Raw genomic sequence first — 140,248 nt, 5'->3', positions numbered from 1 at the left:
AGTGTGCCCACGAGAGGAGCAGGTGTCTTGAGAAAATAGGACTATTCTGCGAGATGGGGTTACCCCATGTGGAGTGAAATAGGCTTAGCGAGACAGGGTTGCCCCACGTGGAGCAGCCTCCCCCAGGCTTGCTGGAGTGAGCTCGTGGCCTGCAGAGGGACACCCACCCCCAGCCAGGGCTGGTTCTCCTCGGATGGGCGGGTGAGTGATGGCGCCGCGGGCCCAGACACCACGTGGCCACTCGCCCTCCCGAGTCCAGCCACTGAGTCCGGTCACGCCGTCCCTAAGGTGAGTCAGAGCCCGGCCAGGAGACCCACCTACCCCAGTAGACAGACGAGCCACAAGGGAGCACCGTCCAGGCCGGCGCCAGCTCCCACCCATTCGTTGACACTTCCTGAAGCCGGTTCCTGGCTCAGGCAGGGTTTACCACGACTTCATAAGCTGCCTGAGGCCGCTTCTCCTGCCAACCCATGAGCAAACTAAAACAAGAAGCTTTTCCTCCCTCCAAACGCTTGAAAGGGCATCCGAGGCCCCATCAGTTGCACCCGGCACCCTGCTTGGACTCATCACTCCAGGCTGCCCGGCCTGCAGGCAGGGCCCAAGGGAGGACCCTCAACCCCACTGGGTGCAGGCAGGACCCCTCCCAGGCCTCCCTGCTCATCTGTCCACCTCTCAGTGCAATCTCCCACCAGTCCCTGCCCTGGGGACTCAGAGCAGATCAAAGCCCCAGGTCCCATCGGAGGGGGGACCCCACAGGAAGGCATGATCTGGGCCCCCTAAGTCCTGGCGGGGGGACCCTGCAGGAGGGAACAGTCGGGGCCCCCCAAGTTCTGGCAGGGTGGGGGACCCTGCAGGAGGGGCACAATCAGGGCACCCCAGTCCTGGCAGGGTGGGGGGACCCTGCAGGAGGGCACGATCAGGGCCCCCCGGATCCTGGCGGAGGGGAACCCTGCAGGAGGGGACAATTGGGGTCCCCCAGGTCCTGGTGGGGCGGGGGGACCCTGCAGAAGGGGCACTCAGGCTACCACACAGTGCATTCATTCAGCAGTGTTCTGGAAGCCGTCTGAGCCGGGCTCAGGCTGGCACACCAACTGGGTGCAGCTAAGCCGTGCCCAGTCTGGCTGCTGCAGCACTGCAAGTGCCACCCCTGCCTGCATGGAGCTGCCGGCCCACTGGGAAGATGGCAGCAAGGCACTAACGGGTCCAGGAACCTGGGCCCGACCTCCCCCTCCACCACCAGGGGTCTTTGGGGACGTCCAGTTGTTGCGGCCTTGCCAGGAACGAGTGGGAGGGGTGCATCTGGAAGGGACCGAACTGTAGCTGCGAGGAACAAGGGTCTGGATGGTTATTCTGAAGCCCGCTCACCACTCCTGTCCCAGAGAAAGATAAGAGACACCTGAGGGCCAGGAGCAGGTGGTGGGAAGGCAGGTGTGAAAGTCAGGGGCCTGCAGGGAGGTGGCAGTGGAGAGCACTGGGGACCAAGCCCGCTGTCCCGGATGGTCAGAGTAAATGGACTCTGCAGATGGCTGACATCCAACAGGGCAGGCCAACAAGCAAAGGTCAGGGGCCTGGTTGGGAGAACCTGGGACCTCAGCACAGGGCAGGGGTGGATTATTTAGAGACACTGGCCCCCCAGCTCCTCTGAGCCTTTGGCACCAGCAGATGTAGCCCACCCAGCCCGGGGACAGCATGTGCCCCCCACCGCCCCCTGGACGGGGGCCTGTAACCGGGGTTCGTTACGCTATGGGCTGATTAGGGAAGAGGAGCCAGTACCCCATGGACTTGAGGGCTCTAGAGTAAGAGGCCTTGCTAGAATCATCCAGCACGGGGAGAGGCTGACTGACTCTCCCGAGGTGCCAGGGAAACAGCCCTGGTGGGAGACACGGTGAGTCCCCCAGGCCCCAAGACCCTACCCATGGGGGAGCACCTTGTCTCCTTTCAAGGACAACAGCCGGGGTGCCATGGCCCCAGCGGAGACTGAGAGGCTGACCATGGGGCCCCGGTTCCTTCAGGGGGCAGGGTCCCAACAGGGCAGGGCTGACGAGGGGGCCCAGCCCCCTCACCCCCTGCACTCCCCCTCAGCCCAGTCCCTCAGTGACTCTCAGCTGTCTGGGGGCCCAGGGACAGCTAGAGGAGACCCCCAGCCAGGGCACCCAAGTGGGTCTGCTCAGGTTGTGGGCATGAAGCAAGGCTGGACCCCAGGGTGGAAGCCCCAACCCCAAACCTGGACCCAAACACCCACCCCGGGGGGAGACGGGGCCCCTCCACTCCCAGCTCCTCTGCTGACCCGGTAGGAGAGCCACCAGACCTCACTTAGAACTGCGTCCTGACAGCCTGCCTTGCATGCTCCTCCAACAGGGAATGCAAAGCCCTTTCCCTGCCCCTTGAAAGGAGAACCAAAGTCGCAAGAAAGCATTTTCGTAATAGATTTCAGAAGTGTTATAAAACCTAAATGCAGACAATTTTGTCCACCTGGTTTCTGTACTTCCTAAATAAAACTGCACAAAGACCTAAAATTCTTCCCCATTCCAAAGTGTGCTCAAGAGCACATCCACAAGGGCGGATGAGTCAAACCCTGTGGGGGGGTGGAGGGAGGGAGAGAGAGGGCAGGGAGGGGGAGCAAGAACAAGAGTCCCAACAGCCCACACTCCACTCTGATTTCATCAGAGCCTCCCAGCCCAGACTCCTGGCTCTGGGGACTGAGCAGAGTCCTGCCAGGAGCGAGGCACTTCGTGTCTGCAGGGTCCAGGCCCCAGGAGTCTGCGGGGCCAGCCCTCCCCAGCCTCCTGGGCTCCCCCAGGCTGAGATCCTGCAGTGGAGGACAAGTGGTGGCATCCAGGCCACAGCTCAGGGGATACCTGCTGGTGGTGGGGCTGCAGAGCGTGCCTGTGGCCCGTCTTGGTGTCGAGAGGAGACGGAGAGATGGTGGGACGCAGGGGATTGGGGTCCTGGGTGAGCCTGCCCCCCCGCCCTTCCTGGGGCTCTGGTCCTGCAGCCTGGATCCAAGCTCCCCCACCCCCACCCACCCCCACAGCTCAGGCTTCCCTCCAGGGCCCAGGGCCGGGAAGCTCTAGAAGGTCCCCAGAGGCAGCACCATCAGGCTCTGGACAGGTAGGAGCAGCAGCCGCAGCTCACCTCCCTGGCAGAGGCCGAGTGTTCGCTAGCACCCACTCCACAGACAGGGAACCAGAGGCTCAGGCAGTGAGAAAGCCACTTGCTGGAGGCCACGCAGTCGAGATGTGGCCACGCTGGCAGCCAGACCCACACACCTCGTCTACACCTGCCTCACCACCACCGGCAACTCTCGGGAGCAACCTGGCCCATCACACAGGTGGGCAAACCAAAACCTGGAGAGGACGCAACTAGCTGGCAGGTCCAGGGTGTGTCCCCAGTCTGCGCTGAGGAAGCTGCAGGAGTCCAGGGGTGTCGGGAGGCCCCCTCTCCAAATGTGGGGGGCTCTGTAAGAGCAGCTGACCAGCTGCATCCCCAAACCAGCTCCCAGCGAACTGCACACTCGCTCAGGGGGAGGCGGTGCAGTCAGGGTGCGGCTTGGCGGGGGGTGGAGAATGGTGACAATGAGGGCTCCCAGCTCAGCCCCAGCTGTGGAGTGCAGGGGGCACTGGGCACGGCTCCCTGGCCGGGGCCCGCCTCCTCTCCTGCAGGCCCAGCCTCCCCGGGAAGAGGCCCAGAAAAGGAGGAGGAAAAAATTCATTTCCTGAACATGCACGGAGATGGGGCGGGCGGCAGGCAGCGTCCACGTGGCAGCTCCCAGGCACCAGCACCACCAGCGGCCGCGCCCCCAGCAGGCGTGGAGTGGGGGGGCTCCTGCTGGGGCCGGCAGCACCCTGTCCTCCAAGCCGGGGCCATCAGGCCATCCCCCAACTCTGCCCCCACCCCACCCCAGGGACCCGTGGCCCCTTCTTGCTCCCAGGACAGCGGGGAAATGGGGGATGCGAGAGATGGCAGGGTCTCTCCCTCAGCTCCCCCACTCCAGGCCAGGCTTTTTCTCAGGGCCAGACCCACGCCTCGTGGGCCAGGCCCACCCCAGACACCAGGGTCACAGCTGGGAGCAAACATACCTCTATGCCTTGGGGCCGGTGACAACAGAACAAAGCACATACCAGGTGCCTCCCAGCCTGAGGAGGAAGACACCCGGGGAGACAGGAGGGTGGGGGACGGGGATGGCACCCTGAATATCCCCCCAGAGAAGGCTCTGCCGGGAAGTAGACACCAGAGCAGAGCGTGACTGGAGGCCCCAGCAGATGCAAAGGCCCTGACGCAGGCGCTCACGCCCGGACTGCAGCTGCCAGGCACGCACGCCACCCTCTCCCGAATCACACACCAAGTGGCAGCCGTGTACCTGGCTGTGCGGGTGGGCTCTCCATCAGCAGCTCAGGCTCTCCGGGGAGGGCAGATGCACCAGCCTGTGGCCACCCTGGGGGAGGTCACAGCAGGGCAAGGGGCAGGGGTCACCTGCTCAGGCCTCACATCCGTCAAGGGGCTCAAGAGACTGACCCTGGGTGCTCTCTCCAGAGCAGCGTAAATTCTCCCCCAGGAGTTCTGCTGTGAGGACCCAGGAGGGCACTGGAACAGACCCCAGGCCACTGGGTGCCCTGTTTTGGCCTCCCTGGCTCCCGAAGAGCCTGCGAACATCCCGTGGAAGAGGGTGGGAGTCCTGGGGACAGGAGTCAACAGGGGCCAGCATCCTCCTGAGGGCAGGGGCACATGCTGAGGGCGTAGTGGGCCCTACCTGCTGCCTGCACACCTGTCTACCCCGTCACCCACTGGGCCCTGACCCCACAGTGGGGGGAGAGCCGTGGCTGCCCTGCAGCCAGGGGCTCCTCCAGGCTCAGCCCAGGGCAGTCTCTGCGCAGAGCCCAGGGGTGGACCTTGGATAGGGGTGGGCTGGGCTGGGCCAGGAGGACTTGCCGGGTGCACTGGGGGGGCAGCCCAGGGCCGGTCCAGGTGAGGGAGGCCAGGGCCCTGCTAGACGCCCTTCCCATTCCAGAGCCTTCCGGGGCCCAAGCTCAGCTGGTGTGAAGCCTGCACCCCAAACCCATATTGCCATCCTGTGCTACCAGGTGTGGGACTTGAGCTGGAGCCTCACCTGGGAGAGGTGGACGCGCTACCTCCCACCCAGACATGGGGACACAGGGACACTGGGACACGGAGACGCCAGAGCTGACTGCTCAGGGTTGAACTGAGGCCTGCAATGGGCCAGGCTGAGTCAACCATCACATGCCGGGGAGGCCCCTCCACTCAGACCACTCAGCCTTTCCAGGGGTGGTAATGGGGCACAGGGGGCACAGCGGTGGGTGTGCGGGTCTCAGGCTCTGATTCTAGCTGGGCACCCTAGGGAGCCAAGGTGCCCCCAGGCCAGACAGCAGGGTGGACCCGCGGGCCCGGAGAGGGCCCCACGCCCCTCACAGAGCAGACGTTATGGCCCGGACTCTGCTGGAGAAGGGCCTCTGGCCCAGCTGCTGGGGCGTGGGAGGCCGAAGCCGGGAACATGGGCCGCGGCAACGATGGGCCTATGCGGCCAAGGCTCCTCGGGGATGCCCGGTGTGGGCTCCATGCTGTGGGCGCCATGACTTTACCAGCCTGGACCCTCCATCTTCACATCACGTGGCCAGGCCATGAGAGCTACCTGGGGAAGGAGCCCCTCACCCCAGCGCATGACCCCCCCAGCCTCCTGAGCTGCCCGTGCCCAACCTCCCACCACTCGGGTGGCCCGTGCTGTCTCTAGTGTCCCGGAACCGCAGGGCCGCAGGGAGCTGCCCCCCCCACGGGGGTTGGCCTGGTAGAAGGAGGCCCCAGATTCTGAGAGAGCTCTGTGACTCGGGCACAGTCACCCCACAGCCCTGCGCTCACCCTGCCGGCCCCGCGGCACAGTCTGAGCAGCCCGGGGAGAGCGGAGGGAGGCTGAGCCCCCAGGCCGGTGCCCAGGAGGCCCCTGCTCAGGCTCAGACACTGCACTTGCCCTCTTGAAACCCTTGTTGATTTTTGAACGAGAAGCCCTGGGTTCTCATTTCGCACCAGTTCTGCGCTGGTGCAGCTCCTGGCCTTCACGCTGAATGCGTGGGAATCCGCCATGCATCCACCCTGGGCCTTTACTGACCTTCTGCGAAATGGGTTTACGCCCACTCCCCAGGGTGGCCCGGGAAGGCGACGGGAAGAGCCCAGGAGGGGACGGTGAGGGGTCCCAGAGAGACAGAGGGGCAAGGGGGAGAGGGAAGAGGGGAGGCCCGGGGAGGGGCAAAGCTCCCTCTTTTCCCCATGCTGTCCCCCCTTCCTTCTGTCCATGTCCAGTCCCACCTCACCATCGGAGCTGGGAGGATCAGGGTTGAGTCCTGTGGAAAAGAAGAGGCTGCACATTTTCCGAGATGTTTTAAACGTTGTTTTGGCAACGCCACCTCCTCCACAGCCCGAGTCATCCTGACATAAAATAAGCCTGATCCAGGTCCCGGCCCCAGGCTCCAGCTCCCTCCGCCGCCGCCAGCCCTGGCAGGAGAGGCTGGACTGCCCTCTCCAATTAGCCTCTTTTTGGGGCCAAAATACACCTCTTGGTGCGCCGGGCTCCACACTGCTAAGTGGCAATGCCGCGTCAGCGTGAGTGGTTCCATGCCTCGTGCAGACGTCCTAGGCCAGGTAGGGGCCCAGCCCCACTGCTGTGATGGTGCCTGAGGCACTCAGGGTGCAGGGAGAGAAACTGAGGCCCAAAGAGGCAGAGAGCTCACCCGGGCCTCAGAGCAAGTGGTTAAGCTGGAGCAGGTCCCAGCTGTTGTCCCCAACAGGTAAGTTGTGGGACATCACAGGGCCCATGATACCTCGGGCCCACACGCCCACCTGCCGTGGTGTCCACCTGCCTCCCCTGAGGGCCGCAGCAGGGCACAGAGTGTCAGTAGCTATCCCCAGCGGCACCCCAAGTCGCCCCCTCGAGGACTCAAACTTCCAATGAGGAACAGGCACTCGGCCCCGACAGGGGCCTCTCCAGGGGCTGAGGCTGCCCCCAGAACTCACGGGCCACCTAGGCCCCACGTTGGCCTGGCCACAACCATCGGGAGAGGCTGTCCGCTTATCAGCGCTAACTCTGGATGGGCCACGATTGAGGACATCAGCCCCTACTTATTTCCCGTCACACATCCGAGCTGCCCCCCCCAAGCCCCACCATAGAGACCCCTAAGACCTGCCTGAGCTGTGCACATGGCCTGGGCTCAGGCACCCCGCACACACCTACGCTGGCCAAGCATGGGGACCCAGGAGGACGGAAGCCCGAGGCTGGAAGTGGACATTGGCACTGTAGCTCCGAGGGGGGCAGGCCCCAGGGTAGGCAAGCTGGCTGGGGGTCTCGGGGGCCTCAGGTGTGTGTCAAGGGATGAGCATAGGCAGCCAGTGAGGACTCGGGGAAGCCCAAGGCAGACGCTCTGCAAGGACTAGGGAGGGGGCGGTGACAGTCAGGAGAGGAGGGGTCCAGCCTGACCCCTGGCTTCAAACAGCTTCAGGCTTGGACTCGGGCTTTACCTACAGGTTTTCCTCAGGGTCAAAATAGTCAGATTGTCAACCTCGCTGCGGGGCAGAGGACGGACCACGCCAGGAACTGTGGTGGGAGAGCAGAGAAGGAGATGTCACTGCTGCTGCCTGCACCGGGACAGTGATGGTGGACCCACAAGAGGTGACCTTACTGGGGGAGGGGGGACAGAGGCCGCGGTCCCAGGCCCAGCTTCCCCTGGGAGCCTGGAGGCTCAAGTTACCTGCACCTTCCTTTTTTTTTTTTTTTTAAATTTATTTTTTATTGGTGTTCAATTTGCCAACATATAGAATAACACCCAGTGCTCATCCCATCAAGTGCCCCCCTCAGTGCACCTTCCAAAGTGGAGGTCAGGTGACCAACAGGCTTCGAGCAAAACCTTCTGTTCTCCTTTTGAAACTCTCTGTGTCTTTCATGAATAAATAAATAAAATCTTAAAAAAAAATAAAAAAAATAAAGATTTATGATCTTGTCATGAGCAGAGACGTCGAGTAACCAGGAATGAAAGCTATCGCTGTGGAAATGTTTGGGAGAGACTCTCACCAGGGACCTGCACAAATATGGAACCTTCTTGAGTGTGGGGCGGGGCTGGGCCACCACGCCCAGGACTGCCGCCAGATGGCCCAGGACAGGACCAGCGGAGGCCACCCTGTCCCAGCCGCCAGCATCCCCTCATTTCAGCGCCTCTGCGAGCTCCTACCCAGCTGGGCGTTCTGCTGGCTGGGATTTTTATTGTCGAGTTGTCCTAAAGGTTTATTTTTTTCCCTTGCTGTACAAAATTGATGCCCTCGCTCTTCAGACCGCGGTCTGTCTTCAGGCAGAAAAATGCAACAGGGGAGCCCTGGGACTGTCTGGTTTGTCTCCGCCAGAGGAGGGAGCAGCGGCCCGGCTGCCATAAGGAGGCAGGAGAGGCACCAGCCACGATCCGTGCTCACACAGCGTCCGGCCCAGGAGCACTGACCTGGCCGGGGTCCCAGATGCGGCCGCGGCCCCAGCCCTGCCCGTGTTCACAGGTGCCCGGCGGCTTCGCCCTCCCCCGTAGCGGGCACCGACCTGCCTGCAGCCCAGCAGCCGGCGTTACCCTCGCATCCCGGCAATGGGCCCGTTTCCCAGCCTGCCCTGGCCACGGCCACTGAGCACGGCCGGCGGCTGGGAAGCCAGTGCCCCTTCTCTGCCCCGGCCCTCTCGCCGGCTTCACTCTAGGTCCTCCGGCAGCTGCAGAGGCCGAGAGCACAGTCCCCCGCCGCGAGCAAGTTGCTGTTGTCGCAAAGCCCATGGGCAGGGCTCCTGGCCAGGTGCCGTGCTCAAGGCTCTCTGGGGCTCCTTACTGGCCAGAGCCCGCCTCTCCCCATTTTACAGATGAGGTAACTAAGGCTCAGGGGAGCTCAGAGACGTGCCTAAAGCCACACTGCCTGGGTTGGAAAGCCCATCCCTTTGGATGGACACCGTCACACTGTGACACTCCTGTCGAGCCAGAAGATGACCCCCACAGGCCTTCCAGGAGCCAACCGGCCCCAGCTGGGAGGCCTGGAGGCCCAGATCCATTCAAGCCCCGACCAAACCCACCCTGCCTGTCGGATGCTGGCATCCCATGGAGGAGAGGAGCCAGCATGTGAGAAAACCAGCCTCAGGACGGTGCCACGAGAGCCACCTGGAGAATGGCCAGTGCTGGCACCCAGCTGAGCCGCAATGGGTCACATGAGGGCCAGGTGCCCGCAGAACGTGTGCAAGTCACGGCGTACAGGGTGACTCATGGGGACCACGGCTCTGCCCTGGCCGGCCGCAGGGCTGTGGGGGTGCTGGGGGACCCGCATGGACGGAGCCTGCATGGATGGAGCCGCCTGCGAAGCAGCTCTTCCAGCGCCGATGCGACACTCCGACCAGGCGATGGCATCAGGCTGCAGCCCCGTGAGAAACCTGCTTCTGAACTCCTGGCCCACAGAGGCCATGGAAACCAACCTCCAACCTCATGTCATCTCCAGCCACCAGGGGTGGGCAGCTCCGCCCCAGAGAAAGAAGGTGGAGGAGCGCCACCCCCCACCCCGGACCCAGCAATCGGTGCACTGCATGCACCTGCCCCGAGGCTCCAGGGGGCACACGGCGGGCCCCCAGCCTCCCAGGTTGCAGTCAGGGAGGCAACAGGCATCTCCTCAGGCCGAGCATGACGAGGAGAGGACGGCTTGGCCTACGGAGAAGCAGGTCTGGCTCCCTGGAGGAGGCCCCCCCTGAGCCCCTCAGACTCCCGCCTGGCTCAGGAGGAGGTCTTGTTTCTCTAGGTCACAGGTTCTTAATAGGGAGGGGGGGGAACGGGGTAGGGAGGAGATTGTCCCCTGGGGGACGTTTGGCAATGGCTGGACACAGTTGTGGTTATCTTCTGGGCTGGGGATGCCCACTGGCATCCAGCAGCAGAGGTCAGACGCTTGAGACATCCCCCGGCCGGCCCCAGCCCTGGATGTAGGGGGGACAGGAACCCTGCTCTGGGCCAGCAAAGGGCGAGGGTCCCTCCCAGATGGTCCCCCGAGCCCAGGACAGCCTGGAGGCAGGTGTTTGGGAGACACTGTGGCCCCGACCCCCGGAGCCCAGCGCTGGGGCACTCCACTGAGGTGGGGGAGCCACAGAAGGTACGAGAGGGGTAACCCTGCCACCCAAGCGGAGGGACTTCTAAGCTTGGACTCAAGGAAGCCAAGGCTGGGCGTGGGGCCCAGAGAAGCATGGCAGGTGGACGCACAAGAGCACCACCAGCGCCACCACCAACACAGCCGCCGGCCACCCCATCCTGGGTGTCCCTGAGTGTGTTCACATGTAGCAGCTCACGGATTCCCCACCAGACCCCTCTGAGGCGGGCTCTGGCCCCGTGGCCCAGACAGGGAAACTGAGGCTCGGGGAGAGTCTGTGGTTGCCCATGGCTGGTTCCCCCCGGTCCAGGCCCAGGACCCTTGTCCACCCATCCTGCTGCCTTGTGGCAAACACAGCCATGCCCCTGGGAGCCGCTATCCCTCCATAGGGGGACAAGACAGACCGAAGCCACAGGTGTGCCCTCGTGCCCACTGCGCAGGAGCCCCACAGACACTAACAGTAATCGGCAAAAGGTCAAGAAGCAATAGGATATTTGCGTTCCTAGGACACAGGTGAAGGGCCGAGGGCTGCACGGGGATAGAGGGCCTCCTGGGGGGGGCTGGGACCTGGACAGCCTGTGGGGCCTGTGGAGCCATTACCGTGAAGTCCCCCCAGTAACTCAGTGATGCCAGAGCTGCTCCGATCCCATCTCACAGAAGGAGAAACCAAGGCTCAGAGCGACTTGCTCAAACACGTGCCAGCTCTGGGTGGCGGAGTTGGGAGCCACACCCAAGCCAGTCTGTCTGCAAAGCCCCCCACGCCTGGCACTCACTCACCCCTCGGTCAACACGACCAGTGCCCCTGGGGAGCCCTCTGGGGACCACGACCTCAAGAGGGTTAAGACTTCTACTCACAGAAACCTAGAACACCTGAAGGTCACACTGTGCCATCCATTTGCCAAACACCACCGAGGCCAAAAGGACAAAGAAACCCAGACAGGCAGACATGGTTCAGGACGGCTTCCTGGAGGAAGGGGTAGGGGCAGGAACGGTCACAGAGCTTCCCGTGTTGAAGCCCCAGGGCCACACTGCCAAGACCACTTGGGGTAACCCACTGCAGGGCTTCCCTAGGCTGCATCCACGGCCCCCCAGGAGGCCACCTGCCCGCCTGCCAACCTCTCCGGCCCCTGCTATGGGGAGGAAGAAGGAGGCAATGCTCCCAAGCTCAGCCACTCCCGGGGGATGCAGAGCCACGGATCTTCACCGCTGACTCCCCTGCCCCTGTGTCACCAGAAGTTCTGGGGCTCCTGGGAACGCCTGCATTTCCCGTGGTGGGAAAAGGCCCCCCGGCTTCAGGAGGGATCTCTGGGGACCAGGTTTATGGCCAAGGCCCCAGTGGAGCAGCGGCTGGGGTGCCACATCCGGCACAAGTGGGCACATTCCGCGTGGAGCAGCTGCTGGAGGCAGGTAGGTGCCTTTCCGCTGGGGCTGCGGTGGGCACGTTCCACGTGGAGCAGCTGCTGCAAGGCCAGCAGGGTGGCAAACACCCGTGGAGCCACCACCTGCCCTGACCCCTGCTCACTCTCACACAATCCGCCTCCTGCAGCTCCCCACCCTCAACCCAGCTTCCCCTGCAAGCACCAGCCAAGGTGTAGGTCCGTCCCCTTCCAGCCGACCCTGACACTCATTGTCCTCGGCCCCAAGCGACATGGAAACAGAAAGCAAACCAGAAGCTCAGAGGGCAGGCACCCACCCGAGGCCGACTCAAACCCAGAACCTGTCTGTCTCACCCCTGCCTGGCACTCCCACCCCACCCCAGGCCCCGGAAAGTCCAATACAGAGAATCGGCCCGAGGACAGTGAAGGCCCACAGCCAAGGCCCCACAGGCGGGGGGGGGGGGGAGGGGGGGTTGCTCCCTGCTTAGCAGAGAGCCAGTGGCTACTTTCCATGGAAAAAATGTCTTCAGACCACCCCCCCCCCAGAGGCCAGGAGGCCCCAGCCCATGACTCAAGGCTCTGCTGCAGCCACAGCTGAATCGTGTCCCAGACAGACGGCGCCCCCCCGCCCCCCACACCCTGTGTCCCAAGCCGGGCTCTGCCCCCTGCCCAACCGGACCCACCCCAGGCCTAGCCCCGCAGCCCACCCTGTATCCTTCGGGGCCTCAGCCTCCTACCTGTCGAGAGAAAGGGGAGGTGGGAGGAGCCCTCTGGGGCTTTGCTCAGGGGGTGCCCCATTAGGTGGGCTCCCAGGGCAGGGCCTGGCTTTCAGGTCTGACACAGGTCAGCTGGTCCCATGGAACCTGAGTCCCCTCGGCACACAGCCGCCCACCGTCACTAGGTCACTGGGCTTCTCCACTGGGTTTTACATTGAGAACCGTTTCTGACGAGACATGGGGACAGCAGGAAGCTAGCCCCCCGCCCCATGCAGACTCCCCCAGCTGTGATGTCTCTGGGGACAGCAGGCCTCTCTGGGAGTGGTCCGCAGGTGAGGCTGTGCTCACATTGGCCGGAGGCCTGGCCTCCATCAGGGTCAGGGGGCGTCTACAGGGAGGCCCTAGGATCTTGAGGATGAGGAGTTGGCCCCCTTCCCTGCAAAGCTCCCGTCATGTTCCCAGAGCCCTGGCCTCCGGAGACCTGTCCAGCAGGGCTGCAACAGGCTCGTCTCGACCCAGGGGCTGGAGCTGCCCCAAAGCTGGAGGCACAGAAGTTAGCTGCTGCCCTCACCCCGGCTCCAGGACGGAGGCAGCCGGGACCTGGGCACTGCGTGAGGGCCACCGACACCCAGCCCTGCGGTCCCGGGCACCCTCCCAGACCCGGGAGCCCCCGATGCCGAAGGCATGGTGGGGAGGACACAGCCGGCTCAGCCCAGCCAGGGTTTCTGGAGCCGGTGGGCTTGCGATGGGCTTGATAGAAACCGAACCTTGGCGAGGAGCCCGGTGCAATGCTCCTCCTTTGTCCTCCCTCCCGCAGAGGGGCGGCCCGGCCCCAGCTGGGCCAGGCCACCGGGTTGGGACCAGACACCCCAGGAAGGCCAAAGCCGGGGCCCCGTCCTGCTTTTCCCACTTCTGGAAAAGACCCCGTGTTTCATCAACTGTCCTGATTCGAAAGCCAGGAGCCGGCCTGGGACCCATTCCGTGTTGTGTGTGTCACAAAAGCATCTCCAGCTTCATATTTTCCCCCTGACGTCAGCCGGCATGGTTTGAATCTGAGGTGGCTGTGAAGCCCTCAGAGCATAATTGCCGTTGTCTTTGCAAAGTGAAATCAGATGGTTTTTCCAAACCTCCCCCAACCCCTGCCTCCTCCGCTCCCTCTCTCTCTCTCTCTCTCTCTTTTTTTCATTATGTTCCTTGGACCACGTCCAGATGTTTCCTGCAACAACAACCCTCCAAAAATTCACAGAAAGAGAGCAAGAGCGCGCAGCTTCCTGCCGGCAGGGTGGAAGTGGAGACGTGGCGGGGCGGGGGCGGCCGGCCACGTCTGCAGGCCAGGGAGGCGGCGGGCCCCAGTCGGTCGAGTCCTCTCCCGCCTACACGCCCCGGCTCTGGACTCTGGGAGGACATGGTCCTGGGGCCATGGAGCCTCAAGGACGGCCCAGGGAGAAGCAGGGCCGGGCTTCAGGACCAGGCTTGGGCCCAGACTGTCCTGCGGGGAATCCCAGCCCCGCAGCCTCGGCTTCCCCACGATAGAGGCTGTGTTCAGTTTGAATTAGAAGCAGCCTCTGTCCGGTGCTGGCAGCAGAGAGCACCTGGTCCAGACCCACTCACCTAGAGGCAGGTGTGGAGCTGAACAGGGAGGGCAGGTCCCAGAGGGCTCAGGGGTGAAGGGATGCATGTGCCTCAGAGAGTTTTCCCCGGGGCAGAGGGCAGAGATGGGGGAGAGTGGTGGAGGCCAGCGAACCACTTTGACCAAAGGCCTGAAGCTGGACAGACCCACTTCCGGGCCCAAGGCGTCTCCGGGAGGGCTGGCACCTCTGTGGGGGCCCCTGGGCAGCTACATGAGGGGGCCGGGCAATCCCGGCTATGTGAGCACAGCCACAGCCTCCGCCAGGCCACTGTGGAAGTGTCACCTGAGCCCGAGAAGAAAGAGCCAGGTGCTGCCCTTGGAAGCCCCCACCCGCCTCAACACTCCAGCCTCCGGGGTGACACAAAGTCTTCACGTCCGGAGTCCTGCCAGCCAGCGTCCCCTTCCCCGCCGCCCCCCCCCCCTTTCCTGTGCCCAGACGTTTCAGATCGAGGATGGGGCAGGGGAGCTAGCCAGGCCTCCTCGACCCACGGAGGCTCCACACACTGGCAGCAGTTTGGTTCTCCCCTGGGATTCAGGGACGCCGGGTGGGTGCCCCGGGTGGCCAGAGCGGGAAACGTGGACAGCTGGAGAGAGATGTCAAAGGCCCGGGGAAGCCTCAGCAAACATCCCAGGGGTCTGTACGGCGGGAGCTCCTGGACCAGGACTGCCCTCCATGGGCTGTGGCAGAAATGGGGCCGACACCTTCCCTGCTCACCTGCCTGCAGTGGGCCAAGCCCCAGAGATGCAGCTCAGGGGCCCCACCACCAACCCCAGGTCCAGGGATTCACCAGGACCTGCAGAGCTCCGCCAAGCAACCGCACGGTGATCACAGCCTCTTGCCCATGGACGTGGCCAGCCCTTCCAGAACCCAACTGACAACATGCGTGCGGCCAACCAGGGAAGCCATCTGCACTCTGGCATCCAGTGCTCCTGGGCCCGGGTCACATACACACAGCCAACCTGAGTCTTCTGTCCCTCCAGGGGTCCAGCTGATGCCGGGGGGGTGCTCAAGGGCTCCGTAGATGCCATCATTGGCAGACACTCTCTGGCACGGGCGAAGGCCCCAGGTAAACAAAGGCAGGATGTCCTAAGGGCTCAGAGGTTGCTTCCCAGGAGTCAGGCTAGGGCCCAGATATCTCCCGTGTGCAGGCTGTGGGCACACAGGGGTCGGCCCCGTTAACCCTTTCCTGCAGGGTGACGCAGCCCACTGTGCTCCCGCAAGGGGAGGCCCTGGGCCCGAAGGAGCCCACCACGTAGGGCAGAGTGGGCAAGAAATGTGTCAGGCAGATTTCCAGCCCCTGCCCGACATGCACGGGCCAGCCCCACAGGACCCAGGATGCCTGCTGCTACCCCCGCCTTCCTGATGATGCCCGAAGGCAGGCGGGGTCACAGAGCCTGAAGCCATGCCCGATCTCACGCTGTACACCCTCCCGGCTTCCCAAGCCAGGTGAGCCCAGGCCTCGAGGGGCTCTGAGACCCTGCGGGGCGTGGCTGCGTGGGTGCAGCACCCCCCACCCCGCCAGGCACCACTGGGTTGCTTCCCTCAACTTCGGGTGGACTTTGGACTAGACAGTGGCCACACCTGCTCCAACCTGCCCAGCCCCCCATCCCTAAGAATGTGCAACAAGTGTCTGTTTATCCCCTGGGTGAGGCCCTGGTGAGCACACAACAGAGGATGGGGGTCCGGGGGAGGCAGAGGCCCGCTTGCCACCCACCCCACCGCCTGGAACCACAAACCTTAATCCCAGAAGAACCCCTGCCCCTTACGGCAGGGAGAGAGGGGCAGGGGCCGTGGCTGCGGTCACACGGCACTGTCACAGCCCTCGGCCACCCTGGCACTGATCACCTATCCAGAGATGCCTTTGATGCAGGTTTAATCTTTAGATGCTTCGTGGAAACATTTTAGAAGATCCATGTCTAAAATGGATTCATCGACTTTCCAGGTGGGTCCCTGCCTCCCAGCAGCCCGGAAGGACCACCCAGCCCGGGCTGCAGCAGCAGCAAGGAGAGTTCGTTCACTCAGGCCTGGTGGAGGCTACACAGACCATAACTGGATAATCCTGCCTTGTCTGTCAGCTGAGTTTCGAGAACCCCCACCTGTAACACATACACAAGCGTTCTGGAAAGTTCCCAAGCACACGCATAATGCCTTGTAAACAGCAGTGGGACCAGGCCACACTGTCCAACGGCCTGGCCAGCATGGCTCGAGGTTTCTGGCCCACCTGCCAGTAGCTGGACTCTTCCTGCAGTGTTTGTAACTGGAAGATGGGAAAACACCAACCCCGGCCGCAGGTCAGAAATAAGAGGATTTAAACTCGTGGGTCCATCAGGAGCACCTGATGGAGAGGTCATCCAAGGTCCTTCGTTCCTTTTTGGTTTTGTTTTGTTTTGTTTAAATATTTTATTTATTTATTCATGAGAAACACAGAGAGGCAGAGACACAGGCAGAGGGAGAAGCAGGCTCCCTGCAGGGAGCCCGATGTGGGACTCGATCCCAGGACCCCGGGATCACACCTGAGCCAAAGGTGTCTGCTCAATCACTGAGCCACCCAGGTGTCCCAGGTCCTTGATCCCTTTACACTCTCCTTGATCTCCATGAGCCCTACACGGGGTACCAGGAACGAAATTAGAAGATTTTTGCGCCCACAGGACTCCTATGTATGCCGCAGAACCCAGCTCAGCCCCTCCTGCACTGGCTGCTCTCTCATCTGTGTGCCCATAGCGCCTACTCCCAACATGGCCTAGCCCACATGCAGCCCCATGAGAATGCTCTGGACTTTCACTGTCCAATACGCCAGCTACCAGCCACATGTGACTTTGGGGAGCTCGAAACATGGCTTGCACAAATGGAGATGTGCTGGAAGTGTAAATGTACACCAATTCTCAAGGACTTTGTACCAAAAGCCAAATGAAAAATGGCTCATTAGTAACTTTTATATTACTTGCATATTGAAGTAATAATAATTCATCATATTGGGTTAAATAAAAATATATTATTAAAATTCACGTGGTTCTTGATGAAACGACTACAATGTGTTTAATCCCATATGTGGCCCACATTGCATCTCTGTCAGAGAGACTCTGCTAACTGCTGAGCCAGTTCAGCTTCCCAGGCAGTGTTTGCTGAATGAATGAAGGAATGAGAGAACGAATGAATGAGTGGGTGGGTGCTCCGCAGGGAGCGCCCGGGAATCTGACTCGCCCCAGCAGGACTGTCGTGTTGCCGTGCAGGCGGCCTGTGACGTTCAGCGAAGCACAGCCCCCCTCCTCTGAGGTCTACAGCCAGCCCACCCCTCAGGTGCTCACCCCACGGGGCACCCGGCCCTGTGCTGGGAGCTCGGGGCACCCCAAGGAGAAGCTGGGGAGCCTCACAGGTGGCTGAGCACGCCCCTAACCAAGCCTGGAGGCTCCGAGGGGGCAGAAGCAGGGGCAGGGAGGGGGCCCCGGGAGCAGGAGGGCGTCGGAAGGCCGGTGAGAGGCTGGGCCATCTGGAAGGGACTGAGGCAGCCGGCGGGGCTGTGCGGCGTCTGGCTGCCGCTGGGTTGCCCGGCAGCCCTGTACCTGACCTGCCCCGCGCCCCACATGCCGCGCTCTCACCTGCCAGCTGTCCCTGGCTGCCCGGCCCTCCACTGCCTCTGAGCCTCCACACCTGCTGTTCCCCTGCTGGGATGGCTTTCCCTGGATCTTCGCGGGGTTGGCTCCTGGCTGAGGCCTGCTCAGAGCAGGGCTGGCCCCCAGATGGTCCCCCCACCTGCCGCCCATCTGGCCTCCTCAGGGTGCGAGGCTGGGACCCAGGCCCGGCCCCAGAGGCAGCCGCAGGTGCGCTGCGGGGCTTCCGCGACCCTCTGCCCTCCTGCAGGGCCGGCCCGCCAATGCGAAGGTGCCCTCCGGGCGTTCTGCAGGCCCCGGGGACCCCTGGGGGGTCACGCTGGGGTCCGGGGGGGTCAGAGTCCCTGATGACTTCACACCTGAGGGGGTCCGGCCGGGGGGGGGCGCCCACTGGACCTCCCCCAGGACCGCGGCCGCAGCAGGTGCACCCGGCCGCCCTCGCCCTCCGTCCGGGGTGAGGGGACCCGCTGGGAGGCCGCGCGGGGACGGGGACTGGGCGGGGGGGGGGGGGGTCGCAGCGCCGCGGGACCCTCCTGCGCGGCCCCACAGCTCCCTCCGCGTTTTCCGCCGCGGCCTCCAGGCGGGACGTGGGAAGGACGCGCATGTGAGGAAAGGGGGACCTCGGCCAGGCGGCGGCGCTCGGCCCGAGCTGGGGACCCGCGGGCCCGCGGGCGCGGAGGGGGCGGCCCGGGCGGTTGCCGGGGAGACGGCGGCCCGGGCCAATGGGCGGGGGCCACGGCCGGCGGCCGGAGCGCTCACGGGGCGACGCTGCCCTCTGGTGGCGGCGGCGGGTATGACAGCCGGGCTGCGCGCCCGGAGCCGGTGGGGCCCCGCGCAGGTCGGCGGCAGGGGCATCCAGGTGATTCGCACCTGCCGGGCGGCAGGGCCTACGCGGTCGCCGCGAGCTCCCCGCCATCCTGCGCTCCGGGGAGGTTACTGTCTGCCGCAGTCGGCCTTGCCCGAAGCCCCGCTGGGCGGGGGGAGCGGGGTGGGGGAATAGAAAGAGCTCGCGAAACGCCTTTCCTTGACCCGGCCTCAGGTCGGGGTCATAATCCGCAGAGTTCAGCGTGCAAACGCAGGCCTTGCTGAGCCCGCTCGTTCCATAGATTATTTTGGGTTTAGAGACCCTAAAGTTGCAAAATTGAAGGACCTTCAGCTTGGAATAATTAGATAGCGCCACGCACCGTCCACCCGGAGGCTTGCAACCCAGCTGTACTAGGGCTGTCGCTCCAGCTGGGAGGTGCCTCCACCTGCAGGGGGCGGGGCGGGTGGAGGGGGAGCTGGATTTCCCGAGCCCTAAGGGGGCCTGACCCACGTCACAGGGGTGGCCACCAAAGCTCCAGGCCTCAAGCAGGCTGACCGCTCACACCATCACCCCCACCTGGCCCCAGTTGTGACAGCTGTCACTCTCCCGAACCCATGGTGGCAGACCCGGCCAACCTGGCCTCTGTGTCCTGCACCAGACGAGACCTCAGGCCCCTTCTCAAGGCGGCTCCAGGAAGCCCTCTCGGGTGGGACGGCGAGCGGCTAGCCACTCCATCCACACTGCATTTCCCCTAACTCACTGCTTTTTTCGGAAGTTGCTTTTTTCCTCCCAAAGTATCACGTGTCCCACCCAACATTCATTGCATTTGTCCTTGCTGGCAAACTCCCACACCCGTCCCTCCAACCTGGCCCCACCGGGCCCTTGGAGACCCCACGGCCCTCCCGCCACCCGGGTATCTTGGTCCTCAGCCCCCTAGGCAGTGTCCACCTCGCTCACCCGAAGACCCTGAGGACCCAGGAGAGTCCCACCTTCCACCCCCGCATCCAGCTCGGACCCTCTGCCCCTCAGCCAGGAAGGCCCTGACTCAGGCCTGGGAACCTGCCCAGGGCCTCGAGTCACAGCCTGTTCGTTCCAGACAGACACCTGTTGTGGATTCCGCACACGGAGCCCTGGAGACCCTGTTGTCCTCGCCGTGCACTCAGCCCAGCTCAGTGCCATGAGGAGGCACGAGGACTGGCCCATTGCGCAGATGCAGAAACTGAAGCTCGCCTGGAGAGTGAGTGGGAGAGGTGATGTGTGTGACTCGGGATCCCTAGGGAGGGGGGCGGCAGAAGAGGCCCTGGGCCTCCAGGGGGGCCCCCCAGCCACACCCGAGGCCTGGCCACAGCTCCGCAGAGCCCATGTCTGCTCTCCCCTCTCACACCCACAGCTGCCAGCCCCGGACGGTGGGAGACCCCCCAGAAACCCTGCCTGTATGGGAAGTTCCCCTTCGGACCCCAGCTCTGGATCTGTACACACAAGCTGCTCCAGGACCCAGCCTGAGGTTGGGGTCACACCCCTTCCCACAGAGGTTTGCTCCTGGGAACCTGGAGTGTCCCGGCACCAGCTGGTTTGCTCCTGGGAACCTGGAGTGCACCGGGCACCAGCTGGAGTGTCACCCTAGAGACTTAGTGAGTGACCCTACCTTGGGGAGGGTGGGTAGGAGGGAGCGAGAGGGCAGAGGGAGGGAGGGGGAGGGAGGGCCGTCAACCTGGTGGCAACTTCACAGCCTCCCATCCCCAGACCCCTGTGTCCCTCACCTCCCCCTTCCCTTCCTCTCCCCCCTCCCCCCTCTCCCCTCCCTCCCTCTTCTCTAAGTATGAGATATTAATAATGCCTCGATATGGCATCTTTTGGGACAAGCCACATCCTTATTTACAGCACTGGAATGTCTCACAAGTAAACACGTTGGTTTCCCTAAGTAAGTATCTCAGGCAACAGTTTGCGACATGTTTTATGTACACACACCGCTTTGATTTTCTAAATAAACTTTTTTTATTTTAGACGGGCGTCAGATGTACCGAAGAGCACCAGGTGGCCGGTGCTCCGTCCCCCACGCCCGGGGCTCCCTCACTGGCCTCGGCGCCCTGGGGCACGGCTGTCCTGGTGGGTGAGCCCCATGCTCCCTGCGGGCGGTCTTTGTTTCCTAGCTAATGCCCTGTCCCTGCCCCAGGTCCTGGCGAGGACCCTGCGTGAGCCCCGGGCCCCCTCTGGACCGTCCCACGGTTCCCTTCTGTGTGTGACCTCAATGGTTTCCAGGAGGACCGGCCGGGCGTTCTGTGCCCCGTCCCTCGGCTAGTGTCTGCCCGTGCTCCCCGTGCTCCCCGTGCTCCCCGTGCTTGGGTGGGTGGCGGGTCCGGGAGCGGGGCCACGAGGTGGGGTACGCTCCTCATCACTCCAGGGGCGCACGCCGCTGGGCTCAGGCCGCCAGGCTTCTCCACTGCAGTCACTCTTTCTCTCCCCTTGGACGGTCCCCTTGGTCAGGACGTCCGCCCGCGCAGCCCGCACTCAGCAGCGGACTCGGGCACCCCGTCTCCAGGCTGCAGCGTCTCCGCGGACAAGGGCGCCGCGTTCCGCCGGGAGCGGTCCTCCCTCACGTCTCCAGTCTCCATCCCAGCCAGCCCGGGGGTCCCTCCCGCGGCTCTCACTGCCCTGGCTGACCCGCTCCCCTCCCTGTCCGGAGCCACCAGCGGCCGAGGTCTGGGAAGCCGGCAGGCAGGGGCACGGATGACCCCAGCTCCGCCCCACCATGTGATGCCCGGCCCTGGCCCCCCGACAGCCTGGCACCCCCACTCGGATGGAGCTGAGCCCCACGTGTCCCATACGCGCCACTCCCTCCGCTTGCACTTGCACAACACCCGCTCCTCTCGGGGCTCCCAGCTGGGCCGCCTGGTCGCTGGTTGGAGGAACTACACCCCGGGTCTGTCCGAACCCTAGCACCCCGCCCCATGTGCTCCAGAACCCCCGAAGCACCCATCTGCCCCCAAGGCTCCCTGTCTGCATGGCCACAGGCGTGTCCTGTCCCCACCGGTGAGGCAGCATGCGGCCACCGCCCTGGACTCCTCCAGGCACCCCCTGCCCCACCTGCCCACCCTGGGCCCTGGGAATTCCACCACCCTGCCCTTCCCAGGGGGCCCTGTGAACCGAGTCACCGTGTCACCCTCTCTCTAGGGCTCCTGTCAGTCGGCGAACATTTATGATGCACCCCCGCCTCCTCTGAGGGACGTGGAAGTGCTAGAGAAGGCTGTCCCCTCTCTAAGGCCCTCATGGCCTTGGGGATCTAGAGCCTCCGGCCAAGCCAGGCAGCAGATGGGGGAGGGGAAGAGGTCCACAGGCGGCAGGTGGTGGGCTCCACCGGCCCCCTCTTGGCACCCTGGGCCTGCTCTTTCCACCTGCCTGCAGGCTGAGGCCCAAGTTCCACCGCCTATCTGACCTCGAGTCGCCACCTACCCCAGCCCCCTGCCTCAATTTCTCTCTCTCTTTTTTTTTTTTTTTAAAGATTTTACACTATTCATTTTATTTATTCATGAGAGACACAGAGAGAGGCAGAGACACAGGCAGAGGGAGGAGCAGGCTCCCTGCGGGGAGCCCGATGAGGGACTGGATCCCAGGACCCCGGGATCATGCCCTGAGCTGCTGAGCCACCCAGGCGTCCTCTGCCTCATTTCTTACCTGAGCAGTGGTGACATGTCTCCCAAGTCTGAGCCTTCAGGGTGCACACTCACTACCGTGTTCACCAGGCCACGGAAGGGAGACTGAGGCTGGGGAGGTAAGTGTGGTGCCCCCAGATCTCCAGCTGGCTGAGGCCTGGCTGGCTGACCCTCGTGTCCCCCCCAGGCCCCCGGAAGGCCCAGGCCGGGCCTGGACACTGCTGTCACCACAAAGGCAGGAGGGCTGGCTGTGATCCCCTGGCCCCCCAGAGACCTGAATGGGCTCCTCCAAGTGGCACCGCAGCCCCGCTTCTTCAGGACACCCCGAGGGGCAGGGCGGCTGAGGAGGGACCATCAGACTGGTCCCCGCCGGTCCCCACCCCACGGTCCTCCATGGGCAGCGGGCGGGACTGGCCCCAGCACTCCCAGCAAGCTCCGGCCATCCACACCCGAGCCAGCCCCCAGCCTCCGTGCAGCCAGCTTCTGGGCTCCAGCGTGTGCAGAGCACCGGGCCGCCCAGGCTCTGGTCACGGGTGCACAGCCCTGCCGGGGCGGGGGGTGGGGAGGGTCAGGGCCGCTAGGTGACCGGGACAGCCGTGCCCGGGCCACACCACGGAGCCGGGGGTGGGGGTGCCGTCCAGCAGGTGAATGAAGGCAGTCCCTGCCCTGCAGATTCTCCCCCAGGCAGCTCTGGGGACACAACGATGTCCCATCTTCTGGGCTCCCACCCCCGGCGCTGCCCCCTGGGCTGGCCACCCCAGCCTTCTCAGGAAGGGGACCTCCAGGGCTGACCCCTAAGGGCTTCTGCCCAGCCCTGTCCAGGTCCTCGCCCTGTATCCCAGCCTCTTCAGAGAAAATAAAACAGGAAGTGGTGGCTCAGGAGCATTTTTCTGGACCCAGGCCCCGGGCGGAGCACATGCAGCTTTGCTGACCCCCACCCCAGGCCCCCAGGCACCTCCACAGGGCGCGTGCACAAGCTCCACCTGGACCTTGGGATCTCAGGGGGGGAGGTCCCCTGATCCCAGCAGGACAGGAGGGGACCCGAGGAGGCAGGGGGCCGTAGCCCAGCACCTCCAGCAGAGGGCAGTGCTGCTCCATGCCTGGGTGCTGGGTGACCAGATAAGAGTGGGGTGTCCTCCCTCTGAGCCCTGTCCCCCTCCCCACTGAGGACCCCGGGGGCTCTGTGGGCGAGAGGCTGCCCTGGACCCTCTGGGTTCTGCAGCTGGAAATACCCACTGGATGGTGGCCGTGTACCCTGGACCCCAAGGATACAAGGTCACCAGCAGCCCCGGAGTTTGGGGACAGATGGGACTGCTGGGCACTAGGGGCTGGGGCTGGGGACCTTACATGGCCCCCCTTCCCTGGAGCCCCCTGGGCTACCCCCCCCCATCTGTTCCCTCCTCCCTGCAGCCCTCACGATTGCCCCTCCCCCTCCCCCAGGTTCCTGTCACTCTGGGGCTGCCACCCTTGTGCCCAGCGATAGGCACCAGCCCCTTTCTGTGCTGTGTGTCCAAGGCAGGGCACCGGGGCCTGTCCCCTGTGGACAACCCCCCACTTCCTGAGCATGCCCACACGTGCTTGCTGATGACAAGACCACCCCCTTCCTGTCACGGGACTCCTGGCCCCAGCACAGGAGCTGCCACACAGTGGGTGCTCAGCACATCCCAACCCAAATCCCACTGCTCCCACCCTCACCTCTTGGGTTACAACCCCTACATGCTGCTGAGCTGGCCTGTCCCCCCAATCCTGCCAGTGACCAACCCCAGCACCTCTGGGCCAGGGGACCACCCTGGGCAGGGGTTGCCATGGCAGCCAGAGGCAGCAGGAAGACCAAGGCCAGACTGCCCTGCAACATCGTGTGGGCCGGGGGTCCCCAAGGGTCTCTGCCTGACTGCTGGAAGCTCAGTGCACCCGGCGGTGCACCCATTGCAGGGTGGGGGGGTCACCAGGGCTGCACTCACCGCAGGAGGTCGGCATTAGAGCCCCGCCCAGCCACACTCACTGGCCCCCAGCCCCTCCTGCACAGGCTCCTCTGTGCCCCCCGGCGGGAAGCACAGCACCCCAGCTGTGCCCCCTGCAGCCTGCGGCCTGGAGCACGCGTGCAGGACCTTGGGCTTGGGCATGAGGGCCCCCCATGGAGGTCACCTGTCACCTGCCTATTCTGGCCATGGTGGCCCCCGAAGGACTCAAGGACAGAAGGGGTCGCGTGGCCCAGCACCTCCGGGGCCCACATGGCTCCTCCGGAAGACGCAGATCTGCCCCAGCCCCGGGCAGGGCCATAGCCTGAAGCCCTGTGAGGAATGCTCCTTTCCCGGTTTCCCCACTGCGGGCGGGCAGCTGTGAGAGCCTGTGCCCGAGAGGACACTTACACTGTGCCTGCCCAGCCCTCCTGACACAGCCCTGCACGACTGGTCAGAAGGCCCTGCCCAGAGCGGGGTGCTGGTGTCTGCTCGGGCAGGGGGACCCCCGGGGAACTCAGCAGTAGCTGCGGTCATGTGGAGGCAGGACAAGGGGCCCAACGGGGATGCCACCTCCTGATTCCCCAGGCTGCAACCCCCTTTGCAAGGAAGCAGCCCCTACAGCCAGTAATACGTGCTTCTGACGGGAAAGCAGAGTGGGCCTGGCTGGGAGGGGGCCAGGGGGGCTTCCTGCGGGGGTATGGGGGCCCCCATGCCCACCCTGTCTCAGGGTGCCCGGGCACCTGGTGGGCAAGAACAAGGCCTTGACCCAGGAAGGGCATGACCCCATGAGCACAACCAGTGGCAGGTCTGACGGGGCCCAAAGCTGACAGTGAACCGTGTCACTTGTCCTTCCATTCCTGGTGTCTCCATCCAGCCACGGTCCAGGGCCCCGGGAGGGACTCAGTTGTCAGCGTGCAGCCTCCTCCTCGGCCCATGCCATGAGGGGCAGTGTGTGGGGGGGTGTGCCAACTTGACTTCCCGAGGCCCCGTGAGGTCCTGGCACCCCAGTGCACACATGCGTGTTACACGTACATGTATGTTGTGGGCAAGTGCTGCACGGGGGCAGGCCTGTTGTGTGCAGGAGTGTGCCTGTGCACCTGTCGTGTTCACGTGCATGAGTGTGTGTGTGTGAGCACACCCTGGAGAGGGGCACGTGAGGGGAGCCACCAGCCTCCTGCTGTGAGGTTCACCCCACCTGGCTGGGCGCTTGCCTCTGCCCTCAGTCAGATCTGTCTGGTGTCCCTGGGGCAGGACCCCAGCCCTCAAGGCTCCCAGCTCCAGGGTGCCCAGAGCCTCCCCAGGAAGGTGCCTGCTGGAGGGTACAGCACTGTTACCAAGCCGTGGCCCAGCCCCCAGACTGCGCAGCGATGATAAGCACATATCACACAGGATGGAGCAGGTGAGTGTCATCCCGTCCTTATGAACAGGGCAGCTGGAAGGCCTCACTCATTTGGTGGCCCCGTGTGTGAACCGCGTGTCCATCAGGGCTTGGGCCTCCTGGGGCAGGCAGGTGGCTGCACGCCCAGTGCCCAAGGATGTGGAGGGGCCCTCATGGAACCTCCAGACCTGCCCTGGGGCCCAGAGTGGAGGGGAGCGGGCCAAGGAAGGAGCACAGCTGTGGGGGGCCCGATGCCCCAAAGCTGGGACCTCGCTGCCTGGGACTGGCCCCCCGCAAGTCAGGCAGCAGCCGAGGCGCCCTGCACACCCTCACCGGCCCGGGGAAGCGTGCCAGCCCCGTGCGTGGCCAACTTCCAGACCCAGACAGGAAAGCCCCCAGCAGAACAAATGAGAATAGCACAACGATGTATTCTTAAACGCTCATATTTTGTTTCTCCTCTCACGTTTTTCTGTGTTTTCCTTTCCACGTTCTGACACCATTGTTCGTCTGTGCCCGGCACCCACGGCGGCGGCGTTCAGACAACAATCACGCAGGGAAGTAAGTTCACAGTCAAACAGTCTCGGGGAGGCCGGCTGGCGACAGGGGCAGAACAGAGCAAGGCTTTAAGAATCTCTCGGAAGAGGAGGAGACCCCTGGCCGCCGGGGGCCCACCTGCCCGAGGGGAGACGTCTGCGCAGCGCAGCGGGGCATCCGCACCTTCACTGAGAAAACTCTCCTCCATCTCTAGAAGCAGAAACAAAACAAGTCCCACCCCCCCATCATCCAAGTATACATGAGGGATAAAATTACATTTGTACAAAAATAGATTTTTTTTTTACCTTTCCCGATGCTTTAGACATTTTATCTCTACTCTCTGTACTCGCCACCCTCTCAAGTGTTCGCTGCGTGTCCCAGCTAAGGCATTGCTAAGGATGGGGGACTGATAAAGCTGCTTGCTCCAAAGCATCTTAAAATAGATGCACTCCTTGCCTTGAGATATTCACTCGAACCCGGATTTCACCAAAGGAGGGTCCTTATGTACTTGCTTACACGAAGCAAATGGATAGGAAAATGGGGGAAAGTCTTAATTACAAATAAAGACACAACGTTGGTAACTGCTCTGCATGTGCTGTGCGTCGACGGTGTGCAGCCCCACGCAGTTTCTCCGACAGCACAGACATGGCAGGCCGCACACCTACATGGACGGGGAGCGGGCCATGCGCCCGAATTCCATGATGGGGACAACGTCAGCCGATTACCCAGTGGCCACGCGCTGGCCGGGCCCTGCTGGTGGCCCCCGCAGACCAGGGGCTCCAGCGTGGTGTCCGCACTGGCCGCAGGCCTGAATCCTTTAGGGGCATGGAGACATGGCAAGCCGGGGTGCACGAGGCCATCTCCGCCTGAGGCCACATGCTTCCCGGGGCTGAGGGCAGGCTGGTGTCCATCCAAGGTGCCCGATGGGCTTAGCTGGCTCCATGCGGACACGGCGTGGTCATCTTCGCTCCCCGGCTGCGGAGCCCCGGCCCCAGGTCACACACGCGCCGGAGGCACGGATGCCCGGGGCCCAGGCAGCACCTGGCCGGGCTGCGGCGGGGATGGGCAAGAGGTGGCTAACAAGCTGATGTTAGTGCTATCTTTAGAAAATTAAAGATTGTCCCACCAAAATAATAATAATAATAAAAATAATTACAAAAATCACCTTAATTGAACCACATTGGTAACACTACTATCGGTCTGGTTAAATAAACCTCCTACCTCTCTACTGAGCCATGTGCATCTCCCCACTCAGCCACCTCCTCCAACAGCACTGAATGCGTGACAAGGACAGCTGAGGGATGAAAACGCAGGACAGCCCCACGCACCCACGGCGCTGTGCCCGCGGGCCGGCCGGGCTGGGACTTCTGGCTCTCGAAGCTGTGGTCTGGGGGCCTCAGGGCTTTATGGACAAGCAGCCGGGGCCCCCGGAGCCCGTCACAGCTGAGTTCCCCAGCAGAAGCCAACCCTCCCACAGACCCAGTCCCGGGCTTTCTCCACTGCAGGTCCCCACCTTCCCAACGCCCCTGGGGAGGAGGGGGCGGGGCATGGATGATGGGGTGCGTCTGGCTGCAGAAGGCACCAGGGGTGTTGGTGGGGGGCAGTCTATGGTGCCCACAATGGGGGGAACCCAAGACGAAGTTCCCAAGACTGCCTGCATCACCACCTGTCACACCTAAGCCCCCAGAGGCTGCTGAGACTTTCGGGAGAGGCTGAGAGCTGGGCAGACCCTCCACGCCCGGCCTATACCACCCCCAGGGCAGGGGACACCTCCCCATGTTTCGAGCAGGCGGGCGGCAGAGGAAGGAGGATTTTGTGCAGTCCTTTAGAGCCTCCGCCCGGTGCCTCACCTTCAGCTTGGCTGGGGATTCTGGAAGGCAGAGGGGACACCTTCTTCCCGCTGGAGGCCTGGAGGCCTGTCCTGGCCTTGCCCCTGGGGCACCCTTGCACCAGCTGGGGAACCAGGCTCTGGGGAAGGCACCCCCCTCCCAGGGCTGCTCGTGGGGGCAGCAGGAGGGAAGCCAGGGCTACAAAGCATCCCCTCAGGGGCCGCGAAGACAGGAGCTGCCCGCATCACCCCCACCCCACCATCCCTGCTCAGCAACCCCCTCCCTCCAAGGACAAACGCTGGGTTCGTGGAGTATGAGGCATAAGATTGGAAAGGACTCAGACCAAAAGGAGGACATTACAGTGCAAAAGAAGCCAGTTCAACCTGAGAGAGCCCCTGCGCGCCCAGAGTTCAGAGCACCCTGCCCCAGAACGCAGCGCCCCGCCCGGGTCGGTGGAAATGCTACAGAAGCAGGTGCAGCGCTGGACTGGGGAGCCGTCAACCGGAGCAGGCGTTTGAAGGAGGCCCACATGCGGCTGTCACCCAGACGAGACAACAGCCGGGCTGGCTGTCCCCGAGGGCCATCTAGCTGCAGGCCCGAGGACGCTGGCCACAACAGTCCCCGATTCCAAGAGTCTCCTACACACAACAGGCAGCCAGCGTAGGGGGCCTCCCTGCCAACAGCTCCAGGAAGCAGCCCCACTCGCCCCTTCCTGCTGGGCCTATGTGTCTACAAGTCCTTTGGGCCCTGCACGCCCCCCATGGGCCTCCTGGCTCCCTCCAAATGTGCACAGCTGCATGAAGACCCTCTGGGGAAAGCATCCCCGCCCTCCTATCCCTGTGGGCCTCCCAGACTCAGCCTCTGCCCACGACAGGTCAGCATGGCCCAGGACTTCCAGGAAGGCTGGGCAGTGGGCTAGCCCTGCGGAGACGGGGGGTAGCCTGCCCTCCACGCAGACTAGAATAGCAGATGGAACTGAGGGTGGGCCGCTCATGGGGTCTGGTTACCCCAGCCTGCGCAGGGCTGTGCAGAGGGAGAAGCTGAAGCCACAGTAATGCGAAGAGAAAAGCGAGGTGGGGAGGTGCATGACTCCCATCCCCGCAGCCTCGAGGGGGCCCCGGAACCCTACACAGAGGTCAGCTCCTGGCCTGGTCAGCTCAGGGGCCACACTGCAAGTCATCTTTGGAAAAGGGGCTGCTCGCCCATCACTGTGAGGGAAGGGAAGCCTGCTCACCCCAGAACCCCCCTCATCTTTCTGGGGGTCGAGGGTCTTCTGCGCCCCACTCCCAAGGCTGGGCGGGGCATGCCAGCTGGGGGGTGCCCGACAAGAGGCGACGGAGGTCACTCCAAACACAGGAGGGGAGCGTGGCATGTTCCAAACACCAGCGAGGCCCGGGGGAAGCTGCCCCCGCCACCCAGGGGGGGCCTGCCGGGCCTGGCCGGGGTTCACGCCAGTTCCTGCCGCTCGGCTGTCGCCCCGGGAAAGCCACGGCCAGCTTTGTGGACGAGTAGCTCTGAAAACAGCGAGGTGGCCACACACTCAGGCTTAGCAGGCGGTGCCCCCACGTCCTAACAGGCCAGGCGGAGAAGGGGCAAGGGCGGGCTCGGCCGGGCAGAATGGCCGGCGGGTGGGTGGGTGGGTGGGTGCGAAGGACAGGCTGGGGCCTAAGTCATCTGGTGGGGGGCTTCCAGCATCTCCATGAGGAAGGTGTCGATGGGCGTGTCTCCGATGAGTTTGAAGAAGAAGAGATGTTCCAGGCACTTGAGGCCAATAGAGCGCAGGGCCGGCAGGCGGAGCAGCAGCTTGGCAAACCTGTGGGAGGGCCGGCTGACGGTGAGCCCGGGGTGTCCTTTCCTCCACCTGGTGCCCGGCAGCCCCCAGGGGCAGGACCCAGGCCTGAAGCCAGAGCAGCAGAGCCCGGCCTGTAAGAAACCTGAGAGGGAGGCCGGGCTCTCCGACTGCAGGGACAGCAGGCCAGGGCCTGGGGGCAGGAGCACACAGGGTGAACACGAAGACCCCGAGGGACCAGGGGCAAGACGCTGGTCAGGCTGGTGCAGGCTCAGTAGGGCTTTGTGGGCAAGTTAGAGCATGTGGGCTTTCCCTGCGGGCAAAGGGAGCCACAGCAGACCTTTGGGGGAGATCACACAGAAGACGGATCTGAGAACCAGCAATGCCTCTGGCTGCTGTGGGGAGACCATGGTGAAGCAGGTCTGTGCGGGCACAAGCCCAGGGCCAGTGCCCACCCCTTCCCCAGAAATAGCTCTACTGGAGCTCGGCCAGAGGCAGGAGCCCCAGGCCCTGCCCAGCCCCCCAGGGAGGAGACTGGATGGGGTGGGCAGGGGAGGTGCCGGGGCTCGGGGAGGACGAATGCCAGGCTGGGCTGCTCTGCCCTCAAGAACAGTGCCCATCCCCGAGGGGCTGTCCAGAGCCGCCCTTCACAATGGTGTGGACCCTCAAGGGGCTGTGGGGCCTCATTAATTATTCACAACGTCTGTGTTTCAAGGGAGAAGCGCTGTGGTTGCTGCCCCACAACCCACGTTTTAAAGGCAAAAACACAGCGTAGAGGCTGGACGGGGGCCAGAGAAAGCTGTTTTCTGCTGAGCTGGCGAGAAGGGCTGTGGCCAGGAGCCAGGAAAAACAACCGGGCCAGCCCTCCGGCCTCCCCGGCAAGTTTCACTTTAAACCAAACCAGATGAGGGCTGAGAGGGAGCAGGGCAGCCACCGTGTGTGCAGCTGCGCGTGCGCTGGCGGGGAGGTGGTGCTGGCACCCAGGGTGGGGGGCACGCGCCCTCCCAGGAGAGGCCCTTTTGGAGGGAGGAGCTAGAATCAGGACAAGAACAGATCCCCTTCTCGCCTACCGTGCACCTGGCACCGGGCACCAGAGATGAGACCCGGCCCTTCTGGAACCCAGGCAGGTGGGAGGCAAGCTCCGCATACGTTTACAAAGCACCCACTGTGTGCTGGTGTCCGTCCCTGCTGGGGGTAAGCACACCAAGGCCCTGCCTCTGGGGGCTCCCTGGAGGAGTGGAGGGAAGCCCTGGCTTCGTTCCCTACTCTGTGAGGACAGAACCCGGCTGCAGGAGAGCAGGAGCGAGAGCCTCCACCCTGCCCAAGGAAGGTGTCAGAAGGGCTGGGGGCAGGCTTGCTGGGGCAGGGGTGGTAACAGAGACCCTGAGGCCTCCAAGGGAGGGGGCTGGGTGGGGGGCTCACCTTCCTGGCTGCTCGGGGTACTTATGTTTGCAATACGCCTCCAGGGACGCGTAGACCTTCTCCCGCAGTGCCTCCACCTCTGCCGGGTTCGAGAGCCCCTTGGAGTCTGCAGGGGGTAGGGGCTGCAGGTCAGAGAGCTGCACGGAACACCCAGGTGCTTGGGCTAGCTCCCCCTTCTCCCCACTGGGCCAGGACCAGCAGCTGCTGGGCAGGCTCAGCCCCCGAGGTCGCCCTGGGCTTGAGGTTTGGCTTGCTACTTGCTGGCCACGTGACCTGCGGCCTATCCCTGGACTTCCTAACACTCAGCTTCCCTATCTGGGGTCAAGTGCATCCAGCTGCCCTCACACTCCCTGGTTACCATGGCAACCAGGCTGAAGCCTGAGCCCAGCCTGGAGGGGGCTCTGACCCTGGACAGAGATGCCTGGGAGCCCAGCCACCAAAGCTGGCAGGGCCCAGGGTGGGATCTAAGGAGCAAGAGACGCTCCAGGGCTCAACCAGGGCGGCGTTACAGGGCTTCCTGAATGGGGTGGAGTCCCCCATGCCAGGCAAAGCTTTGTGGAGTCTCCTCTGCTTCCTCATCTCCCAGGGTTTCCTGAGACCCAACGGACCAACAGAGACAAGCCCATCTCTCTGCATACCAGCCACCACTTATTGTCAAGCTAGACTCACAAGGCCCTTGGTCTGCCCCAGCCAAGTGTGGTCCACCCTGAAGGCACAGGGGGGCATAGGCTGGAGCCCACACCCACTCACTGCTGCTGTCTGATGCCGCCGAGCCCCACAGTGGCTCTGCTGTGGGACGGGCCTGCTGTCAGGTCACCTTTGAGCCGCAGACAGGGGCGGCAGGGTGGGGGGCTCCTGCCAGCACTGCCTGGCAGCCTGACATCCCAGCGGGCGCACTGGGGTCCAACACAAATGCCACAGGTGGCCTGGGCACCTTGAGACTGTGCCAGGCTCCTCCACAGCTCAGCATCCCCAGACCGGGGGGTCTTGGCCCTAGCCATGCCCTCCAGCAGCCCTACACCCATGCCTCAGACAGTGACCCAGAGCCAGCAGTGAAGCCACACACAACTCCACCAGGGGCCTCCCCCAGGCAGGGCCAGGATGTGTGGCCCCACCTCCCATGCTGGCAGGATCACGGCGAGGGGCACAATCTGAAGGACACAGTGCCCCCGGAATGGGCTCATCCCTACAGTAGCCAGATCCCTCTGTGATGGAGCTAAGGGAGGGCCGGAGGTCAGGACCCTTGGCGCCATCCCGTCTACCCCACGGGCTGGCCCGCTCCCCCACTGCTCCCCGGAAGCCTGCGGCAGCCTCAAAAGATACTGGCCCTCCGCACCCCTGCCCACTCCCGGCCAACCGTCTGGGCTCCAGGGCTTGGCCACCACAAGTTCATGAAGACGCTGCCTCCTCTGGAGCCCAGGATTCTAGCACCAAGCAGTGCCACACTTAGGACACAGTGCCCAGAAGGCTCGGCCCGAGGCCAGGCCAAAGCATGAAACAAGCACGGCTCTCGATCCACCCCCCCGCCCTCCACCCCCCGCTGCATGCAGTGGCTGCCGTGCGTCCCACTCCTGGGAGCCACAAGAAGAAGGCGGCATGGCTAGTCTGCAGCACGAGTGGGCTTCTCGGGCCCGAGGCCGGACGGCAGGCCATGCCAGGAAAGCTGTACCCGGGTTGAAGAGGACAATGGCACGCAGGCAGCCCAGCTCCGACTTGTCCATCTGCATGTCCCGCATCTTGGACACGAGCTCTGTCAGCACCCTGCAGAGGAAGCAGGCAAACACCACGGCCTGAGTCAGACCATGCCCCTCACCAGGGCACCCCCGCCCCAGAAAGACCCCCAGGACGGGCTAGGGAGGCTGGATGGGGACCAGGGAGCAGCTGGAGGACAGGCCCCACCCCCCGGGATGCTGCCCAGCCCAGGACTGGGGCTCCCCTCCCGCTCTGTCAGAGGGCGGGACTCTGACCCAAGCCTGACTGGCCCGCCCCATGGGGTCCCAAATCCCCAGCCTGAGCTCCCCGACCCCATCAGCCCAGTCTCTGGTTCCCCAAACTCGATGGCTGTGCCCAGGAAGTGCTAAGTGGTCAGTGAGGCTGGACCATAGGGAAACAGAGGACAGTGGCCTGGGGAGGGCCTGGACGGTCACCCCAAGGAGCCAGAGTCCCCGAGGGTCTGCAGGCTGGAGAGGGACACGGTCCCCTGGAGACCGAAGACAGGGTGGGAGGGGACGGGCGCTCGGATGTCCACCACTCTGTGGCCAGGGGATGCCCTGAGGCAGGGGTCACAAGTTCCACACACTTGAATGGCAAGTAGCTGGTTCCCTGTGCCGCTGCTCCTTGGGTAGAAGCCCAAGCCTCTGTCCCTGTTACTGCCCTAGCAGCTGGGAGTGTGGCGGGGCTGCGTTTCTAAACCAAAGTACCATCCCAGCACTGCACTCTCTACAAGGGGCCTCTGGGGGCACTGAAGTGCCATACTCCCAGCAGCCTTTGGTGGCTCCTCTCTCAAGGCCCTGAGAAGTACTGCACAAAGACACACCACCTATCCCCTGCAAAACCAGTGCTTGCCAGTGTATGTGGCCACAACCCCTACTTGCACTTGGCACATCCCAGTGGGCTCCAGGGCTTCCTTCTCCGTTCTACCAGAACTGCCCGCAGGGCAGCACAGTTCCTGCATTCACTTTCCTGTGGGTGATTCCCGGGAGGGTCTGTGCACCCTTGACCCCAGGCTCTTCCGCTCGGGGGTTCCCTGGGAGCCCTGCCACCACCTTCCTGCCCCCATGGCCCACAGTGTGTCCCTCCCGGCCCTTCCTCCTCCAGCGGGCTGAGTGGCTGGGGAGCAGCTAGAATGGAGACATGCGGCCGCCCCCTTGCCCAGTGCTGCCCCTCTGCTGGGGAGCCAGGGGACGCAGGGGTGCAGGGAGGCGCGCGCCCACCTGCGGTCGGGGAGGAGGAGCAGTGGCACACATGCAGCCGAGGGCTTGCGGCTCCAAAGACCCAGGGCCACTGCTGGACTGCACCTGCTGTATAACCTCCGCCCAAGGAGCACGGCGCCTCTTTCCACGTACGGGATACAGGATGTTAAAGAAAGGAGCCGGGAGGAAATGAACCCTCACATTACGCTGGGGTCGTCAAGTCTCCGGTGGATGGACGTGCAAAGGCTTGAACTTGTGTCCTTGTATGCCAATTTCCATGTCCACATCCACACCCTCCACGAACCTGGCCCGGGGCACCCACCTGTCGAAGATGGCGCCCACCCCCGCGCTGTGGGCACTGTTCCGGTGGACGTGCAGTCCGGTGGCCAGAAGGATCCCGTCCTTCACGGCGATGGACCGGTGGGAGAAGGAGGCGATGAGCAGCTCATTCCAGCCTGGGCGGGGAGGGGAGGGTGCACGGTCACGTGGCTGTGTCCCTCCCCATGATGGGTCGGCCACTCCGCCCTCCATGGGCCGCACCAGCACAGAACACCCCACTGCAGGTGCCGCGGACCCCGAGATTCTGAGCCACATGCCAACTAGGGCAACAAGTTTCCCAAGAAGTCCTGCACGGAGCATCCCCTCTGGCTCTGTTCAACCCAGGTGCTCCCAAGCCCATGTGCCCAGGAAGTCTCCTCCCACAAGTGCCGGACACTCTTGCCATGGAGGACAGAGGGCCTCTCTGTGGAACACCACGGGGCAGCTGCTGCCAACCTGGTCTCAGCAGCAAACTCTCAGACTCCCATGTGCTACGGGGGGCACCGCAAAAGAATAAATTCTTAAACTGACATAAGGTGTGTTAAAGCCTCAGGCGAACCGGACAGTATTTTCATGAGATCCCGGTGCAGACAACTGGGGTGGGTGTCAAGGGTTACGAGAAAGTATGGAAGCAAAACTTGAAATAGAAATTATTTCTGTGCTGGGATCTCAATGAGTCCTGTGGACGGGGAAGCCCCAAGCCGCTTCCACAGGTGCAGCACTGACACTGCCACACTCCCCGGGCTCCGTGACTCATGGCCCCACACAGCCTGTCACACATCATCCTGACTACAATCCTACAGGCCCAGGGCAGGGTAGGGGTTACCCTGTCATATGGTGAGTAAGGGCGAGGACCCAGGCCTCTGCCGCCCCTACCACCTCCCCTGATGGCTCTGGGTGTGGGGATTTAGCCCCAGCTAGAGGGAAAGCTCTTCCAGAAGGCACGCCCTGCCCCAGGTCCCCTAGGCCCCCAGGCACCCAAGCCCACAGGCCCCCAGGCATCTAGGTGCCCCCTAAGCCCCCAGGACCCCAAGCCCATAGGCCCCCTAGGCCCACAGGCCCCCCAGACCCCCAAGCCCATAGGCACCCAAGCCCACAGGCCCCCAGGCCCCCAAGCCCACAGGCCCCCCCAGGCCCCCAGGCCTCCAAGCCCTCCAAGCCCCCAGGCCCCCAGGCCCCTACGCCCCCAGGCCCCCCAGGCCCCTAAGCCTCCAGGCCTCTAGGCCCCCAGGCCCCCCAGGTCCCCAGGCCCCAGGCCCACAGGCCCCCAAGCCCATAGGCACCCAAGCCCACAGGCTCTCCAGGCCCCAAGGCCGACAGCCCGGGGACAAGAGTTCTGCCGGGGGCAGAGCTGGCCCCAAGTGCATTTTCCCCCCACTGCGGATCACTCTGGAGTCACTCTGTCTCCCTGCCATCCATCCCCCACAGGGCATGCCCAGCCTCCTCCTACCTCTGGGCCGGCTGCTACCTCTCCCACTGCCCCAAGCACACATGGGCTGCCCTGGGATGCTCCCGCAGCGCCCAGCACTGGCCTGGCATACAGCTGGTGTCGTGCAGCCTTCCGCCGGTGGTGCACTTGGCAGCACCCAGCTCGTGCAGGTGGCCCAGTGGGGCAGGAGGCTGGCTCGGTGGGGGGTGCTCCCTGCCGGCCCCCACTGGAGGCCCAGCACCAGCACACCTGGCTCACCTGTCCCTCCTGCCCCACTGCCAGGATGTGCACTGAGGACCCTGGTCTCAGCAAAAACGGGTCTCCACTTGGTACGCCTGTCACGTATCAGGAACTGGGCCAACCTGGACCCCTGGCTCTGACCCACCTGGCCAGCACTGCATCCCCCACCGGGAGGAGGAGCTGTGGCCTCGGTGCGGGGCGAGGACAGAACACAAGCCGTCCAGGGCAGTCCCTGTTGGGCATGCTGCCCCCACCCTCTCCAGAGGGCCCCAGACAGCCTTTTACCCCTCAAAGGGCACTAAGAGACCCGAAACCAAATACCTCCTTATGGGGGGCAGTCAAGGCCAGGGCAGGAGCCCTCCCACAGCCGGAGAAAGGAGTGTCCCAGGGCCCAGCCGACCTGTGGGTCCTCAATGCCCTGCCCTCTCCCTCCCATACCTTCCCAGCCCTTACCTGCCCTGAGCAGGATGACCTGGTCGTCCAGGGGCAGCTCAGAGAAATGCGGGATCCGCTTGGCCCACTCGACCAGAGTGAAGAGCTGCTTGTCCGCAGCCTGGCAGATGTTGGTGACGGGGTCGTTGGGCTGAGTTGGAGGAGAGGCACGCAGTGAGCGCCCAGCCCAGAAGACAGCCTAGGTCGGGCCGCCCCACCACCATGTGCTGCACCTGCCCTGGGCTGAACGACAGCCCCAGGGACCATGTCCTAACCTCCAGAGCCTGCACGTGTGCCCCTGTACATGTGCCCCTATAGGCTTCCCTCTGCAGGCACAATCAAGTGAGGGGTTTAGGTGGGAGAACTCTGGACAACCGCTGGGCCCGGTGTCATCACAGGGTCTCTGTCGGAGGGAGGCTGGGGTCAGAGACGGAACATGCGAGCAGGAGAGAAGCTGCTGGCTTGAGGCTGGAGGAGGCCCAAGCCAAGGACGCAGCACCACCAGGGATGGGAAGGGCAAGGGGGCATCCTCCCCAGTAGGAACCAGCCCTGCCAACACCACAACTCTAGTCCACAACACTGATTGTGGACTTCAGACTTCTACGACCAGAAGAGACTAAATGTGTGGTTTGAAAAAATAAAAAATAAAAATAAATAAAAATAAAAATAAAAATAAAATAAATGTGTGGTTTGAAGCCCTCAGCATGGGGCCAAGTGACCCCGTGGCACAGCTGGGGAAACAGGTGCTGGCGTGGGTGCTGAGCTGGGGTGGGACTCCGAGGTGGTGGACAGTGTGGGCCCCTCCGGGCCACTTCTTCCTACCAGAGCAAGATGACACACAGACGGGGGCATCAGAGGCTCTTCCAGAAAGTTCTAGCCAGGGGGGATTCTACCCTCATTGTCACATTTTCACAAGTGAGGAAACCCTGGCAGCATCAGTGGCCTGGGCAGGGTGGACCCCTCTCCCCAGCTCCTGGCCGGCGGCCCCTCTGGGTCCTGAGCAAGGGGGAACGTGACGCTCACACACAGTGGCCAAGGCATCCCTGCAGGAGTGAAGGTTCCTGCAAAGAGCTCCCATGGCAGAAACCATCTGCCCTAAAGGGAGGTGCCGTCGAAACACCCTGGGGCCCGTGGGAAGGGCCCACCCAGGGCTCAAGTGGGAAGCCCAGTGACAAACTAGCAGAGGCCACTGGGTGGGAAGGGGCTGGGTGTGCAGAGGCGGACACAAAGCTGCAGGGACAGGTGTCAGCCAGGGTTTCTGGGGCTCATGGGACCCCAGCCCAGGGTGCCAGACCCAGAACACCCCCAAACTGGCCCTCACCCCTAAGGCCCTCTGCTCACGGGGCTGGCCCTTGGCAGTGGGGTGTTCCCTCTTCTGTCCTCTGCAGCAGATTCTGTCGATGTACCACCAGAAGCCTAGGACCATATGCGCCAGCGCCCCTGTGGGAGCTCACTCTCACTCTTACAAGCCACCGTGGCACGGAGGAAGGCGTGCATGGGGTCCCCAGCTCACGCGGGTGACATGTCCAGCAGCTAGCATGCCAGACGCTGGGGCCAGGTTCTAGTGGGCACCACCCTGGCCAGGCTCTGCTCTTCTGAGGCTCAGGGAAGCCCTGGGAGGCAGGAGCCCAGGCCTAGGCAGATGGACAGGGGCCCAGGGAAGCCGTGCAGTGGGGAGGCAGGGGGATATGGAGGAAAGTGGGAAGGAGCCTCAACGCTCTGCCACAGGCTCTGAAGCCCAGGGAACCAGCCTCCCCGGCCCCTGGCCATTGGCCCCCTTTCCAGCCCCTGAGCCACTCCTAGGCAGGCCAGTCTCTGCAGCTGGACACAGAGATCAGCACGTCCTGTGTGACAGGTGACAGTAGGGCCCCCAGGCAGAGGCCCAAGGCTCCCCCAGGGCTTGAGCAGTGCCAGCAACCACTCCCAATGCCGAGTGAGCCACACCGCCATCTGAGAGACGGGGCCCAGCGAGCCGTCCCCACGGGGCACCCAGGCCGACAGGAGCAGGGTCAGACACGTGCTAGTCACAAAACGACATGTGCTCCCCTCTCAGCCAGCCCCGTGTGGTCACACCACAGGGAGCAGATGGCAGCTGTCTTGTCCTAATAATGTCCTTACTGGACAAATGAATAAGTTGGCAATGCTCTGCTTTGTCCACCTCTCGATTTCTGTTCAATCATGAAAGCCTCGAAGCTGGTCCCTTCCACTGGGACAGAGGGGTGGACACAAGAAGGGTTCCCAAGCAGAACACCAGGCAGGCCCCTTATGCACCTCCTCCCTGGCTGGGCTCCAGGTGGAGGTCAGGGGGTGCTGTGGTCCTGGGCACCAGATACCCCCACAGAAATACAGGGAAGCAGGGTGGCCTCTCAGTGCTGGAGCCTCGTGAGCACACAGGACCCTCCTGGCCTGGGCTGCAGGGTCCCGGCAGTGAGCAACAGTGCAAACGCCACCCCCGGCCAGGCGGGGATGGAGAGTTAATGCACTGCACACCCCACTATGCACCCCCACATGCTAGGGGACAGAAACGAAGTTCTGTGCCATGTCACAGGGCCAGGCCCACCTTCGCAGGGCCATGAAGGAAGGCCCCCCTGGAAAAGTGTCCCCTCACACCAGACAGAAGCCTCAAGAGGAATCAGAGGAAGCTGCATGTCAAAGGCCCTGGAGTCTCAGGGAGATGAGCAGGGCAGTGTGTCCAGCACAATGGGGGCCATGCTGGGCCAGGCGGAGGGTGGAGGGGGACATGCCACTGTGACCTCAGGGCCCCGGCCCCAGGACTCTGGTCCCAGCCCTGACCCCACTGGGGGCACAGGGGAAACCAGCCCACGGCCTGCACCCCTGGGGCAGGTACAGGACCTCAAAACCCAGCTGAGCAATGGCCGGAGGCCACACAGAGCAGAACAGCCCGAGCTAGGTCCTGGGTATCGGCATGGCCCAGGACAGATGGGGCCTCCTGCCCAGCAACACGCCCTGGGGCCCCTGCCGCCCAGGGGAGGCCATGAGGACAGGGGTGACACTCACCGAATTGGGGTTCAGCCCCATGTTCGCGTCCACGTACGTCTCAGTCTTGGGCTCCACAGCCAGCTCCGCCTCCAGAATCTTCTCCACTGGCATGTCCTCGTTGGCGCTGCTCGTGGATTCCACCTCATTCTCGTTCCGGTCCTTGCCCCGCTGCCGCTCCTCCTGCACGGCTGTGGCGTGGAGGGGGCGGTGGTCAGCCCACGGCTCCCCCTCCCCCCAGCAGCCCCTCTGCCATCAGGGGCCAAGCAGTGCTAGCCCCGAGCCAGCGTGCCTGCCAGGCCGGCTGGGGACGGTGCTGCTCAGAGCTGGCTGAACCACCACCCTGTCTCGGCCTAGGTCCGGCCTCCAGCAGCCCTGTGCTCTGAGGACATAGCACATACCTGCCCCTCATTAATCCATTCAACTAAAGCCCACATCAGGGCCTGTCTAGGGCCAGGAGTACACAGGCCAGGGCACCAGGGCCCAGCCCTCATGGAGCGGACAGTTCAGCTGGGGTCCCCACAGGCAGTCAGAAGGACTTTGATGGACTACAGACTGTGGCAAACCAGGAAGGCTTCCCGGAAGAGGCAAGAAAAGACAAAGGTGACAGTTCTGGCAGAGGAGGCAGCATGTGCAAAGGCCCAGAGCCAGAGCAGAGACACTCCTGATCTGTGGGTACCACACCGGCTGGAAACCCACTGTAAGGGGTACAGGAGTCTGATGTGCCACAAGAGAGGGACAGGATGAAACACATCTCTGAAAGTCCCCTCCAGCTGTAGAAAGAAGAGGGGGGACCTGGGGAGACCAGGAGCTAGAGGCCCACCCCGAGTGCAAGCCAGGACGGCCTGGGCTGGCCTGGAGTGGGAGGGGTCAGCACCAGGGTGGAGGGCTGAGCACACAGGAGGTTGGGAGGGACCAGTCCCTGGGAGCCCAGGGAGAGAAGCCGACGGGGGAGGCAGAGAGAGGGGCATTCACTTGCACACTGCCCCACGGGGACCCACGTGGACAGAGGGAGGAGGTCAGGGCCCGTGGCGGGGCGTTTACACACCTCAGACTTCAGAGCCAGGCAGCTCAAGCTGAGGGGCTGGGCCATGAACCCCACCAGAACTCCCCAAGCACCCGAAATGGCTCCTGAGCTGCTGCAGCCCCCCGAGCTGACCACCCTGCACCCTGCCCCCCCCCCACACACACAGGGAAAATGAGTCAACAAAGGGGAGAAGTCACAACTGTGCAGCCTGGTGCAGGCCTGGGAAGGGCCGTCTACACGGCACTCTCACAGCATGAGCCAACAGGGGTATTGGGGGTACCCAGATGCCATTACTGCAGCACCAGGATGGGCAGGCCTCCCCCAAGCCCACCCATGCCTACCCTCCTATGGCCTTGTTCTCCCGAGCTAGAGATGTATGGACATCGCCCTCTAGCAGACCCCCCAGGGCCGGCTCCTCAGCCCCTACCTGACAAGGCCCTCAGTTTCTTGGGGTCCCCCGGAGATCCCGACAGAGTGGGAGCTTGGTGAGGTGACCTCTAGAGTGTGGCAGGGAGATCTCCATCCACAGGCCCGTCCAAGCGGAGGGGAAGGGCGTGGAAGTGGCCTCTCGCTGCAGAGCCCAGGGGCCGGAGATCCCCGAGGAGGACCCCGGGACTGCTGGAGCTGGGCCTGTCTCCTGGGCCACAGTGAGTCCAGGGGGCTTCCTCATAAGATGTGGAATATCATCCTGAGTGGGGAACGCCCCACGTGGCAGGCCTGGGTCCCTCACAGCACCCCAAGTGATACAGGGAGTGCACTCCCTGGACTTCAAGAACTGGGCGGGAGCTGGTGGCAGCAGGGTCCTTGGGAGACAGTCCGAGCAGCCCTCTATTCCAAGACTGCACCCAGCAGGCCAATCTGCTGAGCCGAGCGCCCAACAGACCTCATGGGCCCCACAGAACCCTCACCTGGAGAGGACGCCCAGACCGCCCAATGGGTGCAGGCCATCTGGCAGCAGCTGGCACCATCTCCCGGGACCCTCACCACCCCACTCCCTGACTGCACCCAAGCAGCACGGTGGAGAGGGCCCAGTACACAGCCCGAGACCCACAGAGCCAAGGGCAGAGCGTGAAGACAACACACAGTGAGTGACGTCTGTGGGAGCTGAACCTGCCCAGGACACGCTCTCACATAGGAGCCAACTCAGGTCAGCTGATGCAACAGCTGCCGGCCCTCTGGCCCATGGCCCAGCTTCCGGCCGCCTGGAGGTAGGGGCTCAGCCAACGGGCCTCGAGGCCCTCCCAGGGCTGCCGGCCACATGCTGGCACCTCTCTCCCTCCACCAGGCCTTCCTTATGCCATATGACCTCCCACTCCCTACTCCTGACCCATCCCAGACTGACATCCCCAAAGCCAGATGGGAGACCCCGTTCCTACAGAGCTTGGCACCTTGCCCTCACTCCTCGCCCCCTCGTGGGACGCTGTGCTCAGCACCCTCTTTCCCGGTCCAATGTCCTGGGGCAGTGTCTTCTGGAGAGCAGAAGCCTCTCTCGGGGCTTCCTGAGTGCTCTGGCCCCCTGGCCCGTGGATGGGGCTCGGCCTCCTCTCCAGGACATCTCTAGAGGGTGACACACAGTCCCCATTCTCACAGATGCCGGCTGTCCTAGGACGCCTCCTTGAACCCCCAGACTCATGCCCCTGCCCTGGCTCTGAGGGCCCAAGCTCAGGCTGCCTTGTCTCCCCTCTCCCCTCTGGCTCCCTGCTGGGTTTGGCAAACGTGGAGGGAAGGGTGGGAGGAGGGTGTCCAGGGCTCTGGCCCCCTCCCTGCCCTGCCTCCATCCTCGGCTGCCATTTCTAAGCCCACAGCTCCTGGGGAGCAGCCTCCCCTGGGGTCCACAAGCCCTCGCTCCCCCCACTCTTCCAGCTCAGGGGTGTGAGAGCTCCCCAATGGTGCCAGGCCCAGGGGTCCCTCAGGCCTGCCTGATTCCCAAAGCATGGCCCACAGCTCCCTAACAGTCCATGTGAACAGCTCTCTAGCAGCCCACGGGGCCCCTGAGGGCAGGCCCCACGTCCCTCCTACACGGACTAGTAGCTGTTGAGAGCCAATGCCCTGCCAGAGGCTGCACTCTCCAAGACCCAGACTCAAGCCGGGGACTTCTCATCCACACAGCAAGTGTCAAGGACAGGGGCCAGCTGACACCCTCAAATCACACCAGCTGGCCAAGGAGCCAGGCAGGAGGCCCCAAGTCAGAGTCTTTGCAAGCCTAGCTCTTCCAGAAAATCTGACAGCAGGTGGGGTCTGCAGGGGGCAGCTCAAGCTGGCGGGCAGTGGCCAGGAGCTGGCGTGCCGGCAGACAGCCAGTCGTTCTCCAGCCAGGCTCACAGATCCCAACACGTGGCGGCTGCAGGGCTGGAGCAGGCCACCTCCTCTGTCACCCGCCGGCCACAGGGCACAGGGTGACAGGCCAGGAGAGCCAACGTGGCTGGCAGCCAGGGTGCCGAACCCAGAGTGCAGGCAGGCCCGTGTCCCAGAGCCCCCAAGGCTGGAGGTAGTCCTGGGCCAACTCCTGAGCTGTCAGAGCCAGGACACAGCTGAGGGGCATGAGCTTAGCTCAGCTGCCTCCTTCCAGCAGCTGGGAAAACAGGTCCAGAGCCCCAGAGGGGCGTGGCTGCACTCCTGGGCCCCGCCGCGCCCCCGCCGCGCCCCCGCCAGGCCATTCGCCCCGCTTCCTCAGCCCTGGAGGGGGAAACCACAGCGCTGGCCCTGGGCTGCCCCCGCCCCGTGCCTGCCGCTCCCACACTCCTCACACGTGGCCGTGGCCAGCGGGCCATGGATCTCCTCCCCCTGCACGGTTGGGGCGGACGGGGCGGCCCTGAGCGTGGAGGGCAGCGCCCAGAGCAGCAGTGGCAGGGGTCCCCAGCACCTGCCTCCTCGGTGGGGGCGGCACGAGTTAATTAGCCAATGCCTCGTGAAGCACTTTGAAGCTCTGAGCAGCATCATTATGAATATTATAGTTTTATTTATAGACAGCAGAGGAGTCAGGCAGGAGCCTGGGGATTTATGTCCCGCCAGCTCCATCACCTCTCAGAGGTAGTCATGTCCAACTTACGTTCTGCTGGCGCCGGGAAGCCTCGGGCAGGAGGCATCTGCAACACAGGGCCTCATTATCCCCCCAGGCCTGAGTGCTGTGGGACCCCAGGAAGACCAGGAGCCATAGGCGGGGAAGGTGCACCCAGGGAGACTGGGGTCCCCAGCCCCTCGGCCAGAGTGGGCCACCCCCCCCCCCCCCGGGCTGCTGGGGCTGGGCAGGAAGCCAGGAGGTGGGAAGGGGCATCTCTGAGAGGCAGCACCCCAGACTGCTGCGTCCCCTGCTCTGGGCACTGCCAGCCAGCTGGGCCCGCCCTCTGACCCTGGCACAGCCCTCAGGACAAGCAGGACTGACAGTCACCAAAAGGCCCTGGCCCAGCACCCTTTCTTCAGGCCAAAGCCCCTAGGACCCAGAGAGGGGGTGTCCTGTCAGATGGACAGGCTCAGAGGACACACCCCTCTGTCCCTCGGGGCATTCGAGGCCAAGCGCCCTACATGACAGTGACCACACACACACACACACACACAAACACACACAAACACACACACACTCTCCACTCTCCAACCCCCCTGCCCCCCAGGCACAGGGCCTCCACCTGCCCTGTTCTCCCCACTGGCCTGCTGGAGAGGCCCACCGACGCCCCCATTGTGCACATGTGGAAACGGGCTCGGAGAGGCAGAGTCACTCGCCCGATGTTGACAGGGCAGCACTGGAACCCAGCCAGCTTCTTTCTCCACAGTCGGATTGTGTGGGGCGATTTTGTATGCACCCCCATGTGTGCCCGCACACACACACACACACACACACGCATGCACGCAGGAGACAGAGCTTGGAAAGAAAAGGGAGGCAGGAAGGAAGCAGGGAGAGGCCTTCCTGGAGGGAAAAGAAGGAAGCAGACAGGAGGGCAGTGGGGTGACCCTCCAGCCTGGGTCAGCATCACCCAGGTGGGGCCAGGTCCCCCCAACAGACCAGGAGCGCCAGCAGGCCCCCTGAGCCCTGCCATAGCGCTTCAGCAGACAGGCCCAGGCTCAGTCTGGCACATGGCTGCCATCTCCCACCCGGGCCTCAGCCCCCACCTCCTCCGAGAATGCTGCAGAGCGAGTCCTGGGTGGTGCCTGTGCGCACAGGCCCCTGCATTGCCCAACAGAGATGTTATCTGCCTGCAGCATCCCTCATTGGCCGGCACCGAGGAGGGGTCCCTATCAGCTCTGAGCCAGAGCAAGCCCCTCCCGAGCTCTTCTTGTGGTTGGTGGTCCAGGCACTGACCTCAAGCTGCTTCCTCCCATGCTGCACTGGGCGACACCATCTGGGTGTATGCCCGCTTCCTCACCTGTACCGGGGGTGCAACCACAAGTCTCACTGAGGGATCATACGGCCCACACTAGCCTGAAAGCCAACACCTCACATCCTAGGTGCTCCAGGCCAAGACCAGCATGCACGCCTGGCCCCCACTCTCCTGCTGCTGCCAGGGGGCCCTCCTTGTGTCCAAGACAACACAGGAAAGGAGCTGTTTCAGGACCAGTTCCGGGGAGCCCGGGGGCAGTTCCCAGCACCCAGCCACAGGCTTCTCAGCCTGGGAGACCATGGAGCTCCCTGCGGGGCTGGCACCAGCACCACATTGGGGCCACTGGTCCCTCCTCCCGAGATGGAGGCTGTGGACTGGGCCCCTGCACATTGGGACATGCACTGCAGAGTCACACACCAGGCAAGCACATGTCAGAGGCCCGGCTTCAGGCTGTTGTCTTGGAGGCATAAGAGAGCTCCGCAGGAGGGTTTTTACTGCACGTTCCGGACTTTTAAATCCAATATGAGGCAAAGGGGAGGTGGGTGGGTCCTGACGGGATCAGGTATTTATCTAACGGCCCATAAATCAGGTCTCAAGGGCCGTGTGCCACATTGGGAATGTGTCCAAAGCACCAGATCTATCCATCACACAAGAGAGCGAGGCAAGAGAGACACAGGGGCTGGCTCAATCTTGGACCACGCTGAGAGGTGCAACCTGGGCCCCGCCTATACTGCCCTGAAGCCTCCCCTGCCACCCCCCACATGTCCCCCTCTGCAGCCCATCTGTCCGTCTGTGATGTGTAGGGCAGCATCACAGCACCGCGGGTGAGGGAGCGAGGGGCGTGACGATGGGGCGGGGTGCCCAGTGAGGCCTCACACACAGCAGGTGCTTCTAACAGCCACTCGCAACAAGGCCCAGTCACTGTGGGCACCAGTAGCCAACCAGCTCCCAGCCCTGGGGCTCTGCAGCTCCACTGGGACAGGACTGGGGCATCATCTGCTCTCTCCCAGGCCTGGGGGGGGTGGGATGGTGGTGGTGGTAAAGGGGGCCAGGCAGCTGGAGTCTGATGATGCCCAGGCTCCAAGTGGCCAGGCTGCAGGGTCCTGAGAAGAGATGAGCATTTCCTGGACCATCCGGGGACCCATGGAGGGTCACTCTCGAGTCAGAACGGCCTCCAGGCCCTGCAGTGTGCTGTATCTGCTGATGTTCTCGGCCCTGGCATGCCCTATTCCTTCTGACTGGGCACACAGTCTGCCTGACACCCTTCTATGCTTTTTTTTTTTCTTTTACGCTTTTTTAAAAAAGACTTTTAAAACTTTTTTATTCATGAGAAACAGAGAAAGGCAGAGACACAGGCAGAAGGAGAAGCAGGCTCCCTATGGGGAGCCCAAAGCAGGACTTAATTCCAAGACCCCAGGATCACGACCTGAGCCAAAGGCAGATGCTCAACCGCTGACCCACCCAGGTGTCCCAACACCCTTCCATTCTCAAGGCATCAGGCTAGATATCTGCCTGCAGCCGGGTTCTCCTATCAGCACTGACCACACCTGGGGACCCTGCTTGGTAATGTGACAATCACTTTGAGTGGACACATGCCCACAACTCAATGCCACATGCCCAATGCCCAGCATGGCTCCTGGCACCAGCAGTGCTGAGCTTGGCAAGGGAGTGGTCTCAGGCACCAACCCAAGCTCGCTCTGTGCTAGGATGTCCTCAAGGGAGCCCAAGCCTCCCCCAGCATGCTGGCACCAGGCCATCTGGTCAGGTCCTAGGCCTTGGCACACACAGGTCCACTGCCCACCACACACTCACCCCACCCGAGTTCCCATCCCAGCGACAACGCTGCATGGACCACCCCCAGCAAGCCCTGCCTTCCAGAGGAACCGGGGCCAGGTGCTCCCCTCCCCTGGCTGGGCACAAGCTTCCTCTGACCCATGACAGCCGAAAGGAATGAGGACAGCACTGGAGCCAGAGGCCCGGGTCCCACCTGGCACAGTGACAAGCCCCAGACACTCTGGGCTTCAGTCTCTCTGCCTGTACGAGGATGAGCACTGCAGGGAACTTGCATCCCAATCACAATGTGTGCAGCCCAGGCTAGCCCCTGTAGCTCAGCGCTAGCACCCTGAGGCCCTCTTGCCAGGAGTGGTGCCAACGGCAGGATATCCCGGGTCCTGCCTGCCCTGTAGCCTCCAGCAAGAAATCCTACGGGACTGCGTGGCCCAGCTGGGGTCTCAGTATCTCCACAAGAACAGAGGCTAGAAAAGGGAATGAAATGAGAACCACAGGACCCCAGGTAACTGTCCTCAGTGCTGAGGCAGCAGCCCAGGGACCCCGCCATGAGCAGTGCGGCACAGATGGGGGCAGGCATGCAGACCCTGACCTGGACAGCACCCCCCAGCCCACAAGGCCCTGGGTGCCAGACTCAGTGGGATGGACCTGCCCCCGTTCAAGCTTGGATGAAGACTGTAACCAGGAGTCACCAAGCCTGCAGATGGGGAAACTGAGGCCCACGGACACCAAGGGGCTCTGGGAAGGCCACACTGCAAGTTAGGGCCGAGGGCTCAGACCACATCTGGCTGAACCGCTGGACAAGTTCAGTAACCTCAGGGGAGGCACCTTCCCCGCCCCCTGCCCTTCCTCGCTCCTAACAAACACTGTCAATAAAGCAAATGGGCACAGATCCAAGCCCGAGAGCCCCGCTGCTCTGAGGACATGGGTGATGCTTGCAAGGCGCCCCAACCAGATCTGTAGGAGGAAGCAGGGCCACCCCAGCACCCCGTAGGCCTGGGGGCATCTTAATGGTCTCTGGTGCTCCCTGCTCCACTCCACCCCTCGTCAGCACTGTCCTCGCCGCAGCGTCCACAGCCACCCCCCTCCAGACAGCACCCACGCTCCTGGGCACCTTCCACCCACCGCCAGCCTTGGCCCCCACCCGGAGCCCATGCACTGGGCCGCCAACACCTAGAGGAGGGTCTGACCCACGTGTGTCCCCAGCTGGGCTGGAAGGACGACCGGAGGCCCCTGGGGGACCTCAAGGCCTGGCACGCGGCAGGTGCCAGGGAGGGTCAGGCGGGGCCCAGGCCTGCGGGGAAACAGCACCCAGCGTGCAGCCCCACGGGAGTGAGTGCCCGGTGCCGGGTGACCACCCCCGCCCCCCACCTACCTTCCCGCTTCATGCCCATGGCCAGGCACTTCTGGTAGCGGCAGTACTGGCAGCGGTTGCGCTGCCGCTTGTCGATCAGGCAGTCCTTGTTGTCGCGGCAGGTGTAGGTCAGGTCCTTGCGCACCGTCCGCTTGAAGAAGCCCTTGCAGCCCTCACAGCTATACACTCCGTAGTGCTTGCCTGCGGGGAGGGGCCCATGAGCACACGGCCCCCCACCTCCCCGAGGCCCGGCAGGAGGACCCCCGCGGCGCCCAGGGCGGCCTACCTGAGGAGCGGTCCCCACAGATGGCACAGATGTGCTTGGTGAAGGACGCCATGTTCCCTGAGGGGTGGGCCGGGACCTTGAGGACACCATTGAGGCCCAGCGGCGGCTTGATGTCCTCGCTGCTGCTGACGGGGTTCATGGGGGAGCTGAGCTGAGGAGGGAGAACCGGGGCTGTGCAGGGGCCTGCACCGGCGAACCCCCCGGCCCTACAGCAGGGCAGGTGCTCGGGCACCTCCGCTTGGCAGAGAGAGGGACGGAGGCTCAGGGCAGGGTCCGGGCCCCCCGCTGCCCTGCCCTCGGCGCTCCTCCCTCCCATGGCCCAGCACAGGCCTCGGGGAGGAGACCCCAGGCCCTGCTGACACCCCCTGCCCCTCGCCGCCCTCGCTGCAGAGCGTGCGGTGGACAGGATGGCGTGAATTCGTGACCCTCCCAGGGAGGCAGGCCCTTTGGGGCCCCCTAACCCACAGATGGAGACTGAGGCCTGGTCACAGAAGGGCAGGAGTCAGGGTCCACGCCGGCAGGGTGGGGGTCTCTGACCACGTGGCCCAGGGCGAGCAGGGCTGAGCCAGGACCAGGTCCCACACCCCGCCCCACCCGCGGCTGCCTGCCTGCCGCTGCCCAGGAGGAAGCGTGGGAAACTCACCCGTCACCCTGGCAACAGCTGCGAGCAGCAGTGACACAGCAGTTTTGGTTCTGCTCCGTCCACCCGGCTCCCCTGTCAGCGCCAGGGCCCAGAGGTGCTTCCCGCCGCCCCCCGCAGGCCAGCTTGTCTCTGCAGGCCCCGCACCCCCACTTCCTCAACGCCCCCCATAGGCGGAGGTCCCTGGGGAAGGGCGGCAGGCGCTGCGCACCACCCCCCAGCCCCTGGCCCCTCCTGCCGCAGGAACCTTGCCTCCTTCCTTCCCCGAGGCCCCCTTTCTCACGGGGCAGGAAAAGCTGGGTGCTCAGAGCACACAAAGCAGAAAGCACCCGAAGCTTCCTTCCATGCTGGCCTTCCGGCCTGCCCCCGGCCAGTTCTGAGTCCTTCCTCCCCCCACCCCCTGGGGGGGGGGCGTGTGGCTCTGGGAGGGTGCTTAGCCCCCGAGGGGCCCAGGTGGGCTGCCTGGAGGCCAGGAGGCAGGCTCTAGCCCACGGGGCTGTAACAGGGTGCCAGTGCTGGCTCCAGCAGCCCCCTGAGTAAGGGGAGCACGCCCAGCAGCACCGTCCCAGGTGCCGGGAGCGCAGATGGGCATGGTCTAAGTGCTCAAATGCCCAGGCTCGGCATGCACTGCCTCTCTATGCACGGGAAGCCCCCTCCCCATCTCCCCGGTATGGACACGGAGGCCCCAGGGTCAGGGGCAGAGCAGCAGGCTAAGCTCCGGTCTCTGATAGCAGGTGCTGAGCACCAAAGGGATGCCCACATGCTGCAGAAGGGGAAACTGAGGCCTCAAGAGGACGGCTGGCCCAGAGCCCCTCGGTGACCCCATCCATTCACTGGGTGCCCAGTGATGCAGTGCTGCAGAGCCCCTGGGCCAGGTGGGGACAGGGGAAAGAGGGGCTGGGGAATGGCATAGCTTAGGGCAGGGCCTCCGGATCATGGGTCTCCATTCACTATGTGACTTTGGGGAAATTACTCAGTCACTCTGGGCCTGAGGTCCCTGGCAGGCAGGATTGAGGGCCACTGTCAGGATAACAGAGTGTACGCGGGGGCAGCTGCCTAGCACACAGTCTCCAGGAGGAGGTAACACCAGCTGGTCCCAGGCAGAGACCCGACGTGCAGGTGGGAAAACCCACAGACTATTTGGGAGAAGGCAAGGCGGGGTACGGCTGGAGGTGGGGGCAGGACAGCCCCCTGGACTGTGGGGAGCTGCCCCAGACACAGAAGCCCAGCCAGGACTCCACATGGCTGGATCCACATGGGAGCACCAGGGAGGGAAACTGGACATCTCCCGTTCCGTGCTGGCCCACCCCAGGCTGGGCAGCTAGCGGGCCACCTGCCCTGTCTCCCGCTGCCCATTTGCATGCAGGCCCTTGGGTGCTTGCCCTAGGTAAACCGATGCAGGGCCACAGCAGTGAGGAGGGCTGGCCAGGGCTCCACATGGGAGGGAGCCACAGGCAGGACGGGCAGTCAGTGCTGTGGCTCCTGGTCACGTGCCAGGCACATCCCTGCCCTCCCGGGCCAGGCTTTCCATGGGCACAGCAGTCAGCCAGGGGCCCTGGGAGCCCCAAGGGACCCTGCATTGTGGGAACACAAAGGCTGAGCTGGGGTCCCCACTCACCACAGGCCTGGGCCACCAAGGCAAGGCTGTGAGGGTCAGGGTCACTCTTCCCCTCCCCAGCTCTAAGCAGAGGAGCCTCAGGCTGGGTTCACAGCCCCCAAAACAGCCCAGAATGACTCCTGGGGCCTCATTCTGCCCTGCCCGCACCCCTTCCCAGGGGACTCTGCGGCCCCCCACCTAAGGGGGACTGCTCCCCTGCTGTACCCCACCTCCCCTCTGGGGAGACCCATGGCACCAGCAGCCCCTCACTGGAGCCCGACAACGTGGTATGGCCAGGGTGGGGGCCTGTTCCCATTTCCCCTTTCAGATCCTTGGCATTTATTTCAGTTCCCGCCAGAGCCTACAGGACATACGAAAATAACCACCTGCCTCATCAATGCGCACCGGGGTCTCTGCCGTCTCTCGAGGCTCCTCTCTTCTGCACCCACCACCTCAGGAGGCCCTTCCTCCTGAGCCCACAGCAGGCCCTCCAACCCACGAGGGAGGCCATCACCCACAAACAGAGCTGCACACGAGGGCAGGTCCTCGGCCTCACCGGCCTCACACTGCCATCCAGGCAGGGGCAAACCCTGCGGTGTGCACTCCTTTCACGAGGGAAGCCTTGCTGGGCTGGTGAGGCCTGGACGCAGTGCTGCCCACAGCAGGCTAGGTGGGGCGAGTGGGCTCTGGGACGAGCTGGGGATGCTCCCGGGCCCTGTGCTGATGGAGCCCCCAGACCAGGAAGAGATGCGGGGCAGTGCGGGTACCAGCACCAGGGATCTGGCTCTGTCCAGCCAACACCCCCGGGCAAGGTCAAGTGGGACAGGTGTGGTGTCAACGGCCCTCCCTGGCCATGTGGACTTGAACAGGCAGCACGAGGCAGAGTGCCAGGCCTCCCCCAAGACAGCAGAAGTCTTGTTCCGGCAACCATGACTTCGCGGTTGTGGTTTTGGGGCAGGGGGTGGGGCATGCCCCCCTTTGAACTCCACCCACACTCTTGTGAATATGGGGAACCCTAGGTTTCCAAGACAAGCTGCTGAAGCCCAGAAGCTGCACTCCCTCCAGGAAGGAACTATGGGGCAGGGGGTTGTTCAGGGGAGACACCTACCCGGGAGGGGCAGCCAGAGGAGAGGCTGAGCATGGGGCCTCAGACTGGGGCAAAACTCATTGGGGGCCACCTGACAGATGGACACATGGACAGATGGGCGGCTGAGCGCAGGTCAGGACCATCTGGGACACACTGGGTTTGCACCCCCAGTTCTTGTCCTGACCCCCTCATCAGTTTCAAGGGGCCCAGGGCCCTCTGCACACACAACTTGGGCTCAACCAGCACCCACCAATTGCCAGGAACCTGGCTGTGTGCAGAGAAACACAGAGAATAGGATGGATGTAGTCCTGAAAACTCCTGACTCCCCAGTACCGCCTGCCCCTGCCCCCAGACAGAGAACAGTGCCAAAGGGCAAGTGCCCCCAAGGCTGGAAGGGTATCTCTGCCCTGCCCAGGCTACTGCTATACATGAGCCCTCAGGTCTACGAACAGGCAGCAGGCCTGAGACCAGCAAGGGGCCTGTGGGGCCAAGGGTCAGCAGACACTTGCTTCTGTCACAGTCCCCAGAGGGCAGGGGCACACTCAGTCTCCACCTGCCTCTGCACTCCCTGCATGGCGCTGTACAGCTGGTGAGAATGGGGGTGGGATGGCTGTGTTAAGAACAACCCAGCCAGGCCCAGGAAGACAGCCCAGCCTCCCCTCTGCCAGCACCTCAGGCCTCCTACTACTCTGGGGACCAGGTGACATGAGCAGGGCTCGGGAGCTCTGCACTGATGCCAGAGACCTTAGCTCTTTCACCCTCTCCCTCAACCACAAAGGGGTGACAAGGTCACTCTGGAAAAGCCAGCAAGGTTCTCCCCCAAGGCCAGCTCTAGAGGCCCGGCCAGACGGGCAGCACACTGGCCCCTGCTCAGTGGTATCCCAGTCCTCCTGCACCAGAGCACAGTGGGCTGCCCCGCAGGTGGTGCAGCAGCAGAGGACTCGGACGGCCCTAGGATGAGGCTGACATGGTTAGATGTGTCGCTCTGGGCAGGGAAGCCTGCATTTCAAGTCTCTCCCAGCAGGCTGTCCTGAGGCTCCGTGGAGACATGCACCCAAGGGGCCTTCACATTCTGGGGGAGGAACTCAGAGCTGGAGAGGAGCCCTGCGGATTTCAGGAAGGACAGCTCAACCCCAGAGAGGAAGGTCCCCCTGGGATTCAGGCAGGAAATCCACCAGGAACCACAGGGAGCTGGGGGGTGGGGGCAGCTGCAGGGATCTCCCAGGGATCTCCAGAAAAGTTCAGGACAATGCTGCAAGGGTTTGGACAAGAAGCATAGGAGAGGGTGGACCAGGCCTCCAGAATCCCATCACAAGAACTGGACCAAGCCAGGCCCTGCCAGATACCAGATGCTTCCTGATTCAGAGACAACCCTGAAAGCCAAATTGTTCCAAACACATGACTACGGAAAAGACCACCAAGCCCAACAGATGAGCCGAGGCCACCATGGGGCCGAGAGCCTGGCCCAAGGAGGGGTGCATCTGCATGGAGCCTGGACATAACCCGCCCTAGGATCTGGGCCCCAGGGCACTGAGACCTCCTGATGAGGGTGTGAGCAGAGGGAAAGGCGGTGAAGGGGCACAGGCTCCAGGAGGCAGGTTTAAACCTGAGAAACACTGAGCCCCGCTCTACAGAGCAGGGGGTCACGGGAGCAGGGGGCCCCCCACAGGAGGGGTCCCACTAGGGTAGATGACCAGCTGCAGGGAACTTGGCCGATAACTGAGAGTCGAGCACTGGGGAGTCAGCCAGACCTGGGCTCAAGTTCAGGCTAAAGCCACCTCTCCGAGGTTCTGGTTCCCAGAGACAAAAGGTGGAAAGGACAGCACCTATCCCCCCCACCCGCAGGGCCCACAGGAAGGGCCTTGCCTCTGCACTTACCTGGGGGCTGCCGGTGCCGAAGCCCAGGGTGGGCGTGGTAGGCACCGACATGGAGTGGGGGCCCATGGGGGAGCTGATGACCGAGAAGGGTGGGCCCATGCCGTTGATGGGGGAGCTCAGCGTGCTGATGGGCGAGTGCAGCTGTCCCGGGGAGCCAAGCGAGGAGCCGATGCCAGGCCCCAGAGAGGGGTGCAGCGAGGGGGCGGCCATGGAGCCACGCCCCGTGGGGGAGTTGAGGGATGAGGAGTTCACCTGGGTGGAGAAGTCTGCAAGACAAGAACCAGAGGATGGCGGTCAGGAGCCCAGCCTGCTTCCCGCAGGGATCGCAATGGTTCATGCCGCCAATTCCCACCAACACGAGGTCAAGCCAGGTCAGAGAGCCGGAAGCTCCCCGTCCCGGGCGGCCCCCCACATATGCCGGCCCGGCAGGCCCCCCAGCTGCCACAGGCAAGCTCTCAGATGCCCATCCAGGCATGGAGGCCAGACGGCTGCCCATCCACCTGGAACGCCTGGTCACCACGAGGGGCCAGTCCCTCTGCCCATGTGTTCAAAGGGCTGAGGTGAAAGCGTATGAACAAGAGCAAGAACCATGAGACTGACACCTCCCGAGTGCCCATCGTGTCCTCGGTACAGAGTGACGCACGAAGGAGAGAGCCATGCGGCAGGTACCACCATCACCGCATCTTAAGGACAGGGAACCCAGGCCCTGTGTTCATGCAGTGGCCCAGAGCACAGCAGGTATGCCACCAGGAGGCCAACCCTCTCTCTGAGTCCTGTGGCCTCAGGCCAACCAACCACACTGCCCAGGCCTGCTCAGGTGCCCCAATGGCCATGGCCCCTCAACTGGTGAGGCCCCAGAGAGATGCACGCTTCCTGTGTGCCTGGGGCCTCTTCCGAGTGGGCCTCGAGGAGAGGATGGAGGTGTGTGCCAGGCGTGGAGACATGCAGCCCACAGAGGCTGTGGGGCGAGGCTGGGACCTCCCACACGCAGGCTTTCATCTCAGGGATTTCAAAGCCCCAACAAGAGCTAATTAGGCCTCTCCACCCACCCTGAGGGCTCAGCAGGAAGAAGCCTCCCCAGGAGGGAGGCTCTCAGGTGGTGAATCCACTGCCCACGGGCGGGCGGGCAGGCGGGTGGAACATACCAGCATATCAGCGGGAACTGGAGGTGCCCACAGGCAGCAGGGCCGAGGTGCAGGGGCCAGAGGGCTCCACCTCCACCCCGCGGAATGCCCTGGGCAAGCCTGGGCGCCTCTCCCAACCTCAGCCTTCCCATCTGCAAAATGTTCTCTCACACAGCGGAGTGACCTCTGTCACACACACCCCAGGTCTGCGGGCACACCCTGGCTGCCCACTCGACGGCCCCGGGGACAACCAGCCTCCCTGAACCTCGGAGCAATTGTGTCTCAAGGCTCCCAGAACAAACGGACACATGTCCAGACACATAGTGGCCGAGTCAGGACTCAGCACACGTGACTCCAGCCAAAACCCTGATCCGGGGACTTATGAACCTGTCCCCGGTGCTGGGGGGAACACAGGAGGCTCTGCCCTCCTCTGTGAGCATTTACTCACTTCTGTCCTGTGGCCCCCAGCCCACTGGACACTTCCTCCTCCCTCTTCCGTGGGACTAGAGGTGTGGGAAGCCGGCCCACAATCCTACCGTCGAGCCAGGGGTGGGTGAGCCTGCCTGCACCCTATCTGACTCTGCTGGCAAGCTGCCTCATCCGATCCATCTGAAACCCTAGCCATTTTCAAAATTGGGGATCTACCATTTCACTGAACTTGAAAATGAAAACCAGAGGAATTCCAGGGCTGGATGGTAGCAGCACCTGTTGGCAAGGGTGGTTACTGCGGATCAGCCCCATTAGCCATCCAGTGCCCTGAACATCCTGTACCTGGAGGTCCAACGCCACCAGAAGCTGGGGGTGGGGGCGTACACGGGGCTGACAACGGGACAAGCACAGCAGGTCCAGCTGCAGGTCCTTGATGCACTGAGCTCCTATGGCCCTGTCTGCCCATCTGTGACAGACAAGGAGACTGAGGCACAGAGTTCTGGTGTGAGACTTGCCTGAAGGCATGAGCGCAGAAATCCGCAGCTCCCAGCAAATGTGGACCCACTGTGCCTCTTTGGCCTGCAGCCAGACTCACCCCTGCCCAAACCTGGGCTTCCCTATCTACACACACCTGCTCTACAGGAGACGGCCTCAGCCTCCACAGGGTTGGAGGAGAGCCTCTCTGACTTCAGGGTGGAAGCCAAGGGGGAGCAAGATGGACCCTGCAAAACAGCTTTTGTGGACATCTCCACAGGAGAGCACGGAGAGAGGGCCCAGGCCCCAGGAGGGGCGGCCCAGGGGGAGCCGCTCACCTCTCTCCCCAGAAGTGGGAAGGAAACCAGGATTTCAGAGCCAAGCTGGAGAAGCCAGTCCTAGAGTCCACCCCCTGCCAGGTACTCCCGGTGGATCAGAGCAGGGCACTGCGGGGCTTCACAGGAGCTCCTTGCTCGTCAGCAGCCAGGTCACCCACAGGGTCGCCTGGAGGGCCTCGGGGGGCAGCCCCAGCTCCCAGCTGCCCTGGCTGGTGCCCACTCTGCTCCTCGCTGGGCCCTGAGCTGCTGCTTGTTTGTTTGTTTGCTGCTCCCCCCAGGAAGGGGAGGGAGAAGCAGGAGAAAGCCTGGCCGGAAGGAGGGAGGGAGGGAGGGGGCCCGTTTGACAGCCAGCTGCCAGGCTGCAGCCCAAAGCTCCTCAGACGCCCAAGGCACTGCCCGCACCCAGAGCCCAAGTCTGAAAACCAGGCAGGGGGGGAGCCAATGGGGGAAGGAGCACCCACCTCCAGCCTCCACACAGCCCCATCCTCTGCAGCGACGACACCCCTCAACCACACCCCACCCCCAGCCTAACGGCGCATGCTCAAGTGTCCAGCAACAGCTCCACACTGGCACGAGCCCCCTGGGGCTGCCTAGTCCGGAGGGGTGGCTACCCCCACCCCCATGCGTGCCTCCTGAGGACCCCGCTCTGGGTGCTTCCTGTTTACACAGAACATCCACAGCAGACACTCTCCTGGAGCCTGGGTGACAATGGGCTGGGTGTGTTTTCTGGAGTTTTCTGGAGAGAGACACTCTGGCCAGGAAGGCAATGTTAGAAAGAAAAGGCAAAAAAATGCCCAAACATCCTCGGCTTGCAGAGGCCCTGCCCACCCCCCTCCACGTGCGTGCAGGCTTGAGGCTGCCAAGCCATTCATCCGCCCCCACCCACTGATAAGCAGAGGCGGTAAGCAGGCCTTATTCTTTACAAGTCAAACTTTGGACTTGCTGGGGCCTTGTCACTGGCTGGTCACCACACACTTATCTGATCGTCGCTTGGTGGGGCTGGTGGGGCGGGGCTGCAGGGTCAGGCTCAGACACCCAACCCTCCCCACCCAAGGGAGTACAGAGGGGCCTGTGAGGGCAAGTGCCGAATCTCATACCCTCAGCACCTCAGCACCTCAACACACACACACACACACAGCCCTTGGGGCTCTGAGCAATCAGTGAGACTTGGGAACGAGGCTGTGGCCCTGGAGCTCATAGGGACATCTGAGAAAGAGGCCCCTGTGCAAACAGAGCGGATGCCCAGCACCCCAACACGGGCTAAGAGACCTGGGGGCGTTGCCAGATTCAGTCCAGGCAGGCTACATGGAAGAAGCAGCCCACAGATCTGTCTTTTGACACAAAAAGCTCTCAGGCCACACAAGTGCCTCTAACATGCCAATACCTGGAGGCCAGCCTCAGAGCCCTCGCAGAGACAGGATGCCCTGGGATCTCAGCCCCAGAACCCCCAGAGCCTCAGGGTGAAGAGCTACGTCTGGTAAACTTTAAAGTAAAGAACGCACTCCGGGTGACCAACAACAGCGGGGGCTACTCCTTGGGGTGATGAGCTCTCCTGTCATAGCTCCTTGCAAGCAAAAACTACATACACCACTCAGGAATGGCTGAGCAGGTGGCCCCTGAGGGCCCTTGGAGGGAGGGACTCTCCACCACTCTCCAAGATTCCCGAGCTACACAGGGAGCTCCCTCTGAAAGGGAGCCCTGGAGGGACCCCACACCAGGAATCCGGGGAACCCTCACCAACTCCCTTCCGGTCCCCACTTGGCAGACGGGGGTGGGTGGCAGGAAATGCCAGCCCTGCTGCGGTGGGGTGGGGGTGCGCCCCCGGGGCCCTGCCCCTCCTGGGCAGCCAGGGAACCCCCCAGCACTTAGAAAGGGGGGCTCAGGCCTCGCCTGAGGCCCTTCATCGCAGGACCACTTGGGGCAGGGTCCAAGCCTGCAGCCACACGGCCAGTAAAAAAGAAGAGGGCACAGGGCCGGCCAGGCAGGAAGCCGGGAGGTGGGGAGTGACAGGAGGCCCAATGACGGGGCGTGGCAGGGGGGGGCGTCCCAGGGGCCAGAAGGAGGGCACGGGGGTCGGAGAGGGAGTTCTCAGGAGGAGGAGGGCATGGGGGCTAAGGAAGAACCCCGTAAGAACAAGAATGGTGCCCAACACCAGCTCCCCCACCCCCGGAACCGAAACCCCACGTCAAGGAGCCGGCAGGTCCTCAGGAGCTTCCCGGGGCGGGGGGGGGGGGGGGGGGGGGGGGGACACACCCACTGCGGGTCCCCACCTTCCGGAAGGACTGCTTCCCCTGCCACCACCAGGGAGGGAGAAGTGGCGGCCTGGAGGGGGCTGTGGTGGGGACCACGGCGCGTCTGGGTTTGGGGGAAGCTGAGGGAGGCGACAAGGCAGGGGAAGCAGGAAGCTGCCACCGGCCCACAGCCCGAGGGGCCTTCAGGACATGGGGCTGACACAGGGAGGTGCTGGGCCCTGGGAGCAGACCCCTGCCGGCCCCTCGGAGCTCACAGGCTGGCCCTCCCTGGCCTGTCTCCCCTTCTGTAAGCTGAACGCACCCAAGGCAGAGGCACCGTGGTGGCCCCTGTGCCCGGTGCCTGCTCCCCACCCCGCAAAGGGTGGGCTGAGACCCAGGGCCCTGCCACTTCCAGCCCGGGGAGCGTGGTCCACCCATGGCCTCCTCGCCAGTGTCAGCTAACAGCTCAGGGGGCCGGGGCTGAAATTCCAGCTCCCCTGGGGTCACCCTGCCCTCTCCGAACCCAACGGTCCCAGCCCCAAATCTCAGCCCTGCTGAGGACACCAGTCAGCTGGGCCTTCACAGGGGGGCAGGAGAAACCCTGCCCTGCTCCTGCCCTGCCCCAAGCACTGGGGACCTGGAAGCGGAGTGGGTGGGGAGTGTATCAGGCATGGAGCCTTAGGGGCTTTCCCCTGCCAGGCTCAGCAGGCCCACGGGCCCAAAGGGGCCAGAACTTGGGACATGCCCAGCTCTACTTGGAGCCCACGGTGGCCCAGGTCTACCCAGACCCCAGAGGAGAGATGGGGAGAGAGGAGGGGCACAGTGAGCCCTTACCTGTGCAGAGGAAATGGCTCCCAGGGCTCTTGGTCCCTGGGCACCCAACAGGGACCTCACTCCCACAGGCCTCATGGGGACCACCAGCTGGCTCCCGGGCACTGCAACGGAGAGAGATGCCCACGGGTCCAGGAGGGAAGGGATGAGGAGGGGCAGGCACAGTGGACACTGAAGGCCAGGGGACAAGCAGGATACTCTGAGGTAAGGGACAGACACTATGGACGACCCCAGACCCAAGGCCTTATAGGGGCCCTGAATGACCAGATACCGTGGACCTAGCAGGCTGAGCATCCATCCAAAACTCAGGAAGGGTCTGGGGCTTCCCGGGGAGCCTCAGGTGTCCATGTCTCAGAGTGGCCTTGAGTGGGCGGGCCAGCTCAGGGCCCTGGACTCTGGTCTAGCCACTGCCTCTATGAGCTCAGGGCCCCTGGGTCCCAGCTGAGCATGAGACCTCAAGGACTTGGAAATGTCAAACCCATCTTTGCGGTCACTAACCTCCACCCAGGTCAGGGAAAACAAGAGCTTGGCTCCTGTCCCCCATTCCAGGAGCAGCCATGCAGCTGGGCTATCCCTCCTGGAACGCAGAACTCAGCCCCCTGTCTGACCTTGTCCAGCTGCCCTTGGAGCCACCATGGCCCCCAATACATGACCAGGGGCTGACTCAGAGTGGGAGCATGGGAAATGGGGGGAAGTGAGGGGCTATGAACTGAAGGCACAGAGGGTGCACAGCATGAAACATGACTGGTCAGGTGGAAATGGATACAAAGGCAGGGCCAGGACTGGCAACCCAGATCTACAGGGCCCCAGTCCGGCCCGTCCCAGGGTGTGAGGACAGGAACAAGTACTTAGACCTCTGGGTCCTAGTCAGGAGACACCAACCTAAAGCCCTCCATCCTGACCGATTTCAGACTCCCCAGGGAAGAGGGAACACCCCTTGCAATTCCCCTCATGGACACAGGGCCCCTCATGGACACAGGCGCCATTGAGGCCCGAAGGGCCTAACAGGGGAAACCATTCTCCATAATAAAGCTCAGGGTAGGACATCTGTGCTGATATCCAGTGAGCACTCAATGACAAATACATCTATACTATCACTAGCACCATTGCCACCATCATCGTCATCATCATCACCACCACCATCAGCAGCACCTTCATCACCATCAACATCATCAATACTATCATCACCCACCATCATCATCATCATCACCACCATCACCATCATCATCAACATCAATACTATCATCACCCACCATCATCATCACCATCACTACCATCACCATCATCACCCAACATCATCATCATCACCATCATCACTACCATCAGCATCACTGTCACCCACCATCACCACCATCATCACTACCATCACCACCACCACCATTATCATCACTATCTGAGCAAACCCCCATCTTGCCCCACTGCACACATAAAAGTCTAAGGCCCAGAGAGTCTGACAGGTTTCACCACAAGTAGCACAAGGGACAGTGTTTTGGGGTTCTGCTAGCCATACTGAGCAGGCCGGAGTCGGTGAGGGGCAGCCATCCTCGCCCAGCCCACTCATACAGAAGGGGTACTACAGCAGAGCCCAGTAGCAGCGGTACAGCTGGAGTCCAGCCACCATGGAGGAAGAAGGAGCACAGCAGGGAAGGGGGTGGCCAGGAGGGGGTCCCTATGAGCAGCCAGCCAGGAGAGCTGAGCTGAGAAGTGACGGCACTAATGCCCTGGGGCCCGAGGGCCAGGGTCTTTGCTGGAGGCTGCCCTCCATGCCCCCAGTCCTTGCAGCCACAGCCCCCACACCAGGCCCAGCTACAGAGTTAACCAAATACATCTGCACCCTTACCCTCGGCTCCTGTAGCAGGCGCTGTCATCACCCAGCAGGCTGGCAGCACTCGATGGAGGCCTGTGCTGGGCCCTCTCTGGAAAACCCTGGGAACTGAGTGGCATGCTCAGCCTGGGGGAGCACTGTTCAAACCACCAGGGAACAGAATAGGAAGGTGAGTTCCAGAGCAGCATGTGCCAGAGTCTTCCCAGCTTAGAGACACACACAAGGAGGGGAGCACAGGGGGCACATGGCACGCCTTGGACACACCCCAAGCTGCAGCCTAACCCAGGGTGGTGGGGCTGGACCCCCCACTCCAGAGCCCTGCCTCTCTAGACCAGCCCATCCTCACCAGGCTGCCCCAGGTGCCTGGGTGCTACAGGGAGAAGATCCCAAAGGCCGCTCAGGGCTGTGGATAATGAGCAACATGGCCTATAGCACAGACACCTCCTCCTCGCTGCAACCTGCATACCACACAGACGCCCCCAAACACTAGCTCAGGAAATGCCAACTCTCTACCTTCCCTCCCTCTTCCCTGTGACTCCAAAGCCTCCTAGAGCTATGGGCATGGCCAGGTTTTCCAGAAGTCATGTGACCACAGGCAGGATGGGCACCCAGTGAGAACCAGCAGGCAGGCCTGTCCCCAGAGGCCTAGGGACATGAAGAGGCAGTGGTCGGGGCTGGTGGTTTTGAGTCAATGGCTGTGGGATGGGAGTCCCATCCCTAGTGCTCAACTGGGTTCCTGTTCCCTGGGTGCTATTTCTCCATCCATTCAACAAGCAGAAACCTCAAAGGATGCCTAGCCCCAGAGTGCAAACCACACAGTCACCACCTAGGGCCCCCAAATATTGAGACCAGTCCTTCTATGACAGCTCCAAGACATCTAATTTTACCGAGAGGTACGCACATCTTACCATCCCAGAAATGGCCAAGCAGGCAATAGGATTCAGGTGGCCTCACTGATGGTGCTACCCACCCATGCCAGGGACCCAAAGGTGAGGACAGCCCAGCCAACCCAGCCAGCACTGAGGAGGGAGTCAGGAGAGCTCAGTGACTGGCAGTGCCCGGCTTGGGCCCCAACCAACAATGCGGTGTTCCCTGCCCAGAAAGATGCCAAGGGGTCCCGCACAGTCCCCGGGGCTGGTTTCCAGCCCTAGGGCCAGAGCACCCTCAGCAGGCTGGCATGGGACACCCCTGTGTCTCTGGGCAAAGCAGGGAGACCACCTCGGGCTGCTGCCAGACAGCTGGGCCACACCTCCCACTCAGTGGCCTAACAGGTGCTGCCTATCGGAGAGGCCCAGCAGTGGTCGCAGGTGACATCCCCGTACCTGCTGGAACCCCGACGGTGGGGGGGGGGGGGTGCATGGGCACAGAGCGAGGTGACAAAAGGAACACAGAGGAGCTGGCAGCCAGCCATGATTAACGAACGTGCAGTGACAAAGCCACCACCCAGGCCCCCGCAAAACAGCTCCCCAGACCCACGAGCCTGCCACGCCACAGGTGTGGCGTGTCTCCCTGGCGACAGACATCCCGTATCGCACACGCAGAGTCTAGGCAGGGCCTCCACCCCCAGCCCCATGCAAACGTCATCACAGGAGCTCTGGGTGGGGGGGGGGGGACCCCTGCCCATCCTGCAGGCAGGGAGAGGGCCTGGTGGGCGAGGCTCTTCCCAAGACAGAGTGAGAGCCGGCCAGGACCCTCCGCCCTAGTGAAGAACCCCCGTGGCCAGTGGCGTGGCCGGGCACCAAGCTACAGGTGTCCAAGCAGCGATGCCCACCGTGGGGATGGAGCGCCGGGAGTGGGAAGCGCGCTCACCTCTCCGAGGCCAGGCAGGGGCTCCTGGGCGCCGCAGCCTCCCCTCCAGGATGTCCCTTCAACTGTCCCTAACCCCCGTGGGGAGCTGCCCAGACTACGGAGGAAGGCAGGTGGGAAGGGGGGGAATTCCTGGTGAAAGCCCGCCTGCGGCGGGGCACCTCGCTGGGGAGGGGCCCCGAGCCTGCGGGCTGGGCGAGCCGGTTTCTCTTCAACAGGAAAAGAAATGATTCTTGTTTCATTTTGAGCCGTGTTGCCCCGGCTGGCTCGGAGGCCCTGCTCTGTCGTGGAACGCCTATGCTTTCTACCCACTCTGGCTGTTTTTCTAATTTTCATTTGCATCCCTGTTGGCTTCTGAGACACACTTGCCCAGACAGCCAGGGTTAAGTCTGCCCACACCCCATCCAGCTGTGGTGGAATGTAGGGGCCTCCAGGCTGGTGGTCGGCCAGTCAGAGCTTTCTGGAACAGTTATGAAGAGGGGCTGCTGAGGGTGAGACTCCTCCAGGCCCAGCGTGCACTGGTCTCACCTGGGGACGACCCCGAGGCCCCCCTCTGCCCACAGAGCACCACCCTTTCATGGATGTGGGCACAAAAGCTCAAAGCCCCAGGAAGTGGTGACCCAGGGACACATGGCAGTCAGAGCAGGGCCAAGCCAGGAGTCCCTGGAGAACAGGGTCTGCTCAGCTCCCAAGGGGTTCACGGAGGGCTTCCCAAGACCCCCAGTGCCACGTGCCATGAGCCTCGGCCACACAGTATCCTCCCCTTGGCAGAGGCTCACCCACACCACACTGACTCAGCCGGCAGCACCAGGCTGGTGCCAGTCGTGTGCGGGGGCCCAGCTGGCAGAGCTCTGCAGACCGGAGACAGGGCCTCACCGTGAGACAGACTGAGAACAGGACGTCTGCCTGCTGCAGTGGGGCTTCCCCGTGTCAGCTGCAGCAGGGGCACCTCCCCTCCACAGGGGCGGGGTCCCCTATGGGTGCTCACCTGGACAGCTCAGCTGCCCAACCCTCCCTCCCCTGCCACAGGCCCGACCAAAGCCAGAGCAGCCTCTGCAAAGTTGGCCCTTGGCATGGCACCCCCACCCTGCCCAGGCTGAAAGCCCTACCAGCCTGTCACAGCTCTGGGGCCTGCACAGGCTGACATGCGAGGCCCCCACAGCCCCGTCCCTGGCTGGACTGGCTTGGTCTGGGGCCTGTGGTGCTGACGGGCTGGGCTGGAGTCCCAAGCTCTCCCCCCTACTTCCTGCTCTGGGCTTCCAGCACGTGCAGGCAGAGGGGAGACAGAGGCCACACAAGGACGGGGCCAGGCCTGGCCGACCCTATGACTTCTGCCCCGTACAGCCAACCACGCGGGCCGCTGACTCCTGACATAGCTGGGGGCTAGGGGCATGGCTATGGAGGGAGACAGGCAGCCTCCTTTCCCTGCAGCCCCTGCCCTAGAACCCAGAACAGGACTACAGGGAGCACCCATGAAAGCACCCAGACCAGAGGGTCTCCGGGCAGAAGGGGGGGTGGACAGAAGCCCAGAAGACCCCCCGCCGGGCTCTGGACGATCGCGACCTCCAACCGCACCGCACTGCCCTCCGCGAATACCCCAGCAGCCCCCTTGGTACAGTGGCCAAGCTCAGGTCTGGCTGCACAGGCCACCGCTGCCTCAGCATGCCCTGTCTGTGGCCATCCCTCCTGCCAATCACCAGGCAGGATGGCCGTGGTCCACTGTCACTGTGAGCACCCACCATGGCACCCCACTATACACCCCCCAAAGTCCAAGGCCCCTGGCGCCACTGCGCTCCTACCTCCCCCACACTGGCCAAGTGGGGCTGGGGCCTCTCCCCTTATGGTCCCTGCCCCCATGGCCCTTCCTGGCCCTGTCGGGCTCACCAACTTCTCTGGGTCTCAAGAGCAGCCCCCGGGGATGGCCAAGGCCAGAGGTAACGTGGCAGAGGGAACCTGGAGAAAGTATGTTCCATTGTTGGTTACTGTCTTTGGGAATAACAGCAAATAGCTCCCATGAACTACAAATAACGTGTAGTTTTGAATGCCGGGGTGGGCGGTGTGGAGGACCACAGGACCAGGTGACCAACGTGTGTGTCCAATGGCAGGGCCCTGCTAAGAGGCTCGGGCGACCAGACCCCTGCCCCAAGGAGCTGGAGCCCAGTGAGGCTGGGTGCAGAGGCCTGGGTGGGGGAGGCGAGCCCAATAGAGAGCCGCGTCCGGCTCACACCCCATCCAGAGAGAGTGGGGACACCCCTCTGGCATCTGAGAGAGAGAAGCAGGGGCCCAGAAACATGCCTTCTGAGACTTCAAACCCACCCCGATCCTAAAACCCACACAGAGTCCAGGGGGCAACAGCCCCTGCCATGTGGGAAAAGGATCTGGATTCCCCAAAAAAACATATAACTTGTGGGATGCCTGGGGAACCCTCAGCACCTGGCCCTGAGAGCACCCAGATGTGTTGCCCAGAACAACCTCCCTCCTCAGAGGCCTCCAGCACAATACCCCCTCCTACCCAGATGCCACATGACCCAGGCCCAGGGCAGAAAGGCCTCAGAAACAAGTAGAAAGCTTGATGTGCTCAAAACAGCCGCCACTGACTCCAGAGGCTAAAAACTTCATGCATTTGACTCACAGAAGCCGTCCTCGCTCAGGGCCTGTTGACTCAACATCACACGCAATGCTAACACCCCTCTCGGGATGACTTTCCAGGGAATAAACAAGTGGAAAGAGCTAAACGTGGTGGCATGGGATGGCAAGTAGGGGACAGTGGGAAAAGTCCAAAGTCACACAAATGCCCAGCAGCCAGGTCCCCACGTTCCGAGCTCATCTGCAAGTGGCCAGCGCAACGTCCCCACACCATCCACGGGAAGACCGTCAGCATGCCCGGCACGACACTTAGAAAGCCTGGCCCAGCCACCAATGCCCACGATAACCACCTGCCACACACACGTGGGCTGTAACAACCACAACACCCTGCTCACTTCCAGCTGAAAGCCGCCCAGCAAGATGCAATGGGTTCCCCATCCTCTGTCCAAGAGCACAGAAGAGGGCCTCAAGGCTCAGGATCTTTTCTGTGTAAAAGTCATTTTATGTGATTGTAAATGTCTGTCATGACAAAAGACGAGCTGACCTGGAAAATTCTCTATCTGCCTACGTTTTACAGATACGGATGCCAAAGTCAAGAATTAAAAGGGCCTGTCCAGGGTCGAGCGTGGAGGCAGACAACAGACCTCACATAAGCAGTTCTTACCCTCAAGGAAGAGCTGCGGGGGGAGCTCAACTCCAATGCCCGCTGACCCCTCTGAAGCCAGAAAGACGGAGCCCCTGCTTTCAAGCCACATGCCGGAGTTCTCTGCTGTAGGAGGACAGGGCCTGCCTCGAGTGGGCCTTCACGGTCACTTGGCCAGGACAGCCCAGCGCAGGGGCAGAGTTGGGCCCAGAGATGCCCAGGGTGGGCTACAGGCCACCAGCAGGCCAGGGCCAGCCCAGGACAAGTGTGCAGGACAAGCATGCCCCATGCCCGTCCCTCGGTTCCTGACACCGCAGAGTGCGGGAAAGGCTCACAAAGGGCAGGTTAGGGGCAGGCGGCCCCTGGTCAGGACAGCAAGGTGTCCAGCGGGGTGTTCAGGGCCCAACCACGTGGTTCCCTGCACCGTCTGCACCACACACCAACAGGCCAGGCCGCAGCCCTGACACAGAGACGCAAGAGGGCGGCTGAGACATTAAGGGTCAAACATCCACAAACTTCCAGAGGACTCTAGAAGGCCGGGAAGATTGAGGTGGCCCGAGCCCCACCCCAGGAGACCAGGAGTCCCTCCCTAGGCCTCTGTGGCCCCAGGAAAGCCACTGTACACCTGAGCCTCAGTTTCCCCTGAACCTGGGCACAGAAGACTGTGTCCCCCCAGGAGCATCGATGAAGGTAAAGCAGCCCACACAGGCCCCAGTGCAGGTGAGCCCGCGACACAGGCACCCCTGCAGCAAGCAAGGAGGGGACAGGAAGGGGCGCGCCCCCCATCAGCTTGGGAGGTTCCTCTGGCCTCCTGCCTCTCTAGCCACCAGCCCCTTGCCCATCCACCCCGACTCGGCCACCGGGAGTCCACAGCCCCCTCCAGTTACACGAGATCCCTGGTCTCCACCGCAGGTTTCCCAGGTGCCAAAGGGGAGTAGGCCAGACCCCAAGAGGCCCTCCCGACCCCACCCCAGAATTCAGTGCCCACACATCCAACAGGCTGAGCCTAAGGCTGAGGCAGTGGGGTCTGGCAGGCCCAAGCCCTCCATCACGGCCATGCCCACGGGCCCTCAGACGAGTCACCTCCACATGCACATCGAGGGCAAGGAGAGAGGCCGCTAGGGATGGCAGTGGCCAGAGCTGGGACAGGAGCAACATGCCCTCACCTGGGCCCCCATGCATGCCATGAGCTCCACAGCCCCCGGGTGAGTCAATGGTAACCTCCCCCAGGCCCACCAATCCCGGCCCTCACCTGCCAGCCACCTGGGGTCCCCAGCCCGCCAGGCCAGGCCCCCTCCTGAAAGAGAGGCCAGGAAGTGCAGCCTCATGGCGAGTGTGGGGGACAGGTCCCACCACGGGGGCGGTGCCATCAGCCCCCGGCCCGCTGGCTCAGGGTCCCACGGCCACGGGCGATGCAGGGTGACAGTACGCAAGCAGCGGGAGCCTGGGAGGGGAACGAGGCCCAGGAGCACTGGCGTCTCTGCGAGCAGCTGCCACTGAGCAAGTGGTGCTCACGCTGGCCCAGTGGGCGAGTTCCCCTTTCCCAAGGCCCGCCCAGCCCACCACCCTCACCCAGACACCTGTGGCCACAGGCAGCTCCCACTGGCTGAAACCAGTACTTCTTGGAAGAGGACAGGGACCCCGGCCGTGTTTCCTCAATCTGAGACACAGTGGCCCAGCTCCGCAGATGGTGCAGCAGATGGGCACGATGCCTGGCGGGGGCCAGAGGAACAGGGCGCAGGCTGAGTTCAACCCGCCCCCGGCCCGGCCCCGCCCCCTGCCCCAGCTGTGTGCTGCTGTGAAGATGGGGCACCCCACCCCACCCCGGGGCCAGCCAGCATGCCCTTCGGTGAGGGCTCCTCCATTCAGATACATGGTGCCCTGAGCCCCAGAAGGCACAGGTCCCACAGGAGGAGGTGCAGCAAAGGTGCAGGCCCAAGGCCAAGAGCCCCAGACAGGACAGGTGGCAGAGGGAGGCTGGGGTGAGGCAGATCCTGGACCGCGGGAGGTGCGGGGGAGCCACGAGGAGCCCCACAGCCAGGGGAGCAGGGCCTGAGCAGGCCAGGACACACCTCGCCTCGGGGGCCGCGGAGACTCGGCCTCTCAGGGGAGAGGGTCTTCAGGACGCCGGAGGGAAGGAAGCATCCCTGGCCCCCCGCCGCTCCTCAGCCACACAACGGGTCTTTCTTCTTGGGCACAGGATGCCTTTTGTGGCCCATCAGCCAATGGCCCCCGGGCAGGGGGTGGGAGTGGGGGTACAGGGACCACAACTCGCAGCCTTCAGCCCCAGCAGTCCCTGCCAGACGGAAGCCTCAGGCCCAACCAGGCCCATCCTCGCTCTGAGCACCACACACCACCTGTGTGCCGCCCACCCGCACACCACCCGATGCTGAACACTGGCCCTGGGGATGGGCCACCGAGATGTGTCCCAGGCCAGAGGGCCACAAGGAGTGTCCTGTGGCAGCCCCACACAGGCCTATGTCGTCTGGAAGGAAGCCCTCCACCGGCGCCCTCAGTGGCACGGTCAGTCACACCACAGGATGGCTGGACCTGTCCTCCTGAACATGTGCAAACCCGGGCACCCGCGGCAGCTCCTGCAAGTGAGCCAAAGTCCTCATGCGCCCCTGCGCCCAGGCCACTCCAGCACACCCTCGGCCTGCCCACCCATCTGCTCAGCTGTATGACTGGAGCAGTCCCTTCCCTCTGCCCACAGAAGCCCACGCTCGCAGGGCCCATTGAGTTCCCGATCCCTGGCCTACCCCACAACAGGCTCTCCTGGTGCTCATCACACCCCCTGACTTAATCCTGTCACCAGGGACCCACGGCACAGTCCCCTCTGCACCCCGGCCAGAAGGGGCAGGCACTCCACCAACGTCTGCCCCATCTGGGGTTCCAGGATCACAAGGAAAAGACCCAGGAATCACCCCACAAAGTGGAGGGGCCCAGGACTCCCAGCTCCAAGGTGAGAGATGGCACTTTCTGCATCTCTATTTGGTTTGGGTTTTATGCCGTTTGCACATGCTGTTTTCATAATAATGACACAAACCACCCCTGCGGCAGCCTGACTTCAGCAAGGCCCTGGCCAGACGGGGCCAGGCTGCCGCTGCCCGTTCTCCATTCACTCCTCTCCACACCTCCCAGCGCCTGCCCGTCTGGTTCGGGCACAGGACCACACCTGGATAAGCTCACCCGATGGACAGGTGTGGCAAGGCCCTGCCTGCAACAAGCACTGCAGCCCAGCCCACATGAGGCTTCATTCCCAAGAGGCAACACGCCAGCTCAGCTGTGGCTTGTGGTCAATGGTGCTCCCAGATCCTCCTCAGCTGCCTGTGGCCTGGACGATCAGCCGGGCAGCACTCCCAGAGCGGGGCAGGGAGGGGCAGGGAGGTGTGGTCCCTGAGGGACCCCTGATCCCACCGGGTCAGCTCACGTTTGCACAGCATCTCCTCACCAAAAAGCTAACTCTTGCCATTTCGGGGCAGCAAGGGAGGAAAAGGTGCTCAGTGCCACCCCGGCTCCACCCTCAGTGCCACAGGTGACAGGTGGGTCTAGGACTTCAGGGCCACCCCCAGAGCCAACACAGATTTATTCCTGCCTCTGCAGGATAAGGAGCCAGCCCAGCTGACCAGGGCAGAGCCTGCCCCACCGGCTGGTGGCCTCAGGTGGTGCAGCCTGGCCACGGGTCCCCTCCACTCCTGCCTGTGTGCTGACACCCGGGGAGCCCAGCCCCCCACCCCGCACCCCATCACATATGCAGATGAGCCGCATCCATGTGGGTCACAGGGTCTAAGAGTCCTACCAACACCGGGCCAGCCCTGGGCACAGCCAGGCCCCTCCTGGCCCCTGGGGGCCCACCCAAAGGAGCTTGAACATTCACCAAGTGCCGAGAACGTGCCAGGCGGGGAGCAGAATGGGGAGCAGCAGCGGAGCTATCTCTGGGTGGGCAGGACAGCGGAGGGGGTGGGGGTGTTGCCAGGGGCGGGGGCTGCACCTGCTCGGCGGGGCGGGGCGGGCCGGGGCGGGCCGCTCGCCGATCCCTTCGCCGATCCCTTCGCCACGGGCCCTGAACCGCATCCTCGGGAGCCGGAGGCGGCCGCGGCCAGAGCGTTGGCGGCGCGGAAACCGAGAAGGGCCGCGGACCGGAGCTCAGCGGCCCCGAGCCATGGGGCTGCCCCCTCCCGGCCTCAACTTCCCGGTCTCTAACCAGAGGGGGCTGGCGGACCCGAGGCCCCCGCCCGATCCCACACACCTACTGTTCCTTCCAAGCCAGTCCCCTGCCTCTGGTCCGCCCGGCCGGTCCGGCCCGTCCACGATGTCGGCCGGAGGCCTCCCGCCCCCTCCGCCCGCCCGCCCCCCGCCTCCCCCGGCGCCGAGCCCGAGCCGAGGCCCTGGCCAGCGCGCCCGGAGCCCCGTGAGGAGCACACACCACCCCGACCTCAGCTTCCTTCCTCCCCGCGCCGTGGAGCGAGGGGGCGGCCGCGGGGCAGGGGTGGGCAGGAGGTGCCCACGGCAGGGGTGGGGCCCGCGCCGAGGCCGGCTCCCTCCTGAGCGGCTCCCCCAGACCCCGCGAGCCGCGGACTCACTGGTGGGGAAGGCCCCTCCCAGTCCCGACCAGAGAAACCTCAAATTCACCCCGGAGTCTCCGTCCATCACACCCCCCCAGGCCACCCCCTCCCTCTCACCTGCCCCCTCGCCGGCCTCGCCCCAGGCCCCCCTGCCCCCCCAGGCTGGAGGCCCATCTGCCCCTCTTAGCCCCAGCCCTGGCCCTCAGAGCAGCCATGCTTGTTCCCTCTGGTCTTCCTGCCAGGAACACCTCCTCCAGGAAGCCCTCTCTGCCCCTGCCAGACAGAGCCCCAGCCCCAAAGGCCCTCTCAGAGCGCTTAACCCCAGCTCAGACTACAGGCTCTGAGCCACTCCCAGCCCTGCCTCGTCTTAGCCGCTGAGCCTCACACCTGCCCCAGCCACCCCCATTTCCCCCAGGACCTCCCTCCGCCAGCCCGGCCCACGTCTGTCCTTCAAAGTGGGACCCCGATGGCCCTCCCAAGGTCCAGGGCTCCTCCCTGAAAAGCTGTCCCCAGGTCACAGCCAGCCAGAGGCCCTGCCAGGCTCAGCCCCTGGCTCTGCCTGCACAGTCTGTCCCACTCCCCACCTTGGGGAGCACGAGCCTCCCTCCGCCTCACCCCACCCCCGGGGCTCTGCTGGCTCTGCCACCACGGGCCTTCAGGAGAAGGTGCAACCACTGTCTACCTCGGGAAGCCTGCACCTTGAAGCCCCCTGATCCCAGGAAGGGATCCCACGGAGGCCCTTCCTCTGGCCTCTGACCCCCTACACCTTCCTAGAACCAGATACAAGGGTTAGCAGGTGAGGCTAGGTGGCCAGTCTTATCCCCACCAAGCACAGGAGCAGGAGGGGGACAGCATGGGGGACATGAGCATAGGATGACACCCCTTCAGGCCTGCCACATTGCCATACCTGCCCCCTGGACATGCAGGGACACTGACCCACCGACCCAGGAGCCAGCCTCCATGTCCCTCTGCCTTCCTGCCTTGCCTCCTCCCTTCCCCATGTGTTTGCTCTCCACTTGCAAGGTGGTCACCGAGGCATCATCTGCTCCCTGGGGAGGCACCAGCTTCTCACCACCACCCAGCACCCCCAGTCTGCTCCACAGGGCCCAGCCATAATGTGAGAGCCCCCTTGCCATCTCCCACGGCACAGGCTGGGGGGAGGCTGGGTCTCTGAGACCCGGCCCATGTGCCAGCTTCTTCGAGAGGCCATGAGCAGGCCCCCACCCACCCTGCTCCCCCTCTTCCCCAGTACCAGGCCAGTGGCATGTCTTGGCACGCCACCCCACAGCCAGGCCCCTGCCACCCCACTCCTAGGATCCGTGTGACTCACAGGGCCGGAATGCCGTCTGGCCCCCATTGCAGGCGGCCGCCCTGAACACACACACCTGCCCAGACTTGATGCTGGCGGACGTCAGGAGGGTCTGGGAACCGGGTGTCCCCAAACTGTGAGGCCAGCCAGGCACTGTGCCATGGAGGGACTCCCAGGAGGGACCCAGAAAGGTCATGCTCAGGCAGGTGGCTCAAGAAACACCACCGCTACAGGGCTGGAGCCTGATCCCAAGGGCCCCAAGGGCCCAGAGGACCACCTCGGTGAAAGCGCCTCAGAACTCAGACAGGGCCGCTGCCTCCTGGACTCACCCAACCCAGAGGCCAGCATGCTGACCGGCCAGGGAGGGTCCCAGACCCACCAAATCCAGGCACAGGGGCCACTGCCTCTCCCCACAAGGCCGAGCTCCACCCTGGGGCCAGGCGGGTCAACAGTCCCCACATGGGCCTTCTACTCAGGCCAGGCCAAGGTCCCAGCTGTCCATCAGGGGTGTCTTGTCAGAGAACACCCTTGCTGAGAAGGGGCAAGAGACAGGGGAGCGTGGGGGCAGCCACCTCCTGGCTCAAAAGGCCAGAGCTGGCCTCTGACACAGAAGAGCCGTCGGCTGTGATGTCCACAGGCCCAACTCACCACCCCAAGGGCAGGGGCCTCCTCAGACATCCCCACTGTGGCCCCTCCTGACCGCGGGTTCCAGATGGTCTCCCCAAAGATGGCCAGAGAGCAAGGACGACTCTGTCCCAGGATGCCTCCAGGAGCAGAGTGCTGGACACCCACATCTCCCAAGCACGGGTCACAAAGGTGCCCCGAGAGGGCCTCAGGGAGCTCGGGAAATGGGCAGAGATCTTACAGGAGAGGAGCCCCACTTAGGCAAGTAAACAGTAGCAGAGCCTGAAGGAGAAACAAAGGCAAAGCTCTGGAAACGAGTCCAGCAAGGACAAGCAGGCAGCACAGGGAACGGCATGACGTCCAGTCCCGCTGCACAGAGGTGTACAAGGTGAGCCTGGCCCAGGAGCTGTAGCAGCAGGACAGTGGCATCTTAAGAGAGAGCAGCACGGGCCGCACCCACCCCCTCCCCAGGGAGGGAAGGCAAGGGGCTCGCGGCCGCCCCAGGACAGGAGCAGGCCTCTCTTCTGGGCACAGGATGGAGGACAGCCTGACTCAAGGAAACAAAACAAAGTCACAGCCAAGGGCAGCCTGGCTCCCCGCTACACTCAGCGTGAGGGACACACAGACAGCATGTGGCCAGGGGCCAGGAGGGCTGCCTGCATACAGGACCTCCAGGGACTCTGGACAGACACACGGTCAGGCCAGGGGCACCTCTGGGACCCAGAGCCCCCGGCACACAGAGAACCAAGCTCCCCGGGCCCCTGAGCGGAGTTGCTGCGCTGCACAAACACCTGAGCTCAGAGGCCTCTACGCCCTGGCTGCGACCACGCTGGCCATGGTCTGGCCGGGTATCTGCCCCCTCCCAGAAGACGGCTCCATGGAGCAGGGGACGTGCCCACAGCCTGGCTCCAGGCACAGACCAGCAGGTGCCCTCATCTCCCGCAGGGCCACATGGGGTCCCCAGGTGAGGTCCACGGAGCTGCACGCAAGCAGCAGGTGCAGTTTCCAGCCAGCACTTTCTGCCTAGAAGCACGGAGCAAGCTGTACTCAGGGGCCTCCCGCCAAAGGGGCTGCACAGGGGAGACCTCCACTTGGCCAGGCACCACCCTAACGGACAGCCTTGGAGTAAGCTGGCTTCTTGGTCAGGCTATGAGGGACCCGGGCCACCACCCCTGCACTAGGGGACAGCACGGGCTCAGCCCACCAGTAACGTGATGGCCCCTTGCTTGCGGGGAGTGGTCACCACCAATACTACCTAGTGGCCCCGGGGACAGAGGGAGGGGCTCCCCTGGCCCCACAGCTCAAAGCAACAAGCCTGGGGTTCTGTCCCCCACGTGGTCCCAGACACTAAGCAAGGCTGGCCAGGGTCCCTGCTCCCCTGGGCCCAGGGTCTGGGGGCTGCCAGGGGGACCCGCCGGCCCTGGTCAGGAAGAGCAAAGAGTGTGCCTGGAAGGAAGGGAGGGTGTGGGGCCAGGACACACACACCATGCTCGGCCTGCAGGGGAGCTAGCCCAGCCCAGCCACCCAGACAGCACAGGGAAGTAAGAGCATTCCCCCACCTGCCCACCCGCCCATCCCACACCAGCATCTTCCCTGCAGCCTATGTGGACCCTACCACCCCCCCCCAGAGCCCAGACCCCATACATGCTGGTCTCGGGTACAGGAAGAGGGGCAGGCCCCTCCCCAAAGCCCCTGCATCTATGATGGCAAAAGGCCCCTGCCAGGAGGTGCCCTCTGATCTCCCCGGAGATCTAAGCATGGGACGCTCTAGAACATACATACAGCTCATCATGGTCGTTCAAAAACTCTACAAGAATCATCGATGGTCTTGTTACAAGCAGGGAAAGGGAGGCCCTGTCACACACAGTTCAAGCTGCCCAAGGCCACACAGCTGGTCAGTGGCAGGCCGGGCGGTGAGGCCAAGGCTGCCCCGGGCACAGGGCGTTGGAGAGGGAGGGGCAGCCACAGGAGGAGGCAGCAGAGCAGGGAGCAGGGTGCGCTCCCCAGGGGGAGACCTGGGCAGGGCGATCCAATGGCCAGACATGCCACTCCTCCCCCCACCCTGGGTCCTCCCGGGGAGCGCTCGAGCACCCGCCTCAGTGGGCCACCTCCCTCCTCCCCCAGAGGAGGGCAGGTCCCTTCCTACAGAAACCAAAACTCCGTATTCCCTTTGGTTTAAACTATGAACAGCGAGGTAGCCACTACCCAGCTGCACTCAAGAAAACGGCCACTGCGCGGCAACGTGACAGGGAACCAGCCGTGGCCACACGGGACGCGGTGGCTAGTTTCCACTTTCTTTGGCTTTGATGACAGAGCTACAGGGGGGTTGGTTTGGGGTTTGAGGGGAGGGGCCGTTTTACAGAATCTCAGCGTCCCTGTCAGCCCCAGTACAAACTCCCCCACCTAAGTCCCCTCCACACCAACGCTGACTTGATTTTCTCCCAAACTCCCCCTGCCCGGAGCCCCTCCGACCTTGCCCCCTGCCCCCCAATCCAGAAACAGCCCTGGGGAAGCTAGGAGCTCTTGGCCCCCTGCCCATGTCCTTGCTGTAAGATGTGAGGCCTGACCTTGACAAAGAGCCACCTGGAGAACTGGAGCATCGGCCCATGGGGCTCTGGGGGGCCTGCCAGGGCCACCGCCCACCACCCAGGGCTGACACCCCCAGCATGCCCCCGTCCCCCTCCACGAAGCTCCCCATCTCCCAGACCCCGACTGTGCCAGCCCAGGACCCAGGAGCCACCGCGGCACCTGGACCAACCACAGCGGCAGCGGCCCCTGCCCTCGCCCGTGTTCTCCGGGCCACCCACTCTCCACCCCCAGCCTTGGGAACCAGGTCATTTCCAGGAACACACCGGCTCTCTGGCCTCTAGGCCTGGACAGGCTGTTCCCTGGACCGAAACTTTCCCTACGTGTCTCCTGGCTCACTCCCTGCCAAATTCAGCAACACTTCCTCCAGGATGCCCTCCCGATCCTCCCAGCCAAAGCAGAGACCTCTCCAACCACTGCACCCCAAGAGGAACCCAAGCCAGCTTGTGAGAGGCTGCTCAAATCTCAGGGCAGGAGCTCCACTGGTTCCTCAGGCATTCAGGGGCCTGGCCTGGGGCCTGGCAGAGGACCTGGCACACGGAGGTCCCACATAAAGACATACTAAGCACATGGAAAGGGCATGGGTGGGAAAGGCAGGAATGGACAGGTACAGGCTGCAGGATTCACCGGGGTCCTTAGGAGCCAGCTGAGCAAGCACCAACTTTCACAGAGATCCCAAGGCCCTGACAAGCTGTGCAACCCCCAGCACTTACACAACCTCTCTGAGCTTTTAGTTCTTCTGCAAAGAGACGCTATCACAATTGAAGAAAGTGGCTGAGAGGCAGTGGACGCAGGTGAGGGACCATGAGGCTGGCCCCTCCTCTGTCCCCACATGGTGAGCAGCAGGTGGCTCTGTGGCCCCCAGGCCTGGGCTCCATGCCTGGCTTTGAGACTCAGGCTCAGACTCATGGCCAGGTAAGGGCCTGCAGGCATCTGACTCTGCCCCACAGGTCCAGGTGCCCCTGTCCTCAGGATAGCTTCAGTTCCCTCCACATGTCACAGAGGGCTCCTCCACTGCCCTCCCTGCTTGGACACACAGACCAAGGCAGGGCCCCGTCCAGGGGTATGCAGTCCAGAGTCAGAGACCTTCCCAGGAGCCCATGGGGCCCTCCATCACTGATGCACAGCAGGAGAACAGGTCTGCTCCTGTCTGGGAGCAGACGTCAGGGAGGGCTTCCTATAAGAGGCACCGCTCACCTTCCTCTGGCTACAACATAGCCCCCCCGCCCCCCACCCCTGCCGCCGACGCCACCTGCACTGAGAATGGGACAGACACTCTTGCCACAGCCGCAGGGAGAGCAGCACACACCTGCGGGGGCACCCCGTCAGCAGAAGGCGCGGAGACCAGGGCCCGAGTCCAGGCCCAACCCCTCCTGGCCCCAGACCACGGGGAGCATTACCTCTCTGGGCTACGGGGTTCTCATCTGGGTTTACCAGCCCGTTCTCAGCAGAACGGGCTGATAAACCTCCAGACACGGTCGTCTGAGCACAGGGCCTGGAGCACTGCATGCCGGCCCCCACCAGAGCAGGCGGCGTCAACCACAACCCCGGCACGCAGCAGGTGCTCCGTAACCAAGGGCCGCCTCGGGGGTCACGGGTCTCCCCACGACGTCACTCGCAGCCTGAGTGTAACCCACAGCATCCTCCCCAGTCCCACCACGAAGACTTGCCCTCACCAGCGCGCAGGTCTCCCAATGCCCCCTTCTCCACGGCCCCTGGCTCAGCGGCTGCCTCACTGTGTGGCCCAGGCTCAGCCCCCATCCTCTCGGGGCACCTGCTTCCTCCTCCCTAAGAGACCCAGCTCCAGCGCCCCTCCCTGCTGACGAGCGACAGTCGGACGCCGGGGCCGGGGCAAGGCCTGACCACAGATTCCTAGAAGCCCAGCCCCCCCCCCCCGCCCTCCCTGAGACAGCGGGTCCTCGCCATCCTGTGAGCCCCTGTTCTGCTCCCCTTCACCCCGACAGCCAGGTACGGGTCACGTTCTCAACCAGCTCCAGGCCCGAGTGGCAGAGGTCCCTTGAGGATCCCGGGCCACGTGTCCCAGGTGGGACATGCCCCCAGGAGAGCATTCTCCTCTGAACTGAGTCCTCCCAGGCTGACCCCAGAGGATCCCAGAGAGAGTGGCCGTCACCACCCAGCAAGCCGGATGCCGGCTCCCTGCCCATGGGCAATGTGAGCCCAGTGGGCCACTCGGCTCTCTAAGCCCATTTCCCCATCTAAACACCAAGCATCAGAATGCCAACCCCAGGGGACACAGGACAACTCCTGGACCCCCCTGAGTCGACTGCCCTGAGCATAGAGGATGGTCAGTGACTGCAGCCATGGTGGTCACTGTCTGTCCTCTGCTCAGGCCACAGGCTCTGCTCCAGGTGAAGGGAGAGGAACACCCCCTGGGGTGTTGCCTCAGGCTCCCCACTTCCACTGTCTCCTCACATGGGGGTCAGCCCAGAACAGGGCCCATGTCCAGCCAGGGCAGTCCCTCGGAGGGTACAGGGCCTAGGACCCCCAGCTGCACCACCTGCCACCAGACTGGTACACACCCACCGTGCCACGTCCCTTGGCCTCCTCTGCTCCTCCCTTCCCTCCCTGTTCCTTCCTGCCCTGAAGGCAGCAACGGCACAGACTCCAAGCCCTGGGTTCAAATCCTGCCCCCTCTAAAGCCAAGTGATCTATGTAAAATGGACAGGTCACAAGGACTATGTGGGCCCAGAGCAATGTCAGCTGTCCTAACACCATGACCACCGCCAGCAGCCTGGGCAGCAGTCTGGGAGGGCAGCGGCTCCTCATCCCCCCCGGGGGGAAGCAGGGAGCCAGGCACCTTGACAGGGAAGCCAGGGCTGGGCCTGGCACCCAGGCTCCTAACACAGGGTCCTATGACAGGCTGGCAGGATGTTGGGAAACCCACGAGCACTTGTATTTCAACACCGCTGGCCACGTCAGCAACTGGTTTCGACACGCAACAGCACCCAGGAAAGGGCCTTGGCCCGCCCTCAGCCCACCCGCCAGCCTCACAACACCATGCAGGGGGAAGCTGGCCTCAGGCTTAGCGCTCTCGGCTCCCCTTGCCATCCCCCAACCTGGGTGATGTCCCTTGTCCTCAGGGACATGCAGTGACAAGGGCTGGATCATTTCAAACGTGCAAAGGGCACCCCCAAAGCCTGTTTCCCACACCCCATGCCGGGCTGCAGGCCCAGTGAGCCAGGGGGTACCAGGCCTAAAATCAGCCACTACGCTCTGCTCCCCGCCTGTGTGCCACAGCCATGAGAGGAGGACAAGAGTTCTCCATGGGCCTTGCCCACAGCCTGGCACCCTGGGGCACCCAGCAGCACAGGCTCCCCTCAGTGGGCATATGGTGGCAGGTCAGACAGAGTGGGGCCCTCTCCACCGTCCAGCAAGCCCAGAGACAGCCTGAGGCCTCCATGCCTTTGTTCAACTTTAAGCAAAAACGGGAGTGGGGCCGACAGCGGCAGCTGCAACAAAAGAGGACCCTGTGCTCCACTCTCACTGGTCCCACTGAGCTGTCGGGGCAGTCCCACCCCAGGAAGGGGACCCTGCAGCCCCATGAGGCTCACCCAAGGCCTCACCTGGAGGAGTAGGGCAGCGGGAACCCCACTGTTACCCCACGGGGTCAGCAGGGGAGGAATGTTGTCAGAGTGGGGGCATGGTGGGGACAGCGGGTCCGCATTAGAGGTAAATCCCTGGGAGCAGGGCCTGTCTGCCGACTCGCCCAGGGTCTGACCACCTGCTGACCCCAGAGCCTGCCCAGGAGCCCCAGCGCTAACTGAGCCCCGCCCTTCAGCTCTAGCTCCAGCTCTGGGGAGGGGCTAAGGTTCCCAGCATAGGCACCCACTGCATGGCTTCATGCACCCTCACCCGAGGCCCCTGGGACTTATCCCAAATGAGCCAGAAGAGAGAACACTGTCTCCTCCATGACTGCAGCAGTCTCCCAGCCAGCCACCCAGCCACCAGCCCCCCGCACGTGTGGCCCAGGGCATCAGGGCTCCCCCAGCCCTCCATGGCCTGCACCCCTCTGTGCACAAGGCCCCCAGGGCCTGCCACAGCCGGGCCACCCACCCAGCAGACTCACCAGGGCTGTGCCACACTGCAGCCTCTGAAGGGCCACACCTCTGTCCATGCATCCCCCGCCCCAGGGCTCAGCATAATGCCCATCGTCTGCCGGGGATGGCTCCAGGTGACAGAGGAGGACTCGGCCGTCACACTGCAACTGGCTCTCTGACATCCCTAAAGGCACTGCACAGCCAGGCTGTGCTGGGAGAGACACAGGATTTCAAATGAAGGGTGACCACATGCCCTTCATCAGGCGCAGACTGGCTGGTCGCCTCACCCCAGATGCGAGGACATGCAAGGAGCCCCTGGGGGAGACCAAGGGGGAACTAGTACGCAAACACAGAAGGGAGCTGGGGGCTGAAAAGCAGGGAGGCCCGGGTGGTTCCGGTGGCCTGAAAGGCCTCAGGGAGAACCCAGCACCAAGAGGAGATGGCCAGGCTGCAGGGGCCCTGCGCTCCAGACAGTGGGAGCAGCTGGCCAGTGGGGGCCTGCCAGGAACGCAGCCGGGGTTCAAGATCAGCTACAAGGATGTCCAAACCCGTCAACCCGCATGGCCCTCGGAGGCCCTTGAAGACAACCCCTGGTAAGGTCATGTCAGGAGACCAAGGGTCAGGCCCAGGCTGTCCCAGGGAGTCCGGCAACAAGGTGCCCCCCACTACATGCCCAGCACCCCAGCACACCTTCAGCCCAGCCAGAGTCCAACACCTGCTCGACACTGTGAGGCATAGCTGACGCCCAGCTCGTCACACTGGCCTACCCGAGTTGGAGTCTGGTCCCACATGTATATGTGTGACTGGCATGCAGGTGACACAAGCAAGGTTTCAGGTTAAAGCAGTCTTCAGCTCGGATGAGGGGCCTCCTGACTCAGCCCCTGCTCTTGCCCCCTCTGGCCTCCGAATCACGAGGCTGCAGGACACTGTGGGGAAGTCTGGGGACAGGTGCCCGCCTGGCCCAAGAGGCAAAGGAACTCTACCGAGGTCACCCAGCGGCCCCAGGTGGGACCTGAACTGAGCCCAGGACTCCCAAATCTGGACAGGGCCAGGGTTGTGGGGAGCTCCCAGGGACAACAGGACCCAAAGGGCCCTCACGCTCACAAGTACACACACACTGGTGTGCACCCCGCCCCGCAGAACGGCACACCTGATCTCTCCCTCAAAGCAGGACAGCCAGCTCTCTAGAAACTTCTGCTGGCCGGGCCTTTTCACTCCACAGGGAGCATCTCTCCAATGTGGCAGGAGCTGTCCAGCCCTAGGTGGGAAACCCCAGGCCCCCAGAGGCATCCTCACCAAAACCCTGGGGCAGCCAGAGTGGCAGGGGTTGCTGTCCCTTCTGGAAGAGGCCTTAGCTGCCCCTGAAGGCCTAGTTGTGCCCCTGGCAAGCCCCAGGTACAAGGGGGCCAGAGCTGGGAACAGGGAGAGCCACACACCCAGGCATGTCTTCCTTCACCGCGAGGAGGCCCGCTCAGGGATGGGGGCTCACTCAGGACGTGGGAGGAGACATAGCCTTAATGTGACCACCGCCATGCTGTTTGTCTTCTGCAGGCTGCCAGTCTCTCTCAAGCCCTGGGCTCAGGCTGGGGAAGCCCCTAGCTTCAGTGGGAGGAACCCCCAGGGCCCGGGGAGGCCCCAATCCACACCCGCTGCACCAGGCTGCCGGGGATCACAGAAGCCAGGTGCTGGGCAGCCCGGGGCCTGGAGTACCAGCACGCCAGTGGCACCTCCGGGAGGGCAGTGACGGCTTCGTAATGAACCGAGCTGTGTTTGTTTAATAACAAATTACACCAAGCAGGCGGGGAGCGTCTTATCACAGAGTCTCTCCAGCAAGGCCGATCCCATCAACTGATGTCAGGGAGCTCTGGGAACTATTAGCTTAATTAGCAGTTCCTGCAGGGTCAGCAAAAACTGCGGGCTGAGCCAGGGCCCGGGAACCAGTGTGGCTGCCAGGGACAGGCTAGGCGGGTCCTGGGGGGTGGGGGGGCCCTGACGAGGGAAAGGACAGCCACAGCTCGCCCCTCGGCTCTCCACCTGCGGGTGCTAAGGGCGGTGCATGGGCTCCAAGTGCTTCTGCGCTCAGGCCCATAACACCCTCCAAGGCGCCAGGTGACAGAAGCCCACCAACCTTCCCCATGTGGCTGGCCTCCCCCCAGGTGGCTGGTTCCTGGACTGCTCTGGCCACCTGCCCTGGATCCCCCTCCAAGGGACACAGCCTGCACAGTCGTGCAGGAGCTGGCACCCAGGAGGCAGGGGTCAGTCCTGGGTCCCAGGGCACAGTGCCACCTCAGGCAAGGGACCCACCCCTTGTTCCCCACACACCAGGAAAAGTCCCTCCAGGCCCTTCAGACCCTGACCTGAATTTACCAGGCTGGCCACAGACATCCTCCAGCCCCGCCCAACTCCTCACTGGGGAGGGACACTTCCCCCCGCCCTCCCACGGCCACGCTGGCCCCCGGCCGGCCTCTCCCAGCCTCCCCAGGCCTCAGGGGCCCAGGCAGGGGCGCAGCTGTGGCTGGTGCCGGGGAGGGTGCCACTTCCACAGCCCCCGGGAGCCCGCCGCAGCCGATCACTCCACCGCCGACACCCCGAGGTAATCGGTTGCAGATGTGGCCAGTGCCGGAGGGGAGCAGCCCTGCGCCCTACTGAGGAAGCTGGAAGCGGCCTGAGATAATGTGGGATTCCTGAGTCCGAGCCAAGGCCTGCGGCCCCGGGAGGGGCAGCCAGCAGTGCAGGGGGAGAGGAGAAGCTGCTCCCCCTCTCCACACGTCGGAGACCACCCAGGCAGCACCGATGCTGGAGACACTCGCCCTCCACCCCAAGACCACAGCCCCTCCATGGAAGCCCTGGCATCCCGGGGCCTCGATCCCACTCTGGGACTGGCAAAGCACCTCTCCCAAGGCTGCTGCTGAAGCTCTCATAGGCCAGCCTGAGATGCTGGGGTGCAACCCTGACCCTTCCAGGAAGGAAGGGGTGCAGGAGGCTCCAGACAAAACTCCCACAGTCTTAAGGCTCCAGCCAAGACAGAACAATGCCCCTAGAGATCATTCACCTGACCCCTGACCTCCCGACACACGGAGGGCCCAGCTTCATTGCTGCACATTTGTATGCACTTCACGTGGGCCAAGCCCCCCACCCCATATGGGACCCTTCCCCCAAATCGGGCCTGTGCTGACAGGAGGATAGGGTGGGAGGGGAACGCTTTCTGCCGACACACCTTCCCCCCATGGAGCAAGCCAAGTGCCCCTCCATGAGTCCGCCTAGCCCCTCGGAGCTACCCCTGGCCAGGGTTTGCAGCCGAGGACAGACATAAAACTGATCCAACTGTCCCTTCCCAGGCCACTGAGGGACATCAAGGACCCAGTACACACACAGCCCAAGCCACTGGGCCTGGCACCCCGCCTCATCCGGCTAGCCGTGGCTAAGGCTGGTGGAGCAGGGGGCCTGGCCGTACACCGCACCAGAGCCCAGTGTCTAACATTGAGGCTGGTGCACGCAAACACACGAATAAGCCAGGAACACTTAGGTCTCACACGGGAACACACAGTGCAGCTGCTTTCCTTAGGAGCAAGCATACCCACCAAATTCTGTCCCCACAGGCTGGGTCGGCCCACACTCTGGGGGCACACAGGGCCCGGGACCCAAACACCTCCTTGGCTCCCCCACCTGGGGACCTCTGCCCCCAAGAGGAAACAGCAGACGAGCAGAGGGGCTTCAGCCAGGTGCTGGCAGGCCACTGGGATGCGGACCCAAGTCTCCATCTCTTCATCTTTAAAGGGGGTTCTCAAGAGGACCCCGCGAGATGGCACATGAGGATGCTTTCCCAAGGCCTGGTGCGAAACCAGCACCCTGAGTCTGGCTACGTTCCCCACCCAAACCTGCCCAGCCCTCACTGCAGGAAACACCCCAGATGCTGTAGGACAGGCCCCCTCACACACAGGGTGACAAGGACCAGGCACAGCCCTCTCCAGCCTGTCTCCTCCTCCATAAGAGGCAGGTATACAAAGGGGAGGGGATGGATATCCTCGTCTGTGATGTTCAAAAGGCCGGGGCCAAAAAAAAAAAAAAAAAAAAAGGCCGGGGCCACCATCCAGGGCCAAGAGGCCAGCCCTGCCTTGGGCATTCAAAGCCCACACGCCCAGCATCTCTTCCCTGACCCGCCAACCTTGGCTGGGTCCCAGCAGATCAGCTGGCGAGTCTCCACCCAGGCTCTTGGTGCCCACACGGCGGACCATCGCACGACTTTCTGCCCTGCCCACCCCGGGACTTCTGCACCCTGCCTGTGAACACCTGGACTTCACAAATGAGACTCCATGGACCTCAGAAACTCAGCCCAACGAGATGTCCTAATTTAGCTTGAGATTTAGAAAGAGAACAAGATTGGTCATGTTACCCCCATGGAAGAGTCTAGAACAGCAGGCAGGAGGAGGGCATGGGAGGAAGAGCAATCCACCGTCTCTTGGGATCAGCTGGGGTGTCTAGCTGTAGAGTCCTTAAGGAAGGCTTTTCCCCATACTGCTTAAGCAAAGTGAAGACAACGGCAGGTCGGGGCCCAAGTGACACAGCCTGCACCTGCCTGGAAGCCCACCCTCACCCCCCCATCAGCCCTGGACAGTGCACGCTGCCCTGGACGGGAGGACCCCAGCACTCTCAGGGTTGGAAAGGGGCATTGCCGGCCATGCACAGGTGGACGGGAGGCTGTGCCACCGTATTTGCCAAGCGCACACCTGCACTTAGTCCCGGCCTAGCTCAGGACGCAGGGCTCCGGGTGCTGTCCTCACCACCTCGTCACATGGCCCTCCAGCCAGGCATACCGCCTGGGGCCTTCCTGGACATGTTGCCAGCGAGTCACAGTAACCAGACACAGGAGCCCCTGCAGGGGTGAGGGGCACTCCAGCGAGAGCCTGTATGCAGGGTCCACCCCGGGCCCACAGGGATGGGCGCTCAGATGGGAAGCCAGTGAGGTGTGAAATTAGTTGATCCTCTCTAAATGGATGCCTTCCTCCCTTCCCTCCTGGCAGGGAAGGGCCCTGCCGCAGCTGGACGCGTGGGGCAGAGAGCAATGAGGTCCCGCTGCCCACTGGCTTGCAGCCATCGCTTGGGTTACATCCATCACTGGACATGGTGACCACCCCCCCCCCCCCCAGGAGGGTCTGTGTCCCCAAGCAGAGCACTGCAGAAGTAAGCACCCAGCACCTCTGGGAGGGGAAGGGAGTGGGAGGGAGGAGCACCAGCCCCACCAGCGGAGCTTCAGCAGGAAGAACATGGTTCAGAGGGAGGCAGGGCACGGGCTCAGGCCTGCAGCGAAGTGAGGGGAAGGGAGAAGTGCTGGGGGCTGCATGAGTGTGCAATGGGGACCCCAACTCAGCAAGGGGCCCAGGGGATGGTCCATCCCAGGCAGAGACCTCTGCCCGAGACACACGAGGGGAACAAGAGCTGAGGCTCCTGGCAGGGCAGGGGCTGAGGGATGCAGGGTTAGCCCAGGGGCGATGGGCACCCACTGAAGGCATGGGTGGGCAGTGCCACCACAGCGTGGATCAGCACAGCTGACCCTCTGGAGCCATGTCCCCTCCCAACCCCACCTACAGGGGAAGTGGGACAAAGGCTGAGGGGGGTCCATGCTCAGGGCTGGGGGAGGCCAGAGCTGGAGGTCCTCCCACCAGCTAGGTGGGCCAAGTCCCACAGCTGTCCCCACAGGAGCTGAGGCACCAGCACAGCAGTTCCCCAGGGCTCTCGCTGCAGGGGACACTGTGGTCCCCAGTCTGCACAGTGGCAGGGGAATCTCTGACGCAGGTCAGACCAGGAGGACACCCAAGGCACTGAGGCTCTGAGCTCTTGTTCTGGAACCTTCCACCACCACCTGGTCACTTAGGCAGACTGAGGGCAGTCCTGAGAGCCACAGGCTGGTTCCCAACAAGGAATCTCCAGAGTCCCTCTGATTTTAATCAGAGTCATTAGATGCTTCCTGGCAGTTAGGAGACACACGTCACAACAAGAAGAAAAAGCTTGTTACCACAACAGACGGCACCACTGACAACAGCACAGGGTCCCTGATGGACTGTGCCAGAGCCCCAACACCTCCGTGCCCTCAGCCCTAGGTGTCATCTGTCCCCGCCCCCACTGGATGGACGGGAGTTGGACAGGGCAGGAGAGAGGGATGGGGTGGGACACACAGCACAGGGCCAGGTCCTCCAATGGGCCTCTGCACGCAGGAGGCCCTCAGCTCCAGCAGGTCATCGGACCCAGAGCGTAGGGACAGCCACCCGCCTAAGGGAGGCCTCAGTTTCTCCATCTGTGAAATGGGAACATTCAACAGGATCTCCAAGTTCCTCTCTGGGGCTGAGACCAGGTGCCTGACCCAAAGAAAGTTCCAGAACCATTAGTTGATAAATCAGCAAAATGATTACTACGTTAATTTGATGAGTCAGATGGCAGGGCACGTGGGAGAGTCAAGTCTGAAGGCAAGAGGCCCACTCTCTCCCATCAGATAAGATCTGAGCGGAGCCGGGGAGAGGAGGTGCTTACCAAAGGGAGCTGTGGGCCCAAGCCAGGCACAGTGTGGGGGCTCCTCTGGCATGAGGCCCCCCAAAACCTTGCCAGGCTTCCTGGATTCCAAGGCCACCCAGACAGGGCTCCCAGACCCCAGACCAGGAAAACAGGGCTCGGCTGGGACCCTGACAGCTGCTGGTGAAGGGGTCCCCTCCCCACCACCTTGCTTGCCACAGTCCTAGGGGGCCAGGTGCCCCTGAGGTGTGCCCTACCTCAGCTCCACAGCTACCCTCCAGCCCGGGGCCCCCAGCACCTGGATGGAGCCATCCCCTCCAGGAGATCCAGCCAGCACCCCTCTCTCAGCAGCCCACACAGGGCAGGCCCCAGCCCAGACCTGTTGCTAAAGAATCTTCCTCAGACCTGAGTGCTGCCACGAGCCACTGTGGCAGCAGCATCTAGAGGCATGCTGGGTACCCACTGCATCCACGCCAGTCCTTCGGGAAAGGACGCGGGCTCAGAGGGACCACCCTCGAACCCTGGGCTGGTGCAGGGCCACTGGGCACGATCCCGTGATCAGCAGGGGGGTGGGAGCGGGAAGGAACAGCTGCTTCCTGCCTGCTCTGCCCCCACCCCTGGCGACAAGCAAATGTGCAGCGTTCACAGCTCAGGCGGCAGCCAGGCGCCATCCCAGCCCCCACGGCCGGGTCAGGGTTCCCAGCCTGGCCCGGGGACCCAGGGCCGCCCCCAGGCAAGACACGGTGAAAACAGGGCCTTAGGGAAAGACTTCCTCCGAGGTGGCTGAGAGGAAACCAGCCCTGGGCATGACATCACTGTACCACTGCCCTGCCTGGCTCCCTGCCCACTCGCCAGCCCCAGGACCCCGGACGGCTCCAGAACCTTCCCCTGCCCTTCGGCGGGGTGATGAGGAGCCTCAGCTGCTGAGCCCCTTCCCTTCTGAGCTGTCCTGCCCATGAGGGAAACAGACGGGGGGGGGGGGGGGGGGGCGCAGCCTGGGGCCTGGGCAGGGGCTGTCACGGGAGTGGGGGTACAGCCCACCACCTGCTTCCACCAGGGGTCAACCCTCACTTGTTCTGGACCCTGGGCCTCTCTCCTGGGATTCGGGACACAAACAACTACTAGGTTTTCGATTGTGTTATTAGCAGAGTGAGTGAGGGATCTTTACCAAGCTTCAGGAAAAATCAATCCAGGCCCACTGATGGGGAGAGGGGCATTTAGCCTCAACCCCCCGGGGTCCCACCCTGTGCAGTCCCTCCCACAAAGCCACCTCGGTGTCCCCTGGGGGGAGAATGAGGGGCTGGGGGGCTGGGAGGAGCAATAGGCAGAGACAGGAGGAAGGGGATGTGAAGACAGGAGAGCAGAGTGCCCAGGGCAGGGGGAGTGGGGCAACCACAGTGACTAATTAGCTCATTACTGCCAGGTAATTATGTCAGGGCATGCTCCAAAACATAAGAGGCCCCCAGGCAGCGCCATCCAAGCCGCCAAGCCCCACACCTCTGCACACCCTTGGGTGCCGTCCATGGCTAGGCCGCAGTCTCCCCCAGCTGCTCTGAGATCAGAGGCTGTCAAATCCAACCTGGAGGCACCTTGGCGGCGCAGGCACCCCCAGAGCCCAACTCAAAAGGCACACTCACCCCCTCGCTCTCACCCCGACAACCAAGGACAGCTCTCCAGGGCCGCCTCTGCACCCCAGCCCTCATCCAGCCTCCACCCCGCCCCCCCATCTCGGGCTGCAGACCCTGTCTCCTCCAGGGCCTCACCCCAACTTCTGTACCCACTGAGCTCAGTGGAGGCTCCCTGAACTGAATGGGCCCCTCTGCTGTGCAGGGGCAAGGGGGAGGCTCGGCCCATGAGGGGGCACCTGTACCCCTTCCTTCCTTCCATCCTGGGCCCCCCAGCCCTCCCAGGGCTCACCACGGCCAATGGAAGGGCTCCTGGCCGTCCTCCCGCCTGCACAGCACGCCTTCACACACAGGCTGCACTCAGACCTGCCAACGCTGCCATCTCCTGGAGACCCCAGCCCGCCCCAGGAGGGCCCTGCCCGGTCCTGCTGACAACCAGGTCCTGCTGACAACCCGGGGCCAGGAGGGGGGCGGGAGGAGGGAGCCTGAGGCTGCACCACTCTGCTGAACCACACCCACACAGAAACCTGGAAAGCCGGATTCCTGGATTCCTGCAGAAGTCTCTGGAACTGGACCTTTTGGTTCCCGCACACAGGGCTTCCATGATTCCCACAGCGTCAACTCCAGATCTCGTGCAGGGCCTCTAAGACCCGCCTGGCCCCAGCGCTTGACCTCCCCACACAAACCCAGACCTCCTCTTTCACCTTCGGGCCTTTGCATACGCTGTTCACTTGTCTGGACCTGCAGACTGTCACTTCCCGAAAGCTCCACCCCAGCCCAGGTAAACGGAGGCCTTTTCACCAGGATTGCAACGGCCCCTGTCCTGCCCCTCAGCCCAGCTAAACCCTGCACCCTCATCACCTACACCCTGCCCGAGTGTGGCTGCTGACAGTCCGACTGGCCTGGCCAGGCCAGGATCCTCCTGAGGCAAGGACCCTCAGTGCCTGCCGTTTCAGCTCTGGCCGGGGCAGGAGCTCACACCTGGGCAGGGCAGGGCACTGGGGCAGCCCTGGCGGCAGGGACTCAGGGTGACAACCACCAGGGGATGCCCGCAAAAACACACGGGAACATCATGCCTCATGCCAACCATGCCCCAGAGTGTGAAAAAGATCCCGGGGCCACCCACAACCCGCTTCCCTGCCACATCCCAGGTCCCTGAGGCACCCCAGCCTTCCACAGGGTGGCCCAGGTCACAACAGGTACCTTCTCCCTCCTCCTTGGCTGTCCCTTCTCCCTGCTGAACTTGAGTTTGCTACAAACTGTCCCCAAGGCTTCGTCCTATGATAACACAGGTCAAAGGTCATCAGGGCAAAACTGATAAACTTATGAAGAAACCATGATTTATACACAAGTTCCTAAAAACAGAGGCTTTGAGCAGAGGGTAGCCCTTTCTGCCTCCTTCTGGCACGTGTCTGTGTTCCAGAAGATTCTGGCTCACAGAAATCTGACTGCTGGTTACATAGAGCACTTTCTACCGAAAATCTGCTCTTGATTATGTCCACCACAGCCTGTCCCCTGGCCGCCAGCACCACGGCTTGGGGGGGGGGGGGGGGGCGTCGGGTCACCGGGCCTCAGAAGCTGCCAGCCGTCTGTGCCAGCAGAGCTCTCTCCCTCCACCCCCCACCCCTCCCTTGGAGGCACCTGACACCTGACATCACAGCTACAGGTCAGGGGCCAAGGCGGGAACCTTTCCAAAGTCCCCTTTACCCAGACGGACGCACGAGGAGCCCGGCCGAGCAGGCAGGAGGCAGTGACCTCCGGCCAGGTTCTCCCTTCCACCCGGGGCAGGAACCAAACCCGTCCGACTGGCCCGGACGCTCCACGCCTGGTGACTATCTGTTCCATCGCATTTCTCCACGGCACCAAGCAAGCGATTGCAACAGGCTGTGGGACAGATAAGGAGACCCAGGGTGTGGGCTGGGGGCGGATTCTTGTTTTGTTTTGTTTTTTTCTGCCCTCGCTGTGCCTCCACCACCCTCCAGCCTGGTGCAGGACCCGCGGCTTCCCGGGGGTGCCCTGCAGGGGCCTGGGTGCTGGGGCTCTGGGCCGCCTGCCGGTGCTGGGCGGGGAGGAGGCAGGCCAGCAGGGGGCCCCAGGGAGACGCCCTCTGTCATGGGGTGGGGGCTGAGCTGTCCCTGGGGCAGGGTGAGGCTGGGGCGGGGTGGCCAAACCCCGAGAAAGCCGCTCTTTCCCAACTGCAGGCCAAACCTGCTACCAGCCACGCTGTGACCTTCCCTTCCTTCCAGCAGAACCATGAGAAAATCCACCATCCCCAGTCTGCGGCTCAAAGGTGTCAGGTCCAAGAGCCACTAAACAGCCATGTGCCTGGCAACCAGGGCACTCAGGCCCTTCGCAGGGAAGAGGGAGACACCCCCCTGGGTGAGGCATCACTCGCCCTAGCCTTCTCGGGGTAGAGGGCCAGCCGGCCCAGGCGCCCTCATGTGCAGGGCTCTGTGGCAGACACACAGTAGGAGCGCACAGTGGAAGTCCCTCGGCCCCCTCAGCCTGGCCATCCGTCAGGAATCTTTCTTGTGAGCCCGGCCCGAATGCCACATCCTGTGTGTGTGCATTCCAGGTATGAGCTGGACCATGCTTTAACACTTTACAAAGACCCAAGGTAGGACTTTTTCTCCCCACTTCACTACTGAGGAAGCCAGGCTCAGCGTGGCTAAGTAACTTGCCAGGGGTCCCCTGCTCCCACGGGGGGGGGGGGGGGGGGGGTCACCCACAACAGCCAACACAGTCCTCAGGCCTAAGGGCTGGGAAGTTGGGTGGAGGTGTGGCAGCTTCCCAAAAGGCCCCTGCCTGCCCCAGCCCGCCATAGGGGCAGGGGAAGAAGCCAAGCCCAGCAAGGTTCAGGCTGTTCGAGCCACTGGGAGGAGGAGGCCCGGCCAGGGACAAGCCTGAGCCATGCACCCCGGGGGCGCCAGAGCCCTGCCACTCTGTGGGGGGACATCGAGGCCCAGCAGCCATCCCAAGCCCGGGGCAGGTGGCTGCCCCCAAGCCCAGCCACGGTCAAGCACCCCCACCCAGGGCTTGCCTGACACCTGAGAGCAGGCCAACCTCAAAACGTCCATGCCCCTGGGACCAGGGTGCAACAAAGCTTTCCAAACATGCAGACTCCAGGGCAGGGCAGAGCAGAGCCCTGGGAGAAACTCCCCAGGCCATAGGACCATCGGATCCCCACCTGCCACTGTGGCGTTGCCAGGACCCACCAGCCTTCCAGGGTACCTCCCCAGCCTCAGTGGCCCTCACTGGGCCCTGGCCACTGACAGGTGCTATCCCAGCTCTGCCTCTGGGCTACACCACCTCCCTCAACCTGGGCCTATGCCTCTCCTTCCCCAGCCCACCCGGGAGGTGAAACCTCAGTGACAAACTGACAAGCAGGGATCCCCCGCTCCCACCCCCAGGCCTGGCTGAGCCCTGAGCACCACTCAGCAGTCCAGCCCTCCTGAGGGCAAACCAGCAAGCTGAGGCCAGGAGAGGGTGGGGGCGGGCTGATTGGCTAAGAGTGCCAGCAGGCCAGGATCCTCCAAGGTGGACTAGCCCCCGGCCCTGTTGGGGAGCTCAAATGACCTGGCTCACCCAGCGCTGCTCACTCGGACCCAGGAAGACCACATCACAGATCCCAGGGCCTGGGCCGACTCTTCTTCCAGGAGAGGACAGACCCCGGGGGAAAAAAGAACCAGACACAAGCCGCGGAGACCTTCCCCCCACCCAGCAAGCCCCCCTGCCCCTCTTGCCCTGGGCTGGTGCCCAAGCAGTATGCAGGAGCAGAGCTGGGCACAGGGGAGGGCTCAAGGATGCCCAGCCACAGCCTCACCTAGACCCCCAGAGGCCAACCTGGGCAGAGGAGAGAGGAATGCCCGTCCTTCTTGGAACTCTGTGTCCTGGGATCCCCTCCTCGTACAGCCTCCTGAGAGCAGGGAAGCCAGGCTCTGGGGTTCCCTCTGGTCCAAACACCCCAGAACTCTGACAGGCTCCCAAACTCCCAGCGAAACTTCCCGTGGCCCCTGAGGCTGTCCGAGGCCCAGGAGGCCCGTGGGAGCCAGCAGGGAAAGTCAGGTCTACAGCGGGAAGCCACAGATGGAGGACTCAGATAATCATCGCCGGAGGAATACAGCAGGGCCTGGGGCACGGGTGAGGTCTGACCCAGATCTGAGACGCAGCAACAACAGAGCTCCTGAAGACTGAGACCTCGCGCGACACTCAACACTCGCGGACGTGTGTGCTCACACGGAGCCGTGGGGAGGACACGGATGTGGCCCTGATGCACTGAGCCAGTGGGTCTCCACCTGACCACGCGTGAGGATCGCCAGGGAGCCGCTAAAAAGCCCCGGGGCCCAGGCACCGCCCGCAGAGCTGCTGATCTAGCCGGGCTCGGGTGTGGCCCAGGTGCCAGGAGCTTCCAAACTACCCTGATGGCCCTGAAGGGCAGCCAGGCCAATGCAGGGCTACAGTTAATGGGGTATATGCATTCACCCCAGCACTCTGCAGGCCCCACAGGCCTTCCCCACCAGGCTACTCACGGACAGAGCATGCGGAGCGCCGGGGCAGCATGCAGTGCAAAATGCTGCACAAGTTTCAACAGAAACAGACACAGCCCCATTATTCAGCTCTCGGGGGAGGAGCCCAAGTGGAGGAGCAGCGGGAGGCAGCAGACCCAGGACAGCCCCGCGCCACACGTGCCCCTTCCTGTCCCCGTCCTCCCTGGCAGACGTCACCCACCCACCAGGGCACAGCGCGCTCTCCTCCCGGGGCCAACTCCTCACTGCCGAGCCCCACTGATTCGGCCAATCAGAGCAGGAATGCCGGCTACCCACGCCTCTGCCATCCCAGGCTGAGGTGGGAGGAGGTGTTTTATGGAGATGGGAGCAGTCACAGTGCAAGCCGAGGCTCCCTTCCTCCAGGGGCCTGGGGACCACTGGGAGCACCTCTGTCTCATGCTGACCCCATCCGAACCAGCACCTCGGGCACGCCTCCCCCCAGCCGCAGACAAAGCCTTCTGCATTCACCCCCACCCCAGCATGGCTTGTGGGTATGTGTGGAGCCGGCCCTGGGTCTTGCCAACATCACCCTGACCGACAGAGATCAGGAATCTCAGGTCACAGGTGCCCTGACTTACCAAAACGGAACACCTAGCCCTGTAAAGGAATCACGTTCCGAAGGCACCCCTTCCCTTTCCAAGACCTGACATGGCCACAAAGAGGGCACCTCGAGCCTCCTGCCCAGAGAGGGACAAGGAGGGGCAGACTATGTGCTGCCTGGAGGAGGGGTACGCCCAGGCGCCACCTTAGGGAGGACGGGAAGGCTCAGCACGTGCTGGGGACATGCAGGTTCCAAGAAACTAATGGCGAACCACCAGGTAAAGTCACTACTCCCGAAAGCAAGTGAAGAAGGTCTGCTTAGGGCAAGGAATGCCAGCAGCCCGGCCTCGAGGAGGGAGTCAGCCTGACGTGCACAGGTGTGAGCACATCTGCACATGGACATCGTACACACACGTATGCACGTGGCACGCGCACAGCCTGGGCCCCCCAGAAGCCTTCTACTCCTTTAAGGAAATGAGCATGCCTCCCCAGCTGAGCCAGCTCCGTGGGTCCCCAGCCCCCGGGACCTGTACCCCCGGCCCACACACCACAGCCAGAACCCTTGCACTCAGCACCCCAAAGCGCAGGGCCCAGCCAGCTGTACAGTGCCCAGCAATGCCTGCCACAGGATGGTGGGCTGAGTCCCCAGGGCAGGGAAAAGACCGGGGTGTGGACTCACTGCCACATGCCGAGGGAAGATGGGGAGGAAGAGCACATGTGCCCCCAATGCTTTGGGTGACTCAGCTCCTGCCTCCCCTCAGCCCGGAGAGGCCCCCAAAGGGAGTGGGCACCCCTGCTCTCACAGCCGACCAGGGCGCTCTCTGCACCCCTGCACGACACACACTCAGACGATGAGAACTGAGCGGGAGCCCCTCCTCCGTGTGCCACCGCTTACCGGTCCCCCAGCCAACCCCACAGCTCCCACACCTGGGGGAACTGACACCCAGGAGCTGCTGCAGCACCCGCCAGCCGCTAGGATCAGCTCCCACCCGCCAAAGGAAAACAAGAGGCTCAGCAGGAGAGTGGCCCGAGGCTGGGTGGTCCAGACACTCGGCCTTGGGCGGTGTGCTGCCTGGCGAGTGGCCACTTCTGCTTGCTGCTGGGCAGGAGCAAGGCAGGGAGGAGCAGGGCAGCTCTGCCAAGCCTGGCGCTGCCCGCCTAGGGGCCTGCAGCGGGGCCCCTGCATCCTCCCTGTGCCCAAGATGTACCCAGGGGCCCTGATGCGGCAGCCGTTCAGACCCCAGAGGGCCCTGGCAAGCCGCCACCTGGCCTGGCTTCATGCCACCACCTCCCTGTCCTCCTGATCCAGTGCACCCGCCAGGGAGTCCAACACGCCCACCTGGAGTGGCACTGTCCACCCAAGCCCCAGCTCCCGCGGGCCTGGAGGCCCAGGGGGCAGGGGTCTGCCCGTCTTGTCTTACCAGCAGCCCATCAATCCACGTGGGCAGCCCCAGGGAAAGGCCCTCTCCTCCTCAGCCCCAGGGCCCAGGACACTGTCCCCTTATTGCACCCAAGTCCTGCCTACCCTCCACATATCACTCCTGGGACCATCACCAGCCCCAGGCTGACGGTGTGACCTTACTCCCTGCTACAGGGCCACCAGGGCTCCAGCTCTCCAGGCACCAGGCGATACAAGCACAGCAGGTCCCCTGATGAGTGGGAAGCCAGACCTCAGCCACCCAGGCCCGCCCAGCATATGCAGACCAGACTCTACTCCCCCGCCCCAACCCTACACATGCACACGGACCAGAATGCCTTCAACACATGCCAGCCACACCCCCCGGGGCCAGGCCACAGAGCTCCACGTGGCCTCCACCGATGTCTCCATGGTCCCGGCACACCCGCTCTGACAAACCCTGCTGTGCACCATTCGCCTCTCATTTTGATGGTCAAAAATTCACTCACGGCAGCCGATTGGCTATTACGTCTCAGGCTTCGTTAAAGAAGGCCACAGAAGGGCTTTTTTAAACCGCAGTACCATTTCTAATTGATGTGGGTCCGTCATCAAGAAAAATACTCCAACAGGCCTGACACAGAGGCAGCGCCCCTTCTCTGCCCTCCTCGATCAGGTACAGTTCAGCTTCAATTTTTAATCCGTTGATGAAATATTCACAGGCCGGGGAGGGGATCACCTTTCCCAAGGTGTAGGATCCCTGCCCTCTCCAGGGGCTCCCCGAGCTGGGAAGACACCCAGTTTGGGATGAGAGTCAGGGCAGTCTGGAGGAACAGAGCCCACGGGGTAGGGGCTGGATGCCCGCCCACCCCACAGCCAGCACCCTGCGTGTCCCCTGGGCCATGGGCTCTTCCTTCCCGGTGTCCCTGCTCTGGGTACACCACAGACCCTGCTGCTGGTCAGGAACCTCCCGTGGGTAAGTCCTGGCAGAAGGATGCTGTGGCCCGAGGTCACCAGCAGTGACCTCCCCTAGGCATGGCTGGACCTCCAACGCCAGTCCAACCCTCCAGAAGGACCAGCACTTGCACTAGTTTCCTAAACAAATGTCAGAGGGCCTGGGCCCTAACGCCAATCCCTCCTGACACGCAGGCGGTTATGGCTTCTCTTGAAGGCTAAGTGGGCTGCCCCCATTTCTCAAGAGGGAATGCTAAGGCAGGAGAGGAGACACTCTGCCCACCCTGGCCGAGTAGCATGGCCAGGTGAGAAGGGTGTGGGACGCCGGGCCCCTGACAAGCACACAGCACATAGCCAGAGGTGGGCGCCAGCAGATGGGGACAGAAGAGGACACAGAACCGACAAGGGGAGGCGCTTCAACTGACCTCTAGGGAGCTTCTGGGCTCTCTAAAAAGTGTCCCCACGTGCGGTGGTAGCAGCGCGAGGACACCCGGCCCACCTCCCTCCCACCTCCACCTCTGCACAGAGAATGAAAAGATCCCAAAGGAGCAGCCCCTAGTGTGGCCTGGAGACTCTGGCCTTGAGGAGGAGGGGAGGGACTGGGGAAGCAAGGCTACAGTCGGCCCAGGCCGGGCGCCGACAGCAGGGAGCCGCACCCGCAGGTGCCTTCCGCTGCCGGCAGGCACCATCCCTCCTGGGCCATCGGCAGGTGCCCGCCACAGGGCCAAGGTGACCCAGGACAGACACCGCGGGCATCCCTGAGGCAGCGTGAGCCCCTCTGCAGGCAGCCCCAGGGAACCCCCAGCCACCCACACGGGTCTGCACCCTCCCTTACAGGGGAGGGAACTGAGGCTCAGAGGGCCCCCCAGAGCCCCAGCTGTAAGTGGGGCCAGGCCGTGTGCCCAGGCACTCTGAGGCCGCCTCCAGGCTGAGTGCTCTGCTCCGGGCGCCAGTGCCCAGGGACTCCCCAGGCCGTCCCCTCCCTCCACAGCCTCGCTCCCTCCTGCCAAGAGCGGGGTGGCTTCCGCGCACCTGCCCTGTGCACCTGACGCTGACCAGCCGCCCGGCTGCCCCGGACACGCTGTTCAGTCAAAGCACGCCGTGGGCAGGATGCCTCCACTGTGTTTGGGCCCGTGAGGCCGCCCAGCCTGCGCATGCTCCGGCAGAGGTAGGAAGGCGGAAGGCAACAGCGCGTGCTGTCCACGCGCTCCCCCTGCACAGCCCCCTGGGGAACGGCCCTCCCCAGCGGGCGATGCCCACGGGCTCGGCCCCGGGGATTCGGGTGCGTGCAGCTGGAACTCAGGGGTGTATTGGCGCCAAATACACACCCTCCAATCCCAGGGTGCGGGCAGCCCTGGATGGGACCACAGACCCCAAGCCCCGGGGGACCAGACGGCGGGGCCGAGGGATCTGCCCCTCCCGCTGCCCACCCAGATGCCCGTGCCGGTGCACGAGGACTTCCTGCACATGCAGAGCTTCAGCGGCTGAGAGACCCCTGCCCCCAGCCCAATCTCGGTGGTCACCCAGGGGACTCGCTTGGTCCTACAGACCCATAGAGACGTCAAACTTCATGAGTACACCGGCAGCCACCTCCCCTTCGGCCCCAGGAGCAGCTCCCAGCCCCCAGCTGAGGTCCACCCAAGCAGCCTGCCCTCCTTCACTCACTCCCACATGCGGGCCCCCCTCCAGAGCCCTAGAGGCCCTGTCCACACCCAACTGGCCCATCTAGGTCTGCCCTCCCTCCCCACCCAGCAAACCTGGCCAAAGCAGGACCGACAACGCGAGGTCACGGAGCACAGAGCCCAGAGCAGCTAGGGAGAAAGGCCCCCACGTCACCAGTGTAGGGGTGGTGGCTCCAGGCCCAGCTGGAGCAGGTCTGGCAGCTCCTGGCAAAGCCTCCGCGAGGGTGCTCATGAGGCAGGGGCAGACGCTCGAGGATGCCCCCACCCCCACGCCAATCATGAGCCCAGAGGCAGCGCGGGTCCTCGCCAGGGCAGCAGTGCACACTCAAGCCCACCCACACCGGGTGCGAGGGCCCTCCCTTCCCTGAGGGTGACAGAGCTGGGTGTCCAACAGGCCTGCTCCTCCCCTGAGCCTCTTTCTGTGGCGAGACCCACAGCTGCTACTCAGGCTGGGCGAAGCTGGTGTCAGGACAGGTCCACTTATACCTGGGGACCACGGAACCCCCAGGGCCCAGCGTCCCAGGGAAGCTTCCTGAGTTTGCACTGCCTGATGGCAGAGGCACAGACACAACAGAACCCTTGGACCCCAGGACCCCAGGACCACAGGACCACAGGACTCCAGGACCCCAGGACCGCAGGACCCCAGGACCGCAAGACCCAGGACTGCAGGACCGCAGGACCCCAGGACCCCAGAACTGCAGGACCCCAGGACCCCAGGACCGCAGGACCCCAGGACCGCAGGACCGCAGGACCACAGGACCGCAGGACCACAGGACCCCAGGACCGCAGGACCCCAGGACCCCAGGACTGCAGGACCGCAGGACCCCAGGACCGCAGGACCCCAGGACCAGTGTGGGTCTGAGACATGGCAGCAACCTCTCAGGAAGGGACGAGACTATCTGAGGAACAGTCCCCAGCCTCTCAACTCTGCTGAGCCTGGCCCATATCCACTCACAGCAGGATGCTGCTCCAACTGTCTTGAGCTCCGAGGGCACCCCTGCCGAATCCCCATCCCTCCAGACACCATGCTCCCCACACCAGCAGAGACCGCTGCCTCTCACCCTCAAGCCTCCTAGAACATTCTATGCTCTGACCGCAGACCCCAGCGTCCCAAGTTTCTCCCTCAAGGCCGGTCATGAGCCCGGTCTCCACGCAGCCCTGTGCAACCTCGCCATCCTAACAGCCCACTCAGAACTCCAGACTCCACCCCTGCCACACCCCACAAACAGAGCCATCCCCAGGCCAAACCCCCTGGGTGGCCCAAGCTGCCAGAACCCCGTCCTGGCTCTAGGAACACCCAGGTCCACCAGCACACCCCCCGCAACAGCCTCTGGACCATTCTCACCAGTGACCAGGGTCCCCCAAACTCCACCAGAGTCCTCGCTCCCCGCTGAGCCCCGCAGGGCCTTCCCATGGCTGGCAGGACAGGCCCATCAAGCCCAGTCCCCCGCTGTCCCCCACCTGGCTTGGCCTCCCACCAGCCCCAACCCCTGCCCCACTCCACGGCGGGACCCAGCACCCGCCCCGGCACTGACCCTCGCCAGGCAAGGTAACTCCGGTGTCAGGGCCTTTGCACACGCCTCAGCCCAGAAGCTCCTCCTCCACAGCTCTGCCTGCTACCTCTTCCCACCCTGCAAGCTCACCTCAAACGTCACCCCACGGACCTGGGACTCGACCATAGTCACCGCAGACCTCAGGCCATCCTAGCCAAGCCCCTGAGCTCCCTGGAGAGGGGGTGCAGGAGTCAGTGGGGAGCCTCCTCCCGGGCCTTCCTCCTCAGCAGGCTCCAGGAGACCCCCGGGGCGCCCCCCCACACTCCGACTCTGTGTCCATGCAGGCAGAGGGCTGGCCTCCTGGGCCTGCAGAGGCACCCGGCTCAGGGGCGTGGAGACAAAGGCAGGCTGACCACCAGGAGCCCGCAATTCATCTCGATCAACACCACAGTGAGGTGGGCCGTCCTGTACGGCCCACGATTTACATTTTTATTAAATCACAAAGGAGAATTAGAAACATTATTACTTCCCTCAATCTGTAACCCTTTCTCTGCCAGGCTCTGCACCCAGCTTACTGTGCCATCTGTCCACTGGCAATTTCTAGGCTCCCACCTCACCTCTACCTATTGCCTCCACAGTGACCACCAGGGCCCTCCCCCATGGCCAGGGACCCTCCCCCACAACCAGGGACCCTCCCCCAAAGGCCCAGGACCCTCCCCCACAACCAGGGACCCTCCCCCACAGGCCCGGGACCCTCCCCTACAGGCCCGGGACCCTCCCCCACAGGCCTGGGACCCTCCCCCACAGGCCTAGGACCCTCCCCCTCGGCCAGGGATCCTCTCCCACAAAGGCCCAGGGTCCTCCCCCAAAGGCCCGGGGTCCTCCCCCAAAGTAACTAAGGGTACCCTACTATGTCCCAAGTGGGAGGAGGCAGAGGGCAGGGTCAGTCGCAGCCCCAGAAATGGGGTTTGGCCACGTTCTTCTTGCACCCACTGTGAAGACGTGGGGATATGAGCAGTCCCTGCAGCACCCACAATCCCAGAGCCCACACCCCAGTCAGGGGAGCAGAGCCCTAGGTGGGAAACAAGCAGACCGAGGTGGCTGAGGGTGACTGCAGAGGAAGAGGCCACAGCCGTTACAGGGTCCATGGGGGGACACCTGAATGAGATCAGAAGGAAGAGAACTGGGGCCATGGGGCAATACAAGGAAGGGCATTCAGGGGAAGGCACAGCACGTGCAAAGGCCGTGAGCAGGGAACATTCTAGCAAAAGGAAGCAAATCGGCACAGCTGGTCCGCCTCCCCAGCAGGAAGCACGCCAGAGCCAGAGCTGGTACTTCACCCCAAGGGCCGTGCCAGCGTGGGAGAGATCTAAACAGCACAGCACGACCGGGGTCAAGTGTTTTGGAACAAGTGAGCACTGCAAGCAGGCCTCGTGTGGTCCCTGGGCACATCACACTGGGTTGTCACCCATGCTCCCATATGCCCTACCCCAAAAGCTCCTGCCAGCCCCCAATACGGTCCCAACAGGGAAGGTAAGGAAAAGACACCATCAGATGCAAAGACACTGGGCCTCAGGCGTGGGAAAGAGCCTCCCAAGTGCGGGGGTGGGGGGAATCTAGGAGGACTTCCTGTAGGAGGGGACATCTGGGCACGGGACAGAGAGCTAGTGCAGTAGCACTGCCACCGTGAGGCATCCCACTCACGCTTATCCGTGCCAGGCACTGACCCAGATTTAGTCATGAATGAAGCAGGCGACTCAAGACTCTAATTACTTTTCACTTTCCCTGGTCATGCATTATGCATCGCCGGTGAGTGGGGGGCAAGAGGAGAGCAGTGGCACAATTAATTTCAGCTTCGATTGTTGTTCTCTCCCTCGTCGCCTCTCCCCGCCCCCCAGGGAAGAACTGTTTTTAGCTCATGTGTAGGATCCAGCCAGTGCCTGACACCACGGGTGGGGGGCTCTCAGGCTGCCATCAGATGCCCAGCTGGGACGGCGCAGCAGGGGCCCAGCCTGGAGCACAAGGTCCGAGTGATAACAGTGCACAAACCCAGACCCAAGCGTTGGTCGTGGCCCCTGCTTGCCCAAAGCCACGCAGCCCCTGATGGAAGCTTCTCAAGCCTGCACGCTGGTCCTGGGGTGGCCACAGATGGCCAGAGCCCACCATGTGCACCCACCACGGGCGGCCAAGGAGACATGAAACTCCACCTCTGCATTCAGGCCACTTTCAACCTCATCCCCAGCAGCCCCACCCCCAGGAGCCGGTGCAGACATTGTACCAAGACACCCTGGGGAGGGGGGGCGGTCTCCCCACTCGGTGAGAAACTGAGGCCCTAGCCCCGAACCACCCCCACCAGGTGCTCGCTGATGGCCTCTGGGGCAGCCGGAGCCTCAGGTGGCTGGAGGCACCCAGTCCCAGGAACTGAGCAAAGGCCCTGAGAGTGCCAGCCCCGACTCCCCCGCCAGGCAGCCCAGGCTGCAGAAGGCTGGCCCCTGCTGGACAGCCTCAGTGCTCCCTTCCACGGCCACATCCAGCACTGACCCTGGTGGAGGGTGCTCCGAGCCCCATCCTGCCACCACCGCCAGGGTGACGGGACACTGGGCACTGCCACTGAGGGGTGGAGGGGACCCAACCCAGGAGAGCCCCTGGAAGAGATTACATATGTGGAGACTGGACAGCACAGGAAGTTGTCAGGTGAAGAAAGGCTGTGGCGGGGACCCAGAGGCAGAAGCCTGGCTCCTCAGGGCTGAAGTGTCCCATGTGGCAGCAGGGGGGCAGGGGAGGCAGAGGGAAAGCCAAGCCGAGGGAGGTAAAGACTTCATCCTGCAGGCACTGGGGAGCCACAGAGGGTGATGCGCTGGGGGAGTGCAGTCCCGGGCAAGGGGAGTGGGGAGACACTCCCAGGCTGAGCCCAAAGACCCGGCCCCAGCCCCACCCCCATGCCAGCCCCACCCCCAATGTCCTGCTGGGAACCCGGAGGCAGGAAGCAAGGCCTCCACTTCCCACCGTGGAGAGAAATCTGGGCCCCTGGTGGCAGATGCCCAGGGTTGGGGTTTTTGTGGAGAAACCTCTGGTTTCCCCCACCCTGTGGCTGCTGAGTCAGGCACACAGGGGTGGGACCCGAATCACAGACCCTTCCAACAGCACAGGCAGGGAGCCAAGTCTGCTGGCCCCAAGCCCTGCCAAGTGCCTACTGCATACCAGCCAGATCCTCGCTGAGCGAGCCAGCTCCTGGCCCCCGGCCACCGCAGCAGCCCCTCCCAGGACTGTGAGCCACACCATCGTCACTTCTCAGCGCTGGAAGGGACCCACCAGGGGCTGGGGCAGCGGGAGCCCAGGGTGTGCATGAAGGTGGATCTGTTTGGCCTAATCCCTTCCTGGGGTCTGGAGCAGATTCGGGGTGGCAAGGACCCTCAGAGGACAGGGACACCCAGCCCCCGCCTGGGGACTGGCCTCTAGGGGACAGGGAGCACACTGCCATCAGGCCCGCAGGGACAGGATCGAAAGCACGGCGGGCACACCAGGCACAGGGCACAGCCGGCCAGGAAGCTCCACCGCGGGGCCCCCACGGGAGACAGCAGGTCCGAGGTGAGAGCCGCCTGGGCACGCCCACCCCACCCTGGCAGAGAGCTGGAGGGCACTGCAGGCAGGAGGGCAGAGGGCAAGAGGGCGGGGGACGTCACATCTGCTGACCAAGCCCCCACCCCCACCCGCCTTCAGGGAGAAATGCTCTTTCCCACAGTTACGAAAGATCCTCTTTGCTGGAAGGAAGAAGGGGAACCCAGAAGCACTCTACTCTGGGGCTCGGTGCTCACTCCCTGCAGCAGGGGCCAGTCCCTCAAGACCCAGGGGTCCCCGACAGAGCCCACTCCCCTGGGTGCCCACCCCCACCCAGGACACGCCAGGGGAGAGGCCTGTGGGGACCGGATGGGACACGGAACCCCCAGGTCTGTGCCAAGACCACACCTGCCAACAGGTCTCACTTCCTGACCCTGGAGACTCTAGTTCCCAGGATGGTTCTGGAGCCAGCCGCCCCTGAAACCCCCCCTGGAGCAGCAGAACTTTCACATCCTCCCCACACTGCGCAGCCCAGCACGGAGCGCTCTCCGCCTTCCAGGCACCACTGGGTGCTGACAGCCAGGCCTCCCCGTGGCCCAGCACCAGAGTGAGAAATCCCTCTCCCCACCAGGCAGAGGAGGACACTGAGTTCAGGGGTCCCCCAGCCACCACTCCTCCCTGCTCCCACGTGAAAACTGAAAGTCTGGCCCTGCTTAGGTACAACCGCACGCCCACCCCATAGGCCAGTGCCATCACCCCACTGCACAGACGACAAGAGGGAGATGCCGGCCCGGTCCACAGTGCTGTGTAGGCCTGAGTGCGAGTCAAGCCGCCCAGCAGCCCAGAGCGACCCAACCCACACATGGCTTCCAAGCCCATGAAGAGGAGCCCTCCGCCCTGAGATACCGAGGCAGCCGCACCCGCCAGAGGGCCCTGCCCACATATGCCACCTCCCGTGGGTGGAGTGGGGACAAATCCACAAGCTCCAGGCTTCTCCAGGGAGGAGGTGGCCCCCCACTCACCTCAGCTGCCGGATTCAGTTTCCTGGCTTCAACTCAAGGGATTACCAACAATCCCTGGCCCACACGTGCATGCCTGCACCACCCACATCACTCATACCAGGATGTAGGCACAGGACGACGGCTACCTGCTGCGCTCACCTGGGCCAGCCAGAGCAGGAGGGGCCAGGAGGGAGGCTGGGCATGTCCATCCCCGGTGTCCTCAGCCACCTCCTAGGGCCTGGAGCCCCCATCCTCCCCAGGCGGGCCTGAGCTCTGGGGGCTGCCCATGTCGGGCCCGGGAGAGCATACCTGGTGCCCTGCAGGAGGCGGGGGCCCACAGGCTGTACCTGGGAAGCCCACCCAGCACTTTCAGGATGGCATGGGGTCCCCGGTACCAGTGGGGCTCAGCAGAATGAAGTTCAGGATAGATGGAGGGGCAGACACAAAGTGGGCACTTCCAGGGCAGACTAGGGTGGGGGACAGGCCCAGACTCCTCCCCGAGTCTGTGTCCTTCATGTACTCAGCCGTCCTGGCTGGCCTCTGGACCCACTGAGCCCCGAGCCCTCACCCACACCCGCCTGTGCACGCTCCAGCCACGGGGCACCAGGCACACCACAGGCACCGCAAGCACCAGCAGGGTGGGCCAGTCTGTGTCCCGTGTCCCCGTCCAGGCAAGCAACTCCCCAACACCCAAGCCCCCCAGGCCTTCCATGCTGACGCTGCAGCCCCCCCACTGTGTACATGGGCCCACGGTGGGTCCTGGATAAGCCCTGCCCCCTCTACTGCAAGCTCCCCCCACTCTGTTCTGCTCAGCCCCTTCCCCATGCTGTCGCCCGTGGGACCTGGGCAGCAGTATTCCAGCTTTCCATGCCTCAGTTTCCTTTGTAAGAGATAGGGCAAGGCCGTGACACTGGCCAGCCCCACACTCCCAAGCTGTGCGACCTTGCAGATCTGCCTGGCATCTCTGAGCCCAGGCCTCATCTGTAAACAGAGTAAGTGCTGCAGGCTTGGCACAGGCACAGGGGGACCTGATGAGCTGCAGCTGGCTGGCCCTGAACCCCAACCCCACTCCAGCCTAGTCTCTCCGTTTGGGACCCAACCCACCAGATGCTGGCACGTGGCCTAGCTGTGCTCACACAGGCAGACAAGGTCCCCAGGACCCCTCACTCCAGGCAGGGCCATGAGCCCCTGGGGAGTCGCCCCCTGACCTGTGGTCACCATGTGCCCCGCAGCACCCATCATAGGAAGACCCCAGCTGGCTGGCCACATTCACAAGCCCTGCCCTGTGGGTGGGCTTTGCTGACCCCACAGCACAGCTGGCCTCCCAGTGGGTGGACACACTCTGAACCAGGCCCAGTCTGGCCCTGTCCTTGACATACCCTGTCCAGCCATGTCCAAGGCAGGAACGCTTCACACCCACCTACCTGCACATCCACGGCCTACCCTACCCAGCACATGCATCTACACCAGTCACCTCTCTCCTGTCAGGTTACCCCTAGCCTCAGCCTCCAGCTGAGAACCAGGGAGGGGTGTGAGTAAACTGAGTTACACATGAAGACATGCCACCCCCCAACTGTGGCTGGTCCTAGAGGATGAAAAGGGGCCACTGCAGAACCAGCTGGATAGGGAGTGAGCTCTCCATCACCAAGTGAGTGCAAGCCAAGCTGCCAAGTCCCCCCACTGGAGTCACACATACTCATCTTCTCTGAGGCCCCAAGCCTGGGCCAGGAAGCCGGGTGGAGACTGAAGGGCGGGGGCCTATCTGACCCAGAGTTGCTAAAAAGAGCCAACAGGGAAGTAAAAATAGGAAATAAAAATAAAATCGCTCCAGCCAGTCCTGGTTGTTTGTGTAGGAAACAAGGCATCTATCGCCCTGTGAGGCGGGCTCAGCACCAGGCCCCTCCCAGACGAGGAATGTCCCCCCCTCCCCAGCTGCAGCCGCCCAAAGACCTCAGCTACACACTCCACTCGAGACTCCAAGAGGAATCCCAAGGACCCAGTTCAAAGCCCAGCTCTGCCAACAAGCCAGGTGACCCTGGGCAAGGAGCTGAGCCCCTCCCTCACCATCAGTGGGGCACAAACCCACCTCCCGGTTCATAGGAAGGGAGGGGTGCAACCATGGCCCACACGAGGCTCCTGGCACCCCTCACACCTCTGCCAGGTTCCTCTCCAGGCATGCTCCCCACTGCCGGCCCCATCTGCTTGTGCACTCTGCCACCCAAGGCGGGCACTCAAAATAAAAGCCCCAGACTAGAGTAAGAGACTGGATCTGGCTCCCCACTTGCCCCAGCTCCCTGGCCGGTAATCGGACCTGAACTTCCTCGTGGAACAATTAGAGGAAGCCTTCCTTCCTATCCTTTCCTGTTGGGCCTGTCCAGGACTGGCACTAGACTCATTCATACTAAAGTGTATATGACTGGCTCTGGCTCGGGTCTAGCTGGTTCTCCAGGGTACAGAACTGTGAGAAGAGCTGAGACGCCCAGAGGGCAAGGAAGGCCCATGTGAGCCACCCGCCCCCCTCAGCCCCATGGCACAAGGACCCTCCTCCACTCCCCACCCTTCTCCATAAGGCACCTGCTGGTCAGCGCTCAGCCTGGGCCTGGAGCAGTGGGAGTGTCTCGTGGGGGGCCCCAGCAGCACCTGTGTGCTAGTTCAGAGCGTCCCCCGTCACCCCAGGAGCCCTTGGAGGCCACCCCTGGATCTGACGCCCACAGCCCCCTCCCAGGGGAACTGAAGTGGGCCAGGGGCCCAGCGAGGGAAGCCTGGGGGTGACATAACCAGTCTGAGACAGCCCCAATCAGCCCAAACCAGCCTCCCCACGACGGCCCACTGTCTTCCCAGGATACACATCTGCTCCCAGCCCACTCCATCCTCTGCACCCTACAAGAAAACCCCAGGTCCTCACCAGCCCGCCAGCCTCCGCTGCCCAGCTCAGCCCTGCCCAGGCCTCCCTGTGCACAGCCGTCTACACAGTCACTTGGCCCTCACAGGCCGGGGGGGGGGGGGGGGGGGGGGGGGATCTGCCATCTAGATGGGACTGTGCTGGCCAGCAAGGGGGGAACAGAGCATGCACAGAACACACGCACATACACACGCACACTCCCACAGGCCCCCATGCTCACATGTGCTCAGACACAGGCCAGGCTTACACACTCACTCATGCTCACACCAGCTCACACACACATCTTCACACCAGCTCATATGCACAGGCTCACACAGAATCACAAACACTCACACAGAGGCTCACACAGGCTCACACACACAGGCCTAGGCTTGCACACTCACACATGCTCACACCAGTTCATATGCACGGCTCAACACAGGCTCACAAACACAACCCCAGGCTTACACACTCAAATGCTCACACCGGCTCACACACACATCCTCACACAGGCTCACACATGCTCATACACACAGGTCCACACAAGCCCAGACACATGCTCACATACATGGGCTCACACAGGCCCAGGCACACTGCTCACATGGGCTTGCACACTCATATGGGCTCATGCACACAGGGTCACACACACAGCCTTGCACACACAGGCTCGCACACACTCACATAGGCTGACAAGCTCTCTCACACACTCACGTGATGCGGTCTCTGGCTCCACACAGGAGTGACCCTGCCAGGTCCCTGTGCCCTGTGTTCTTCTGTCTCTGAGTCCCTGAGAAGAGTCTAAGGAGGATGGGGGAGGGGAGCAGCAAGCAGCAGGCCCACCACCCAGGCCTGGCCCTTTCTGCCCAGTACCCTCCAGCCAACAGACCCTCAGAGCTACCAAAAAGGAAGTGGGGGTCCCCGCGGCTGGGACCAGAGGACAACAGAGAAACCCTAGGCCCCGTGACCTAGGACCAAGCCTGAGGTCAGAGCCCTCAGCAGCCCACCAGCCATGGACACATGGGCTGGGGACCCAGATCACAACTTGCAGTGCCAGGTTCCAGCTGGTGTGGGCTACCAAGCACCAAGCACAAGTCCAGGCAGCCAGGAGGACAACAGTGGTGACCACAGTTCCCTAGTACTCTGGGGACACAGAAGTGGAGAGTCCGCAGGGCAGGGAGGCCCAGGACAGGCCATCTCCTCACTCTGAGACACCCGCAAGAGGACTGATCACCACCCCAAGGCCATGACCTGCCTGCCCCCAGCCCTCCCTACAGTGCTGAGCAGAGCACAGGGCCTGGCGTCCACGCACATTGAAGTGATGCCCAAGGGGGTGCGGGGCACCGGCTGCCCTCCGATAAGCTCTGCAGCTTATCAGCTGCGTCCAGGGCCAACGTGGGTTCTGGAGTCAGGCCCTCCCCCACTCCCCAGCCTCCCGGGGCCCCGCTGCCCAGGCCAGAGACACAGCAACTGCCCGCAAGCAGATAAGTGTCAGCAATGGGCTGCAGGCAGGGAGGCTGGACTCCCCACATGGGGGGCACGCCTCTCCCAAGGGTTGCAGCCAGTAATGGCAGGTGGAGATGTGACCTTACCCTGTGACCCCGGGGTGGATCAGAGGGATGAGGCATCCCTAGTCCTGGGTGGGGCCAGTCAACCTGGAAGCAAAGCTGTCCACATCCTGCGGCTGGGAAGACGCAGATTGCACCCCAACGCCTGGCGGCCCTCGGAACGCCATGACACGTCCTCTTTGCAACACCTATCCCACAGCAGCCAGACGGAAGTCGGCAGGCATCGGACACCCAGCAGTGTGAGTTCCAGGCTGAGGGCCGTGCGTGCACACTTGCCCACCCTTCAGCCTGAGGAAAAAGGTCCAGAGAGGCCCTGCATATCCCAGGCAGTGCTCTGCATTCTGCCTGGGGCATCCCCATCTCCTGCAACCCGCAGGCACCCTAGGGCTATCACGAGCCCTGTTTGCAGGTGTAGACACTCAGCTAGGACCCAAACCAGGCCATCAGGCCAATGCACATGCTCCCCACTGCCCGGCTGCCTGGGTATAGGTGCCAGCAGCCCAGGCCGGGCCTCCTGGCATGCACCAGACAGGTACCCAGTGAGGAGCGGACCAGGCCTCGGGGGGGAGTAGTGAGGACCTAGTCTCCAGCCTGGGGATCCAGGACACGCCACACTCCGGCTGTGTCCCCCCCGCTGCAGCAGGGGGCCAGAGTGGAAGTAACCTCTTACAACGGCTGCCAAACACATTCTTCCAATGGACCCTCGAAGAGCTGAGGGCAGAGAGCACAGCGTGAACCAGCCACCAGAACCCTGCCGCTGGAGGTCCCAGCAGCCCCCATACTCCACGGCAGGGATGAGGACCCCCTCCCTCCTCCTCAAGGAGACGCCAGGGTGCTGCCTGCTGCTGGCTTTTTCCTGGTCCTTAGGGCCACTCTCAGCTGCTGCTCTGCAGCCACAGAGCCACCAGGCAGATGGGCACAGCTCCCGCTCCGCTGAGCCCCAGGCCAGCAGCCCCCACCACAAAAAGCAGCACCGTAGAAATGAAAAGGGAAGGTGAGTGGGGGTCCTGCCTCTGAAGCCCGGCGCAAACACCTCCCCATGTGCACAGCCTGGAAGGATGCCCCTGACGGGGTGGGGGCCCTGGCCTGCTTCCACCTCTGCTCTCTTCAGGACCACCCTGGCAGTGACCTCCGACTGCCAGGCTTTCCTGCCCCTCCCACCCCGTGGCACCCCACATCACAGCCCTGGCCTCTCCCCTGTGCTTAGCCCCATGAGGCCACTGGGGGTGTCAGAACGCATCCCCTGCCAAAGTCCTGCTCGCCCCCAGACCTGCCCCTCCACAGCTCTCTGTGTTCCATAAAAGGCACATCAGTCTTCCAGACACGGAGGCCACCTGGTTACCACTCCCCTATCCTGGCCACTGGCCCCACTTCTGAGACAGCAGTGATTAACAGAGACAGAGAAGATCCAGGGCCTTTTCCACACCCCGACTCCAGCTCCCCCCTCTCCCCTCAGTGGCTTGGCTCTAGCCACACAGGCAGATTCAAGGAGCCCTGCTCCAGGGTGGCCCCTGACAATACAAAGCTTCCACACAGGCCTGAGAATATAGAGGCAGACTTCTCCCAAACTCCTATCCATCCCTCAGGACCCAATTCAGAGGGCCCCAACCCAGCAAACACCAGGGCAAGCTCCACCTGCTTCCAGAACGTCTTCCTACCACCCCACTCACACTGGCTCCTCCCCCAGAGCAAGAGCAGAGGTGACATCAGACCAACCAACCTCAGCTCCATACTCACTGCACGTGACCTACCCTCACAGGTATACAGCCATGGCTGTATACAGCCATCAGCCCTGCTGTATACATAAGCGAGCCAAGGCCCAGAAAGGTTTTGAGAATCTGGTCCAAGGCAGCTCGCTGTCAACTGGCACCACTGAGTCCATCTCTGTTCTCTGACCCCAAACACCACTCACCCCTTGGGGGCTGGGCCTCACTCAACTCTGCTGCCCCAGTGAGGCCAGATGTCTATGGACACACAGCCAGTCAGACAGGCCGGCCAGATGTTTGCTCTGGACCTCGGGGCCAGGCCTTGATCCCCGCCACCGACCCTCTGCTTGGCGGTAGAAGATGGAACCTGGTCCTAACATGGGTAGTCCCTGGGAGTGGAGGGTCCTTCCTTGTATGCATCTGGGACCTGAGTCCAAGGGCAACCAGGACCCCTGTAGCAGCAGGTAGTAGCTGCAGCTAATGAAGCAGAGGGGATGGGCGGGGGGCTCGCCTGCGAGCAAGAATGACACCACCACAGGCTCCTTCAAGGGTACCTCAGGGGACCCTCCAGGGCAGGGCTCTGGCCCATCACGCCGCACTCTCTGTGCTCCACTCCCAGGAATTGGCACTGGGCTGCACACCACAGCACTCCCCTCCCTCAAAAGTCCACAGACCCCCAGAAGGAGGGTGGTTCACATCATCTTAAAAGCCAACTTGGAGATGGGTAGGCTCCCTGCTGACAGCTCCTCTGAAGTGCAGAGGGCAGGAGAGGCATCGCATGGTGCACTAATTCAATCAACAAACATTTCGCAAAGCTGGGGCAGCGCCTGGCACCGTGGCTTCAGGCACAAACAAGATCTAGAAGCCACCCTGAAGCAGTCTCAGGGACCCGAGGGGGACAGGGCTGGCCCAGGCAGCAGTGCCCACCAAGAGGAGCAGCCCCAGCCAGCGTGCTTCCCGCCTCCAGCAACTCCAACATCCTTCCTTCCACTCCACCAACTAGGAACTGAGATAAAGAGGGAGGAAGCAATGTGCTCCAAGTCACCAAGATCATGTGGCAGACAGGACAGTCCAGGGGCACCATGCATGCCACTTATCCCCGGGCCCGTGGTCTGGAGGCCTCTTGCAAGGACGGCTAGGTGTACCCAGCAGGCTAGGAGGGCTGCAGCCCGGATCTTGTGCCCCCTGAGACAGAAAAGGCTAGAGGGAGGCCCTGGGGGCCCAGGAAGGCCGAAGCCAGCACCACCCTGCCCCAGGGGTCACGGCCCAGCACCCAGTGCCTGTGGTCTCCACCTCTCAGCCCTCCTCCTGACCTTGGTCCTGGGCAGAAAGTCCAGGAGCAAGGGAGGGGTGGGAGCGACTCCACCTCCTCCTGTGGACTCTGGCCTCATCAGTTTTGTCCTTGATGCAGGGAGAAGACAGCCCAGGGCTCACACAGGAGGCTGCTGGGCACATGACACCTAGCTGCCACCGGGAGAAGGACAGGGGCAGCAGGAGGGGGCACCATGGGCACGGACCTGACAGGGGGGTGAACAAGGGCCCCCCTAGCTGCTCCACCCAGAGGGACCCAGCTATGGCCACTCACCCCAGGAACCAGAGCTCCGAGCTAGGGCCACGTGTGCTGGGCCAGAAATGGGTCATACTCCAGACCAGGACGTTTCAGGGCCTGGGAAGCAGAGGGACATCTGGCCTGCAGGGGCTGCCAACGGCCAGCCTGGGGTCTGCCAGGTCAGAGCCAGGCCCACGGCCACCCTTAACTCCTCACAGGGTTAATTATTCCCAGACCAGCTGACTACACCCCGCACCACCCCCCACAGTGCTCACACAGTTCCTCACCAGCACAGACCTACAACCCAGCTAGCAAGAGGCAATCACAGTAGCCTGCCACCCAATCAGACTCTTCTGAAATCCTCCAGGGAGGACTCCTGCCTATATCCACATGGGCATCCCCCTCTGTGCCCTTCCCTGGGGTAAGAAATCCCCGGGGAGGGCTCACCCATTCTCTCTACCTTGATTCCCTTTCCACAGCGCACCCAACAGACTCCTGTTCATGCTTCAAAACCCAACTACGACACCACCTCTCCTGTGAAGCCTCCCCAGGCAGTTTACAGGTAAGGAAACTGAAGGCCAGACAGGTGAATATGCCAGCCCAGGGCCACCCAGATTCCAACTGAGAGCTGGCACTCATTCCTCACACAGGACACCCTTTCGGCACTGGGAACACGAGAAGGCAAGGAAGAACAGTCAGTGGCGCTTAATGAGGCAGGAGAGGCTCCAGGGCCACGAGACCCTGAGCAGAGGCCTGGCCTCCACACTGGGGGTGAAGGAAAACCATGGAGAGTTCCAGGCAGAGGAGGTCAGAACCCAGGAAGAGAGGAGGCTGGCCTGCCACAAGTGGTGGCAGGACGCCCCCGCTGCCGACAATGATGCCGGCCCCCACCTGTAAGGTTCACAATTTCCCCATACAAGCCATCACCCCAAACTGTTTCAACCCAACACTCCCAGTTCAGACCCACAGCCAGGCCCAGCCTCTGACCCCTGCCCCTCCCCCCAACTCAGAGCCGAGGCTTCCTAGCACACAGGCACCTCCCTGCCCATCCCCACCCAGGGCCTGTCCTCCTCAACCCAGGGAGGGCTTAGCGCCATTTCCTGAGAAGCTGGTCCCCAGCGGCAACACCCCAATCAGATGGCCACCAGCTTATGGGAACGAGGCCAAGGTACCGGGAGGGAAGAGTAGAGGCTTCTGGCTGCCAGAGAATACCAGGGAAACTGAGGCCAGGCATGCAACAAGCTGGTCAGAGAGCACCCCTGAGGAGGCAGGGGTAGGGGAACCACCCATCCACCCAAGCAGGCTGAGACCAGGGGCCCCAGGGACAGCCCCCACCCAGAGCTCAACTGTACAGGCCTCTCCTGCGAGCAGCAGCAACAGCCTCTGCTGAAAGCACCCCAAAGCTGCTTTGGACAAAGCCAGCCCCAGAGGGTGCACAGGAGGCACCGACTGTCTCAAGACAGCCCCCCACCCCCCGGCTTCGATCCCAGAGCTAGCCTTCCGGGCCTTCACCAGCCAGAGCACCTTGGGCATGTCATGCGACCTCCCTGAGCCCGAAGCATTCATCCCCCATCATGGGCCGGTCCACACAGAGCCGAACCTGGGACAGCTCAGTAAGTACGTGGCTACCACTGTGCCAACCCCATCACTGATGGTCACCAACTGGTGCTGCCCAATGCCTGGCCCCTGAGGGGCAAACAATGAGCAAAGTGCATCTCCAGACACGAGGCCCAGGTTTTAAGGAAGACAGGAGCACTGGGTGCATCCTCCACACAGTGGGATCCCACTGCCACTGACAGCCAGTCGCAGGATCTTCTCCATCCCAGTCCCTAACCAACCAAAGGTGGCCAGGACACCCATGTTGGGTACCACACGACTGCACACCCTTGAGATAGGCCCTGCCCTCAGGGAACCTCAGGAGCAAGGGAAGGCGTGGGGGGCCAGGGCATCAGGAGTGCACACTGGCTGAGCACCTGCTCCACCAGGACGGCCTCCCACTGATCAGCTAACCCTCATGTGTCCCTACGAGGCCGCACAACTCCCCCCCCCCCCTCAGGCAGGCATGAGGACACAACAAGGCCAAGGGCCTGTGGACCTGAGGCTGGTGCCCAAGCCCAGCCAGCCCGGCACCGAGTCCAGGATGCCACCCACCATCCCGCACCATTCACAGCACATCCAGGACCAGCCCTGCTGGGAACCAAGCAGGCCTCCGAAAGGACTTGGCTAAGGGCACGGCGCTGGAGCCAAAGGCACAGTGAAAAGGCAGAGGGACACCCGGGGGGGACACGGCGCTGGCCAGGGCCCGCAGGCACCTGCTCCAGGGAACTGCAGGCAAGGCGGGCATCCATGGGGAGCCCATGACAGCCACCTGGGCTGTCGCTGCCTGACCTCTGCCTGGGGCCAGTGCGGACACTTAAGCTAAATTGGTCAATTATGGGATACTTAGATCCCTCCCCCGGGCTTCCCAGCCTCCCTCGGTTCTAGGCCGCAGCACCAGGAAGCCTGTTGAATCAGTAACCTCATTACAGCCAGGAGGCCACACCCGGGGCTGGCTTTGAACTCCACAGGGTTTATCCACCGAGCTGGAGGATTTACACACTGTCTGGCCCAGGCCCAACTCACACTCCCCTCCCCTCCCCTCCCCTCTATGCTGGAGGCTCCCTCTCTTGAGACTCACAGCCACCAGCCCTGTGCCCCAAGCACAGTGGGGAAACTGAGGCACAGCTGGAAACCACAGAGGTGCAGGGAGCCAGGGCCAGGCTCTGGGTCACCCCGGGAGCAGGGTCTCAGGCCAAGAGTCTCCCTTTTTCATCCCTAGCCCCAGTTAACAGAGTTCGGAGCCACCTATCTCAGGAACTCAGAGCCAAGGGCCAATTGTGAACATTGGGCGGGGGGGGGGGGGGGGGGGGGGGGCCGGGTTAATGCCTCACACTTAGGCCCCTGTGGTGCAGGCCCCACAAGGGCCCCCAGTTCCCAGGCCCCAGCCCCAAGGCCAGTCCTAACATAGCCCTCAGGTCCCTGCCCTGCCCCCAGGACCCCAGCCGTCCTGCCCCCTATGGACAGCCTGTCCCCCCGACTTGACCAGGTACCCTTGGTCTAGGACTCATCTTCCCAGACCCGGGCTTGAGCCCCCTTGACCACCAGACTGTTTCATCATCTTTCCCAGAGCCCCACCAGTACCCCAGGCCCTGGAACCTCTTGGTTAACATGGGAGGGGCACACGGAGTGGACGGCATTTCCCCCCAAGGGCAGGCCAAGGGCCCGAGGGCCAGGAAGGGAAAGGGGACAGCAGGAGAGGCGGGGGCCAGGGAGGGAAATGACTACTCACTCATCCCCGTGATCAGGGACAGTAGAGATCTGCAGTCTGGCCCACGGGCCTGGCCTGACCTCTTCACCCCCAGGAGGCAACTACCAAGGAGTGCCTGGCCAAGGCAAGGGTGGCAGCCCACACAGAGCAACACCTGGTCAGCCGGGTTCCAGCCCCACTGGACCCCTCTTCCTTCCATCTCCTGCCCACCTCCTGCCCACCTTCTGCACAGAGCTGGAGGCCTAATTCCAACCACGGACACCACCCTGCCCGTGGCCCCCCGTGGCCCCCACACACCTGACCTGAGCCCCAGACCCTCACTTGGATGCATCGGACCCTACTTCCTATCCTGCCTCCTCTCACACAGCACCACATCTCCCAGCTGCAGCCATGCAGGCCTGGACACCCAGCCTCCAGGCCTTTGTCCCCACTGTCCCTGCCACTCGAAGACCCCTCCCCCCACCACCTGTTGCAGCCCTGCCTCTCCAGCAGAGCCCATGACAGGACCAGCTCCATCAGGAAGGTTCACCAGCCCTCCACGCCTCAGACCCACCTCCATGGGAAGGCAGGGCCAGGCCAGCACCCACCAGCTATGCACTACATGCATGTAGATGGGAGTCCAGCCAGCAGGCCCAGGTTCTTGTAAGGAAGAGCTCATCAGGGCTGTTAGGATAGGCTGGGAAGGCAGGGCGTGTACACCTGTGCCTGTGTCCGTGTGTGTATACACTAGCATGTACGTGTGGATCTGTGTGTGTACACAGCACATATGTGTATATGCACTTGTACATGGGTGTGCAGGTGTTTACATGTGTGCATTCGCGTGGGTGTGTACATGCGTGCATATGGGATATTCATGTGTGCATGTGCACCCACGTGTTCACATGCATGTGCCATGCAATCATGTGTGCATTGGGAATGCAGATCACAGAGACGATCGAGACCCCGCCCTGCCCTGGGGCCCTAATGTGACCATTCTAGCCCAGCCACTCGCCACCCAGTTCCCTCAGGAATTTGCTGCTAGATGGCTCAGACCTGGGCAAGGGGGAGGGCTCCAGGCCACAGGGGTCCTCAGGCTGTGCCTCTGGCTGCTGACCCAAGCCATGGCTTTCCAGCCCAACAGCAGCCACCCCGCCATCCACCAAAGACAAGCCTGGATGAGGATCAGCGTCTCCACTCCCCAGAGGGCCTTCCGTGTGTGAAAAGGGACGGAAGGAACATCGTGAAGCTTCCACCAAGTCCTCCAGAACAGAACACTCATTTACCCGCAGGCCCAAGATCCGTAACAGAGCTCCTAGAGAGCCGGGACAGGGCACAGGTCCAGGTCCCAGTAGGCAAGTGGCTTCTGAAAATGCTGAGGATCAAGCAGCCCAGGAGAAACAGCACTCCTATCCAAAGGCCAGGCCAGGCCTCCCAGAAGGGCTAAGTGTCCCCATCCGCTCAGTGGGCTTGCCTCCATGAAACCCCCGTGATGTCCTAAAGATCAAGTCCCAAGTACACAGCAGGTGCCCAAAGACCAGAGCCACAGCATTCTCAAAAGGGGAAGACCAGGGCCCAGAACCAGTTGGGAGAGGTTTAGACAAATGGGGGTGGGCCACGACCACGAGGTCCGCCTGGATTCTGAAGACAAGGAAATCAGGCCGGGGCACGGAGACGTGAGGACACTGGGAGGCAGGGACACAGATCTCAGGGACAAGGGGACAGACACGAAGATACAGGGATGCGTAACAAGCACTTCTGGGTAGAGCACCAGGCAGGGCCCAGGGGCAGGGGCCAGAGCTCGGTGTGGCCGAGGCCGTCAGGGAGGGAGAATGTGAGCGTGCACACATCCAGGCCCTGCACACTTGTGTGCATGCCCCTACCCTCCCCCACAGTGGCCACGCCAATTTCATTTAGCCGCTTTCTGCCCCATTTTGCGCTCATTAGGCTGCCGAGCGCCACAACCGCTGGTAACTCCAGGGTACCATCACCCTGCCTGCAGGGTGGCCCTGGCGCACACCTGGGAGGCTCAGGACACCTCGCATCAGGCTGGCAGGGCATGCAAGGAGTCCCCTGCTCCTCCCACCTGCTGTGGGCCTCAAGGATAGGCTTTGCAGTAGGAACCTGCAAGGGTGAAGGCACCCAGCCGAAGGGCCCCGTCAGTGCTCACTCACCTCCCTTCCATGTCTGACACCCCAGCCACCCTCTCCACTTTGGGATCCCTGCAGTCCAGCCCTCCAGACCCGCACCCCACCCCACCCCAGGCAGGAGGAACAGGGTGCCCCTGGCCACAGACCTCGCCTCCGAAGATGGGCCATCAGAACAAATCGGGCTTCCTCCCCCAATACCCAGCAGGGGCCAAGATCCAGGTCCATTTGACGAATGCTCAGCTGAGGCTCCGAGAGATAGGCAGGCCACACACAGGCAGCAAGGAGAGGACTGGACCCCTGGGGCGTGACCACCAGCCCAACAACAGAACACTGGCCTCCACGAGGTGCTGCCTCTGGTCCTCCCACCCCAGGGACAGCCAGGTCATTCCAGAGAGAGCGGGTGTGGGGAGCAAGTGCCAAAGGGCATGACCAGGAGGGGGAGCCTGGCACTGCATCTCCTAGACCTGAAATGATGCAGGGAGGGCAGTACAGGGGATTGGACGGACCGGGGGCACTAGCATCCCTCCACAGCATCCCTCAAATCGATCTGCTTCATGAGCATCGGGACAAAGGTCTCGAAGGTGAGCCCCAAGTGGGCACCAGTCCCACTAGCCACCAGGCTCCAAGTCCACATACAGAGTCCTGAGGGCCTGGGCCCCGCTGCATCCCTAGCACCGCCAATGGCTAGCTCCCATGGCTTGGGCCCCTCAGAGCCCTGGCCACCAAGGCCCACTACAAAGGACAAAGACAAACTTGAAACCAGTGGAGAAGGAAACGAAGAGCAAGTCTTGGCTTACAAAGCCTCAGCCTGGTGACAGTGCCCGGCCTGGGCCAGCTCTGCCGCCCCGGCTCTGTGTCCCACAGAGGGCAGCTGAGCTGGCCCAGGAGCCTCTCCTAGAGGCTGGCCTCACTTGGCCCTGGAGACCACAGCCCTGAAACACCCCCCACTGTGGAAGAGCCCACGCCGCTCAAGAAAATGGGACTCCGCGGGCAGCTCCCATGGGCTCTGGGCATGTAGGGCTTTCCCCGCCCCACTTCTACACCCCCCGCTGCCACACCCCCGCTGTGCAGTCTGTCCCACCTACAACCACCTGGGAGCTGCTCTCCTGACGCCGGAGCCCCCGACAGACACACTGTGCCCGTGCCGGAGAAGGGGCCCACCCCCAATCACCCACTCTGGGCCTGCACAATTCCACAACAACCCCCTCCCCCTCCCTCGGGATTGGAAACAGAGAGTGTGCGGTGGGGGCCAGGGAGAGAGAGCATGCAGAAGGCCTCCTGGAGGCAGCGCAGTCCCTGCAGCCCTGAAGGCCAGACACAGCTCGGTGCACCAGCAGGACTGCCCGGCAGCCACCCCTGCGTGAGTGCGGCTGCTGGCTCCACTCTGCCTAACCCTAGCTCCAGCCCTGGCTCTCCCAGCACGGCCCTTCCTGGGGCCAGCTCATTCCACCATGTCTGGGCAGCGGGGGTCAGGGCTGCACGCTGGGCCCAGGCACGGCAGCTAGATCCCGGCGAGCTTGCGGGTTGTGAGCAGAGGCCACGGTCAGGCCGCAGTCAGGGCTGTTTTTCTCGCCCTGACACTTCTCCTGTCAACAAACAGAGCCCCCTCTAGAGTTTACCCAAACAAACGCCCCAACAGTCCGCAGTGCCCAGGCCTCCACAGAACTGCCTCAGCAGGACGGCCTCCAAGCCCGGCCTCCAAGCCCAGCCTCCAAAGAGTCATGTGACCCTGTTATTTCGGGAGGCCCCGGAATGTGCTCTATTTTGGGTCCCTCGGGGCTCTGATGTTACCAGAAGCCCCTTACCAGGGTTCCAAGCTCACGCAGGTCCCCCGAGAGTCCCCCAGAGGATGGCCAGTGGGCCTGTGGCTCTGCTACTGGCCGCCCTGTCCCCTCAGGCAGCTAGTGAGCTACTGTTAGCCAAGCCGGGTCTGGCCAGGCCTGGGACCTCTGGGCCTCCTCTGTAGGCCTCCCTCATGGGTGTGGGGGGCACTGGGAGCAGGGGCTGCCTCAGACCACTCAGCCCCCAGATCTATAGCTGGGGCTCGTCCCTGTCCTTACCAGGTAGCTCGGTGGGCAGCAGCTAGGAAACAAACTCCCAGGTGGAGGAGGGCAAGGGCCCAGACCCACCAGGCCCCGAGGCAGGGGGCGCTGGGGGAGGAGGCCCTCTCTGCCCAAGGCCCCGCAAGCACAGTAGAGGGCTGTGTGGCCTTCCTGGCAGCGCCAGGGCTGGCCTGGGCTGCCAGCCGGGCCCTGGCCGAGTGAGCGAGTGAGCGGGGCCTTCTGACACTCACCCCCAGGAGGGATTAGGCTGTGTTTACAAAAGAGCTTGGGCAAGTAGCTGCTTAATCGGACCTTCAACTCCACCGCACTTCAGAGCTGGTCACAAGCTCAGAAAAAATAAAATGTCATCAGACAGAGCCCAGGACTCTCCACTCAAGCCTGGGGCTTGGGCTGCTGGGAGGCCACCGGCCTGGAGGAGGAAAGCCTCTGAGTCTCTGAGTGACCCATCCAGCTTCCTGGGGCAATGGCTCAGAGGCAGGACCTCCCCTTTCCGTGGGGATTCCAGCACAACTACCCTGCAGCCTGAGCCCTACATGGGCCAACTCCTGGGACCCTCCCAGAACGTCAAAGCCTGTTCCTGCTCCCCTCCTAGTACCCAGCCAGGGCCCTGCCACGTTCGGGGCGGGGAGCAAAGACAGCCAGACGTTCCTGCTCCAGAAGGGATCCTCTGGGAGAGCCTAGCTCTGTGCACATAGGAGTGTGCTCCAGCCTTGACCAGCAAGGGGGGGCGGGGGGGGGGCAGGGGGAGGAAGACGACACTACTTAGCTTTATTTTCTCTTCCACACACACTGGCACCCACTGACTGGGGGGTTAAAATCCAGAATCCACCACTTTGTATCCTGTGGCCTCAGCTTCTCCCAGTTTTCTCATCCGCAAAATGGGCACATATGTCCACCTCTGGAGGCTATGGGGAGGACCAGGCTCATGCAAGGAGGGCACTCAGCTTGGTCCCTTTGGAGATCTTCACCTTACAGAATCAGAGAGGGCATCTTCCTCCATCTGACAAACCTGACGAACCTTGTTCCAGTCTCCCTGCAGCAGCCCCCGTTTGTGAGTGGGCTGCGGGGTACCTAGGGGTGCTCAGATCCTCCCCCTGACCCATGGGCAGGGGGAAGGCAGCTCCACACTGGCTCCCCTCCACCTCCCAATCTCAGCAAAGGTCGGTACAGCTGTGCTGGGTTCTGACCGCCAACCTGGTGGCCAAACTGCGCCCCAGGCTGCAGGGGGGTGGGCAGGCAGGAGGGGCAACTGACCGAGGGCTTTCATTCATAATCAGCTGTTTTAATTTCCATTCAGCACAGATCCTTCACCCAGCCTGACAGCCTGGCTGCCGGCCCCACCACCAAATTAATATCCTTCGCGGCGCCCGTTCATAAAGTCTCCCCACCCCCTCCCCCTCCCCTGCCTCTCACAGGCTCCCCAACCCTAGGGAGGGCAGCGGCTGGGGGCGCCCAGCCAAGCCCCTTCCTCCTGCTACGTGGGTCGTGGGTCGGGGCCTGGAGTCGGGACGCGGTCTGGGGCAGGGCAGCCCCTGGGCGGGATGGCACCGGGAGGGCGGGAGAACTGAGCCTCCGCGCCCGGGGTGTCCTTCCCCCAAGTGCAGAGCCGGCCCCCGAGAACGCCCCGCACCACGCCCGGGTGCGCCGGAGCAGGGGGCGCCGGTTCTGGGATTCCCGGCGCTCCGGCCCCCGGGTGACCCTGCGCACCCGCCGAGCCGCTCCGGGAGGAGGGGTCCGCGCGTCCCCGGCCGGCGGCCTGCTGGCCTCGGCAGCCCGGGCGGCGGCGCACAGGCCGTCCCGGTGCCAGGCGGCCGCAGGCTGGGAGCGCACAAGTTGCTCCGCCCGCCCCGGCCCGGCCCCTGCGCAGCCCGGCGCGAGCTGTGCGCCCGGGGCTGCCGGCGGACCGGCGTGGCCAGGGGAGGGGGCGCCGGGGGACCCCCGCCCGCAGCCGGCCGCCCGCTCTCCCCCGCCGCCGCCGCCGCCGCCGCCGCTCCCGCCCCGCGCCCCGCGCCCCGCGCCCCGCGCCCCGGCCGGCCCGGGAAAAGTTGCCCGGCCGCCCGCCCCAGGCCGGCGCCCCAAGTCGGCGAGGCCGCGGGGGGCGCGGGGGCGCGGGGCCGAGCGGGCCGGGGACGCGCCCCGCCGCCCCGCCGCCCCGCGCCCCGCGCCCCGCGCCCCGCCGGCCCGCGAGCACTCACCGAGCGGCAGGAAATGTTTGGTGTCCATGTCGGCGGCCCCCGCGGCCGGGGCGGGACGGCGGGGCGAGCGCGGCGGCCCCCGGCGCGGCCGGCCGGGCCCGGGCGGCGGGAGCCGGCGGCGGCGGGGCGGCGGCGGCGCGCGGAGGCCGCGGCGCGGCGAGTTGTTGCAAAAGTCGCCCAACAATGTAAACTACTTGCGCTGCGCGCCGCCGCCGGCTCCCGCGCCCGCGCCCGCGCCCGCGCCCCCGCCCGCGCCCGCGCCCCCGCCGCGCGCGCCCGCGTCCGCTCCTCTCCGACCGCCGCGGCGCCGGCGGGGGGGCGGCGGGGGGCCCGCGACGGGCGCGGACTCGGCGCAGCGCCGCCGCCGCCGCCGCCGCCGCCCCGCCCCGCCCCGCCCCGCCCGGCCCGGCCCGGCCCGGCCGCCCCGCCCGGCGCGCGCCCCCCCGCGGACCCCGCGCCCCCGCGCCCCCGCGCCCCCGCGAGCACGCGCGCTGGGCCGCGAGCGCGGAGCGGGCGGCGCGCAAACTTGCGAGTTGGCCGCGGCCGGGCTTCCCGGGAGCCGCGCGGGGCGGCGGGGGAGGGGCGGGCGCGGGGTTCCCTCCTCGCAGAGGGGGAGGCGGGCGGGCGGGCGGGCGGCGGGGCCCTAGGCGGCCGGGCCATTGTCTGGGCGGCCACACAAAGCGGCCGGCCGCGCCGCGCCCCGCCCCCGCCCGCCGCCACGTGGGGAAACTGAGGCCCGCGGCGGCCCGAGCTCGCGCAGGGGTGCGGGCCGGGCCTCCGCCGCGAGCCCTCCAGCGTCTGGGCCTGTGCCCCAGCCGCCCCCCACCCCCGCTTCCACGCCCCTGGGAAGCCCTGGTCGCCGACACCCTGGGCCCGGAGGGAGGGCGGGGGGCCCGGGATCCCTGCACGCCGGCCCGACTCCGACTTCGGGGACCCTCTTTAGAAGCACCGGGCTGGGGAGGAGCTGCCCTGAGTTGGGTGCTGACTTCGGGGCCCCGGGGCTACTTCTCTGCCCTGACTTTTAAATTCCTGATTTGTTTGCTGAAAAAAGAAAGGAAGCACGCTGCCCCGGACCGCTTGGCGGCCGGAGTCGGGGTTCAAGGGTTACCTGCGTGGGGCGGACCTCACCGAGCAGATGCAGCCCGGAGGCGCCCCCTCGCCATCCGCCCCCACAAGCCCTGCTGCACCCATCCTTGGCAGGGAGACCCAGGCTCCAGGAGGTGGAGGGGCTTAGCAAAGTCACATGGGCTGCACATGGTGATCCTGGCCCCCCCCCGGGGGGGGGGGCGCTAGTGATTGGAAGTTGATGGCCTTGCTGCCCAGAGACCCCCACTCCCCATCATTGACAAAAAAGCCAGTCCTACTGCCTGGTGCACCGCTGCTACCAGTGTGACACTGGGTTAGCCTTGCCCCCCATCTGGGCTTCACTTTCTGCTCTGTGAAATGGGGAGTGTAGCAGGACCTGCCTGCCACCTGACAGCCGGGAGCTAGGGCCACTCTGACCTGCCCTGGGGGGAGGCTGTCATTCCACTTGGGGCAGGAGCATGGCAGGGAGGGGGCAGGGGGAACAAGCAGCGGTTTAAGCCACCCCCAACCAGCACAGCTGCACCAGGGCCCCACCCTGTACGGTCCCCCTGGCTTCTGCTTGATCCACTGACACCACCCCCCCATTGCAGAAGGCCCCCCCTTTGCTGGCTCTTGGGCCCCCTACCCTGTCCAGCTCCCCGCCTTCCTTCCAGTGCAGCATGTTGAGCTGTGGCCCTCATCCACTGCCATCACACCCTTCTTCCCTCTGGGGGCTCGGCTTCCCAAAGTGATGTCCTCCCGCCAGGGCTGGAGGCAGGCAAGCACGCAGGGAGAGCTCTGACAAGGAGCAGACACAGGCACGGACATGCATGGAGAGCGTGCCGCGTGCCAGCCCCAGCCCTCAGGCCGCTGCCAGCATGCCCGTGGCTGTGGTACGCAGTCAGTGCCCCTGACCTCCTGGTCTGCATCATCAGGCCTTGCCCCTTTCATGCGCGGCCCCCACTGGGCACAACTGACCGGGAAGAAGAGCCCTCCAGGGCCACAGGGCCCACTCCTTTGCTTGACAGAGGCACTCAACACCCCATGGGCAGTGGACACTACAGCCCACCTGGCTGTGAGACAGGCTGAGGGAGGTGTCAGGTGACAGGAACATGTCACATAGCAGTGAGGGTGAAGCCAGGGTTTGAACCCAGGACCTGTCCTTGGGCCTTCTGGGCCACTAAGGGTGCAGGGTGCAAGCCTGCACAGGCCCCATGGGCCTGGGTGACCATCGGTGGAGCTGGTCCTACCATGGAGCTTCCTACCACCATGTCATGAATGGACAGCCTACCGACAATCCAAGGCCCTGAGTCTCAGGACAGAGAGGATGAGGACGAGGGTGGGTGGGCAGGAGCAGGAGACAGAGGTGAAAGATCTCTGCTCTGTGATCTCCGCCATTGTGGATCTTTCAGTCATTCGACAAATATCTGTGGAGCTGTTACTCGGGGTGGGAGGCATGGTCCCAGTTGGACAGACACAGGCCAGGTCCCAGCTCTGCCCCCTTCCAGCCATGTAGCCAGGCCAGGTCACTCCCCAACCTGGGCCTCAGTTTCCTCACTTGCAAAGTGGAGATGACATGCCCTCCTTCTCACTGAGTCACTGTGCAGATGAAATGAGATAACACGAGGGGAGCCCTGGCATCGAGTGGGAGGAGCTCAGTGAGCTCAGCTGCTACTTCTACTGCTACTACTATTATTACAAGAGGATGACTTAGGCCCTCCGGGCGCCCCAGCCCCGACCAGAGACCGGACATGCCCACAGGGGCCTCTCTGAGGTGCAGAATCGCGGGCACGCAGGAAGTGGTGCGGACACCGGGCCGCATCCAGCCAGGGGCCCCGGGCACTTCCGGAGACCGCGGGTCCTCGAGTTGGGTTTTGAAGGAGGGAGGTGTTCACTGGGCAGAGGCAGGGGTGAGGGCGGTGCAGGCAGCAGGACCGGTGTGAGCACTGGCCGGGAGGTGGGAGGTACTCAGCTCTTGGAAGGAACAGCAGGCAGCCCGCTTGGAGGGCAGGTTGGAACTCGCTGGGCGCTTGTGGGAAAGCCGGTCCTGGGAGCCTGGAGGGCTGGGCTCCAGCATCTGAAGTCACCTCTGACAGTGGGCAGCCTGGCACAGGGGGCTCCCAGTCCTCCCCAGCCCCACCCCTGCCCTGGAAAACCCAAGACTCTAGAATCATCAGGGCCTGGGACAGGGAGCCACACACAGGCCCATTCCCACATGGGCTCCCCACCCCAGGGAAGGCACAGCAGTGAGGAGGCCAGAGGGCGAAGGGGCCTCTGTTCCTAAGAGAGCTCCAGGAGGGGTCACCCAGCCCCCAGTCAGGTAGACGGAAGAGCGAGTGCAGGCCCGAGACCTGCTTAAACCCCAGCCTCATGACCCACCGATGCCAGCCTGACCACAGGTACCCCCAACCCTGCCTTTTGCTCACGGGCTCGGGGCACAGGGTGCCGAGGAGGCACCACCAGCAGCCAGGGAGGGGTGGGGCGGGGGCAGCCCAACAAACCCAGCTCCTTGATGGAAAATGCCTGTGCTGCTTGTTATTTCTATTTTTTGCTCTCCCCTGAAGCCGGGGCTCTTTGTGGAAATGCTTCCACAAGACACCGCCCGGACGGTGGCTGCCCCATTTGGAGTGGCCAGGTCCCAGCTAACCATGGAAAAATCCACCCCCAGCCTTCCTGCCATGTGCTTCTGCAGCCAAAAATGTTTTTATAGTAATATCCATCTATTTACAACCTGAGATCTAAGAGGGTTTTGTTTTTTGTTTGGGGCTTTTTTTTTTTTTTTTTTTTTTTCCTTTTAAACCATCCCTGAAGGATGCTTTTTTAGGTACTTTGGCCTATTTCATGGGCCTGTCTCGGTGTAGTCTTGTAAACACTCTCCGGAATCACTGGGTGAATAATATTTTTAAAGGCCCCTGTCTGCCTGGCAGGGGCCCCTGAGGCTGGTGTCTGGTTGGATGACTCCCAGCAGTTCCTGGGACAGCAAGGGGCACCTCTTCTGCTCTGGTTCCTTCCCCCAAAAGAGGGTCCATGTGATCCTGAGTTGGTGACCAGCAGGACCTCACAGGGCCTCTGGGCCCTTGGCCCCCAACACGCAGAGCAAGGGCTTGGGCACTCACGCCTGTCCTCACCGGTGGGTGGCCTGCCTCTGTCCCCAAACACGCAGCCCAGGGGGCCCTTTCTCACTGCCTCTGTGGCTCCTCTGGGGGTCACACTTTCCATCTGTGATGGCAGATGACCCAAGATGAGAGGTGAGGGTGAGGCCCAGAGAGGCAAGGCCTGCTCAAAATCACAGTGAGGCCTCATGGAACTACCCTGGTCCTATCCTGTCTCTCTACTAGTCTGGAGGACACAGGAAAGCTGCTTGTCAACACCTGGCCTCCAGTGTGTGCTGCTTTAGTGAAGGGAAGGAGCAAGGATGGGGGAAGAGGGGAAGGGTGAGGAGGGGAGAGGAGGGGAAGACAGGGGGCATGGGATAAGGAAAAGAGAGGAGAGAGGGGAGAGGAGGGTAGGGGAGTGGAGGGTGCCTTCTGCGGCTGGCTCTGGCCCTCCATGAAATGCCTGAAACCCCACATTGCTCCCACCGCACCTGTCAGCCACTCCTGGCCCCAAAGGTCAGCTGGCCCTGCGCACACAGACCAGGCAGGCAACAGAAAGGTAGGATACCATGTGAGTCAGGTGCTCTGAAGGCAGCCATTTACTTCCATCACGGGTAGGAACCTGCTTCCAAACCTCCAGGAAGCTAAGGGAAGTTTGAGCAAAGCCTTCAAGTGAGCCTGAGGCCTAAAGGGTTAGGGGCCACTATGTGGAGAAGGACCAGGATTTCAGAGAACAGGAGAGATACTCCTAGAAGGAGTCCCAGCTGCCTGGGCCAGTGGGGCAGGTGCGGCCAGGAGGCTGGAGAGGGCTCGTGCTCCTAAAGAGTTTCGAGTCAGGAGAGGAAGACACTGAGGCTTCCTAGGTGCATCCTGGTGCACCAGGTTTGCGAACACTGCTGGGCACCGTCTCCTCCAACCACCCAGCCCTGCAGACCAGGACTCCCACTTCCCCATTTCCCAGATGGAGACACTGAGGCTGAGGGACAGTGGGAAGCCTCAGAACAACCACCGGCCCTAGACGTCACCCACCCCCCACTCCCCAGCCTTGAGCAAACTGCTCCAGCGCCTTGCACATCACAGAGTGGATGGGTGTTGTGGGGGTGGAGGGGATCAACTGGGCAGGAGGAGGGCCAGGCAGCAAAACTGGAGGACTGGGTGCTGGGGTGGGTTCCAGGAGGGGAGGCCACCACCTGGCTAGGCCACCAACTCTCACGTGGCCCTCTCTGATCCACGGCCTGCTATAAAGTGGAAGAGGAGAGCCAACAGCCACAGAACCTCGTGGCATGCCAGGAGAACCTGGGCCCAGGGACGTCAATCCCAGGAACCATAGGAGCCCAAGAAGGGCCTGCGCCCAGAAAACCAGCTTCACCCGATAGACAGAGGCTGGCACATCCCTCCCCGGCTCTTCCCCTCCATGCCCTCTCCAGACGCCACCCGTCCGGTGAGAAGGCAGGGTGTTTTATCGGGGGCATTTATTATCGACAATTGCTCCATGAATCTCCTTCTATACACATACATATACATAAGAGGAGGATAAATATGCAGGGAAGAGCCACCGTGCCCAATCTCACTGATGGAGTCAACTTGCCCCCATAAAGATAACGGGAAATGATTCATAATATTTATTTGACAGACATGATATGAACCGTAATAGCCTGTTGGGATTAAAAATATCCGTACGTCTCTGTCATCCACCAATGTGGTTTAAATATTATATATGTGGCCACTGCGGCAACAGGGAGCGGGAGCAGTTATTGATAGCGGCCATAAAAGGAGTCGTTGTGCGCTGAGGAATGGGGAAAAGAACCAAGGAGTTTGCCCTAATGCTCCTCTGTGCTCGCATCGCATCGGAAGCTCAGGGTGCCCAGGCCCCTCGCTCCCTGGCTGGAGAACCCGCCCCGCCAGCCTGTCCCCAGCCTCCACCCAGCAGAGAGCAGCACCCCCTGCCCACCATGCCCGCCACCCTCCAGTAGGCCATTCCTTGCTTCAAAACTCTTTCATGCTCCCCGCGGCTGGCAGTGGCCTGAGGGATAAAGTCCAAACTCCTAAGGGAAGGGCCCAGGCCCTCCCTCCTCCCAGCAGGGCCAGCACCCAGCCCTTCCCACAAGCCAGGCCACCCCCAGGCCAGCAGGGCAGGACTGCTATTCTGGACCACGGCCTGCAGCTGGTCAGCCTGCAGCACTCCTGAAGGCCCGACTCCCAGGGGCCCCTGCCTCAGCACACACACACCCCCAGGCCCGGCTGGGGCAACCTATAGCCTGAGGGCCTCCATGGGGCCTGTATCTTTGATATTCCCAAAGCCAAGGACCCAGGATCACCAGCTTTCTATTGGGTGGTGGGAGCTGGAAATGATCTCAGAGGGAGGGAGGAAGGGAGGGAGGGAGGAAAGGAGCTCCCCCTGCAAGCCCTGCTAGGGGTGGGCTCTCAGGATCCCCATTTCCATCTCCTGGCTTGGTCCTTCTAGGCTTTTCTCCTAGGACCTCGGCTTACCTACCCGTGCAATGTGCCTTCAGCATGGTGGGGAGTGGGGTAAAGGCCCTGGAATACCCAGAGGCATTTAGTTACTCACATGAAGCTTTTTGGGGTTTGCTTTGGGAAGTGCCCTGAGGAAATCTCAGGGAGGGTTACTCCCCCTTCACTACCACCCTACCTCACCCCCCACCCAACTTAGCCCCAGCCACCAGCCCCCAGTCTGGGAGCCCCGTTCCCATGCTGATGAATTAACAGCTCAGGGTGACAATTGGCCTTTGTCTGTCTCACTAATGAGGGTCCCAGCTCCCCAAAGGAGCAGCTTCTGAGCTGAGACACCGGCAGGGGGGGCAGGGCTGTCCTGGAAATGAGGTCGCAGAGGAGAGGCGCAGAGGAACCAACTGCTTCAGTGCCTGGGGTCTGCGCCCTGGCGCCACCCTAGGAGAGATGATGGACAGGGGAAGGTAAGCACCAGGCCAGAGCATTACTAGTGACCAAAGGACACATTGCACATGTTTCTCGCGCTGCAGGCACAGATGTCACTTTACAAACCCTTTCGGGGAGACCTGGTTCCCACTAAGGCCCCTGCCGCCACTGTTCCCAGCCTCCTGCTTGCTGGTCACGTGTGGGGCTCCCACCTCCACCAATAAACACCCAGGCTGGACAGGAGTTCCTGCTGTTCACATAGTGAGTCCCCAGGGCCTCTCTCTAGCAGTAGAAGGCTGTCCTTCTGGCTCCTTCCACTTCACCCACAGACCCTGCCAGAGCCCCACACCCAGTGGGCACTCGTGCTCGTGGAGGGGGCTGGCTGCCCTCACCTGGTGCCCACCCTGGCCCCTGTCCTCACCTCTGCGCTGGCATGTGAGTGTCAGGGTCCCCACCCGCCTCACAGGGCCCCAGAAGTGGAGGAATGAAGACCCAGGAGGTCACCAGCCCCATGCCCCACCTGGACAGCTGGGGCTTCAGATGCGCTTAATGACGTGTTACATTTTTTTCCCCTTGAAAAGATTGTCTTTACTGTCATAAAATGTTTTCATGGATAAGTGAGTTAGCAAACACACACACTCGGATGTGCCTTTGGACAAGACTGTCTTGTCACCCTCACCCCACCTATCCCAACATCAAGACGGACAGGACATGAGATTGGAGAAATGAATAGAGCAGCTGGACAGAGGGAAACCCACGGAGATAGAGCCTAATGTCTTGCTTGGTTCCATTTCCTCCAGGACCCTGGCGTGGAAGTGCAGGTGGAAGGCAGGGGAGGGGCCACGCCCCGGGTGGGGGCCAGCTGGGGAATCCCTGAGCCTGCCCGCTACCCCCCCACACTCCTGAGGGGCCGCCCAGTTACCACCAAGTCACAGACACCTGAATCAGGAGGGAACCCCAGCCGAGGGGGATGACGGGACTGACCCTGTAGGGTTCAAGTGTGGATCAGAGGAGATAATGTCTGGAAAGCCGCCAGCACTGGCCTGCCCCGAGCCAGTGCTGGATAAACGGCACGGCTAATAGGATTACCAGGCCCAGCTGGGTCACAGCTCCCCACGCACCTTGCGCCTTCGATCAGGGCACCTCTCAGTCGAGAGCCCAGCAATTGTCTGGGGAGGCAGCGTGCCCGAGGCCAGGCTCCAGTGTTACCCCGGGGAAGCCACGTGGCAGAAATTTCCAGATCGTGCTGTAGTTCCTCTGCTGGTCCCTGGTACTCCAGGTCCATTGTCGCGGAGTCTGCCATTGATGGGGTGATGGTGGGGGGCACGGGCCCTTGGGAGCTGAGCCGGTTCAGGGCTCTTCCACGCCAGCTGTGCCTTGCTGGGGGTGGGGGAGCCCTGGGTCTCAGCTCTCGAGAAGCAGGACTCCTGGGAAGGCAGGAGGGGACAGAAGGGCCTTCCAGGGGCCCTTGGGGGCCATTCGGAGCTAGCTGGAGAGCACAGGGACGGCAGCAGAGAGGTACACTCTTGCCGACTACACACTGCATCGCCGCAGGCAGGGAGCGTGGCTGAGAGCTCCTGGGGGAGTTCCTGGGGGAGCTGGCTGTCCCTGCAAAACATGGCCCACACCTGAGACCGCTGGGCCCAAGTTGCCCCTGGCACACCATGGCCCAGCTGCTGGTCCTCTCAGCTCACTAATCAGAGAAACATTAGCCGACGGGGCTGCTATCACCCTGATTGTATGCCTGATGTTGCTTCCCGGGGTTCGGGCTCAGAGAGGTGCCCCATCCTTCCACTCCTCCAACCTGGATTTCCTCCCCCATAAAATCAGTCCCTCCCCACCCCCCACTGATATGGGTTTCCAGAACTGTTTCCTGGGGATGCCCTGGTCATCAGCACCTGGGTGGGACCTGGTGCAGACCAGGAACCTGGCCCGAGTCCAAGCCCGGTCCCCCCGATGCTGTGCTAGGACTGGGTCCTGAGGACACTGTCGCAGAGGAAGGCCCAGGGACGAAGGGGAGGTGACACGCTGCCGCACAGCCATTGGGCTGACCTGTTACCACACATGTGTGCTAAAAGTAATGTGTTGCCAAGTGAAAAAAACCCAGCAGTTTAAAGTTACATCCAGAAGGAGTCCAGTTAAAATGTGAACACAGAAGTCTGAAAAGAACCCCCCCACATCTTCCACCCCTGTTGCTCCCGGTTCCGAGTTCTAGCAACAGAGCTGGGGAGCGTTCGGATCCTCCTTTGTACTCTTCTTCCTGGCTCCGTAATGAGCCTTTATTTCTTTATAATCAGAAAAAAGTCGGGTTCACAAAGGCCTGTCTGAAATGCGTCTGAGACCCCAGCACGGGTTGTGTCCCCTCTCAGAGCCCCTGGCCCGCCCAGCCCCTGTGGCCCCTGTGTGACAGCCTTGCAGCCTCATCTGTGTCAACTGTGTACAGATAAGAATGTGTTCACCCTCCCCTCCATTGGCCGCAAGGATATTTATCTGATCTGCCCACCTGTCACTGGGCCAGGCAGGATTAATAATACACTTAATTTCACAAGCACGGAAGGTTGTGTCTAAATGGCCAAAATATTTGTACCACAGAACGACAAGTGAGATCATTTCAGTGGTTTTAAAAGCTGACGCAGAAGACACTTAGCTTTTGTTCCCAGCTGTCTGTTGCCAACACAGTGAATGGTTGGGTACTTCCGAAAGGTTCTGAGCTGCAGGATGGTGCCCTGGACCCCAGCGCCCCGCCAATGCCACCCTCCCTCAGCAGCGCCTACTGTGCCGCGAGGAGGGGAGAACACGGCCCAGGACCCTCTTCCCTCCAGCTCCAGGTGACACACTGGTGTGACACATGCTCCATGGGCCACATTCTTCCATGGTGCCGGCCTGTGGTCACCCAGTGGGGGGCAGGACAGCAAGACCAAGGAGGAAGACCTGAGGGTCAGAGATACCCAGAAGGCACTCTAGGGCCCTCTGGCCGGGCATCCAGGCACAGTGCTCCAAGGGCCTGGAGGTGGGCCCGGTCTGGGCAGGGAATGTGAGAGGGCAAAGCCTCCCAGTGTGGAGGTCAGACCACAGCTGGGTGGGTGGGGTGGGAACGACTAAAGAGAGTGGTGGCACCAGGTGCCCTATAGGGAGCAGTGGGGTGGCTCAGGTTTGGAAGGGCTTTGCTCACCCAGCCCAGGTGCTGTTGAAAGAGGCTAGGGAGGGATGCCTGGGTGGCTCAGGGGTTGAGCGTCTGCCTTCAGCTCAGGGCGTGATCCCAGGGTCCTGGGATCGAGTCCCACACTGGGCTCCCCGCAAGGAGTCCGCTTTTCCCTCTGCCTGTATCTCTGCCTCTCTCTGTGTCTCTCCTGAATAAATAAATAAAACCTTTAAAAAAAGAAAAAGAAAAGAAAGAAAGAGAGAAAGAGAGAAGGCAGTCCAGAGTCTGAGCCTGGGGGGACCTGCCCTCAGGTGCAGCGGCCTTGCTGCTGCCACTCACACAGAGACAAATGCCATCATTGGGCCCATTTTGCAAGGAGGACCCAGCCTTGGAGATGCCAGGAGGCTTGCCTTATACCACAGCTCTGCTAGGGCGCTGCCAGGAGCCTGTGCCCCTGAGCTGGCCACCCCCAGCCTCAGCTGCACCCCAGGTCAGCTCAAGGGCTGGGCCCCCCTGCCCTAAGCCCCAAGAGGATCCTGTGGCCTCACCTTGCCCAGACCGCCTTCCAGAAAACTAGTGAGCGAGGTGCCCCCCAGGCCACCATAAGTGGAACTCTGAGGCCCAGAAGGAAGGAGGGGCTTGCCCAAGGCCAGAAGCTTCCAGCAGAAGCCTGAGTTGAGTGAGGCTGTGCCCCTCCCTTTGACCCCCTTCCTGTGAGCTGCAGAGGATTAGTGCCTCTTGGGGTCCAAGCTGCCTGCCCTCCCTGAATGCCTGAGCTCTTCATCACACCGCTGCCCCAGGAGCGCCTTTGTCTGGGAGCCACTACACACCAAGGAGCTAAGCAAAGAACTAACAGGATTTCTGGGCCGTGTGGCTCCCGCGATTACCCCTGTCGGCCCTCTGAAGAGGAATTAGTGCTGCCTCTCCTCCCTCCACCCGGACCACCAGCCCTGAGCAGCTCCCGGTACATCTGCATTTTCAGCCAGGCTTGCAGTTAAGCAGCCTTTGGGGCCTCTCTGACCTGGAGATGCCTGGACAGCCAGCAGCTCCCCCAGGGTTTGGGCAGCCCTGTGGCCTGCTAATGGGGGGCCCCCCGGGTGGGGCGTGCCGAGAGAGTGGGGACTTCCAAGCAGTCCATGGTTGATCCCCTGTTATGCCGGCTCACACACTCCTGGAGCTCAGGCAATCCCTTTGGCCACCCTGACCCTGTTTCCTCCCCCCTTAAAGCCAGGGCCTCACGACCCTTCTGGGATACCCTTCTGGGAGACCGCCATAAGCTCATAATGCAGCACGGGGTGTCAGGCGCACAGTAGTTGCGTGATTCCTGTGACATTGTCCCAGACAAAGTGTGGCTGTCCCAGACACACTGCTGTGGCTGCTTCCACGATGCTCACCAGGGGTGCAAAGTCTAAGCCTCATGACCCTGTGACAGGCACCAGGTTTTCTGGGTCCCCTGATGAAAGGTGCCTGAAAGTACTGTAGCTGCCCCCCCAGGGGTGTCCCAAGGCTTTGCCTGGAACTGCCAAGAAGTCCTGGGCTGGCACCCATATCGGTATCCCCATGAGGCTGCGGTGGCCTCCACCTACCCAGGGCGGCACCCCGCAGGTCTCCTTTGGCTTCTTTCCTCCAACACGGAACCCAAAGCGCAAAACCTCTGTGTGTTGGTTACCCACATTCTCCGGGGCACTCTGGGCAGGCCTGGCTGTGAGCCTTGGTCTCCTCACCTGAGAAAGGGCGTAGCAGTAGCCCTCCAGGGCAGTCACAGCACCAAAGATCATGGCGCAGTGCACAGCCTGAGTGAACACTCCATACATCTTGCCTTAAAAAAATAAAAATAACACTTGAGTGTTGGAAGAAGAAACAGGAACTCCCAGAGACCCCCCAAATCATCTGTGTGGGAGGCAGGAGGCTGGCTCTTCTCCCCTGAGCTGAGCGCCCACACTTCTCAGACAGCTCAGTGGCTGGCTCGCGGCCTCTTTAGGGACTGTTCTGGAGGAGGTGTCCACTCTGACCTAGAGGGCCCAGGCCTGCTCCCCACCAGCATGCCCAGCTAGAACGAGAAGACATAAGCCACTTCTACACCTGCCCCAAGCCGACTGTGTGGATGTTCACCAAGAGTGTGCCCAGCTGTGGGGGATGTCACAGCTCTGTGACAGCAGAGAGGTCTGTGTTGAGTTCCTCCTCCCCTGTAGATGAGCCCTGTGTCTGGGAGCCTGGATGAAACCCCCGCACATCTGAGCCTCTACTCCTCATCTGTGAAATGGGTCAATAGAGCCTGCAAGGCTGGCTCGAAAGAGAAGATGAGGCTATTTTCCGGATTATCAGGCTGCAGTAATGGCCCACAGCCTAGGTGAAGAGGTAAGACAGATGTCTAAGTTCAAAGGACAGATTGATGGCACCCAGGAGGGCCAAGACATTGCCTTGACCCATGAAGAGAGAGGAATGGACTCAGGCACCAGGTGGTGGGACCAGTGGCCTGAAGCCATGATCTGGAGGTGACAGTGACCGCAGCAGAGATGGCAGGATGGCTTCTAAGGAGGAAGGTGGTGGGGTCTGAGATGGGTGGGGTGGGTGCAGCCTGTGTGAGAACCACCTAGCAGGTGACCCTGTCCTCTCCATGTTGGCCCAAGGAACTCACGGCATAGCAGCCGGCTTCTTTCCTGGTGCCTGGAACTAGGATCACAGGTGGGACTCCTGGGTCCAGCCTGCCCTCCCCAAATACAGGCAATCCAAAAATTACTCCATGCATCAAAATTCATGGATGCAGCTAAAGCAGTACTGGGAGGGACAGTTAGAGCTTTATTTTTTTTTTTAAGATTTTATTTATTTATTCATGAGAGACAGAGAGAGAGAGAGAGACAAAGAGGGAGGCAGAGACATAGGCAGAGGGAGAAGCAGGCTCCATGCAGGGAACCTGATATGGGACTCGATCCCAGAACTCCAGGATCATGCCCTGGGCTGAAGGCAGGCTAAACTGCTGAGCCACCCAGGGACCCCCTAGTTAGAGCTTTAAATGCTTATTTTGGAAAAAAAAGGTTTAAAATCAGTTACCAAAGGTTTCACCTTAAGATGATTTAAATTAAAAAGAAAAAAAAAAAAAAGCAAACTAAATCCAAAGTAAGTAAAAGGAAGGAAATAAAGAGCAGAAGTCAATGACATAGAAACAGACCACAGAGAAAATGAACAAAGCCAAAAATTCGGTCTTTGAAAATGCTAATGAAATCGACAGACCCCTGGCTAGGATGATTGGGAAAGAAAGAGCACAAAAAGCACCAGTACTGGGAATAAAGAGAGGTTATCAGCACAGACCCTACAAATACTTATGAGAGAATGCTGTAGACCAAGAAATAGGACAATATGGATGAAATTGACACATTTCTTGGAAGAGAGACTTTACAAAATTGACACAAGAAGGAATAGAAACTCTGGTCAGCCCTATAGCTATTAAGGAAATTGAATTTGTTATAAAAGATCTTCTCAAAACCCCAGGCCAGATGGTTTCGCTGATGAATTCCATCAGTCACTCGAATCTTTTATCAAAGATTTTATTTAAAAATGTTTTTTTCAAAGATTTTATATAAATCCTTATTAAATTTTTAACAAATCAAATCCAACAATATAGAAAAGGACTACCCTTAAAAAGGGGGGGGGGCTACCCAATGATCAACTGAAATGTATCTTAGGGACACAATGTCGGTTCAACATTTGAAAGACTACCAACAGCATTCACCCTAGTGACAGACAAACGGAGAAAATTCATATAAAAATAGGATGATTTCAAAAGATTCAGAAAAGCTTTTAACAAAATTCATCATCCAGTCGTGGTGGAAACTCTGAAAACTAGATAGGAAATTATAGAAGCAGTATTTCTCAAATTCCAAAAGAGAATCTATAAAAAATAAGCAACATAGTATGGGGCACCTGGTTGGCTCAGTGTGGAGCACGCGGCTCTTGATCTCAGGATCATGAGTTCATGCCCCACATTGGGCATAGAGCTTACTTAAAAGAAAAAAAAAATACAGAAAAAAACAAGCAACATATAGCTAACATCACCCTTAACAGTGAAGGTGGACTTGTTTCCTCCTGAGGTTAGGAACAAGCAGGGGGCAAATTGGCTTTTGTATGTGTTAAAAAGATGCCCCTCATCCCCCAAAAGCAGGCTGCATGGGCTCTGCTGGCCCCTGTGCCACACCTGGGCCACCAAGCACTTGGCTGCATTTTTCTCCCCAAGCTCCCAAAATAAAATACCATTACTGGTATGTGCTGGGCCTGTCTGATCAGAGGATTCTGAACTTCACCTAAGGGGTGGGATTTGGTTATTTCCCTGCTACAGCCAGAACCTGGGGCCTTTCATGGAAGAAAAACCCAGAAAGGCTCCCTTCAGCCTTTAGGGGTCAACCTTTGGGACTTGCCGTAGGATGGCCCGTGAAGGCCCAGGGGACATGGGCTGGGGGTCAGACAGACCCGGCTCAAATCCTGGCCTTGTATTGTGACTTTGGTTCAGCCCCTGAAACTCTCATCTGTAAAATGGGCAGGAAAGGAAGCCGCCTCCCCCGGGGCCAGTTCCAACGCTCTGTGAGCCCAGGGTGGACCATGGTCTGGGCTTGTGGGCGTTGGCACCTCCCCCCCTCTGACTTGGCACATACTCCTACTCCCTCCTCACTACCCACTCCCCTTTTCCTGGCAGCAAACCCAGGACCTCCCAGTGGTTCCCTCTATAGATGGGCCTTCAGGAGAGAGTGCCAGGCTGTGGTCAGCATGTGGACCGGGGGCTGTTGATATGGCCCACTTCAGCATAGCCTTCCCTCCGGGACTGCCCTGCTCTTGAATGGGCATGCTTGGGGTCACTGGTGGTGCCCCCACTGGCTCCTGGGGGTAGTTCTTGTTTCACCTTGGGCTCTTTCCAGGGCCATACGTGGCCTTCCCTCTGTGCCAGTCTCAGCTCTGCGACCACCAGCTTCAAAACACACCTGCCTTCCCCCATGCTGAGAAGTCAGGGGGCTGAACAGCTCTTTGTCTAAAGTGGACCCCACCTCAGGGGTCACAGGCCCAGACAGGGGACCTAGGTCTGTGACGCCAAGCCAAGCAGCACCTCTGGGATGCTCCTCTGTGATGTGACTGACCCCAGAACCATCCAAACCCTTTGTTCCAGTTGGTTATTGCTGCACACACACTACCCCTGAATGTAGTGGCTCACGATCCTTCACAATGTATGGGTAAGCTATCCCATCAGGGGTCCTACTTGGCAACCCTTCTGCTCCACGTGGCATTGGCTGGGTTCACTTGGTGCCTCTCAGCTGGCAGCCAGGCTGGTCTGGAGCATCTAAGATGGTTTTACTCACAAGTGTGGTTCTTTAGCAGCATAACTAAAAGAAAGGCTGGGCTCAGCTGGGACTGTTACTCAGATTGCCTACACGTGGTAGGCATCTTGGTCTCCCCAAGATGGTGTCTCGGGGTAGCTGGACATCTTATGTCACAACTTAGGGTTCTCAGAATGTCCTAAGGGCCTGTGGGTTAGGAATGCTGCAAGTCTTCATCTGACCTGGACTTGGAAGTCACAGGACATCATTTCCCCCATGTTCTACTGGTCAAACAAGCTATGGAGCCAGCCCAAATTCAAGGGGGAGAGAATTAGACTCAGTCTTTCTGTAGGGAGGGATCACTTTGGAGGGACTCTTCAGCAAGCCTAGTTCTTTGGTTGGCCGAACAGAGAGCTGACGAGAAAGGTGTTTTATCATCTTCATCAATATCATCATCATCTTTACCATCATCAGCACCATCATCATGATTACCAACATCACAGTCATTATCACCATCACCATCATCACCACCATCACCTCTGCCATCACCGCCACCATCATCATCACCACCACCATCACCATCACCACCACCACCATCACTGTCAGCACCTTCACCCTGTGCTGTGCTTCTCTGAGACTGAAGCTATCAGAATCCCTATGGAACAGATGAAGAAACTGAGGCACAGATTAGTTTGCCCACGCTGACCCTGATGAAAACATCAGGCCCTGGATACAAGTGGGTCCATCCCACACCCTGCCTGTGTGCCCTCTTTTTAAGCACCAGCTCCCCTAGTCTCTCCAGAACCCTCACAGCAAATCCTTACCGCACACTTGCAAGGGAGGCCTTATCAGCCCCCACTAGTCAGGGAGATCAGGGCACAGAAAGGGATGTCAGCGCGTGGCTGGAGGCCCAGTCTCTTATTTCCAACATTCCTTCTGGTCCTGCTGGAGCTGCCTGAGATCGGGAGACGGGCAGAAGGGGGTACACAGAGCAGACGGTGGTAGTTCTGTCTACACTAATCAAGTTAATTAGATAATTGCCACTTCATGGTGCTTGGTGTTGACACAACCCTGAATTTGTTTTTTTCCAGAAGCTTTCCCCTGAGCCTCAGGGGAGGCTCCCCTGGATGGCAGATAGGGCCTCCTGCTCTCCCAGGACAGGGGCGGCGGGTGTCCTTTCCTAGCAGCGGCACACAGTGGAAGGGCTGAATGACTGTCCTAGGTCACCAGGTGACTGTGGATGAGGTGACAGGAGGAGCCTCGCATCTGCCCACTGCCTCTGGCTCTAACAACTAAATCACCCCAAAGAGACATGTGTGATTTCATTTCTATTCCATCTGCAGGAGGGGGGAAAAAATCAATGTTTGCTAAATGAAAAGGAAAAAGATCGGCAGGAAGAAAATGTATTTTCAACTTTTAATGGGGCATTATTGACAATGACAAGTCCAAAGGCAAGCAGCAGGCCTATCTAGCCTTGGGGCTCTGCTGGGATGGGGTGCCAGGGGCCGGGGAGGACAGCGACCCCTTCTGCCAAGCCCAGGGTGGCCCTCAGCCTCTGGGTAAGCTCTAGCTGGGTGCCCAACATGGGCAGGGGCGGCGGGGGGCAGGTGGGAGGGCAGGGCAGGGTCTCCTCTGTGTGCAGGAGGGAAATTAGAGCCAGGATGAGGCCTTCCTGCAGAGCCCACACCCTGCTCAGGCCGCAGAGGGCAGGAAGGATGGGCGTGGGGTACTGCTCGCAGGGGGCTCACTGCCCCTTGAGTCTCCTGTGGCTTCAGACACCTATGCTGGGGGGCTTGTTTGGGTGACATGGATTGGCAAGGGCCAGGTTTTTGTGGTTTTTTTTAATATTTTATTTATTCACTCATGAGACACACAGAGACACAGGCAGAGGGAGAAGCAGGCTCCGTGAGGGGAACCCAAGATGGGACTCAACCCCAGGCCCCCAGAATCAAGACCTGAGCCAAAGGCAGATGCTCAACCACTGAGCCACCCAGCGGCCCCGGCAAGTCAGGTATGATTCATTCCTTGACTCTGGTGTCTATTTAGAGAAAAATTGTTGAACTTGTACGCGGCGGCACAGTGGGGACACAGTAGTGACTGGGGCAGGGGTTCTGTCTGCGGGGTTCCTGGTTTGGTAACTATAGTGATAGATGGTGAGCAGGAGGCTAGGGGCGCCAAGGCCAGAGGAGGCCTCACAAGGAAGGGGAGTCCCTGAGGAAGCTTGTTTTCAGTGGAAGGAGCCACATGAATGGGGCCCCAGAGACCAGAAGGGCTAGCGAGGCCGAGGGCCGGGGGAGCACCGCGGGGTCCTGCTGCAAGGAGAGAGGCAGGGCTGAGCCGTGGGCTGCCAGGGGGTGCCCGGGGCCCCCCACCACTGCCCTCTCTCCCCTGGGGGGGCTCGGACAGACATCCACGTTGGGGCAGGTCCAGGCTTTGCGGGGCGGGGTCCTAACACACTATGCAAGCCTCTTGAAGAAAATAAACACAAAATCCCAACTACAGAGTTAGGTCCAGGGCCTGAGCGACAGCCCCTGTAGGTGAGGGATGGACACGAGGCTCCGGTGGCTTCCCAGCAAATCCCCACCCACCTGCGTATCGTCACGTCCCCTCCTTCTCTACGTTCTGGCCCGTGGCCCTGCTGACTGCCGTGGCCTGGCAGTGTCTGGCCCTGACCAGCCTCAGGCCTCTCGGCCTGCCCCGGGGCCCAGCCTTGACTCTCTCACCTGGACTTGTCTCCTGGTGACTATCGTGTTTGCTTTCAGGACTTTCGGGCTCAGAAGTGTCTGTTTCCTGGGGACTTGTGGCTCTGCCAGGGAACCGGCTCCACTCAGAGGATGCAGGCCCTGCAGACCCCTCAAGTTCCCTCGGGACAGGACGTCTCCCCAGTGACAGGACTCACAGTGTGCGCCACTGTGGGTGTGAGGCTGGGGGACATGTCCCGGCTGAGTCTGAGGGGACAGACAATGGAGCCTAGAGTCCTCCCGAGCTGGCACAGGGAGGTGGGCCAGAGCCAGCCACAGCACAAGGGAAAGGCACCTGCAGACTGTAGAGTGCAGGGCCCATGTGTGTTCCTAAGTCATTGTCCTTGTCCCATCAAGCCATCAGCCTGAGAGGTGCCCTCTGCATGCATTTGATCCTATGTGGCACAAGTTTTTAAGCTGTTTCTTTTTTGCTTTTTAAGATTTTATTTATTTATTCATGAGAGAGAGAGAGAGAGAGGCAGAGACACAGGCAGAGGGAGAAGCAGGCTCCCCGTGGGGAGCCCGATGTGGGACCCGATCCCAGGACTCCAGGATCACGCCCTGAGCCGAAGGCAGAACCATTGAGCCACGCAGGTGTCTGTGTTTCCTTCGTAAACAATAATAAAAAGAATAATTCATTTAAGAAAGTCTGGAAAATGTACAAAGGTAAAGGATAAGAGACGAAATAAAAATACTAATCCCATCACGAGGAAAATAGCCATTATTAACACTCTGGCTTTTCTACTGGTCTTTTTCTCTGTGAATATATCTATTGTATTGTATTATATTTTATATGTGATATTATATATTTATTTTTAATCAAAGGTCATAGCATATCTACCATTTGTACCTTTTTTTAAAAATTTTATTTATTTATTCATGAGAGACACACAGAGAGGGAAAGGCAGAGATACAGGCAGAGGGAGAAGCAGGCTCCCTGCAGGAAGCCCGCCGTGGGACTTGATCCCAGGTCTCCAGGATCACGCCCTAGGCTGAAAGTGGCACTAAACCGCTGAGGCACCCAGGCTGCCCCATACCCTTTTTTTTTTTTTTTTTTTTTATTCATAGAGATGCAGAGAGAGAGAGAGGCAGAGACACAGGCAGAGGGAGAAGCAGGCTCCATGCAGAGAGCCTGATGTGGGACTCGATCCAGGGTCTCCTGGATCAGGCCCTGGGCTGCAGGCGGCACTAAACCACTGCGCCACTGGGGCTGCCCCCCCCCTTTTTTTTTTAACTAAAATTACATCCTGTAATTTTCCTGTCTCATTAATACTCACACTATTATTTATATGATTATGGTTACAGTGGGGTCCAACAGGCAAATTTAAAGTAATTAACTCAACTATTACCTAGAATTAAGTACCTCTGAGTGTCCTCTGAATCTCTGGACCTCTTAGGTCATCACTGCCAGGCGGTGGAGCAGTAGTCAGAGGTGTGCTCTCCCCCAGGCTTGACACCTGTTGCTGGATGGCCCTGGGTCCAACCTGGACAGCCTGGTGAGGCCAGGAAGGGACCAGCCACCTACGTTCACCATATTCTCGGTAACTTTGTGTGTGTGTGTGTATGTGTGTGTGTGTGTGTGATCTTGGGGTTTCGGTTTGCGTTTACGGCCAGGGTATGTGACTGCTTCCTCACGTTCACACTGTCCACAACCCTGATCAGAACACAGCTTCCCTTCGCAGAGAGACAGAACTCACGCGAGCTGGGGCAGTGTCCACTGTCCTTTGCCTATTCTCCCCCTGGGATGTGCATCAGCTTGGGCTCCCCACATTGGCAGTCCCAAGCAGGGTAGCTTGAAAAGTGCTCGCCAGAGTTGCGTATTTTCCGGGCCCTACCCAGGGCTGGAAACAGGGACCCTCAGCTCAGGCTCGCAGGGGCAGTGGGGAGGGCTGGGCGAGGGGCATGCAGCAGGTGTTGACCTCGCAGGGGGCCGTCAGCATCCTGACTGCTGCCCCCAGGGCTGTAACTGTGTCTTCAGGGTCAGCCTCTGAGGGCACAGGGTGGCATGGAGGGGAGGGCAGAGAGGCCCAGGGGCCAGTAGGGCTCTGCAGTGGGCAGGGTCTTCTTATTGATTTGTGGATGCTCTTTATTATCATGGCATTGGTCCTCTCTCAAGACCTAGCACGGGGGGCACGACCTCCTGGCACCCTCGCTGGTGGGCATGACCGTTGTGCACACTGCCGGACGTACGTGGGAACATTTTTGCCATAGATGCTTAGGGGTTGCCAGCCTTCCTGCCTGCTGGAAAGATAGTGTCAGGCAGCTTTAAAACTGTGGCCTCACTGGGATCCCTGGGTGGCTCAGCGGTTTAGTGCCTGCCTTCAGCCCAGAGCATGATCCTGGAGTCCCAGGATCGAGTCCCGCATCAGGCTCCCTGCATGGAGCCTGCTTCTCCCTCTGCCTGTGTCTCTGCCCCTCTCTCTCCCTGTGTGTCTCTCATGAATAAATAAATAAAATATTTTTAAGAAGCAAACTGTGGCCTTGGGCGGAGAGATGCTCCCAAGGCTCGATGCCGCCGCCGGCGTCCTCCCAGGGAACTAGTCTACTTGTGACAAGTAAGGGCAGCAATCCAGAGGGCTGCACAGGCTGGACTCAACAACTCCAGGTGACTTAGGTTTTCAGTGTAATGTCGTGAGTTCGTGCTGGTGGTGGCAGCCTCCCAGATGGCCCCGTGCCCCTGCCTCCTGCTGCTCTCTCATCCCTGTGGTCCTCCCACGCTGAATGCAGCTGGCCCGAGGGACCCCAGGATGCG

At 62.4% G+C, this 140,248-nt stretch overlaps 1 protein-coding gene across 2 annotated transcripts; it reads right to left on the bottom strand.

The window, feature by feature from the left end:
- Positions 1-25,695: 25,695 nt before the first annotated feature.
- On the bottom strand, positions 25,696-119,340 carry RXRA (retinoid X receptor alpha). 2 transcript variants are annotated; one of them, XM_038548860.1, is made up of 10 exons: positions 119,259-119,340; positions 53,141-53,406; positions 47,939-48,089; positions 47,674-47,853; positions 39,192-39,361; positions 36,195-36,324; positions 34,077-34,209; positions 32,512-32,603; positions 30,843-30,948; positions 25,696-29,444 (listed from the first exon to the last, which is right to left on the bottom strand). In XM_038548860.1, exons 1-10 carry the CDS (start codon positions 119,284-119,286, stop codon positions 29,297-29,299), a joined length of 1,404 nt encoding a protein of 467 aa, XP_038404788.1. In that variant the 5' UTR covers positions 119,287-119,340; the 3' UTR covers positions 25,696-29,296. The 2 variants fall into 2 exon arrangements, with proteins under 2 accessions (XP_038404788.1, XP_038404787.1); XM_038548859.1 differs by lacking the exon at positions 119,259-119,340 and adding an exon at positions 76,188-76,209.
- Positions 119,341-140,248: the final 20,908 nt, after the last annotated feature.

The sequence above is a fragment of the Canis lupus genome, chromosome 9 (assembly GCF_011100685.1).
Source record: "Canis lupus familiaris isolate Mischka breed German Shepherd chromosome 9, alternate assembly UU_Cfam_GSD_1.0, whole genome shotgun sequence".
NCBI lineage: Eukaryota > Metazoa > Chordata > Mammalia > Carnivora > Canidae > Canis > Canis lupus.
Note: the sequence above shows the minus strand (reverse complement) of the source record. Positions and strands in the feature narration are given on the sequence as shown.

Bases quoted from the DNA above. Each gene is read 5' to 3' on its own strand.
- RXRA (XM_038548860.1), bottom strand. From the start codon at position 119,286: ATGGACACCAAACATTTCCTGCCGCTCG. The intron at 48,090-53,140 runs GTAAGTGCAGAG...CTCCCTCCTCAG, and splicing joins TCGGCACCGGCAGCCCCCAG to CTCAGCTCCCCCATGAACCC. The intron at 29,445-30,842 runs GTGAGCCCCCCA...GCCCTCCCACAG, and splicing joins TACCCCGAGCAGCCAGGAAG to GTTTGCCAAGCTGCTGCTCC.